The 144,179-nt window shown below is 45.2% G+C and overlaps 1 protein-coding gene across 1 annotated transcript; it reads right to left on the bottom strand.

Moving 5' to 3' along the window:
- Positions 1-42,066: 42,066 nt before the first annotated feature.
- On the bottom strand, positions 42,067-123,138 carry LOC138674735 (uncharacterized). The gene is made up of 3 exons (XM_069762551.1): positions 122,982-123,138; positions 119,543-119,617; positions 42,067-44,132 (listed from the first exon to the last, which is right to left on the bottom strand). The coding sequence occupies exons 1-3, from the start codon at positions 123,136-123,138 to the stop codon at positions 42,067-42,069; spliced, it is 2,298 nt and encodes a 765-aa protein (XP_069618652.1).
- Positions 123,139-144,179: the final 21,041 nt, after the last annotated feature.

Below are 144,179 nucleotides of genomic sequence, written 5' to 3'. Positions count from 1 at the left end.
ATGAGCAATATTTGTATTTCTTAACATCTATCCATCCTGGCTAATAATGAATAAATTATTTACTACATCATTTGCTAGAATTACAAGATTACAAGGATGTAATTTAATGCTGAAACGATTCCTGCATGTGATGGCTTAATGGTGTGTGGGCTTACATAAAAAAAATTAACAAAATGCCTTTACAATTATCATTAGGAACTACATGCCATGCAAATCAGCTAATTTTCAATAACCGTTCACTTACAGAGGTGCTCCCAAAATCGTTATATGTATTTAGACAGTTAAGTCCATATTTATTTGTGTATGCCAATGCAACTGACTTTTAAGTTTCGCCTTTTGGTAAACTCCCCCTCATGTTGCCATCCCATGGCTCCAATGCTATCAGTTGAGCATGCGCAGTTTAGCCTCTATTTTTCCATAGACTGGTTGGCTGAGTATGCACAGTGATCTGGCCTTAATGTCACACTGGGGCCGAGAGGATGCCCAGCATGCGGCGCAACACCAGGGAAGAAATGCAAGGAAACCCGGGCAATAGGGAGAAGGGAGAGGGTTCACCTCCTAACATAAACCTGGGTCTGATACCAGAACTCCCTATCGTCCCTAGTCGGGTCCTTCGCCCCTGTGTGAGAACACCCTGTCTAGTGCGCAGGCCAGGGAGATAGTAGTCCCACTACTACAATAAGACAACACGAGGAAGGTACAACTAACAGTGGGAAAAGACACAACAAATAACACTCCTTAGCTTCTCCAACAGGAAACTTCACTGCTACAACTAGATCTAACACCTCAGCTTATTCAGAGACTGACTGTCAAAGAGGTCAGTATAGAAGAACTATAACCAGCAAGCAGAGAAGCTACCAGTGGGTTTATATAGTGGGAGGGAGTGTTCACAAGATGCTGCAGCTGAGCACTCAAGCTCTAAGTTCACAGCCAGAAGAGAAAGGGTCCTTAACCCTTTCAGCACAGAATGAAAGTAAATTCACTCAAAGTACGATACGATACGATACGATACACTTTATTGATCCCGTGGCAAATTATGGTATCACAGCAGCACAACTTAAATCATAAAAATCATAAAGGAATTACATAGTTTACATGACAGTGGAGTTGACAGAAGAACATTATACATTAGAATAGGACATACACAAAGAGTGAACTGAAATGTAGAGAAATAAGTAGACATTCACCTTGGTGGTTTAACCCTAATGTTATTGTTGTACATTCCCATGGCAGTTGGCACAAACGATTTCCTATATTTTTCCTTCTTACACCTTAGAAGTATTAGCCGGTTAGGGTACGTTCAGACTAGCGTTGTGCTAGTGTGCGTCGGCGCCGCGTCGGGCGACGCACGCGTCATGCGCCCCTATGTTTAACATGGGGGACGCATGCGTTTTTGCTTGTTGTGTTTTGCGACAAATGCGTCTTTTTTGCCGCAAGCGTCGGACCAAGAAAACGCAACAAGTTGCATTTTTCTTGCGTCCGATTTTCGGCAAAAACCGACGCACGCGTCGCAAAACGCGTTTTTGCGTGCGTTTTGCCGCGTTTTTCGGTGCGGTGTGCGTCGCCGAAGCAGCGGCGCACAACGCTAGTCTGAACGTAGCCTTACTGAAGGTGCTCTTCTGTCTCATGAATAGCTCATATAATGGATGTGCATTATTGTTCATAATTGCCCTACACTTTTTCAGAGTTCTTTTCTCCACTACCTCCCCAAAAGAGTCCAGATTGCAGCCAACAGCAGAACTTGCCTTCTTAATAATCTTATTCAGCTTATTAGCATCAGAGGCCCGCACACTACTACCCCAGCACGTGATTGCAAAAAAGATGGCACTTGCCACTACAGATTGGTAGAACATTTCTAACATTTTGCTGCCCACATTAAAAGACCTCAGTTTCCTTAGGAAATACAATCTGCTCATCCCCTTCTTGTAGACAAACTCTGAGTGGCATCTCCAGTCCACTTTGCTATCCAAATGGACTCCCAAATATTTGTAACTCTCCACCTGCTCTACCTCCTGACCAGCAATAGTGATCGGTAAGCATTCCATCTTTATCCTGCTATAGTTGGCCACCAACTCCTTAGTTTTATTAACATTTAGTTGTAGATAGTTACCATTGCACCAATCCACGAAATTCGACACCACCCTTCTGTATTCCTCATCCCCCTGATCTGCCCTAATGCATCCCACAACCACGGAGTCATCCGAAAATTTTTGAAGGTGGCAAAGTTCAAATTTATACTGAAAGTCTGAAGTATACAGAGTGAAAAAAAAGGACGCAAGCACCGTTCCCTGGGGGGCACCTACACTGCTCAATAATCTGCTTGACACCACTGCTCCCATCTGTACAAACTGTGGCCAATCTGATAGGTAGTCAGTTATCCAATTTCTCATCCCCTCCTCAACCTTCATATCAGTCATCTTTTTGTGTAGTAAAAGTGGCTGCAGGGAGGACAAACACATCCTAAAGAGGACCTGCCATCGAATACACATTGTGACCTTCCGCTCCCAGATCCTCCAGGAGTCACATCAGGACCTGACACTGAAGCATCAAGGAGAAGCCATGTGCTACTGGAAAACCAAACATTGGAGGAATAGGATGGTCGGCTCGGCTCTGTTGGGCTGGATACACAAAGTGGCTGAAGGAGAATAAAAAAACGCTAAAAGGGCGAAAAAGGAATCTCCTGTAGGACTGGTCTGTATATTTACTGTCATTATACAGATTTGGGGCTTGGGGTAAAATATTGTCACTGGGTAATTATGTTTTAAATGCCCAAATGCAGACAAAGAACAGAAGACATAGAAAACTGTTCCCGAGTCCATATTGACTACCATGAATTACACGAGAACACTGAGAATACTGGAAGTGTAAATCTTACAGCTAGAGGCAGCATATTACAGAAACATGAGTGTTAGGAAAAACATCCTCCATTTCCAGATACCATGATATTGCGTACACTCGCTTACTCTGCCAATAAGTCCAGAAGACTCATGAAATATGATGGGATCTCCTGGCACAGTAGACAAGGGGCACCGTTTATAGCCTGTCCTGTCACTGGTCACCGTCCGTATGGATGGAAGTCGCTGGTCCTGCAGTTCGCACTGTTCATAAAACTGCTGAAGAAGTTCTTGCGAAACGTGCGTTGGGGCGGCGGGGATTGTTTCTACAACACTACTCTACATGTCCGTCATCTATTTAGAACTGCACGCGCTCTTTACCTGTTTATATTAGGACAAGTCCACCTAAAGGATTTCTGTATTACATATAGGGCCCATCTTTATAGAACTCTCTGTTACTGTGTGTATTCCACCTGGTTTATTTACATGGATCCCTGCAGGAACGTTTGGTCGCCTCTGGCCTCACATGCTTTTTAATTATTTCATGTATGTTTTTCATGTTTAAATAAAATCCATTATTTTAAGGCATATATGCTCCTTGTTTTTTTTTACCCCCTTTTTTTGGTACAGCAATAAAAGCGCAGCAAAAAGTCAGCAAAATCTGCTTTATGTAAGTTGCTTCTTTATTGTCAAGAGAGCAGGTTTTGCCTGTGGAAAAAAACAGCAAAAACACAACGTGTGCACAAAGCCTAATGCTATTGTGCTTTAATGATTGTATTGTTAACGTTGTTACTTATGACTGTTGTGTTTCAAACTGTTACACTGTAAAGCGCTATATAAATAAAGATTATTATGATGCTAAAAATTGGTTACATCACTAAGAGTATGTGCACGTAACAATATTTTCAGGTTTTTTTTTAAGCAAATCCTCTGCAAAATTCACCTAAAAAATTATTTCAGGAACTTTTGGAAAGCAATTCCAGTTCATTTCTATAAAAAATCCACTTTGTTAATATGAGGAGGCTTTTTTTCCTCTGAAGAGGTTTAGACAAACACCTGGTGGACAGAAATAAATTACGGGTCATTTCTTTGAACAGGATCCAGAAGGAAACCTCTCCAAACATGGCCCCGTCCAATCAGAAGGCAGAAGCTCCAGGAGAAAACCTCTTCCCAAACCTCTTACTAATCCGGTGTATAACAATAAATGGCCGCTGTCTGTGCAGTCAGATCTATCCAGGAGTGAGGGATCGTCTACATCATTATGTCATCTAGAAGGTTGGCTCAGTAATCTCTGCTCTTACATGATCAGGGTGGTGGTCTTCCCCTTCTCATCGTCGGTGGTCTCCTCCCTACAGGACAGGAAACATAGATCATCGCATGTAAATGTGCAAGTAACAGTGCGGATTAGGATCAATATTAACAGAGAAAAGATACAATAAAATCATACTTTATTAGACATGCATTAAAAAGAGCAATACTGAACACCGACACACAACTCAACCCAAAAAATGCTCCAGTGGCCGGGGAGTGACCCTAATGGGAACCTACTAGTGTAACCTCTGACAATGTGGGGTCCCAAACTGACCCTATTACATATCCCACCTAACCGCGGAGGTTGGCACCCTAGAAAACGCCAATGACGCCCCTGCTCAAACACTGGCACCAATAATCCCAAATATAGGGGAACAGGGCACAGGTAAGTCACATTACAGAAGGGTCATATTGGGACACAGGTATATTACCCACAAGAGCCGACATATATGCCGATAGTGGCAAACTAACACGGCTTCATCTCCTCATTATCCGCAAATATAAAAGTAAACTAGTCATCTGGGTAATTTCACAATGCATCACTGGGAACGGAAGCTGGCGGCCGCCTCGCGCGCATCGGTGGACGCCGGAGGGTGAGAATAGCACAATTTTTTATTTTTTTTAATTATTTTTAACATTATATCTTTTTACTATTGATGCTGCATTGGCAGCATCAATAGTAAAAAGTTGGTGTGGGATGGGGCGACCCTGGCACTGACTGGAGGGGAGTAGGGAGGGGCCAATTCGCGGGCGGACTAAGCCTGTCGCTGATTGGTCGCGGCCGGTCAGGATTTCCATGACAGACAAACAGACGGAAGTGCCCCTTACACAATTATATAGAGAGATTATTAAGCTGAGCCGCTAGTCAGCCCGGTGGATCGTTTGTGGTGGTAAAACTACTACTGGATAATGGGTAGTAATAGAAAGCACTGGAGCGGCGGGTGCGAGCAATGAAGAGCAGGAGCACTACAAATACTGTACGGTGTCACATAATATTATAATTCCAGGAATAGCATACGTACTGGGTGGTTTCCATGGATGGACCGAACAGTCTGTCGCAGTTCCTTCTGTTGTAAAAGAAAAGTATTGATAAAGATTTCAGCAAATGTATGACAGCGACCTCAGACCCTCACTGATCTGACAAAGGGGACGTATCGGCGAGATCGCACCACTCAGGGTGTAGTGTGACTGCAGGGGGCGCCATAATGGCAGCTTCCTCTCCCTGCAGCTTCGTTCATCAGCTCAGGAGGATGGAGGGTTAAGTAATGTGGTTTTTTTACTGGACACTTTAATTGTTGATAGTCTAAGACCCAAATTTATCAAAGTAGTTTAACCAGAATTCTGAGATAAATTGCAAAATGTTGGCACAACTTGGAGTTGCGGAAATATTTTGCAGCTTTTGGTGTTTCCACATCACTTTCTCCCAGCTCCGCCAACATGGTGCACGCCACTCTGCAGATGCCGCTGATTCATGAAGAGGCAGACACTTCTTCATGGATCAGGAGCGTCTGACGCCACCACGACCCGAATCAAGACCAGCGCAAAATCACCGCTCTTCATGTATCGGAGCCTTAGTTTTTCTTTCTTAGTAAAATTCTTATCCAACTTTTTCTTTCTTCTGCTTATAAAGGTAAATGTTTCTCCAAGATAAAATTAGTCACGTCATTAAAGGGTTAAATGCAGTTAAGGCAGCTGAGTAATGCGCCCCCTGTGGTGACTTGGGGCATAAGTTCAAAATCTACAATAAAAAAGTGACATCTTGGGTTTTCCTTTCCGCTTTAATATTACAAATTACAGAAGGGATGAGAATGATTTTGGGGAATTATTTGCTATTTCATCTGCACTCGTGTTTACATGTGAGGTCTATTTATTACATAGGTTGAAAAAAAGACCTTGGTCCATCAGATGCAACCTTTCTCCACCTACTGTACATTTTGTCACTAAACTAACTATAACCCACAATGTTGTGTGTACTGAGGAGATCATCCAGCCCTTTATTAAGTGTCCGCCATTACTTCCTCCTGTGGTCGGCAACAGGGCCGAACTGGCCATCGGGCAGTTCTGGCAAATGCCAGAAGGGCCGGTGTCAGTAGTGGGCCACTCGAGTGTGCCGCTGTCGGCGCACTCCCCCCGCTGTCGGCGCACTCCCCCCGCTGTCGGCGCACTCCCCCCGCTGTCGGCGCACTCCCCCCCGGCTGTCGGCGCACTCCCCCCGCTGTCGGCGCACTCCCCCCGGCTGTCGGCGCACTCCCCCCGCTGTCGGCGCACTCCCCCCAGCTGTCGGCGCACTGCCCCTGCTGTCGGCGCACTCCCCAGGCTGTCGGCGCACTCCCCCCGCTGTCGGCGCACTCCCCCCGGCTGTCGGCGCACTCCCCCCGCTGTCGGCGCACTCCCCCCGCTGTCGGCGCACTCCCCCCGCTGTCGGCGCACTCCCCCCGCTGTCGGCGCACTCCCCGCCCCGCATTCAACTATACCGGCATCATAGACGCCGGTACAGTTGAATGCAATGATGGAGGAGAGAGCGTCTGCTGTCGCTCCCTCTCACATCATTCCCCGCTCTGCCTGGCGCTAACACTGCGTGTGCGCGATGACGTCATATCATCGGGCACCTGCTGCGTGTCGGGCGGGCAGACTGCAGCTGCTGAGACCGGATCCAGGAGCAGCGCAGGCACGAGGAGAGGTCAGCAGAGTGTTTTTTTTAATTATATATATACATCAATGAGTGATAACTGGATTGTGGGGCTTTTGGGGGGACTGCATTACATTCTATGGGGGCTGGCTGCATTACATTCTATGGGGCTGGCTGCATTACATTCTATGTGGGCTGGCTGGATTACATTCTATGGGGCTGGCTGCATTATGTTCTATGGGGGCTGGCTGCATTACATTCTATGTGGGCTGGCTGCATTACATTCTATGGGGCTGGCTGCATTACATTCTATGTGGGCTGGCTGGATTACATTCTATGGGGCTGGCTGCATTACGTTCTATGGGAAAGGGCTGTATTACATTCTATGGGGCTTGCTGTATTACATTCTATGGGGGCTGGCTGGATTACATTCTATGGGGGCTGGCTGTAATACATTCTATGGGGGCTGGCTGCATTACATTCTATGGGGAAGGGCTGTATTACATTCTATGGGGACTGTGCTGTAATGCTGGATACAGCTGTGATTATATGTTATATAGTCGTGTTACACTCCCCTCGCTTCTTGTAACCTACAAGTGTACAGAGATATAATACAGTCACCAGGCGACAAATGGGCCTGTGAAACTTCAAATGCCAGGGCTGAATTTTAGTCCAAGTCCGACCCTGGTCATCAATCCACAGTCTGACTGCTCTTACTGTAAAGAACCCTTTCCTATTTAGCTGTCAGAATCGCCTTTCTTACACCCGTAATGAATGCCCCCTGGTCCTTAGTATGGTCCTTGGAAGGAATATGTTATGTGCCAGTTCTTTGTACTGACCACACATATACACTGCTCAAAAAAATAAAGGGAACACTTAAACAACAGAATATAACTCCAAGTAAATCAAACTTCTGTGAAATCAAACTGTCTACTTAGGAAGCAACACTGTTCGACAATCAATTTCACATGCTGTTGTGGAAATGGAATAGACAACAGATGGGAATTATTGGCAATTATCAAGACACGCTCAATAAAGGAGTGGTTTTGCAGGTGGGGACCACAGACCACATCTCAGTACAATGCTTCTGGCTGATGTTTTGGTCACTTTTGAATGTTGGTTGTGCTTTCACACAAGTGGCTCAGGTAGTGCAGCTCATCCAGGATGGCATATCAGTGCGAGCAGTGGCAAGAAGGTTTGCTGTGTCTGTCAGCATAGTGTCCAGAGGCTGGAGGCACTATCAGGAGACAGGCCAGTACACCAGGAGACGTGGAGGGGGCCATAGGAGGGCAACAACCCAGCAGTGGAACCGCTACCTCAGCCTTTGTGCAAGGAGGAACAGGAGGAGCTCTGCCAGAGTCCTGCAAAATGACCTCCAGCAGGCCACAAATGTGCATGTGTCTGCACAAAAGGTTAGAAACCGACTCCATGAGGATGGTCTGAGTGCCCTACATCCACAGATAGGAGTTGTGCTCACAGCCCAACACTGTGCAGGATGCTTGGCATTTGCCACAGAACACCAGGATTGGCAAATTCGCCACTGGCGCCCTGTGCTCTTCACACTGAGCACATGTTACAGATGAGTCTGGAGACACCGTCGAGAGCGATCTGCTGCCTGGAACATCCTTTATCATGACCGGTTTGTTAATGGGTCAGTAATGGTGTGGGGTGGCATTTCTATGAAGGGCCACACAGCCCTCCATGTGCTCGCCAGAGGTAGCCTGACTGCCATTAGGTACCGAGAGGACATCCTCAGACCCCTTGTGAGACCATATGCTGGTGCGGTTGGCCCTGGTTTCCTCCTAATGCAGGACAATGCCAGACCTCACATGGCCGGAGTGTGTCAGCAGTTTCTGCAAGATGAAGGCATTGAAATTATGGACTGACCGCCCGTTCCCCAGACCTGAATCCGATTGAGCACATCTGGGACATCATGTCTCGCTCCATCCACCAACGTCACATTGCACCACTGACTGTCCAAGAGTTGGCGGATGCTTTAGTCCAGGTCTGGGAGGAGAACCCTCAGTAGACCATCCGCCGCCTTATCAGGAGCATGCCCAGAGGCTGTGGGGAGCTCATACAGGCACTTGGAGGCCACACACACTACTGAGCATCATTTCCTTGTCTTGTCGCATTTCTACTGAAGTTGGATAAGCCTGTAATTTGATTTTTCACTTTAATTTTGAGCATCATTCCAAATCCAGACCTCCATGTTTTATTGTTCTCAACACATTCCACTATGTAATGAATAAAGATTTGCAACTGAATTATTTCATTCAGTGATATCTAGGATGTGGGATTTTAGTGTTCCCTTTATTATTTTGAGCAGTGTATTTATGAATGAGATCTCCTCTGAGACATCTTTTTTCTAAGCTAAACAAGCCCAACTTTTCTAACCTTTCATCATATGAGAGGTCTCCATTCCTGGTAATAATCTAGTTTCCGCCTTTGAACTGACTCTATCTTCAGAATATCCTTTTTAAAATATGGAGCCCAAAACTGGATCCCATATTCCAGATGTGGCCTCACAAGTGATTTATAAAGGGGTAACAGTATGGGATCGCAGGGTTTTATCTTTTTTTATACACCGTAAAATCTTGTTGCCTTTGCAGCTGCTGCCTGACATCATTGAGTGCTGCTGCTCAGCTTACTTGTCACCAGAATCCCCAAGTCCTTCTCCTGTTCCGTAGTCCTGAGTATACTCCCATTTAATGTGTATGGAGCCATAGGATTACACAGCGCGGGGAGCACGGGCCGTGTGGTGGTGCAGGAAGCTGACGGCTCCCGACTCCACTATTGTATTCAGCCATATCTATGAGGATACAGAATGGACATGTGCCGACCTCCTGAGACCGCTCCCAAATCAAGCGTCCTAGACAGGGGTATGCTATAGAGAGTATACATGCTTCTAATTACACCTTGTGTCTTTCTAAAGGAGCCATAGAAAATGCTGATCATGGTCTGTTCTTCCAGGTGCCATTTTAAACAGTAAAATACATAGAATTCATCTAATTCATGGGCAGCACGGTGGCTCAGTGGTTAGCACTGCAGCCTTGCAGCGCTGGAGTCCTGGGTTCTAATCCCACCAAGGACAACATGTGCAGGGAGTTTGTATGCTCTCCCCGTGTTTCGTGGGTTTCCTCCGGGTTCTCCGGTTTCCTCCCACATTCCAAAGACATACTGATGGGGAATTTAGATTGTGAGCCCCATCGGGGACAGTGATGATAATGTGTGCAAACTGTAAAGCGCTGTGGAATATGTTAGCGCTATATAAAGATTATTATTAAAGATTATTATGTGTCCTATAAACATCCTAAACTGAGAAATTACTTTCACACCCTGACAACTATCAGCGCAGACAGATGTACAGTGTGTGCAGACAGGTTTTATATCATTTCTACCTGGAAAAAAAGCACTTACAAAGTTTCCTCCATCTTGTTAAGATCTTCTGTGTACTTTTCCAATCTTTCTTGCAATGTTGCTTGGATTTCTCTCCTGTTGTACATGGAACATAAATCATCATCTCATATGTCAATGTATAAATCTCAGCAATGTGAGGAGCAGCAGTGATCACATTCCCCTCGGCCTCCATCCCAAATACTTTCCCAACATTTCCCATCGACATCACACCAATGATACAATGTTGTATCCTCAGAGCTGTCACTAGGGGGCGCTCCCTGTGTGAGGACAGAAGGCTGGCGGCATAAATACATCTCATGGCGATTCTACATTATTCATAGAGGTCGATCCCAGACTTATTTATTGCTTTCATTTCCCATTTTGGATCCTTCATTTTTTACTCCTTCCAAGAGTCACGGATCTGCAGCGCCCCAGAGACCTGGTCGTTGCAGTATGGCCCCAAGGCGAGTAGCGGTACGTCCGATGGCACTAAGGAGTTCCCCTGACTAGGTATCACCAGAACACATTACACTTCACACTCCGGCCACTAGGGGGAGAAAAAGGCTTTATTTATTGGGCCACCCCCCACACTGGTAAAACTAGGGGCTGGAGAGGAAGTTAGTCAGAAGCTGACTGGGTTGGAACCAGGCAACATCCCGTGGCAGGGGGTGTTGCAGGGAGAAGACACAGGGGGGTCCCTGTCAGGCGTGGGAACCTGGCAGGCGCCTAGCGAACAGAACGTAACGGAACCGCGCCTGCACACCTTGCGGCGGTATCCTAAGAAAGAGACAAGAGGGGAAGAATATTGTGCAACAGTGTGAACGAGATCAGCACAAAGGAGAGCCAGTAAGAGTCGTGCCGTGAGAGGAAGGCAACATCTTACTGAGGCGCGTAGTCGGTGGCCGGATCACCGTAGGAGTAACTGACTTCAGGCCTTACTTCAAATTACGCTGGACAGTTGATTATAGGTTGGCTGTCTACCTTTTACACCTACGAAGACATAGGGGCAACATTGGGAGAGGGGCGTCTCTAGGGTCCCGGAAGACCTCCAAGCCTTCCCGTCAAACGGGTGGCGTTCTAGCCATACTATATCTGGGGGACGTTAGAAACTAGCAACATCTGGAACCAAAGAACGAGAGAGAGAGAGGAAGCTGTAGAGAACGAACGAAGGAGAACAGCAGTTGTGAGGACTATTCCGAATGCTCAGCAGGGTAGGACTACAACACACAGTTACGGCGCGCAAATTTTTGCCTGTAGGACATTATTGCAAGAGAGCTTGGCTGAGTAGATTACACAAGAAGGAAAACACACAGCAAGTCAGCAGGATCTAGGAGCAACATGGCAGATGTGACAACCTACATGGTGAGCTGCAGCATGTGCTACATGTTCACAGATCGACCAGAAGAAGAATCAAATTTCACCTGTCAGAAGTGTAGACTAGTGGCCCTTTTAGAAGAAAAGGTGCGGGGTCTGGAAGAAAGAATAGCAACTTTGAAACTCATCAAAGAGAATGAAGACTTTCTAGATAGAACAGAAGCATCTCTACTGGTCACAGAAGGTGAAAAAAGTGTCAGAGAACCTCCAAAAGCAGATGAGTGGAAGCATTTGACCAAAAGAAGCAAGAAGACCATGGAGAAATCACCAACCACACAACTGAAGAACCGATATCAAATCTTTGTAGAGGATGAAGATGGCACACCTAAGGATGAAGCAATACCAGCAAGCAAAAAAGAAAAGGGCACACAGCAACAAGTGACAGCAAAAAGTACAGCCAAGAAGCAACGAAGAGTGGTGGTGGTGGGAGACTCACTACTGAGAGGCACAGAAGCAGCCATCTGCAGACCGGACATAACCGCAAGAGAAGTATGCTGCCTTCCAGGTGCGATGATCAAGGATGTGACCGATAGGATACCAAAGCTCTTCAGCTCCAAGGACGTCCACCCATTTCTTCTGATACATGTTGGCACCAATGACACGGCAAGGAAGGACCTACCGACAATCTGCAAGGACTTTGAAGAGTTGGGGAAGAAAGTAAAGGAACTGGATGCACAGGTAGTTTTTTCTTCTATCCTTCCAGTAGACGGGCATGGCACCAGGAGATGGAACAGGATCCTTGATGCAAACAACTGGCTAAGACGATGGTGCAGACAACAAGGATTCGGATTCCTGGACCACGGTGTGAATTACTTGTACGATGGACTCCTCGCCAGAGACGGACTACACCTCAACAAACCTGGGAAACACACATTCGCCAGAAGACTCGCTACACTCATCAGGAGGGCGTTAAACTAGAAGAAGAGGGGACGGGAAGAAAAACATTAGACTTGAACAAAGAAGACCCAGGAAAACATACTCAGAAGGGAGGTAAGAACATTTCTAAAACAATCCACAGCGAGGAGATTGGAACAAAACAAAATCCTCTAAACTGCATGCTCGCAAACGCCAGAAGCCTGACAAACAAGATGGAAGAACTAGAAGCAGAAATATCTACAGGTAACTTTGACATAGTGGGAATAACCGAGACATGGTTAGATGAAAGCTATGACTGGGCAGTTAACTTACAGGGTTACAGTCTGTTTAGAAAGGATCGTAAAAATCGGAGAGGAGGAGGGGTTTGTCTCTATGTAAATCCAGAAGCACATGAAGAAAAGGACAGCACTGCAGCAATTGTGAAAAGACAGCTCCAAAGTTTATTCTGCCATCTGCAACGTTTCGGTCCGTGGACCTTTTTCAAGCACGGACCGAAACATTGCAGATGGCAGAATAAACTTTGGAGCTGTCTTTTCACAATTGCTGCGGTGCTGTCCTTTTCTTCATGTGCTTCTGGATTTACCTACTGGGATGGATCCCCTGGTGAGGACGTGCACTCTGCTGTCCATAGAGACATTGCCATTATAGGGTGCGGCTTTACTATTTATATTTGATACTTGTCTCTATGTAAAGTCTTGTCTAAAGTCCACTTTAAGGGAGGATATTAGCGAAGGAAATGAGGATGTCGAGTCCATATGGGTCGAAATTCATGGAGGGAAAAATGGTGACAAAATTCTCATTGGGGTCTGTTACAAACCCCCAAATATAACAGAAACCATGGAAAGTCTACTTCTAAAGCAGATAGATGAAGCTGCAACCCATAATGAGGTCCTGGTTATGGGGGACTTTAACTACCCGGATATTAACTGAGAAACAGAAACCTGTGAAACCCATAAAGGCAACAGGTTTCTGCTAATAACAAAGAAAAATTATCTTTCACAATTGGTGCAGAATCCAACCAGAGGAGCAGCACTTTTAGACCTAATACTATCTAATAGACCTGACAGAATAACAAATCTGCAGGTGGTTGGGCATCTAGGAAATAGCGACCACAATATTGTACAGTTTCACCTGTATTTCACTAGGGGGACTTGTCAGGGAGTCACAAAAACACTGAACTTTAGGAAGGCAAAGTTTGACCAGCTTAGAGATGCCCTTAATCTGGTAGACTGGGACAATATCCTCAGAAATAAGAATACAGATAATAAATGGGAAATGTTTAAGAACATCCTAAATAGGCACTGTAAGCGGTTTATACCTTGTGGGAATAAAAGGACTAGAAATAGGAAAAACCCAATGTGGCTAAACAAAGAAGTAAGACAGGCAATTAACAGTAAAAAGAAAGCATTTGCACTACTAAAGCAGGATGGCACCATTGAAGCTCTAAAAAACTATAGGGAGAAAAATACTTTATCTAAAAAACTAATTAAAGCTGCCAAAAAGGAAACAGAGAAGCACATTGCTAAGGAGAGTAAAACTAATCCCAAACTGTTCTTCAACTATATCAATAGTAAAAGAATAAAAACTGAAAATGTAGGCCCCTTAAAAAATAGTGAGGAAAGAATGGTTGTAGATGACGAGGAAAAAGCTAACATATTAAACACCTTCTTCTCCACGGTATTCACGGTGGAAAATGAAATGCTAGGTGAAATCCCAAGAAACAATGAAAACCCTATATTAAGGGTCACCAATCTTACCCAAGAAGAGGTGCGAAACCGGCTAAATAAGATTAAAATAGATAAATCTCCGGGTCCGGATGGCATACACCCACGAGTACTAAGAGAACTAAGTAATGTAATAGATAAACCATTATTTCTTATTTTTAGGGACTCTATAGCGACAGGGTCTGTTCCGCAGGACTGGCGCATAGCAAATGTGGTGCCAATATTCAAAAAGGGCTCTAAAAGTGAACCTGGAAATTATAGGCCAGTAAGTCTAACCTCTATTGTTGGTAAAATATTTGAAGGGTTTCTGAGGGATGTTATTCTGGATTATCTCAATGAGAATAACTGTTTAACTCCATATCAGCATGGGTTTATGAGAAATCGCTCCTGTCAAACCAATCTAATCAGTTTTTATGAAGAGGTAAGCTATAGGCTGGACCACGGTGAGTCATTGGACGTGGTATATCTCGATTTTTCCAAAGCGTTTGATACCGTGCCGCACAAGAGGTTGGTACACAAAATGAGAATGCTTGGCCTGGGGGAAAATGTGTGTAAATGGGTTAGTAACTGGCTTAGTGATAGAAAGCAGAGGGTGGTTATAAATGGTATAGTCTCTAACTGGGTCGCTGTGACCAGTGGGGTACCGCAGGGGTCAGTATTGGGACCTGTTCTCTTCAACATATTCATTAATGATCTGGTAGAAGGTTTACACAGTAAAATATCGATATTTGCAGATGATACAAAACTATGTAAAGCAGTTAATACAAGAGAAGATAGTATTCTGCTACAGATGGATCTGGATAAGTTGGAAACTTGGGCTGAAAGGTGGCAGATGAGGTTTAACAATGATAAATGTAAGGTTATACACATGGGAAGAGGGAATCAATATCACCATTACACACTGAACGGGAAACCACTGGGTAAATCTGACAGGGAGAAGGACTTGGGGATCCTAGTTAATGATAAACTTACCTGGAGCAGCCAGTGCCAGGCAGCAGCTGCCAAGGCAAACAGGATCATGGGGTGCATTAAAAGAGGTCTGGATACACATGATGAGAGCATTATACTGCCTCTGTACAAATCCCTAGTTAGACCGCACATGGAGTACTGTGTCCAGTTTTGGGCACCGGTGCTCAGGAAGGATATAATGGAACTAGAGAGAGTACAAAGGAGGGCAACAAAATTAATAAAGGGGATGGGAGGACTACAATACCCAGATAGATTAGCGAAATTAGGATTATTTAGTCTAGAAAAAAGACGACTGAGGGGCGATCTAATAACCATGTATAAGTATATAAGGGGACAATACAAATATCTCGCTGAGGATCTGTTTATACCAAGGAAGGTGACGGGCACAAGGGGGCATTCTTTGCGTCTGGAGGAGAGAAGGTTTTTCCACCAACATAGAAGAGGATTCTTTACTGTTAGGGCAGTGAGAATCTGGAATTGCTTGCCTGAGGAGGTGGTGATGGCGAACTCAGTCGAGGGGTTCAAGAGAGGCCTGGATGTCTTCCTGGAGCAGAACAATATTGTATCATACAATTATTAGGTTCTGTAGAAGGACGTAGATCTGGGGATTTATTATGATGGAATATAGGCTGAACTGGATGGACAAATGTCTTTTTTCGGCCTTACTAACTATGTTACTATGTTACTATGTTACAGGCGCTATTGGTAGGCAACGATTTCCATCTGCGAGGGAAACTCTGGATGTGCCCATCGGACCGGCCGGTCTCTGATAGCCCGGTTGAACGTGCTCTGGACTGAGTGTACTGAAGCCTTCAGTAAAAAGGTAAAGAGACTGCAACCCTGTGTCCTGGTTATTGCCTGCACCTCACACCATCACCATCCACCGTACTGGGAAGCCCTGGGGATTTACTTCACCTGTGGGAAGGTATACCATCCGGCTGCTATTCCATCACCCCAGCGGACCCCACAGCAGCGTCGGTCACCCTGACCGAACACCACAGGTGGCGTCACGAACCCCTGACAGACTGTACTACCACTTTCATTGGACGCCCCTTAGCAGGGTCACGACCGGGTCCAGAACTGGGGCCATCCTACTATATATATGGGAGAAATGGGGCCATCCTACTATATATATGAGAACTGGGGCCATCCTACTATATATGGGTAGAAATGGGGCCATCATACTATATACAGGTCCTTCTCAAAAAATTAGCATATAGTGTTAAATTTCATTATTTACCATAATGTAATGATTACAATTAAACTTTCATATATTATAGATTCATTATCCACCAACTGAAATTTGTCAGGTCTTTTATTGTTTTAATACTGATGATTTTGGCATACAACTTCTGATAACCCAAAAAACCTGTCTCAATAAATTAGCATATCAAGAAAAGGTTCTCTAAACGACCTATTACCCTAATCTTCTGAATCAACTAATTAACTCTAAACACATGCAAAAGATACCTGAGGCTTATATAAACTCCCTGCAGGGTTCATTACTCAAAACCCCCATCATGGGTAAGACTAGCGACCTGACAGATGTCAAGAAGGCCATCATTGACACCCTCAAGCAAGAGGGTAAGACCCAGAAAGAAATTTCTCAACAAATAGGCTGTTCCCAGAGTGCTGTATCAAGGCACCTCAATGGTAAGTCTGTTGGAAGGAAACAATGTGGCAGAAAACGCTGTACAACGAGAAGAGGAGACCGGACCCTGAGGAAGATTGTGGAGAAGGACCGATTCCAGACCTTGGGGAACCTGAGGAAGCAGTGGACTGAGTCTGGTGTGGAAACATCCAGAGCCACCGTGCACAGGCGTGTGCAGGAAATGGGCTACAGGTGCCGCATTCCCCAGGTAAAGCCACTTTTGAACCATAAACAGCGGCAGAAGCGCCTGACCTGGGCTACAGAGAAGCAGCACTGGACTGTTGCTAAGTGGTCCCAAGTACTTTTTTCTGATGAAAGCAAATTTTGCATGTCATTCGGAAATCAAGGTGCCAGAGTCTGGAGGAAGACTGGGGAGAAGGAAATGCCAAAATGCCTGAAGTCCAGTGTCAAGTACCCACAGTCAGTGATGGTGTGGGGTGCCATGTCAGCTGCTGGTGTTGGTCCACTGTGTTTCTTCAAGGGCAGGGTCAATGCTTTATGGTGATGAAGATTTCATTTTTTCAGCACGACCTGGCACCTGCTCACAGTGCCAAAACCACTGGTAAATGGTTTACTGACCATGGTATTACTGTGCTCAATTGGCCTGCCAACTCTCCTGACCTGAACCCCATAGAGAATCTGTGGGATATTGTGAAGAGAAAGTTGAGAGACGCAAGACCCAACACTCTGGTTGAGCTTAAGGCCGCTATTGAAGCATCCTGGGCCTCCATAACATCTCAGCAGTGTCACAGGCTGATTGCCTCCATGCCACGCCGCATTGAAGCAGTCATTTCTGCCAAAGGATTCCCGACCAAGTATTGAGTGCATAACTGAACATTATTATTTGATGGTTTTTTTGTTTGTTATTAAAAAACACTTTTATTTGATTGGATGGGTGAAATATGCTAATTTATTGAGACAGGTTTTTTGGGTTATCAGGAGTTGTATGCCAAAATCATCAGTATTAAAACAATAAAAGACCTGACAAATTTCAGTTGGTGGATAATGAATCTATAATATATGAAAGTTTAATTGTAATCATTACATTATGGTAAATAATGAAATTTAACACTATATGCTAATTTTTTGAGAAGGACCTGTATATGGGAGAACTGGGGCCATCCTACTATATATGGGGAGAACTGGGGCCATCCTACTATATATGGGATAACTGGGGCCATTCTACTATATGTGGGGAGAACTGGGGCCATTCTACTATATATCGCCCAATATCGCTGCTCCCATTTGCTTCCAAACTCCTGGAGCAGCACGTCCATGCTGAACTCTCCTCCCACCTCTCATCTAACTTGTTGTACGACAATCTACAATCTGGTTTCCGCCCCCATCACTCAACTGAGACTGCCCTGACCAAAATCACTAACGACCTACTCACCGCCAAAGCTACTGGACAATACTCTGTACTCCTCCTTCTAGACCTGTCCTCTGCTTTCGACACAGTTGACCACTGCCTCCTACTACAGATCCTCTCCTCCTTTGGCATCAAAGACCTCGCCCTATCCTGGATCGCCTCGTACCTTTCCAACCGCACATTCAGCGTTTCCCACTCCCATACTACCTCCTCATCCCACCCTCTCTCTGTTGGAGTCCCCCAAGGCTCTGTTCTAGGACCCCTACTCTTCTCAATCTATACACTTGGCTTGGGACAACTCATAAAGTCCCATGGATTCCAGTACCACCTCTATGCTGACGACACTCAGATCTACCTCTCTGGCCCAGACGTCACCGCTCTGCTGTCCAGAATCCCAGAGTGCCTATCAGCCATATCCTCCTTCTTCTCCTCTCGCTTCCTCAAACTCAATGTGGACAAATCTGAACTCATCATCTTTCCTCCATCCCACAAATCTTCCTTACTTGACCTATCTATCGCAGTCAATGACATCATGCTTTCCCCTGTACCCGTAGTCCGCTGCCTCGGAGTAACCTTCGACTCTGCCCTGTCCTTCAAACCACACATCCAAGCTCTTTCCACCTCCTGTCGCCTCCAGCTCAAAAATATCTCCAGGATCCGTCCTTTCCTCAACCCCCAATCTACTAAAATGCTTGTGCACGCCCTCATTATTTCCCGCCTTGACTACTGCAACATCCTTTTCTGTGGCCTCCCTGCTAACACCCTTGCACCTCTCCAGTCCATCCTTAACTCTGCTGCCCGACTAATCCATCTCTCTCCTCGCTACTCCTCCGCTTCCCCCCTCTGCAAAGCTCTTCACTGGCTCCCATTCCCTCAGCGTATCCAGTTCAAATTGCTAATACTGACCTACAAAGCCATCCACAACCTGTCTCCTCCATATATCTCTGAACTAATCTCCCGATATCTTCCCTCACGTGACCTCCGGTCCTCCCAAGACCTCCTTCTCTCCTCCACACTTATTCGCTCCTCATCCAATCGCCTCCAAGACTTCTCCCGAATATCCCCATCCTCTGGAACTCTCTGCCCCAACACGTCCGACTATCAACCACAGTCGGATCCTTCAGACGGAACCTGAAAACTCATCTCTTCAGGAAAGCCTACAGCCTGCACTGACACCGCTGCTGCCTCATCACCAACGAAGCTACCGCCTCACCAACACCGGAGCTACCGCCTCACCAACACCGGAGCTACCGCCTCACCAACACCGGAGCTACCGCCTCACCAACACCGGAGCTCCTGCAACCCTCAACCTACTGTCTCCTTCCCCATAATCCTGTAGAATGTAAGCCCGCAAGGGCAGGGACCTCGCCCCTCTGTATCAGTCCGTCATTGTTAGTTTGTTTACTGTATGTGATATTTCTAACTTGTATGTTACCCCTTCTCATGTACAGCACCATGGAATCAATGGTGCTATATAAATAAATAAATAATAATAATAATAATATGGGGAGAACTGGGGCCATCCTACTATATATGGGAGAACTGGAGCCATCCTACTAAATATATGGGGAGAACTGGGGCCATCCGACTATATATGGGGAGAACTGGGGCCATCCTACTATATATGGGAGAACTGGGGCCATCCTCCTATATATGGGAGAACTGGGGCCATCCTACTATATATGGGAGAACTGGAGCCATCCTACTAAATATATGGGGAGAACTGGGGCCATCCGACTAAATATGGGGAGAACTAGGGCCATCCTACTATATATGGGAGAACTGGGGCCATCCTACTATATATGGGAGAACTGGAGCCATCCTACTATATATGGGAGAACTGGGGCCATCCTACTATATATATGGGGAGAACTGGGGCCATCCTACTATATATGGGAGAACTGTCTGGGGCCATCCTACTATATATTGGGGAACTGGGGCCATCCTACTATATATGGGGGAACTGGGGCCATCCTACTATATATATGAGAACTGTGGCCATTCTACTATATATATGGGGAGAACTGGGGCCATCCTACTATATATATATATATATATATATATATATATATATATATATATATATATAAATATGGGAAGAACTGTGGCCATCCTACTATATGTATGAGAACTGTGGCCATCCCACTATATATGGGGAGAAATGGTGCCATCCTACTATATATGGGGAGAACTGGGGCCATCATACTATATATGGGGAGAACTGGGGCCATCATACTATATATATGGGGGAACTGGGGCCATCCTACTATATATGGGAAAACTGGGGCCATCCTACTATATATGGGGGAACTGGGGCCATCCTACTATATATGGGGGAACTGGGGCCATCCTACAATATATGGGGAGAACTGGGGCCATCCTACTATATATGGGAAAACTGGGGCCATCCTACTATATATGGGGGAACTGGGGCCATCCTACTATATATGGGGAGAACTGGGGCCATCCTACTATATATGGGGAGAACTAGGGCCATCCTACTATATATGGGGGAACTGGGGCCATCCTACAATATATGGGGATAACTAGGGCCATCCTACTATATATGGGGAGAACTGGGGCCATCATACTATATATATGGGGGAACTGGGGCCATCCTACTATATATGGGAAAACTGGGGCCATCCTACTATATATGGGGAGAACTGTGGCCATCCTACTATATATATGAGAACTGTGGCCATCCTACTATATATGGGGAGAAATGGGGCCATCATACTATATATATGGGGGAACTGGAGCCATCCTACTATATATATATATGAGAACTGGGGCCATCCTACTATATATGGGTAGAAATGGGGCCATCATACTATATATATGGGAGAACTGGGGCCATCCTACTATATATGGGGAGAACTGGGGCCATCCTACTATATATGGGAGAACTGGGGCCATCCTACTAAATATGGGGAGAACTGGGGCCATCCTACTATATATGGGAGAACTGGGGCCATCCTACTATATATGGGGGAACTGGGGCCATCCTACTATATATGGGGAGAACTGGGGCCATCATACTATATATATGGGGGAACTGGGGACATCCTACTATATATGGGAGAACTGGGGCCATCCTACTATATATGGGGAGAACTAGGGCCATCGTACTATATATGGGGAGAACTAGGGCCATCCTACTATATATGGGGAGAACTGGGGCCATCATATATATATATGGGGGAACTGGGGCCATCCTACTATATATGGGAGAACTGGGGCCATCCTACTATATATGGGGGAACTGGGGCCATCCTATTATATATATGAGAACTGTGGCCATTCTACTATGTATATGGGGAGAACTGGGGCCATCCTACTATATATATGGGGGAACTGGGGCCATCCTATTATATATGGAGGGACCTGGGTCCATTCTACTATATATGGGGAGAACTGGGGCCATCCTACTATATATATGGGGAGAACTGGGGCCATCCTACTATATATGGGAGAACTGGGGCCATTCTACTAAATATGGGGAGAACTGGGGCCATCCTACTATATATGGGAGAACTGGGGCCATCCTACTATATATGGGGGAACTGGGGCCATCCTACTATATATGGGGAGAACTGGGGCCATCATACTATATATATGGGGGAACTGGGGACATCCTACTATATATGGGAGAACTGGGGCCATCCTACTATATATGGGGAGAACTAGGGCCATCGTACTATATATGGGGAGAACTAGGGCCATCCTACTATATATGGGGAGAACTGGGGCCATCATATATATATATGGGGGAACTGGGGCCATCCTACTATATATGGGAGAACTGGGGCCATCCTACTATATATGGGGGAACTGGGGCCATCCTATTATATATATGAGAACTGTGGCCATTCTACTATGTATATGGGGAGAACTGGGGCCATCCTATTATATATATGGGGGAACTGGGGCCATCCTATTATATATGGAGGGACCTGGGTCCATTCTACTATATATGGGGAGAACTGGGGCCATCCTACTATATATATGGGGAGAACTGGGGCCATCCTACTATATACATGAGGGGAACAGGGACCATCCTACTATATATATATGGGGAGAAATGGGTCCATTCTACAATATATGGGGAGAACTGGGCCATCATACTATATATATGGGGGGAACTGGGGCCATCATACTATATACATGGGGAGAACTGGGGCCATCCTGCTATATACATGAGAGGGAACTGGGGCCATCCTACTATATATGGGGAGAACTGGGGCCATCCTACTATATATATGGGGATAACTGGGGCCATCATACTATATATATGGGGGACCTGGGGCCATCCTGTTATATATGGGGAGAACTGGGGCCATCCTACCATATATGGGGAGAACTGGGGCCATCCTATTATATATATGGGGAGAACTGGGGCCATCCTACTATATATGGGGAGAACTGGGGCCATCCTACAATATATATGGGGATAACTGGGGCCATCATACTATATATATGGGGGACCTGGGGCCATCCTGTTATATATGGAGGGACCTGGGTCCATTCTACTATATATGGGGAGAACTGGGGCCATCCCACTATATATATGGGGGGAACTGGGGCCATCCTACTATATGTGGGAGAACTGGGGCCATCCTACTATATATGGGGAGAAATGGGGCCATCATACTACATATATGGGAGAACTGGGGCCATCCTACTATATATATGAGAACTGTGGCCATCCTACTATATATGGGTAGAAATGGGGCCATCATACTATATATATGGGAGAACTGGGGCCATCCTACTATATATGGGGAGAACTGGGGGCATCCTACTATATATGGGAGAACTGGGGCCATTCTACTATATATGGGGAGAACTGGGGCCATCCTACTATATATGCGAGAACTAGGGCCATCCTACTATATATATATATGGGGAGTGTGACGATCTGACTGCACTCTGATGTAATCTGAGCGCAGCCCTATAGTGACCGTGAGAACGGAAGACTGATACAATCTGACTGCACTCTGATGAAATCTGAGCGCAGTCCAATAGTGACCGAGAGAACGGAAGACTGTGACAATCTGACTGCACTCTGATGAAATCTGAGCGCAGTCCAATAGTGACCGTGAGGACGGAAGAACCGGACAGAGAGTGGACCCTCTGGGTCACGGTACTGATACACCCAGGGACGAGCGAACCCGCGATGACAACCCCTATACAGGGATAGTTGGGGAGCAGGCCCGAGGGGAACAATACCGCAACAGCTGGCACCAAGAGGGACGGCTCTGGAAAGGACAGAAGGGACGAACCAAGGGAGACAGGCTGGGAAAACGGAGGAAGACAGGAGGAGAATGAGCCTGAGAACATGGACCAGACTGGAGCAGAAAAGGATCTGAACCAGACAGGGCCAAACGAAAGTACAAACTGCACACAACAATCAGGCACCTCCATTATGGAGGCGAGGCCTGATATAGCCCAAAGAAGTAACTGATTGGAGGAGACAGGAGCAGGGAGGGTCCGAAATGGTTAACTGGAGGAAGAAGTGCACGCCCGCGTCCTAAGGTGCATGTGTGGAGCAGGTACAGGACGGGAGGAAAGAGGAGCGTGCACCCCACGCCGAAATCCCCGAGCAGCAGGAAGAGGACGCGGGGAACCGGTGCGACACTGAGGGCGGCGAGGAGAAATGGAGAGAGCGGGACTGATAGGAGAAGCGGCCGCAGCATCAGAGGAGGCCGGTATGACAGTACCCCCCCTCCTAAGACTCCCCCCTCCGAGACTGGCTGTGAATCTTCTCAGAATCCGTGGAGCATTAACGTTCTCCCTAGGTTCCCACGACCTCTCCTCAGGACCAAACCCCTTCCAATCAATAAGATAGAAGACCCTTCCTCTAACCCTCTTCATGGCCAGAATATCCTTTACTTCAAAATCATTGTCAATGCTAAAGGGCTGAGGGGAGTCCATGGGTGCAGGAGAGAATCGATTAAGAATGAGAGGTTTCAAGAGCGAGACATGGAAGACGTTAGGGACTCGGAGAGAAGCCGGCAATCTCAATCTATAGGCCACGTTGTTAATACGTCCCAAAATCTCGAAGGGACCGATGTATCGAGGACCCAACTTGTAGGAAGGAATCTTCAAGCGAATGTGTTTAGTCGAAAGCCAGACCTTGTCACCAGGATGATACGGTGGAAGATCCCTCCTCCTTTTGTCGGCGTGTCTCTTCATCTGGGCTGCAGTCCGAACGAGAGCCTCCTTGGTCTCTCTCCAAATTTGGGAAAATTCAGAAGAAAAGGCGTCTGCTGCAGGCACTCCAGAAGGGGAAGACATAGGAAGAGGTATTCCCGGGTTCAGACCAGAAACCACAAAGAATGGAGATTTAGAAGTTGCCCCACTAGGATGATAGGCGGAGGAGAAATCCAGCGAAATGCCCAAGAGCTTACAAAGTGCTCTCCAGAACTTGGAGGTAAATTGGACCCCTCGATCCGACACAATTCGCTGAGGAAGTCCATGTAATCTGAAGATCTGATGGATGAAAATTCTTGCCAATTCTGGAGCCGAGGGTAATCCAGGCAATGGAACGAAATGGGCCATCTTGGAGAACCGATCCACCACCACCAGGATGGTTGTGCATCCAGAGGAACGAGGCAAATCTGTAACGAAATCCATAGCTATTTGTTGCCAAGGGGCCTCGGGAACGGGTAACGGATGCAGGAGACCGGAAGGTAGCCCTCTAGGTACTTTGTTTTTAGCACAAGTCGTGCAGGAGGCCACAAAATCCGAAGTATCTTGTCGGAGAGACGGCCACCAATAGTACCGGGAGAGAAGAGCGAGAGTCTTCTTGGTGCCGACATGTCCAGCAACTTTGGAAGAATGTCCCCAATGCAATACCTCTGTTCTCTTGTCACACGGGACAAAAGTTCTGCCAGGGTGAACAGAGAGGAGGTTAGAGGGAGCCACCATGATGATTTTGGCAGGATCAATAATATGTGGAGGACCTTCTTCTGTCTCGGGAGATTGCAAGGATCGGGAAAGTGCATCCGCTTTAGAATTCTTATCTGCGGGTCGAAAATGAAGCTTAAAATCAAAACGAGAAAAGAACAAAGACCATCTGGCCTGTCTGGAATTAAGTCTTTGGGCGGATTGAATGTAAGCCAAGTTTTTGTGGTCTGTGAAAATTTTAAAGGGATGAATGGCCCCTTCCAAGAGATAACGCCACTCCTGTAGAGCCATCTTTATAGCAAGTAATTCTCGATCTCCAATTGAATAATTGCATTCCGCGGGCGAAAATGACTTCGAGAAGAACCCACAAGGAACCAGACGACCGGAGAGAGATCTTTGGGAGAGAGTTGCCCCAGCACCCGAAGAGGAGGCATCCACTTCAAGGATGAAAGGCCTGCTGGCCACAGGCCGATGAAGAACAGGAGCAGATGTGAAGGCCCTTTTTAGGGAGAGAAAGGCGTCTTCTGCCTCCGGAGACCAAACATTGTGAACCGCTCCTTTCCGGGTAAGAGCGGCAAGAGGCTTGGTCACAGAAGATAAATGCGGAATGAATTGTCTATAGTAGTTAGCGAAGCCCAAAAATCGTTGGATGGCCTTCACTCCAATAGGACGAGGCCACTTAAGTACAGCAGATAGTTTCTCAGGATCCATCTCCAACCCCATGTCAGAAATAATATATCCCAAGAAAGGCAAAGAAGTCTGTTCAAACAAACACTTCTCGATCTTTGCGTAGAGGCGATTCTCCCGAAGACGCTGTAGAACCAGACGAACACTTCTTCTGTGAGAGGACAAGTCGGGTGAAAAAATAAGGATGTCGTCAAGATATACCCCAACACAAGAATACAGTAGATCACGGAAGATCTCATTTACAAATTCCTGGAAGACCGCTGGAGCGTTACAGAGACCAAAGGGCATGACCAGGTATTCATAGTGGCCATCCCGGGTGTTGAAGGCAGTCTTCCACTCGTCTCCAGCGCGAATTCAGATCAAATTATAGGCTCTGCGTAAATCTAGTTTGGAGAAAATTCGGGCTCCTCTCAGTCGGTCGAAGAGTTCAGGAATCAGCGGTAGGGGATACCTATTCTTGACTGTGATGGCATTCAGACCTTGGTAGTCTATACATGGCCGAAGGGATCCATCTTTCTTCCGGACGAAGAAATAACCGGCTCCAGCTGGAGAAGAGGACTTCCGGATGAAACCCTTGGCTAAATTCTCTCGGATGTATTCTGACATGGCTAAGGTCTCTGCCGGAGATAACGGATAGGTTCTTCCCTTGGGAAGGGTAGATCCAGGAATTAACTTGATAGGGCAGTCATAGGCTCGGTGTGGAGGAAGAGACTCCGCCTCCTTTTTATCAAAGACATCGGCAAACGAGAGATAGGCAGAGGGAAGACTAGGAAGATTGACGGGTGCTTGGGGAAGACCTGGACGGGAGACGGACAGCAGACAACGTTCATGACAACCATGACCCCAGCGGAGTATCTCTCCAGAGCGCCAATCAAGAACTGGCTCGTGCGACCTGAGCCAGGGTAGACCCAAGAGCAGAGCGTGAGAAAGATTAGGCAGAACATAAAATGCTATCTTCTCCTGGTGTAGAGCTCCAATCTGCATGTCCAACTCGAGAGTGACCATCTTGATGGAAACAGGTAGGGGTCTGCCATCCACTGCAGAAATAAAACACGGAGTCTCAAGAGTAACCACAGGTATCTGAAATTTGTCCACCTCCTCCTGCCGAATGAAATTACCAGCGGCACCCGAGTCCACATACGCCTCCACAGACCTACGCTCAAGACCTACAGAAATCAAAGCTGAAATAGTTAGGGGTAGAGAGGAATTTGAATCACCTAGGAAGGCCTCTCTTACCTGGCCTAGGTGGAGGAGTTTCCCGGCCTCTCTGGACAGGAACGCAAGAAATGATTTACCCCTCCGCAATAAAGACACAAGCCCTGCGCCAACCTCTCCTTGCGACGCTGCTCCGACAACCTAACTCGATCCACCTGCATAGGTTCAGGAGCGGAAGAAGCAGAGGACTTGACCGAGGAGGAACCAGGCACCCAATTAGTCCTAAAGGATACTGACCCGCAGAAAAGGAACTGAGCGGCACTCGATGTGTTAATCTTCACAGGCAGTAACAGTGTAGGAGAAGTCTCGGTATAAACGGAAACGCAATATAATCTTTTCCTCAAAAAATTGGAGAAAAAATTGGTAGTGATTCAATTAGACACCAAACAAAAGAAAAAAGAAAAATTCTTAAGAGATAAAAATGATTTCGAATCAGGGCAAGTCTTCTCGTGGAACAAAAATAAAAAGAGTTTTTTTCAGAGAAACCGTCAAGTAAGAACTCAGAATAAGAAAAAAACACAGAGAGACGGTTGGATTACCGATTCCGATTCCAGTGGGGTTGAGGAGCAGATGGAAAATATCAACATGGCAACAACATCGCAGAGAGATAATATCCCTTTAGGAGGAAAACCAGACGAGGGGGCCGGAAAAACAGGAATGCAGAAAAAACGCAAGCAAGTGTCGTGGAGGAAATAGCACCAGTTAATACTGAGCTTCAAATTATAAATTTGTCTAATAAAATACTATCTGCAGATCAAAGACAAGTATTGTCGCTTGGTTTAAACTTCTGCTTGCCAGAAGAATTCGATCTGACCGAGTTTAAAGTAGATCTGTTTAAATGCACACGAAAATTGCATCTGCATAAACATTTTCTATCTCAAAAAAACACCAATGAAACCTCAGCAAAACCAACAACGGAAGTTCCGGCTTCCATAGGTAATCTTGGCTTTATGGCGTTTCCTCCGGATAATGAGAAAGACATAGAAGTTATGTGGCTTCTAACTAGTTTAAGCGAAGAGACTCCTAATGTAGATCATTTAGGAGCCAGTTCTATCACTGAACCGATTGTGGAGCCTTTCAAGGGAGGAGTGCGATCCTGCTTTATGCCACCAATCGCCCCGGGGAATTCTATCGATTTATTTCAGGATTTGGTCCTAAAAGATGTAGAGGCATTGCTGTACCGAAAACCTTTAAGAAATTTAACGTTAAATGAGGACAGAGCCCTTAGGGAAATGCAGCAGTGGAAAGACGTAGTCATAAGAAAGGCGGACAAGGGGGGGAATCTAGTAATACTCAACAAAGATTATTACATTAATGAAGCATTGTCGCAATTAAATGATGGGGATACATATATCCCGTTGGACAACAATCCCACATCTAAATTTAAAGATAAATTAAGATCTTTATTGAATAAATATGTGGTAAAAGGCGTATTAACAAAAAATAGAGCAGAAAAGCTTCTTCCAGAACACCCCAAAATTCCACACTGGTATAGTATTCCCAAAATTCATAAGAACGCAACACATCCCCCTGGACGCCCCATAATTTCGGGGATCGATTCCTTAACGGAACCCCTGTCCAAATTCCTCGACTGGCTACTTAAACCACTGCTGCAGAAGATCCCTTCATTTGTCAAGGATACAGGAAGCTTCTTATCTGCATTACAATCGATTGACTGGCAACCTAGTTTTTCTTTAGCCTCCATTGATATCGTGAATTTATACACAAGAATCCCACAGGCTAATGGTATAGAAGCAATACGAAAAATCTTGCTAAATACTGAGAAAGATCCTGATTTTATTTCATTTGTGGTGGAGAGTTTAGAATTTGTTTTGTCACATAATGCTTTCAAATTCATAGATAAATGGTTCCTACAATGTGTTGGTACTGCAATGGGTACGCCCGTTGCATGTGTTTTTGCCAACTTATTTTTAGCAGTCTTCGAAGAAAAATATATTACGGCTGCAATAAATCCGTATTTGAAGCATATGCGACTTTACTTGCGTTTCGCAGACGACATTTTTATCGTCTGGGATGGCACAAAAAGTGATTTTGATAATTTTGTCTCCCATTTAAATGAAGTTAATGAGGACAACATGCGGTTCACATCCTGCTTTGACAACAAAACTCTCGAATTTCTAGATGTTCAAATATCAATACTAGAAGATAAATTAGTCACAAAAGTATATAAAAAGCCAACGGCCACTAATAATTTACTTCATTTTAACAGTGCCCATCCGTTGCATACAAAACGAAGTATACCATATAGCCAGATGGTGCGCCTTAGAAAAATTAATAATAATGAAGAAATTTTGAGGGAGCAAATAAAAGATCTTAAAACATGTTTTTTGAACAGAAATTATCCTTCCCAATTATTAGCGAATGCTGAGTCAAGAGCTCTTAAACTCTCGCAGAAAGACATATTAAAAAACCGTAAAAAAGACAAACAGTACAAATTAAAACAACAAGAACCACATAGGTTTACGTTCACCTTCACACATAGCCCTATGGACAACGAAGTATATGCCGCAATAAGAAAGAATTGGCATGTTTGACAAAATGACAGGGATTTATCTAAAATTGTCCCTAAACAGCCTCATTTTGCCTACAAACGCAGGAGAAACTTGGGTAACTTACTTGTTCACAATCGAATGTTGCCAGAAAATAATAATTGGCTAGAGAAATCATTGCCGAGCGGCAATCATAGATGTGGTAGTTGTAACTTCTGTCACCTTCGAGTACTTGGCAGCTCTATACGAATAGGTCCGATAACACACACGGTGCATGATTTCATCTTATGCAAAAGCAAATATGTGGTCTATGTCATCTTTTGTCCATGTTTATTTTATTATATAGGCAAAACCATTCGCCCAATGACAGTAAGATTTAGAGAGCATTACAGATCAATATCCACAGGCAAGGGATCTTTACGTTTTATTAAGCACATACAGGAAAAACATAATGCAGATCCTAATGTGTTACGTTTCGCCGGCTTGGAGGTGGTTAAAAATCCACCCCAAGGTGGCGATCGAAATAAAATTCTCCTACAACATGAAGCAAGGTGGATTATAAAGACAAATGCTCAAGGTCCAATAGGACTAAATGACAAACTTGACATGTCAATATTTTTATGATTGCAATAATGATTCATTCCAAATATTGCATCTTGTGATTGTAATAATTGTATATTCCAATGTTATTGTTTATGCATTTCCGCAGCACAAAGTGATTTTAATTGTTATGTGTAATTATATGTTGTTTTTACACTTACTCACTTTCTTCACTCACCTGTCGACTCCTATAAAAAGGAAATGACACACTTGATTGTGCACCTGGACCCGTGGAAGCGCATTTTGCGTGAAACGGCCGTAGTCCTTCTCCTCTCCCCCGCACCCAATCCTCTTTCCTGCCGCCTCTCCGCATAATGTCTCACATCGCTTTAAGTGAATAAAGGACACTATCTTCAGCAAGAATCTGGTGAGTGCTGCATCTTTTGTTATTTAACTAGTCCTAAAGGATCTCCTCTCCCTGACTAATTCTCGAGAGCGCTCCTGGAAACATAAATCAATACGTGTGGCCAGGGATATAAGGTCTTCCAGGATAGTAGGGGTATCCCGACCTGCGAGCTCATCCTTAATCTTGGACGAGAGCCCTCTCCAAAAAGCCCCTACCAGTGCCTCGTTATTCCATCCAAGCTCAGAAGAAAGTGTCCGGAAACGGATGGCGTATTGTCCAACAGTAAGGTTCCCCTGTTGAAGATTAAAGAGGGATTCAGTGGTAGATGCCACCCGACCTGGCTCATCAAAGACCTTACGAAATGTGTCTAGAAAAATCTGTATACTGGCAACTACCGGGTCATCCCGCTCCCATAAGGGGTTAACCCAGGACAGAGCTTCTCCCTCGAGATGGGACACAATAAAGGCCACCTTAGCACGATCAGAGGGATATTGCTGGGGTAGGAGCTCAAAGTGTAGACGGCACTGGTTCAAAAAACCCCGACACAATTTGGGATCGCCGCTGTATCGAGGGGGCTTTCCCAAACGAGGAGGAGGAAGGGGTACAGGATCTCGATGAGAGGCAGAAGCAGCGGCGGCAGACTGAAGAGAGTGAAGGCGGTCGTCAACCGACGCCATGTAAGTAAGAATATGGGACTGGGTATCTCGCTGCTGTGCGAGCTCCTGCTGGAGTCCCACCAGCAGAGGGGCGTTACCAAGATCCGAAGTCTGTAGGGCGGTAAAACGAGAGTCCATAGACTTCATAACAGACATAATACGGGTCTGATTCTCCCGTAAGAACAACAACTCCTTCTGGGTTGCTGCGGAGGCACCAGCGGGGTCCATGGCCTGATTGTACTGTGACGATCTGACTGCACTCTGATGTAATCTGAGCGCAGTCCTATAGTGACCGTGAGAACGGAAGACTGATACAATCTGACTGCACTCTGATGAAATCTGAGCGCAGTCCAATAGTGACCGAGAGAACGGAAGACTGTGACAATCTGACTGCACTCTGATGAAATCTGAGCGCAGTCCAATAGTGACCGAGAGAACGGAAGACTGTGACAATCTGACTGCACTCTGATGAAATCTGAGCGCAGTCCAATAGTGACCGTGAGGACTGAAGAACCGGACAGAGAGTGGACCCTCTGGGTCACGGTACTGATACACCCAGGGACGAGCAAACCCGCGATGACAACCCCTATACAGGGATAGTTGGGGAGCAGGCCCGAGGGGAACAATACCGCAACAGCTGGCACCAAGAGGGACGGCTCTGGAAAGGACAGAAGGGACGAACCAAGGGAGACAGGCTGGGAAAACGGAGGAAGACAGGAGGCGAATGAGCCTGAGAAAATGGACCAGACCGGAGCAGAAAAGGATCTGAACCAGACAGGGCCAAACGAAAGTACAAACTGCACACAACAATCAGGCACCTCCATTATGGAGGCGAGGCCTGATATAGCCCAAAGAAGTACCTGATTGGAGGAGACAGGAGCAGGGAGGGTCCGAAATGGTTAACTGGAGGAAGAAGTGCACGCCCGCGTCCTAAGGCGCATGTGTGGAGCAGGTACAGGACGGGAGGAAAGAGGAGCGCGCACCCCACGCCGAAATCCCCGAGCAGCAGGAAGAGGACGCGGGGAACCGGTGCGACACTGAGGGCGGCGAGGAGAAATGGAGAGAGCGGGACTGATAGGAGAAGCGGCCGCAGCATCAGAGGAGGCCGGTATGACAGGGAGAACTGGGGCCATCCTACTATATATGGGGAGAATTGGGACCATCCTACTATATATGAGAGAACTGGGGCCATCCTACTATATATGGGGGAACTGGGGCCATTCTACTATATATATGAGAACTGGGGCCATTCTACTATATATGGGGAGAATTGGGACCATCCTACTATATATGAGAGAACTGGGGCCATCCTACTATATATGGGGAGAATTGGGACCATCCTACTATATATGAGAGAACTGGGGCCATCCTACTATATATGGGGAGAATTGGGACCATCCTACTATATATGAGAGAACTGGGGCCATCCTACTATATATGGGGAGAATTGGGACCATCCTACTATATATGGGGGAACTGGGGCCATTCTACTATATATATGAGAGAACTGGGGCCATCCTACTATATATATGGGGAGGACTGGGGCCATCCTACTATATATATGAGAACTGGGGCCATTCTACTATATATATGAGAACTGGGGCCATTCTACTATATATATGGGGAGGACTGGGGCCATCCTACTATATATATGAGAACTGGGGCCATTCTACTATATATATGAGAACTGGGGCCATTCTACTATATATATGGGGAGAACTGGGGCCATCCTACTATATATATGGGGAGAACTGGGGCCATCCTACTATATACATGAGGGGAACAGGGACCATCCTACTATATATATATATGGGGAGAAATGGGTCCATTCTACTATATATGGGGAGAACTGTGGCCATCATACTATGTATATGGGGGAACTGGGGCCATCCTACAATATATATGAGAACTGTGGCCATCCTACTATATATGGGGAGAACTGGGCCATCATACTATTTATATGGGGGGAACTGGGGCCATCATACTATATATGGGAGAACTGGGGCCATCCTACTATATATGGGGAGAACTGGGGCCATCCTACTATATATGGGGGAACTGGGGCCATCATATTATATATATGAGAACTGTGGCCATCCTACTATATATGGGGAGAACTGGGCCATCATACTATTTATGGGAGAACTGGGTCCATCCTACTATATATGGGAGAACTGGGGCCATCCTACTATATATGGGGGACCTGGGGCCATCATATTATATATATGAGAACTGTGGCCATTCTACTATATATGGGGAGAACTGGGGCCATCCTACTATACATATATGTGGGGAACTGGGGCCATCCTACTATATATGGGAGAACTGGGGCCATCCTACTATATATATGGGGAGAACTGGGGCCATCCTACTATATATGGGGAGAACTGGGTCCATCTTACTATATATGGGGAGAACTGGGGCCATCCTACTATATATATGGGGGAAACTGGGGCCATCCTACTATGTATGGGGGAACTGGGGCCATCATATATATATATATGAGAACTGTGGCCATTCTACTATATATATGGGGAGAACTGGGGCCATCCTACTATATATGGGGAGAACTGGGCCATCATACTATTTATGGGAGAACTGGGGCCATCCTACTATATATGGGGGACCTGGGGCCATCATATTATATGTATGAGAACTGTGGCCATCCTACTATATATGGGAGAACTGGGGCCATCCTACTATATATATGGGGAGAACTGGGGCCATCCTACTATATATGGGGAGAACTGGGTCCATCTTACTATATATGGGGAGAACTGGGGCCATCCTACTATATATATGGGGGAAACTGGGGCCATCCTACTATATATGGGGGAACTGGGGCCATCATATATATATATATGAGAACTGTGGCCATTCTACTATATACAGTGGGGCAAAAAAGTATTTAGTCAGTCAGCAATAGTGCAAGTTCCACCACTTAAAAAGATGAGATGTGTCTGTAATTTCCGCAGCGCTTTACAGTTTGCACACATTATCATCACTGTCCCCGATTGGGCTCACAATCTAGAATTCCTATCAGTATGTCTTTGGTATGTGGGAGGAAACCGGAGTGCCCGGAGGAAACCCACGCAAACACGGAGAGAACATACAAACTCTTTGCAGATGTTGTCCTGGGTGGGATTAGAACCCAGGACCCCAGCGCTGCAAGGCTGTAGTGCTAACCACTGCGCCACCGTGCTATGGTGGAAAATAAGTATTTGGTCAGAAACAAAATTTCATCAATACTTTGTAATATATCCTTTGTTGGCAATGACAGAGGTCAAACGTTTTCTGTAAGTCTTCACAAGGTTGCCACACACTGTTGTTGGTATGTTGGCCCATTCCTCCATGCAGATCTCCTCTAGAGCAGTAATGTTTTTGGCTTTTCGCTTGGCAACACGGACTTTCAACTCCCTCCAAAGGTTTTCTATAGGGTTTAGATCTGGAGACTGGCTAGGCCACTTCAGGACCTTGAAATGCTTCTTACGAAGCCACTCCTTTGTTGCCCTGGCGGTGTGCTTTGGATCATTGTCATGTTGAAAGACCCAGCCACGTTTCATTTTCAATGCCCTTGCTGATGGAAGGAGGTTTGCACTCAAAATCTCACGATACATGGCCTCATACATTCTTTCATGTACCCGGATCAGTCGTCCTGGCCCCTTTGCAGAGAAACAGCCCCAAAGCATGATGTTTCCACCACCATGCTTTACACTAGGTATGGTGTTTGATGGATGCAACTCAGTATTCTTTTTCCTCCAAACATGACAAGTTGTGTTTCTACCAAACAGTTCCAGTTTGGTTTCATCAGACCATAGGACATTCTCCCAAAACTCCTCTGGATCATCCAAATGCTCTCTAGCAAACTTCAGACGGGCCCGGACATGTACTGGCTTAAGCAGTGGGACACGTCTGGCACTGCAGGATCTGAGTCCATGGTGGCGTAGTGTGTAACTTATGGTAGGCCTTGCTACATTGGTCCCAGCTCTCTGCAGTTCATTCACTAGGTCCCCCCGCGTGGTTCTGGGATTTTTGCTCACCGTTCTTGTGATCATTCTGACCCCACGGGGTGGGATTTTGCGTGGAGCCCCAGATCGAGGGAGATTATCAGTAGTCTTGTATGTCTTCCATTTTCGAATTATTGTTCCCACTGTTGATTTCTTCACTCCAAGCTGGTTGGCTATTGCAGATTCAGTCTTCCCAGCCTGGTGCAGGGCTACAATTTTGTTTCTGGTGTCCTTTGACAGCTCTTTGGTCTTCACCATAGTGGAGTTTGGAGTCAGACTGTTTGAGGGTGTGCACAGGTGTCTTTTTATACTGATAACAAGTTTAAACAGGTGCCATTACTACAGGTAATGAGTGGAGGAAAGAGGAGACTCTTAAAGAAGAAGTTACAGGTCTGTGAGAGCCAGAAATCTTGATTGTTTGTTTCTGACCAAATACTTATTTTCCACCATAATATGTAAATAAAATGATAAAAAAACAGACAATGTGATTTTCTGGATTTTTTTTTCTCAGTTTGTCTCCCATAGTTGAGGTCTACCTATGATGTAAATTACAGACGCCTCTCATCTTTTTAAGTGGTGGAACTTGCACTATTGCTGACTGACTAAATACTTTTTTGCCCCACTGTATATGGGGAGAACTGGGGCCATCCTACTATATATGGGGAGAACTGGGGCAACCCTACTATATATGGGAGAACTGGGACAATCCTACTATATACAGTATATGGGGAGAACTGTGGCCATCCAACTATATACATGAGGGGAACTGGGGCCATCCTACTATATTTATGAGAACTGTGGCCATTCTACTATTTATGGGGAGAAATGGGGCCATCCTACTATATATGGGGAGAACTGGGGCCATCCTACTATATATGGGGAGAACTGGGGCCATCCTACTATATATGGGGAGAACTGGGGCCATCCTACTATATATATGGGGGGAACTGGGGCCATCCTACTATATATATGGGGAGAACTGGGGCCATCCTACTATATATATGGGGAGAACTGGGGCCATCCTACTATATATGGGGAGAACTGGGGCCATCCTATTATATATGGGGAGAACTGGGGCAATCCTATTATATATGGGGAGAACTGGGGCGATCCTACTATATACAGTGGGGTAAAAAAGTATTTAGTCAGTCAGCAATAGTGCAAGTTCCACCACTTAAAAAGATGAGAGGCGTCTGTAATTTACATCATAGGTAGACCTCAACTATGGGAGACAAACTGAGAAAAAAAAATCCAGAAAATCACATTGTCTGTTTTTTTATCATTTTATTTGCATATTATGGTGGAAAATAAGTATTTGGTCAGAAACAAACAATCAAGATTTCTGGCTCTCACAGACCTGTAACTTCTTCTTTAAGAGTCTCCTCTTTCCTCCACTCATTACCTGTAGTAATGGCACCTGTTTAAACTTGTTATCAGTATAAAAAGACACCTGTGCACACCCTCAAACAGTCTGACTCCAAACTCCACTATGGTGAAGACCAAAGAGCTGTCAAAGGACACCAGAAACAAAATTGTAGCCCTGCACCAGGCTGGGAAGACTGAATCTGCAATAGCCAACCAGCTTGGAGTGAAGAAATCAACAGTGGGAGCAATAATTAGAAAATGGAAGACATACAAGACCACTGATAATCTCCCTCGATCTGGGGCTCCATGCAAAATCCCACCCCGTGGGGTCAGAATGATCACAAGAACGGTGAGCAAAAATCCCAGAACCACGCGGGGGGACCTAGTGAATGAACTGCAGAGAGCTGGGACCAATGTAACAAGGCCTACCATAAGTAACACACTACGCCACCATGGACTCAGATCCTGCAGTGCCAGACGTGTCCCACTGCTTAAGCCAGTACATGTCCGGGCCCGTCTGAAGTTTGCTAGAGAGCATTTGGATGATCCAGAGGAGTTTTGGGAGAATGTCCTATGGTCTGATGAAACCAAACTGGAACTGTTTGGTAGAAACACAACTTGTCGTGTTTGGAGGAAAAAGAATACTGAGTTGCATCCATCAAACACCATACCTACTGTAAAGCATGGTGGTGGAAACATCATGCTTTGGGGCTGTTTCTCTGCAAAGGGGCCAGGACGACTGATCCGGGTACATGAAAGAATGAATGGGGCCATGTGTCGTGAGATTTTGAGTGCAAACCTCCTTCCATCAGCAAGGGCATTGAAGATGAAACGTGGCTGGGTCTTACAACATGACAATGATCCAAAGCACACCGCCAGGGCAACGAAGGAGTGGCTTCATAAGAAGCATTTCAAGGTCCTGGAGTGGCCTAGCCAGTCTCCAGATCTCAACCCTATAGAAAACCTTTGGAGGGAGTTGAAAGTCCGTGTTGCCAAGCGAAAAGCCAAAAACATCACTGCTCTAGAGGAGATCTGCATGGAGGAATGGGCCAACATACCAACAACAGTGTGTGGCAATCTTGTGAAGACTTACAGAAAACGTTTGACCTCTGTCATTGCCAACAAAGGATATATTACAAAGTATTGAGATGAAATTTTGTTTCTGACCAAATACTTATTTTCCACCATAATATGCAAATAAAATGATAAAAAAACAGACAATGTGATTTTCTGGATTTTTTTTTCTCAGTTTGTCTCCCATAGTTGAGGTCTACCTATGATGTAATTTACAGACGCCTCTCATCTTTTTAAGTGGTGGAACTTGCACTATTGCTGACTGACTAAATACTTTTTTGCTCCACTGTATATGGGGAGAACTGGGGCCATCCTACTATATATATGGGGAGAACTGGGGCCATCCTACTATATATATATATATATATATGGGGGAACTGGGGCCATCCTACTATATATGAGAACTGTGGCCATTCTACAATATATGGGGAGAACTGGGCCATCATACTATTTATATGGGGGGAACTGGGGCCATCATACTATATATATGGGGAGAACTGGGGCCATCCTACTATATACATAAGGGGAACTGGGGCCATCATACTATATATATGGGGGACCTGGGGCCATCCTACTATATATGGGGAGAACTGGGGCCATCCTATTATATATATGGGGAGAACTGGGGCCATCATACTATATATATGGGGAGAACTGGGGCCATCCTACTATATATATGGGGAGAACTGGGGACATCATAATATATATATGAGGGACCTGGGGCCATCCTGTTATATATGGAGGGACCTGGGTCCATTCTACTATATATGGGGAGAACTGGGGCCATCCTACTATATATATGGGGGGAACTGGGGCCATCCTACTATATATGGGGAGAACTGGGGCCATCCTATTATATATATGGGGAGAACTGGGGCCATCATACTATATATATGGGGAGAACTGGGGCCATCCTACTATATATATGGGGAGAACTGGGGACATCATAATATATATATGAGGGACCTGGGGCCATCCTGTTATATATGGAGGGACCTGGGTCCATTCTACTATATATGGGGAGAACTGGGGCCATCCTACTATATATATGGGGGGAACTGGGGCTATCATACTATATATGGGAGAAATGGGGCCATCCTACTATATATGGGGAGAACTGGGGCCATCCTACTACATATATGGGGGAACTGGGGCCATCCTACTATATATATGAGAACTGTGGCCATTCTACTATATATGGGGAGAACTGGGGCCATCCTACTATATATATGGGGGGAACTGGGGCTATCATACTATATATGGGAGAACTGGGGCCATCCTACTATATATGGGGAGAACTGGGGCCATCCTACTACATATATGGGGGAACTGGGGCCATCCTACTATATATATGAGAACTGTGGCCATTCTACTATATATGGGGAGAACTGGGGCCATCCTACTATATATATGGGGGGAACTGGGGCTATCATACTATATATGGGAGAACTGGGGCCATCGTACTATATACATGAGGGGAACTGGGACCATCATACTATATATGAAGAGAACTGGGGCCATCATACTATATATGAGGAGAACTGGGGCCATCATACTATATATGGGGAGAACTGGGGCTATCACTATATATGGGGGGAACTGGGGCTATCATACTATATATGGGGAGAACTGGGGCCATCATACAATATATGGGGAGAACTGGGGCCATCCTACTGTATATGGGGAGAACTGGGGCCATCCTACTATATATGGGGAGAACTGGGCCATCCTACTATATAGGGGGAGAACTGTGGCCATCCTACTATATATAGGGAGAACTGTGGCCATCCTACTATCTATGGGGAGAACTGGGGCCATCATACTATATATATGGGGAGAACTGGGGCCATCCTACTATATATGGGGAGAACTGGGGCCATCCTACTATATATGGGGAGAACTGGGGCCATCCTACTATATATGGGGAGAACTGGGCCATCCTACTATATAGGGGGAGAACTGTGGCCATCCTACTATATATAGGGAGAACTGTGGCCATCCTACTATCTATGGGGAGAACTGGGGCCATCATACTATATATATGGGGAGAACTGGGGCCATCCTACTATATATGGGGAGAACTGGGGCCATCCTACTATATATGGGGAGAACTGGGGCCATCATACTATATATATGGGGAGAACTGGGGCCATCCTACTATGTATGGGGAGAACTGGGGCCATCATACTATATATATGGGGAGAACTGGGGCCATCCTACTATATATGGGGAGAACTGGGGCCATCCTACTATATATGGGGAGAACTGGGGCCATCCTACTATATATGGGGAGAACTGGGCCATCCTACTATATAGGGGGAGAACTGTGGCCATCCTACTATATATAGGGAGAACTGTGGCCATCCTACTATCTATGGGGAGAACTGGGGCCATCATACTATATATATGGGGAGAACTGGGGCCATCCTACTATATATGGGGAGAACTGGGGCCATCCTACTATATATGGGGAGAACTGGGGCCATCATACTATATATATGGGGAGAACTGGGGCCATCCTACTATGTATGGGGAGAACTGGGGCCATCATACTATATATATGGAGAGAACTGGGGCCATCCTACTATATATATGAGAACTGTGGCCATTCTACTATATATGGGGAGAACTGGGGCCATAATACTATATATATATTAGAACTGTGGCCATCCTACTATATATATGAGAACTGTGGACATTCTACTATATATGGGGAGAACTGGGCCATCATACTATATATGGGGGGAACTGGGGCCATCATACTATATATATGGGGAGAACTGGGGCCATCCTACTATATATATGAGAACTGTGGCCATTCTACTATATATGGGGAGAACTGGGGCCATCCTACTATATATGGGGCGAACTGGGGCCATCATTCTATATATATGGGGAGAACTGGGGCCATCCTACTATATACATGAGGGGAACTGGGACCATCATACTATATATGAAGAGAACTGGGGCCATCATACTATATATGAGGAGAACTGGGGCCATCATACTATATATGGGGAGAACTGGGGCCATCATACTATATATGGGGGGAACTGGGGCCATCATACTATATATGGGGAGAACTGGGGCCATCATACTATATATGGGGAGAACTGAGGCCATCCTACTATATATGGGGAGAACTGGGGCCATCCTACTATATATGGGGAGAACTGGGGCCATCATACTATATATGGTGAGAACTGTGGCCATCCTACTATATATGGGGATAACTGGGGCCATCATACTATATATATGGGGAGAACTGGGGCCATCCTACTATATATGGGGAGAACTGGGGCCATCATACTATATATATGGGGAGAACTGGGGCCTTCATCCTGTATATACTGTATGTATGTGCAGAACTGGGGGCATCATGAGAGATATATATATATAGGGACAACTGGCGCCGTCATTCTATACTGGTGCTTCTCACAAAATTAGAATATCATCAAAAAGTTAATTTATTTCACTACACAATACAAAAAGTGAAACACATATATAATATAGAGTCATTACAAACACAGTGATCTATTTACAGTGATTATTTCTGTTAATGTTGATGATTATGGCTTACAGCCAATGAAAACCCAAAAGTCATTATCTCAGTAAATTAGAATAATCAACAAAAATCATTTGCAAAGGCTTCCTAAGCTTTTAAAAAGGTACCTTAGTCCGTTTCAGTCGGTTCCAAAATCATGGGGAAGACTGCTGACTTGACAAATGTCCAGAAGGCGTCATTGACATGTCGGGGTCGTCACGACAATACCCTTCATCCACCAGTCATTCCAAATCAGATTTAAAGCAGTGGTACCGCAGTGAAGAATGAGTCAGACAAAATCTGGTTCAAACTCAGAGTCTGCTTATGCTTCCACACGTAGTGGTAACCTCACAGCAACTGAACTTTATTTCCTGATACACAATATTACATGATCTATTGGAGGAAGGTGTGCAGAGGGCGGGGATAGGCAGGGGTTAAGCAATGTATCTAGTATTCAGTCCTTCTGATTGGCTCTGACATCATCTGATGAATCTTTCTTTGTCCACATCTTGTTAAGTTTCGAATTCCAGAGAAATGTTACTTGTCCTTCTGGAATGTATAACTCGTTCCTTCAGCCTGAAAGTGGGGCAAAGGTGAATACTGGCAGCCATCTTAAATACAGTTAAATTTGCATTAGCAAGCGAAGGGGAAAAACTTATTGTTTCACAGCATAAGAATATATAAAAGTACAAAAGTGTATAAAGACATATATTTTTACCTTGACAGACATACTCCACAAGGAGGGGAAGCCACAAAATGTTATTGCTAAAGAAGCCGACTATTCACACAGACGTATCCAGGACATGGGCTACAAGTGTCACATTCCTTGTGTCAGCCACTCATGACCAATAGACAACGCCAGAAACGTCTTACCTGGCCCAAGGAGAAGAAAAACTGGACTGTTGTCAGTGATCCAAGATGTTGTTTTCAGATGAAAGTAAATTCTGCATTTCATTTGGAAATCAAGGTACCAGGAGGAAGAGTGGAGAGGCCACAATCCAAGCTGCCGGAGGTCTAGTGTGATGTCTCCACAATCATTGATGGTTTGGGGAGCCATGTCATCTGCTGGTTGGATGGTTGAGTTGGCGGCAGTGGAGGTGGTGGGATGGTGAAGGTGGCGACAGTGGAGGTGGTTGGATGGTGAAGGTGGTGAGATGGTGAAGGTGGCAGCAGTGGAGGTGTATGGATGGTTGAGGTGGTGACAGTGGAGGTGGTTGGATGGTTGAGTTGGCGGCAGTGGAGGTGGTGGGATGGTGAAGGTGGCGACAGTGGAGGTGGTTGGATGGTGAGTATGGCAGCAGTGGAGGTGGTGGTATGGTTGAGGTGGCGACAGTGGAGGTGATGGGATGTGAAGGTGGTGAGATTGTGAAGGTGGCAGCAGTGGAGGTGTATGGATGGTTGAGGTGGTGACAGTGGACGTGGTTGGATGGTTGAGTTGGCAGCAGTGGAGGTGGTGGGATGGTGAAGGTGGCGATAGTGGAGGTGGTTGGATGGTGAGAGTGGCAGCAGTGGAGGTGTTGGGATGGTTGAGGTGGCGACAGTGGAGGTGATGGGATGGAGAAGGTGGCGACAGCGGAGGTCGTGGGATGGTGAAGGTGGCAGCAGTGGAGATGGTGAAATGGTTGAGGTGATGACTGGAGGAGGTGGGATGGTGATGGTGGTTGGATGGTTGATGTGGCAACAGTGGAGGCGGTTGGATGGTTGAGGTGGTGGCAGTGGAGGTGATGGGAGGGGAGAAGTAGTAGAAGTGGAGGTGTTAGGATGTTTGAGATGGTGGGATGGTGACAGTGGAAGTGGTGGGATGGTTGAGGTGTAAACAGTGGAGGTGGTGGGATGGTAGAGGTGGCAAGAGTGGAGGTGGTGGGATGGTAGAAGTGGCAGTGGAGGTGGTGGGATGGTTAAGGTGGCAGCAGTGGAGGTGGTGGGATGGTTGAGGTGGCAACAGTGGAGGTGGTGGGATAGTAGAAGTGGCAGCAGTCGAAGTGGTGGGATGGTGAAGGTGGCAGTTGTGGTGGTTGGATGGTTAAGTTGGGGACAGTAGAGGTGCTTGGATGGTGAAGGTGGTGGAATGGTGAAGGTGGCAGTAGTGGAGGTGTATGGATGGTTGAGGTGGCGACAGTGGAGGTGGTTGGAAGGTTGAGGTGGTGGGATGGTGAAGGTGGCGAGAGTGGAGGTGGTTGGATGGTGAACGTGGTGGGATGGTGAAGGTGGCAACAGTGGAGGTGTATGGATGGTTGAGGTGGCGACAGGGAAAGTGGTTGGATGGTTGAGTTGGCGGCAGTGGAGGTGGTGGGATGGTGAAGGTGGCGACAGTGGAGGTGGTTGGATGGTGAAGATGGCAGCAGTGGAGATGGTGAGATGGTTGAGGTGGCGACAGTGGAGGTGGTTGAATGGTTGATGTGGCAGCAGTGGAGGTGGTGGGATCATGAAGGTGGCAGCAGTGGAGGTGTATGGATGGGTGAGGTGGCGACAGTGGAGGTGGTTGGATGGTTGAGTTGGCGGCAGTGAAGGTGGTGGCATGATGAAGGTGGCGACAGTGGAGGTGGTTGGATGGTGAAGGTGGCAGCAGTGGAGGTGGTGGGATAGTTGAGGTGGCGACAGTGGAGGTTTGGTATTGTGAAGATGGCAGCAGTGGAGATGGTGAGATGGTTGAGGTGGCGACAGCGGAGGTTTGGTATGGTGAAGATGGCAGCAGTGGAGATGGTGAGATGGTTGTGGTGGCGACAGTGGAGGTGGTTGGATGGCTGATGTGGCAGCAGTGGAGGTGGTTGGATAGTGAAGGTGGCGACAGTGGAGGTGGTTGGATGGTGAAGGTGGCAGCAGTGGAGATGGTGATATGGTTGAGGTGGCGACAGTGGAGGTGGTTGGATGGTTGATGTGGCAGCAGTGGAGGTGGTGGGATGGTGAAGGTGGCGACAGTGGAGGTGGTTGGATGGTGAAGGTGGCAGCAGTGGAGATGGTGAGATGGTTGAGGTGGCGACAGTGGAGGTGGTTGGATGGTTGAGGTGGCAGCAGTGGAGATGGTTGAGGTGGAGGTGGTGGTGGTAGGAAGAAAGCAGAAGTGGATGAGGAGTATGAAGCTGCAGTGAAAGGAGTGACAGGAAAATGAGGTAAAGCAGCGGTACTGTGTAGTATATATACAGTGCCTTGCAAAAGTCTTCATACCCTGTGAACTTTTCCAAATTTTTTCATGTTACACCCACAAAGTTAGGCCTTCTTCACGCGTCTTTTTTTTATGTCCGTATGTGGTCCGCTTTTTAAGGACCGCAAATGCAGACATGCACACCCATAGGGCAGCACGGTTGCTCAGTGGTTAGTTCTGTACTACATATTGAGCAACCCTGTGGCTCAGTGGTTAGCACTGTACTGTATATAGGGCAGCCCTGTGGCTTAGTCGTTAGCACTGTACTACATGTAGGTCAGCACAGTGGCTCAGTGATTAGCATTGTACTACATATAGGGCAGCAGGGTGGCTCAGTAGTTAGCACTGTACTACATATAGGGCAGCACGGTTGCTCAGTGGTTAGCACTGTACTACATATTGAGCAGCCCTGTGGCTCAGTCGTTAGTACTGTACTGTATATAGGGCAGCCCTGGAGCTTAGTCGTCAGCACTGTACTACATGTAGGTCAGCACAGTGCCCCAGTGGCTCAGTGGTTAGCACTGTACTACATATAGGGCAGCATAGTTGCTCAGTGGTTACAGTAGCTCTGTACTATGTATAGGGAAGCGCGTTGGCTCAGTGGCTCATTACTAACTCCTGGGCTTGATGTCACCTGACAATGCAAAGGTGACATCAATCCCAACCCTATTACCCCACTTGCCACCGCTATAGGGCAAGTTGGAAGAACCGGGCTAAGAGCCAGAATTGGTGCATCTTATGGAATCCCCATCTCTGGGGCTGCTGAGGGCTGATGTTGGTAGCTTGGGGGATTGGGGCAATATCTCTGACCTCTTCCCAGGCTGTTCATATCAACCCACAGCTCTCTGTTAAAGGGAACCTGTCACCGGAATTTGGCGGGACCGATTTTCGGTCATATGGGCGGGGGTTTCGGGTGTTGGATTCACCCTTTCCTTACCCGCTGGCTGAATGCTGGCCGCAATATTGTATTGAAGTTCATTCTCTGTCCTCCGTAGCACACACCTGCACAAGGCAATCTTGCCTTGCGCACGCGCAGTATCCTTTGCCCAACTGCGGGCAAACCCGAAAACCATTAGTGCGCATGCGCCGCCGCACTATGTCCCGGAAGTATTTCGCTGTGTTTCGGGACATAGTGCGCCAGCGCATGCGCACTAATGGTTTTCGGCTTTGCCCGCAGTTGGGCAAAGGATACTGCGCGTGCGCAAGGCAAGATTGCCTTGCGCAGGCGTGTACTACGGAGGACAGAGAATGAACTTCAATCCAATATTGCGGCCAGCATGCAGCCAGCGGGTAAGGAAAGGGTGAATCAAACACCCGAAAACCCCGCCCATATGACTGAAAACCGGTCCCGCCAAATTCTGGTGACAGATTCCCTTTAAGCCTTTGCTGGTTTGAAGCTATAGGGTGACCCTTCATTTTTTTCCTGGGGTTGCCTGTTAATTCACCAGGAAAGGCTAAGCAAACATCTGTGAGCTGTTATTAATAGCCTGGGAACCTTCTGGGGTATTGTCCCTTGTCACAGATTATTACCATCAGCCATCGGCTGTCCTTCTGGTTATCACATTTATTTCTTTATTTTACACAGGCTGTGCACAGCTGCTGCTGAATACAACTCCCATCATTGTCGCCTGGTGATGCTGATCACGGGGAGACCAGGCGACAATGATGAATGTACTTCTTTTACCAGGCCCTGGTATGTGTCACATGGACGTGGACCGCGGACACACGGATGTCACCTACTTATGGCCCATGCATCTCACCAGTACAGGAATCATCGGGACGTGTGAAGGAAGCTTTAGGCCATGTGCACACGCTGCGGATTCCATTGCGGAATTTTCCGCAGCGGTTTTGATAAATCCGCAGTGCAAAACTGCTGCAGTTTTTACTGCAGTTTTATCATGGTTTTTATTGCGGTTTCCGCTGCGGGTTTTCACCTGCAGTTTCCTATTGGAGCAGGTGAAAGACCGCTGCGGATTCCGCGCAAAGAATTGACATGCTGCGGAAAATAAACCGCTGCATTTCCGCGCGTTTTTTTCCGCAGCATGTGCACTGCGGATTTCATTTCCCATAGCTTTACATGGTACTGTAAATGCATGGGAAACCGCAGCTGCGGATCCGCAGTGCACATACCCTTAAATGTACTTTATTGGGATATTCTTTGATATAACACCAAGTAACAAGTGTTTGTGACGTGTAAAGGAAATGATACAAGATTTTCTATTTATTTAAAAGATATAAATTTGACAATTGTGAGGTGCATTAGTGTTCAGCTCCCTGTGGTACATGGAGTCCACCTGGGTGTAAAGTATCCTCAGTATAACTACAGCTGTCTCAGGTTAATGCCTCAGGTTTGTGTGAGAACAGTGGTCAACAAACTGCATCATAAAACCCCAAGGAGTCCACCAGACAGGTCACGGATAACGTTTTGTAGAAAAGTAAAGCAGGGTTAAGTTATTTGAAAAAAAAAAAGCCCAACCTCTCAACAGACTACTTTTCAATCCATCATCCAAAAATGGAAGGCGTATGACACAACTGCAAACCCATAAGACGTCCACCTGACCTGACATCCCAGCAAGGACAATAGTCCCATGGTCACTGGAGGAGCCTCAGAGATCCACATCCCAGGGGGAGAATATATCTACAGGACATCTAATAGTCGTATACTTCCCCAATCTGGCCATTATGGAAGAGTGGCAAGAAAAAAGACATTTGGGAACGCAACCCATAAGAAGTCCGGTCTGCAGTGTACATAAAGCCATGTAGAAGACACAGCGAGCGTGTGGAAGAAGATGCTTTGGTCAGATGAGACCAAATGAGAATTTTTTGAGCTAAATGCTAAACACTGAGCGGTGGAAAACAAATCCTGCACATCACCCTGAAAACACCATCCCCACAATCACACGTGGTGGCAGCATCCTGCTGTGGGGAGTTTTTTTACAGCAGGAGCAGTAAAGCTGGTCAGAGGTGATGGGAACATGGATGGAGGTAAATACAGGGCAATCCTGGAGGAAAACCTGTTAAGAGGCTGCAGAACACGTGAGACTGTGGTGTAGGTTCATCTCTTAGCTGGAAAATGACCCTCAACATCCTGCCAGAGCCGCAATGGAGGATTTAGATCAGAGCATATTCTGTGTGTGATCGGCGCAGTCACCGTCCAGACCCAAATCGCAGAGAATCTGTGACAAGAGGTGAAAATGACTGATCACAGACGTCTCCATCCAACGTCACTGAGCAAGAGCGAGGGGGAAAGAGGAAGGGGCAAATGTCACCTCTAGATGATCAAAGCTGGAGAGACAGACCTCAAAGACTGCAGAGAAAGCTGGAAAGACAGACCCAAAAGACTGCAGAGAAAGGTGGTGAGACAGAACCCAAAAGACTGCATAGAAAGGTGGAGAGACAGACCCCAAAAGACTGCAGAGAAAGGGGAGAGGCAGACCCCAAAAGACTGCAGAGAAAGGAGGAGAGAAAGAACCCAAAAGACTGCAGAGAAAGGAGGAAGAGACAAAACCCAAAAGACTGCAGAGAAAGGTGGAGAGACAAAACCCAAAAGACTGCAGAGAAAGGAGGAGAGACAGACCCCAAAAGACTGCAGAGAAAGGAGGAGGGACAGACCCCAAAAGACTGCAAAGAAAGGAGGAGAAACAGACCCAAAAGACTACAGAGAAAGGTGGAAGAGACAAAACCCAAAAGACTGCATAGAAAGGAGGAGAGACAGAACCCAAAAGACTGCAGAGAAAGGAGGAGAGACAGACCCCAAAAGACTGCAGAGAAAGGAGGAGGGACAGACCCCAAAAGACTGCAGAGAAAGGAGGAGGGACAGACCCCAAAAGACTGCAGAGAAAGGAGGAGGGACAGACCCCAAAAGACTGCAAAGAAAGGAGGAGAGACAGACCCCAAAAGACTGCAGAGAAAGGTGGAGAGAAAGACCCCAAAAGACTGCAAAGAAAGGAGGAGAGACAGACCCCAAAAGACTACAGAGAAAGGTGGAAGAGACAAGACCCCAAAAGACTACAGAGAAAGGAGACACAGACCCCAAAAGACTGCAGAGAAAGGAGAGACAGACCCAAAAGACTGCAGAGAAAGGAGGAAGAGACAAAACCCAAAAGACTGCAGAGAAAGGAGGAGGGACAGACCCCAAAAGACTGCAAAGAAAGGAGAGACAGATCCTAAAAGACTGCAGAGAAAGGAGGAGAGACAGAACCCAAAAGACTGCAGAGAAAGGAGGAGGGACAGACCCCAAAAGACTGCAAAGAAAGGAGAGACAGATCCAAAAGACTACAGAGAAAGGTGGGAGAGACAGACCCCAAAAGACTGCAGAGAAAGGAGGGGAGACAGAACCCAAAAGACTGCATAGAAAGGTGGAGAGACAAAACCCAAAAGACTGCAGAGAAAGGAGGAGAGACAGACCCCAAAAGACTGCGTAGAAAGGTGAGACAGACCTCAAAAGACTGCAGAGAAAGCTGGAGAGACAGACCCAAAAAGACTGCAGAGAAAGGTGGGAGAGACAGACTCCAAAAGACTGCAGAGAAAGGAGGAGAGACAGACCCCAAAAGACTGCAGAGAAAGATAGGAGACAGACCCCAAAAGACTGCGGAGAAAGGAGAAACAGACCCAAAAAGACTGCAGAGAAAGGTGGAGAGACAGATCCAAAAGACTGCAGAGAAAGGTGGAGAGACAGATCCAAAAAGACTGCAGAGAAAGGAGGAGAGACAGACCCCAAAAGACTGCAGAGAAAGGAGGAGAGACAGACCCCAAAAGACTGCGGAGAAAGGAGGAGAGACAGACCCAAAAAAGACTGCGGAGAAAGGTGGGAGAGACAGATCCAAAAGACTACAGAGAAAGGTGGAGAGACAGACCCCAAAAGACTGCGAAGAAAGGTGAGACAGACCCAAAAAGACTGCAGAGAAAGGTGGAGAGACAGATCCAAAAAGACTGCAGAGAAAGGAGGAGAGACAGACCCCAAAAGACTGCAGAGAAAGGAGGAGAGACAGACCCCAAAAGACTGCGGAGAAAGGAGGAGAGACAGACCCAAAAAAGACTGCGGAGAAAGGTGGGAGAGACAGACCCCAAAAGACTGCAGAGAAAGGAGGAGAGACAGAACCCAAAAGACTACAGAGAAAGGAGGAGAGACAGACCCCAAAAGACTGCATAGAAAGGTGGGAGAAACAAAACCCAAAAGACTGCAGAGAAAGGAGACACAGACCCCAAAAGACTGCAGAGAAAGGAGGAGAGAAAGACCCCAAAAGACTGCAGAGAAAGGAGGAGAGACAAAACCCAAAAGACTGCAGAGAAAGGTGGAGAGACAGACCCAAAAAGACTGCAGAGAAAGGTGGAGAGACAGACCCAAAAAGACTGCAGAGAAAGGTGGAGAGACAAACCCAAAAAGACTGCAGAGAAAGGTGGAGAGACAAACCCCAAAAGACTGCAGAGAAAGGAGGAGAGACAGACCCCAAAAGACTGCAGAGAAAGGAGGAGAGACAGACCCAAAAGACTGCAGAGAAAGGTGGAGAGACAGACCGAAAAGACTGCAGAGAAAGGAGGAGAGACAGACCCCAAAAAAGATTGCGGAGAAAGGTGGAGAGACAAACCCCAAAAGACTGAGGAGAAAGGTGGGAGAGACAGACCCCAAAAGACTGCAAAGAAAGGAGGAGAAACAGAACCCAAAAGACTGCAGAGAAAGGAGGAGAGACAAAACCCAAAAGACTGCAGAGAAAGGAGAGACAGACCCCAAAAGACTGCAAAGAAAGGAGGAGAGACAGACCCCAAAAGACTGCAGAGAAAGGAGGAGAGACAGACCCCAAAAGACTGCAGAGAAAGGAGGAGAGACAGACCCCAAAAGACTGCAGAGAAAGGAGGAGAGACAGACCCCAAAAGACTGCAGAGAAAGGAGGAGAGACAGACCCCAAAAGACTGCAGAGAAAGGAGGAGGGACAGACCCCAAAAGACTGCAGAGAAAGGAGGAGAGACAGACCCCAAAAGACTGCAGAGAAAGGAGGAGGGACAGACCCCAAAAGACTGCAAAGAAAGGAGGAGAAACAGACCCAAAAGACTACAGAGAAAGGTGGAAGAGACAAGACCCCAAAAGACTGCAGAGAAAGGTGGAGAGACAAAACCCAAAAGACTGCAGAGAAAGGAGACACAGACCCCAAAAGACTGCAGAGAAAGGAGAGACAGACCCAAAAGACTGCAGAGAAAGGAGGAAGAGACAAAACCCAAAAGACTGCAGAGAAAGGAGGGAGAGACAGATCCTAAAAGACTGCAGAGAAAGGAGGAGAGACAGAACCCAAAAGACTGCAGAGAAAGGAGGAGGGACAGACCCCAAAAGACTGCAAAGAAAGGAGAGACAGATCCAAAAGACTACAGAGAAAGGTGGGAGAGACAGACCCCAAAAGACTGCAGAGAAAGGAGGGGAGACAGAACCCAAAAGACTGCATAGAAAGGTGGAGAGACAAAACCCAAAAGACTGCAGAGAAAGGTGGAGAGACAAACCCCAAAAGACTGCAGAGAAAGGAGGAGAGACAGACCCAAAAGACTGCAGAGAAAGGTGGAGAGACAGACCGAAAAGACTGCAGAGAAAGGAGGAGAGACAGACCCCAAAAAAGATTGCGGAGAAAGGTGGAGAGACAAACCCCAAAAGACTGAGGAGAAAGGTGGAGAGACAAACCCCAAAAGACTGCAAAGAAAGGAGGAGAAACAGAACCCAAAAGACTGCAGAGAAAGGAGGAGAGACAAAACCCAAAAGACTGCAGAGAAAGGAGAGACAGACCCCAAAAGACTGCAAAGAAAGGAGGAGAGACAGACCCCAAAAGACTGCAGAGAAAGGAGGAGAGACAGACCCCAAAAGACTGCAGAGAAAGGAGGAGAGACAGACCCCAAAAGACTGCAGAGAAAGGAGGAGAGACAGACCCCAAAAGACTGCAGAGAAAGGAGGAGGGACAGACCCCAAAAGACTGCAGAGAAAGGAGGAGGGACAGACCCCAAAAGACTGCAAAGAAAGGAGGAGAAACAGACCCAAAAGACTACAGAGAAAGGAGGAGAGACAGACCCCAAAAGACTGCAGAGAAAGGTGGAGAGAAAGACCCCAAAAGACTGCAAAGAAAGGAGGAGAGACAGACCCCAAAAGACTGCAGAGAAAGGAGGAGAGACAGACCCCAAAAGACTGCAGAGAAAGGAGGAGGGACAGACCCCAAAAGACTGCAAAGAAAGGAGGAGAAACAGACCCAAAAGACTACAGAGAAAGGTGGAAGAGACAAGACCCCAAAAGACTGCAGAGAAAGGTGGAGAGACAAAACCCAAAAGACTGCAGAGAAAGGAGACACAGACCCCAAAAGACTGCAGAGAAAGGAGAGACAGACCCAAAAGACTGCAGAGAAAGGAGGAAGAGACAAAACCCAAAAGACTGCAGAGAAAGGAGGGAGAGACAGATCCTAAAAGACTGCAGAGAAAGGAGGAGAGACAGAACCCAAAAGACTGCAGAGAAAGGAGGAGGGACAGACCCCAAAAGACTGCAAAGAAAGGAGAGACAGATCCAAAAGACTACAGAGAAAGGTGGGAGAGACAGACCCCAAAAGACTGCAGAGAAAGGAGGGGAGACAGAACCCAAAAGACTGCATAGAAAGGTGGAGAGACAAAACCCAAAAGACTGCAGAGAAAGGAGGAGAGACAGACCCCAAAAGACTGCGTAGAAAGGTGAGACAGACCTCAAAAGACTGCAGAGAAAGCTGGAGAGACAGACCCAAAAAGACTGCAGAGAAAGGTGGGAGAGACAGACTCCAAAAGACTGCAGAGAAAGGAGGAGAGACAGACCCCAAAAGACTGCAGAGAAAGATAGGAGACAGACCCCAAAAGACTGCGGAGAAAGGAGAAACAGACCCAAAAAGACTGCAGAGAAAGGTGGAGAGACAGATCCAAAAGACTGCAGAGAAAGGTGGAGAGACAGATCCAAAAAGACTGCAGAGAAAGGAGGAGAGACAGACCCCAAAAGACTGCAGAGAAAGGAGGAGAGACAGACCCCAAAAGACTGCGGAGAAAGGAGGAGAGACAGACCCAAAAAAGACTGCGGAGAAAGGTGGGAGAGACAGATCCAAAAGACTACAGAGAAAGGTGGAGAGACAGACCCCAAAAGACTGCGAAGAAAGGTGAGACAGACCCAAAAAGACTGCAGAGAAAGGTGGAGAGACAGATCCAAAAAGACTGCAGAGAAAGGAGGAGAGACAGACCCCAAAAGACTGCAGAGAAAGGAGGAGAGACAGACCCCAAAAGACTGCGGAGAAAGGAGGAGAGACAGACCCAAAAAAGACTGCGGAGAAAGGTGGGAGAGACAGATCCAAAAGACTACAGAGAAAGGTGGAGAGACAGACCCCAAAAGACTGCGGAGAAAGGAGGAGAGACAGACCCCAAAAAGACTGCGGAGAAAGGTGGGAGAGACAGACCCCAAAAGACTACAGAGAAAGGAGGAGAGACAGACCCCAAAAGACTGCATAGAAAGGTGGGAGAGACAAAACCCAAAAGACTGCAGAGAAAGGAGACACAGACCCCAAAAGACTGCAGAGAAAGGAGGAGAGACAGACCTAAAAGACTACATAGAAAGGTGGAGAGAAAGACCCCAAAAGACTGCAGAGAAAGGAGGAGAGACAAAACCCAAAAGACTGCAGAGAAAGGTGGAGAGACAGACCCAAAAAGACTGCAGAGAAAGGTGGAGAGACAGACCCAAAAAGACTGCAGAGAAAGGTGGAGAGACAAACCCAAAAAGACTGCAGAGAAAGGTGGAGAGACAAACCCCAAAAGACTGCAGAGAAAGGAGGAGAGACAGACCCAAAAGACTGCAGAGAAAGGTGGAGAGACAGATCCCAAAAAAGATTGCGGAGAAAGGTGGAGAGACAAACCCCAAAAGACTGAGGAGAAAGGTGGGAGAGACAGACCCCAAAAGACTGCAAAGAAAGGAGGAGAAACAGAACCCAAAAGACTGCAGAGAAAGGAGGAGAGGCAGACCCCAAAAGACTGCAGAGAAAGATGGGAGACAGACCCCAAAAGACTGCAGAGAAAGGGGAGAGGCAGACCCCAAAAGACTGCAGAGAAAGGAGGAGAGACAGAAACCAAAAGACTGCAGAGAAAGGGGAGAGGCAGACCCCAAAAGACTGCAGAGAAAGGGGAGAGGCAGACCCCAAAAGACTGCAGAGAAAGGAGAGACAGAACCCAAAAGACTGCAGAGAAAGGTGGGACAGACAGACCCCAAAAGACTGCAGAGAAAGGTGGAGAGACAAAACCCAAAAGACTGCAGAGAAAGGAGGAGAGACAGACCCCAAAAGACTGCAGAGAAAGGAGGAGGGACAGACCCCAAAAGACTGCAAAGAAAGGAGGAGAAACAGACCCAAAAGAATACAGAGAAAGGTGGAAGAGACAGACCCCAAAAGACTGCAGAGAAAGGAGGAGAGACAGACCCCAAAAGACTGCAGAGAAAGATGGGAGACAGACCCCAAAAGACTGAGGAGAAAGGAGGAGAGACAGACCCCAAAAGACTGCAGAGAAAGATGGGAGACAGACCCCAAAAGACTGAGGAGAAAGGTGAAACAGACCCCAAAAGAGTGCAGAGAAAGATGGTGAGGCAGAACCCAAAAAGACTGCAGAGAAAGGTGGGAGAGACAGACCCCAAAAGACTGCAGAGAAAGGAGGAGAGACAGACCCCAAAAGACTGCAGAGAAAGGTGGGAGACAGACCCCAAACGACTGCGAAGAAAGGTGAGACAGACCCAAAAAGACTGCAGAGAAAGGTGGAGAGACAGATCCAAAAGACTGCAGAGAAAGGTGGAGAGACAGACCCCAAAAGACTGCGGAGAAAGGAGAAGAGACAGACCCCAAAAAGACTGCGGAGAAAGGTGGGAGAGACAGACCCCAAAAGACTGCAGGGAAAGGAGGAGAGACAGACCCCAAAAGACTGCAGAGAAAGGTGGAGAGACAGACCCCAAACACTGCGGAGAAAGGAGGAGAGACAGACCCCAAAAAGATTGCGGAGAAAGGTGAGACAGACCCAAAAAGACTGCAGAGAAAGGTGGAGAGACAGATTCAAAAGACTGCAGAGAAAGTTGGAGAGACAGACCCAAAAGACTGTATACATCCTGTATATAAGTATATACAGTCTGTATACATAGACTGTATACATTATATACAGACTATATATTATATATATAGACTGTATACATACATCTTATGGGGCCATAATTAACGCTTGTGCAGAATTATATGGTGCAAATATATTTATGGGGCATCTTATGGGGCATAATAAACGTTTTCGTAGCACTATATGGGGCAAATATATTTATGGAGGATCTTATGGGGCCATTATTAACCATAATGCAGGATTATATGGGGCTCCTGATTCAATATGGATATTCAAAAACACTTAACCTACCGCTGTCTCAATTAATTTGAGTGTTATTGGTATCTATTGTAACATTATGGGGATTCAGGAATGTACCTTGGCTTGGTCATACAGTTTCAATAGAGTTAAGGTTCAAATGGGGGAGGTTGGGGGGGCGCCAAACTGATGCTTTGCCCCGGGTGCAGGAAAGGCAAGATACACCTCTGCTGAGAGGAATTTCCACGCTAAAACATCTCTGTTCCCCATACTACAGTCATGGACAAACATTTTGAGAATGAGACAAATATTAATTTTTCCAAAGTCTTCGGCTTCATTTTTTCTAATGGAAATTTGCATATACTCCTGAATGTCAGAGTGATCAGCTTAACAGCAATTACTGTACTTGCAAAGTCAATATTTGCCCAGAAAATGAACTTTAACCCCCAAAACACATTTCAACAAGGAGCAGCTAACATTGTTTTAGTGATTGATCCATTAACACAGGTGTGGGTGTTGATGAGGACAGGGCTGGCGATCAATCAGTCATGATTAAGTAAGAATGACATCACTGGACACTTTAAAAGGAGGCTGGTGCTTGGTATCATTGTTTCTTTCAGTTAACCATGGTTAGCTCTAAAGAAACACGTGCAGCCATCATTGCACTGCACAAAAATGGCCTAACAGGGAAGAGTATCGCAGCTACAAAGATTGCACCTCAGTCAACAATCTATCGCATCATCAAGAACTTCAAGGAGAGAGCTTCCATTGTTGTCAAAAAGGCTCCCGGGCGCCCAAGAAAGACCAGCAAGCGCCAGGACCGTATCTTAAAACTGTTTCAGCTGCGGGATCGGACTACCAGCAGTGCCGAGCTTGCTCAGGAATGGCAGCAGGCTGGTGTGAGTGCTTCTGCACGAACTGTGAGGCGGAGACTCTTTGAGCAAGGCCTAGTTTCAAGGAGGGCAGCAAAGAAGCCACTTCTCTCCAGAAAAAACATCAGGGACCGACTGATATTCTGCAAAAGGTACAGGGAGTGGACTGCTGAGGACTGGGGCAAAGTCATTTTCTCTGATGAATCCCCTTTTTGATTGTTTGGGACATCTGGAAAACAGCTTATTCGGAGAAGAAGAGGTGAGCGATACCACCAGTCTTGTCTCATGCCAACTGTAAAGCATCCTGAAACCATTCATGTGTAGGGTTGCTTCTCAGCCAAGGGAATCGGCTCACTCACAGTCTTGCCTAAAAACACAGCCATGAATAAAGAATGGTACCAGAATGTCCTCCAAGAGCAACTTCTCCCATCTGTCCAAGAGCAGTTTGGCGCCCAACAATGCCTTTTCCAGCATGATGGAGCACCTTGCCATAAAGCAAAGGTGATAACTAAATGGCTCATGGAACAAAACATAGAGATTTTGGGTCCATGGCCTGGAAACTCCCCAGATCTTAATCTCATTGAGAACTTGTGGTCAATCATCAAGAGACAGGTGGACAAACAAAAACCAACAAACGCTGGCAAAATGCAAGCATTGACTATGCAAGAATGGACTGCTATCAGTCAGGATTTGGTCCAGAAGTTGATTGAGAGCATGCCAGGGAGAATTGCAGAGGTCTTGAAGAAGAAGGGTCAACACTGCAAATATTGACTTGCTGCATTAACTCATTCTAACTGTCAATATAACCTATTGGTACTCATAATATGATTGCAATTATATTTCTGTATGTGATATAAACATCAGACAAACACTAATTAAAACCAGAGGGCAGCAGATCATGTGAAAATATAATTTTGGTGTCATTCTCAAAAATTTTGGCCATGACTGTAGACGTCAAGCAACTTGGATTGTGGCCTCTCCACTCTTCCTCCAGACTCTGGGACCTTGATTTCCAAAGGAAATGAAAAATTACTTTAATCTGAAACCAACACCTTGGACCACTGAGCAACAGTCCAGTTCTTTTTCTTCTTGGCCCAGGTAAGACGGTTCTGACCTTGTCTATTGGTCATGATGAGTGGCCTGTGTTAAATATTAATTAATTTAATTATTCTTATTCTACTGAGCACATTGCTTCTTGCTGACATTACAAAAGCTATTTCTGTGTATGTAGCTCAGGGCATAAGTTATCACCATATACAGGGAACACGTGATCTGTGTTGGACATATAAATAACGTCTCTAAGGAGGGTGAGGAGCCTTTTGTCACGTGGGATTGTCACCCCTGCCTTCACAGTCATTCTCCATGGACGTCGGACAAAGAAGCAACAGCTGTTAGCCATGATGATTTCGGACTTCACACAGACAGACGGTTTTACCATTCAGGACCTTGGGAAAGATGAGTAACAAGACAAGCGCTGATATTTACACATGGACAATCTGTTCGTAACTATTTAATCTACTTTTATGTTATTACTGCAATGTGGTTTTCCTATGGAGAATGCAATTAACCACTATACTTTTCATCAGAATATCATGCCATTTTTCTTTTAAGAGTAAGCACCTGGTGAATAGTCCTGATTAAATATATGTGCGAAATAACCATTTTTAACAGCCTGACGCAAGGAATGTGACACTTGTAGCCCATGTCCTGGATACGTCTGTGTGTGGTGGCTCTTGAAGCAATGATTCCAGCAGCAGTCCACTCCTTGAGAATCTCCCCCACATTCTTGAATGGCCTTTTCTTAACAATCCTTTCCAGGCTGCGGTTATCCCGGTTGCTTGTGCTCCTTTTTCTACCACACTGTTTCCTTCCACTCAACTTTCTAATAATCTGCTTGGATACAGCACTCTGTGAACAGCAAAGCTTCTTTAGCAATGACCTTTTGTGGCTTCCCTCCTTGTGGAGTGTGTCAGTGACTGACTTCTGGACAAATGTCAAGTCAGGAGTCTTCCCTATGATGGTGGAGCTACTGAAACAAATTAAGGGATCTTTTTAAACACTTAGGAAGCCTTTGCAGGTGTTTTTTGTTAATTATCCTAATTTACGGAGATAATGACTTTTGGGTTTTCAGTGGCTGTAAACCATAATCATCAACATTAACCAAAATAAACACATGAAAGAGATGACTCTGTAATAACTCTATTTAATATATACATCAAAATATATAATTGCATAGTAGGGTGGCAGCTTCTTTAAATCAAAACATCCAAAAGAGAAGAGAAGGAAGCTATATGCCATAAAAAATATACATTTTTATTGAAATATGAAGCTTAACCCCCTTTTTACAATTCTGACTACTGTCCCTTTATGAGGTTATAACTCTGGAACGCTTCAACAGATCTTAGCGATTCTGACATTGTTTTCTCGTGACATATTGTACTTCATGAAAGTGGTACAATTTCTTCGATATAACTTGCGTTTATTTGTGAAAAAAATGGAAATTTGGCGAAATTTTTGAAAATTTCGCAATTTTCCAACTTTGAATTTTTATTCCTTTAAATCACAGAGATATGTCACGCAAAATACTTAATAAGTAACATTTCCCACATGTCTACTTTACATCAGCACAATTTTGAAACCAAAATTTTTTTTGGGTAGGGAGATATAAGGGTTAAAAGTTGACCAGAAATTTCTCATTTTTACAACACCATTTTTTTTAAGGGACCACATCTCATTTGAAGTCATTTTGAGGGGTCTATATGATAGAAAATACCCAAGTGTGACACCATTCTAAAACCTGCACCCCTCAAGGTGCTCAAAACCACATTCAAGAAGTTTATTAACCCTTCAGGTGCTTCACAGGAATTTTTGGAATGTTTAAATAGAAATGAACATTTAACTTTTTTTCACACAAAATTTATTTCAGCTCCAATTTGTTTTATTTGACCAAGGGTAACAGGAGAAAATGGACCCCAAAAGTTGTTGTGCAATTTGTCCTGAGTGCGCTGATACCCCATATGTGGGGGTAAACCACTGTTTGGGCGCATGGCAGAGCTCGGAAGGGAAGGAGCGCCATTTGACTTTTCAATGCAAAATTGACTGGAATTGAGATGGGATGCCATGTTGCGTTTGGAGAGCCCCTGATGAGCGTAAACATTGAAACCCCCCACAAGTGACACCATTTTGGAAAGTAGTCCCCTTAAGGAACTTATCTAGATGTGTGGTGAGCACTTTGACCCAACAAGTGCTTCACAGAAGTTTATAATGCAGAGCCGTAAAAATAAAAAATCATATTTTTTCACAAAAATGATCTTTTCACCCCCAATTTTTTATTTTCCCAAGGGTAAGAGAAGAAATTGGACCCCAAAAGTTGTTGTGCAATTTGTCCTGAGTACGCTGATACCCCATATGTTGGGGTAAACCCCTGTTTGGGCGCACGGGAGAGCTCGGAAGGGAAGGAGCACTGTTTTACTTTTTCAACGCAGAATTGGCTGGAATTGAGGTCGAACGCCATGTCGCGTTTGGAGAGCCCCTGATGTGCCTGAACAGTGGAAACTCCCCAATTCTACCTGAAACCCTAATCCAAACACACCCCTAACCCTAATCCCAATGGTAACCCTAACCACACCCCTAACCCTGACACACCCCTAACTCTAATCCCAACCCTAATCCCAACCGTAAATGTAATCCAAACTCCAACCCTAACTTAAGCCCCAACCCTAACCCTAACTTTAGCCCCAACCCTAACCCTAACTTTAGCCCCAACTCTAACCCTAACTTTAGCCCCAACCCTAACTTTAGCCCCAAACCTAACTTTAGCCCCAAACCTAACCCTAACTTTAGCTCCAACCCTAGCCCTAACCCTAGCCCTAACTCTAATGGGAAAATGGAAATAAATCATTTTTTTTAATTTTATTATTTTTCCCTAACTAAGGGGGTGATGAAGGGGGGTTTGTTTTACTTTTAAAGCGTTTTTTTATAGCAGATTTTTATGATTGGCAGCTGTCACACACTAAAAGACGCTTTTTATAGCAAAAAAGTTCTTGCGTCTCCACATTTTGAAACCTATAATTTTTCCATATTTTGGTCCACAGAGTCATGTGAGGTCTTGTTTTTTGCGGGACGAGTTGACGTTTTTATTGGTAACATTTTCGGACACGTGACAGTTTTTGATTGCTTTGTATTCCGATTTTTGTGAGGCAGAATGACCGAAAACCAGCTATTCATGAATTTCTTTTGGGGATGCGTTTATACCGTTCCGCGTTTGGTAAAATTGATAAAGCAGTTTTATTCTTCGGGTCAGTACGATTACAGTTATATCTCATTTATATCATTTTTTTATGTTTTGGCGCTTTTATATGATAAAAACTATTTTATAGAAAAAATAATTATTTTGGCATCGCTTTATTCTGAGGACTATAACTTTTTCATTTTTTTGCTTATGATGCTGTATCAGCTCGTTTTTTGCGGGACAAGATGACGTTTTCAGCGGTACCATGGTTATTTATATCCGTCTTTTTGATCGTGTGTTATTCCACTTTTTGTTCGGCAGTATGATAATAAAGCGTTGTTTTTGCCTCGTTTTTTTTTTTCTTACGTTGTTCACTGAAGGGGTTAACTAGTGGGACAGGTTTATAGAAATTTAGAAACCAAATTTAAAAAAAAAACCACTAGGCTTTCTATGGCCCACTATTTGAGAGAGATGGCACACTCAGGAGTCAGGACTGGCACACAAGCAGAAAGGCCAATATTAATCTCCCACGGTTTTTTTTATTTTTTCAGGGAGAATTTAGAAACCAAATTTTTTTAAAAAAACACTAGGCTTTCTATGGCCCACTATTTGAGAGAGATGGCACACTCAGGAGTCAGGACTGGCACACAAGCAGAAAGGCCAATATTAATCTCCCACTGTTTTTTTTTTCAGGGAGAATTTAGAAACCAAATTAAAAAAAAAAAAAAATAGGCTTTCTATGACCCACTATTTGAGAGAGATGGCACACTCAGGAGTCAGGACTGGCACACAAGCAGAAAGGCCAATATTAATCTCCCACTGTTTTTTTTTATTTTTTCAGGGAGAATTTAGAAACCAAATTAAAAAAAAAAATAGGCTTTCTATGGCCCACTATTTGAGAGAGATGGCACTCTAGCAGAAATGCCAATCTTAATCTCCCACAACTTATTTTTTTAGGGAGAGTTTAAACAAAATAATCTAATCTCAGCCAGATATGGCAGGCAGCAATAAGGAGTGGACTGCTGCACAAATTAAATAAAAAGTGTGGACAAACAAAAAAGATAGCTGTGCAGAAAGTAAGGAACAACAGGATTTGTGCTTTGAAAAAAGCAGTTGGTTTGCACAGCGGCGTACACACAACAATGCAGCTATCAGGGAGCCTTCTAGGGCAGCCCAATGAGCTACAGCACTGAGGAAAAAAAAATGAATGCCTAACGCTATCCCTGCTTCTGACGAAGCGGCAGCAACCTCTCCCTATGCTCAGATCAGCAGCAGTAAGATGGCGGTCGGCGGGAACGCCTCTTTATAGCCCCTGTGACGCCACAGACAGCAAGCCAATCATTGCAATGCCCTTCTCTAACATGGTGGGGACCAGGACCTATGTCATCACGCTGCCCACACTCTGCGTCCACCTTGATTGGCTGAGAAATGGCGCTTTTAGCGTCATTGAAACGCGACTTTGGCGCGAAAGTCGCGTACCGCATGGCCGACCCCACACAGGGGTCGGGTTGGGTTTCATGAAACCCGACTTTGCCAAAAGTCGGCGACTTTTGAAAATGAACGATCCGTTTCGCTCAACCCTACTCTCAACACTTGGAAATATATTCTTTTTCTTGCTGACCAGTATAGTAACATAGTAACATAGTTAGTAAGGCCGAAAAAAGACATTTGTCCATCCAGTTCAGCCTATATTCCCTCATAATAAATCCCCAGATCTACGTCCTTCTACAGAACCTAATAATTGTATGATACAATATTGTTCTGCTCCAGGAAGACATCCAGGCATCTCTTGAACCCCTCGACTGAGTTCGCCATCACCACCTCCTCAGGCAAGCAATTCCAGATTCTCACTGCCCTAACAGTAAAGAATCCTCTTCTATGTTGGTGGAAAAACCTTCTCTCCTCCAGACGCAAAGAATGCCCCCTTGTGCCCGTCACCTTCCTTGGTATAAACAGATCCTCAGCGAGATATTTGTATTGTCCTCTTATATACTTATACATGGTTATTAGATCGCCCCTCAGTCGTCTTTTTTCTAGACTAAATAATCCTAATTTCGCTAATCTATCTGGGTATTGTAGTTCTCCCATCCCCTTTATTAATTTTGTTGCCCTCCTTTGTACTCTCTCTAGTTCCATTATATTCTTCTTGAGCACCGGTGCCCAAAACTGGACACAGTACTCCATGTGCGGTCTAACTAGGGATTTGTACAGAGGCAGTATAATGCTCTCATCATGTGTATCCAGACCTCTTTTAATGCACCCCATGATCCTGTTTGCTTTGGCAGCTGCTGCCTGGCACTGGCTGCTCCAGGTAAGTTTATCATTAACTAGGATCCCCAAGTCCTTCTCCCTGTCAGATTTACCCAGTGGTTTCCCGTTCAGTGTGTAATGGTGATATTGATTCCTTCTTCCCATGTGTATAACCTTACATTTATCATTGTTAATATATAATATAGGTATCACTCCTAGAATACTCTTGGCTGTTGTTGGCATAAAGGAATTTACATTTGCAGGGGCGGGCTGGGCCAGGGGCAGAGAGGCAAATGCTCCCCGGGCCGCTCCACCAGCAGCTGTGCAGGGCCGACCACTGCTGTACTGTACTATGATGCAGCCGGCAGCAGACATGGCTGCACGCATCAGTCTGCTTCATAAGCCGTAGAGTCCCCCTATATATATATATATATATATATATGAGGGAACTGTGGCCATCCTACTATATATGGGGAGAACTGGGGCCATCATACTATATATATGGGAGAACTGGGGCCATCCTACTATATACATGAGAAATGTGGCCATTCTAATATATATATGGGGAGAACTGGGGCCATCCTACTATATATATGAGAACTGTGGCCATCCTACTATATATGGGGAGAAATGGGGCCATCATACTATATATACAGTGGGGCAAAAAAGTATTTAGTCAGTCAGCAATAGTGCAAGTTCCACCACTTAAAAAGATGAGAGGCGTCTGTAATTTACATCATAGGTAGACCTCAACTATGGGAGACAAACTGAGAAAAAAAAATCCAGAAAATCACATTGTCTGTTTTTTTAACATTTTATTTGCATATTATGGTGGAAAATAAGTATTTGGTCAGAAACAAAATTTCATCTCAATACTTTGTAATATATCCTTTGTTGGCAATGACAGAGGTCAAACGTTTTCTGTAAGTCTTCACAAGGTTGCCACACACTGTTGTTGGTATGTTGGCCCATTCCTCCATGCAGATCTCCTCTAAAGCAGTGATGTTTTTGGCTTTTCGCTTGGCAACACGGACTTTCAACTCCCTCCAAAGGTTTTCTATAGGGTTGAGATCTGGAGACTGGCTAGGCCACTCCAGGACCTTCATATGCTTCTTACGAAGCCTCTCCTTCGTTGCTCTGGCGGTGTGCTTTGGATCATTGTCATGTTGAAAGACCCAGCCACGTTTCATCTTCAATGCCCTTGCTGATGGAAGGAGGTTTGCACTCAAAATCTCACGATACATGGCCCCATTCATTCTTTCATGTACCCGGATCAGTCGTCCTGGCCCCTTTGCAGAGAAACAGCCCCAAAGCATGATGTTTCCACCACCATGCTTTACAGTAGGTATGGTGTTTGATGGATGCAACTCAGTATTCTTTTTCCTCCAAACACGACAAGTTGTGTTTCTACCAAACAGTTCCAGTTTGGTTTCATCAGACCATAGGACATTCTCCCCAAACTCCTCTGGATCATCCAAATGCTCTCTAGCAAACTTCAGACGGGCCCAGACATGTACTGGCTTAAGCAGTGGGATACGTCTGGCACTGCAGGATCTGAGTCCATGGTGGCGTAGTGTGTTACTTATGGTAGGCCTTGTTACATTGGTCCCAGCTCTCTGCAGTTCATTCACTAGGTCCCCCCGCGTGGTTCTGGGATTTTTGCTCACCGTTCTTGTGATCATTCTGACCCCACGGGGTGGGATTTTGCGTGGAGCCCCAGATCGAGGGAGATTATCAGTGGTCTTGTATGTCTTCCATTTTCTAATTATTGCTCCCACTGTTGATTTCTTCACTCCAAGCTGGTTGGCTATTGCAGATTCAGTCTTCCCAACCTGGTGCAGGGCTACAATTTTGTTTCTGGTGTCATTTGACAGCTCTTTGGTCTTCACCATAGTGGAGTTTGGAGTCAGACTGTTTGAGGGTGTGCACAGGTGTCTTTTTATACTGATAACAAGTTTAAACAGGTGCCATTACTACAGGTAATGAGTGGAGGAAAGAGGAGACTCTTAAAGAAGAAGTTACAGGTCTGTGAGAGCCAGAAATCTTGATTGTTTATTTCTGACCAAATACTTATTTTCCACCATAATATGCAAATAAAATGTTAAAAAAACAGACAATGTGATTTTCTGGATTTTTTTTTCTCAGTTTGTCTCCCATAGTTGAGGTCTACCTATGATGTAAATTACAGACGCCTCTCATCTTTTTAAGTGGTGGAACTTGCACTATTGCTGACTGACTAAATACTTTTTTGCCCCACTGTATGGGAGAACTGGGGCCATCCTACTATATATATGAGAACTGTGGCCATTCTACTATATATATGGGGAGAACTGGGGCCATCCTACTATATGTATGGGGAGAACTGGGGCCATCCTACTATATATGGGGAGAACTGGGGCCATCCTACTATATATATAGGGATAACTGGGGCCATCCTACTATATATGGGAGAACTGGGGCCATCCTATTATATATGGAGGGACCTGGGTCCATTCTACTATATATGGGGAGAACTGGGGCCATCCTACTATATATATGGGGAGAACTGGGGCCATCCTACTATATACATGAGGGGAACTGGGGCCATCTTACTATATATATAGTATACTATATATAGTAATAGATATATATATATAGTATATATATATATATATAGATATATATATATATAGTAATAGATATATATATAGTAATATATATAGATAAATGGGGCCATCCTACTATATATGGGAGAACTGGGGTCATCCTACTATATATGGGAGAACTGGGGCCATCCTGTTATGGTCTGGTGATTAAGGAGCGACATGAGACTAGCTCTGAGCAGGTGGTAGCTAAACTGACCGCAGTCCCTAAGCTCAACACAACACTAGAAGTAGCCGTGGGATGCTCCTAACTCTCCCTAGGCACCTCGTCACAGCCTAAGAGCTAACTACCCCTAAAGATAGAAGCAGGAAAACTATCTTGCCTCAGAGAAAATCCCCAATGGATAGATAGCCCCCCACATGTAATGACTGTGAGAGGAGAAGGAAATAAACATACGTAGTATGAAACAAGATTTAGCACAGGAGGCCACTTCTAGCTAGATAGGAATAGTACAGAACAGAGCACTGGGCGGTCAGTAAAAAAACTAGAAAAAGTCCACCGCAGAGAAATGCAAAAAGTCTCCACACCTTACTAATGGTGTGGAGGGCAAACTCTGCTGCCCAGAGCTTCCAGCTTAGCTGAATAGATCCATATTGATAAGCTGGACAATAGAGCAAAAACAACAAAGTGCTGAACAACAAAGTCCACAACAAGTGAACTACAAAAAGACAAGCAAGGACTTAGCTTTGCAGAACAGGTCAGAGTGTCAGGAAATCCAAAGAGCAATGACTCCAGGCAGGAACAATTGACAACTGGCATTGAATGAGAGAAAAGGCCAGACTAATATAGCCGAGCCAGGAAGACGATCAGTGAAAACAGCTGCAGAAGCTAAATCCAAGAAGCAGCCATACCACTCAAAACCACAGGAGGGAGCCCAAGAGCAGAACTCACAAAAATGCTACTTACAACCACCGGAGGGAGCCCAAGAGCGGAATTCACAACAGTACCCTCCCCTTGAGGAGGGGTCACAGAACCCTCACCAGAGCCCCCAGGCCGATCAGGACGAGCCAAATGAAAAGCACAAACCAAATCGGCGGCATGAACATCGGAGGCAACAACCCAAGAATTATCCTCCTGGCCATAACCCTTCCACTTGACAAGATACTGAAGCTTCTGCCTCGAAAAACGAGAATCCAAAATTTTCTCAACCACATATTCCAACTCCCCCTCAACCAACATCGGGGCAGGAGGATCAACAGATGGAACAACGGGCACCACAAATCTCCGCAACAAAGATCTATGGAAAACATTGTGGATGGCAAAAGAGGCTGGAAGGGCCAAACGAAAAGACACAGGATTGATAATCTCAGAAATCTTATAAGGACCAATAAACCGAGGCTTGAACTTAGGGGAAGAAACCTTCATAGGAACATGACGAGAGGACAACCAGACCAAATCCCCTACACGAAGCAGAGGACCAACACACCGACGGCGGTTAGCAAAACGCTGAGCCATTTCCTGGGACAACGTCAAATTATCCACCACATGAGTCCAAATCTGCTGTAACCTGTCCATCACAGAATCCAAACCAGGACAATCAGAAGGCTCAACCTGCCCTGAAGAAAAACGAGGATGGAAACCAAAATTACAAAAGAAAGGCGAAACCAAAGTAGCCGAACTGGCCCGATTATTAAGGGCAAACTCGGCCAACGGCAAGAAAGTCACCCAATCATCCTGATCAGCAGACACAAAGCATCTCAAATAGGTTTCCAAGGTTTGATTAGTTCGCTCAGTTTGGCCATTTGTCTGAGGATGGAACGCCGAAGAAAAAGACAAATCAACACCCATCCTAGCACAAAAGGCCCGCCAAAACCTGTAAACAAACTGGGAACCTCTGTCAGACACAATATTCTCCGGAATGCCATGCAAACTAACCACATGTTGAAAAAACAATGGAACCAAATCAGAGGAGGAAGGCAATTTAGGCAAAGGTACCAAATGGACCATCTTAGAGAACCGGTCACAAACCACCCAGATAACAGACATCCTCTGGGACACAGGAAGATCCGAAATAAAATCCATGGAAATATGCGTCCAAGGCCTCTCCGGAATGGGCAAAGGCAAAAGCAACCCACTAGCGCGGGAACAGCAAGGCTTAGCCCGGGCACAAGTCCCACAGGACTGCACAAAAGAACGCACATCCCGCGACAAGGAAGGCCACCAAAAGGACCTACCAACCAAATCTCTGGTACCAAAAATCCCAGGATGACCGGCCAACACAGAACAATGGACCTCAGAAATTACCTTACTTGTCCATCTATCAGGAACAAACAGCTTCCCTACAGGACAGTGGTCAGGTTTATTAGCCTGAAATTCCTGAAGCGCCCGCCGCAAATCAGGGGAGATGACAGACAGAATCACCCCTTCCTTAGGAATACCAACCGGCTCAAGGACTCCAGGGGAATCAGGCAAAAAACTCCTAGAGAGGGCATCCGTCTTAACATTCTTAGATCCTGGAAGATATGAGACCACAAAATCAAAACGGGAGAAAAACAGGGACCACCGAGCCTGTCTAGGGTTCAGCCGCTTGGCCGACTCAAGGTAAATCAGATTCTTATGATCGGTCAAGACCACAATGCGGTGCTTGGGTCCCTCAAGCCAATGTCGCCACTTCTCAAATGCCCACTTCATAGCCAACAACTCCCGATTTCCGACATCATAATTGCGTTCCGCAGGCGAAAACTTTCGGGAAAAGAAGGCACATGGCTTCATCAAGGAACCATCAGAATTCCTCTGTGACAAAACGGCCCCTTCCCCAATCTCAGAAGCGTCAACCTCAACCTGAAAAGGAAGAGAAACATCCGGCTGACGTAAGACAGGGGCAGAAGTAAATCGGCATTTAAGCTCCTGAAAGGCCTCAACAGCCTCAGAGGACCAATATGTCACATCAGCGCCTTTCTTCGTCAAATCGGTCAGGGGTTTAACCACACTAGAGAAGTTGGCAATGAAACGGCGATAAAAATTAGCAAAGCCCAAAAATTTCTGAAGGCTCTTCACAGATGTGGGTTGAATCCAGTCATGAATGGCTTGGACCTTAACAGGATCCATTTCTATTGACGAAGGAGAAAAAATAAACCCCAAAAAAGAGACCTTCTGAACTCCAAATAGGCACTTAGACCCCTTCACAAATAGAGCATTATCACGAAGGATCTGGAATACCATCCTGACCTGCTTCACATGAGACTCCCAATCATCGGAAAAAATCAAAATATCATCCAAATACACAATCAAGAATTTGTCAAGATAATTGCGGAAAATATCATGCATAAAGGACTGAAATACAGAAGGGGCATTAGAAAGCCCAAAAGGCATCACCAGGTATTCAAAATGGCCTTCGGGCGTATTAAATGCAGTTTTCCATTCGTCACCCTGTTTAATACGAACAAGATTATATGCCCCTCGAAGGTCAATCTTGGTAAACCAACTAGCCCCCTTAATCCTAGCAAACAAATCAGAGAGCAAAGGTAAAGGGTATTGGAATTTGACCGTGATCTTATTAAGAAGGCGATAATCAATACAGGGTCTTAAGGAACCATCCTTCTTGGCAACAAAGAAGAATCCCGCTCCCAATGGTGACGAAGACGGCCGAATATGCCCCTTCTCTAAAGACTCCTTAACATAGCTCCGCATGGCGGCATGCTCTGGCACAGACAGATTGAAAAGTCGGCCCTTAGGGAACTTACAGCCAGGAATCAAGTCAATAGCACAATCACAGCCCCTATGTGGAGGAAGGGAACTGGACTTGGGCTCATCGAATACATCCTGGAAATCTGACAAAAATTCAGGAACATCAGAAGAGGGGGAAGAGGAAATTGACATTAAAGGAACGTCACTATGTACCCCTTGACAACCCCAACTAGTCACAAACATTGATTTCCAATCCAACACTGGATTGTGTACTTGTAACCATGGAAAACCCAGTACAACAACATCATGTAAATTATGCAACACCAGAAAACGGCAATCTTTCGATGTGCAGGTGCCATGCACATAGTCAGCTGAATCCAATACTGAGGTTTATTCTTGGCCAATGGTCTAGCATCAATACCCCTCAAGGGTATGGGACTCTGCAAAGGCTGCAAAGAAAAACCACAGCGCCTAGCGAATTCTAAGTCCATTAAGTTCAGAGCAGCGCCTGAATCCACAAATGCCATGACAGAAAAAGATGACAATGAGCAAATCAGGGTCACAGACAGGAGAAACTTAGGCTGCACAGTACTAATGGTAACAGATCTAGCGACCCTCTTAATACGCTTAGGGCAATCAGAAATAGCATGAGCAGAATCACCACAGTAAAAACACAGCCCATTCTGACGTCTGTATCCCCTCTGTTCCGCTCTAGTCAAAATCCTATCACATTGCATGGGCTCAGGACTCTGCTCAGAGGATACTGCCATATGGTGCACCACTTTGCGTTCGCGCAGGCACCGATCAATCTGAATGGCCAGAGACATAGAATCGCTCAAACCAACAGGCGTGGGAAACCCCACCATAACATCTTTAAGGGCTTCAGAAAGACCGTTTCAGAAAATTGCTGCCAGAGCATCCTCATTCCATTTAGTGAGCACAGACCATTTTCTAAATTTCTGGCAGTATAATTCTGCCGCTTCCTGACCCTGACACAGGGCCAACAGTGTTTTCTCAGCATGCTCTACAGAGTTAGGTTCGTCATACAATAATCCGAGCGATTGAAAAAATGCATCTACATTAAGCAATGCCGGATTCCCTGACTCAAGAGAGAATGCCCAGTCCTGAGGGTCGCCACGCAGCAGAGAAATAACTATCTTTACTTGCTGAGTGGGATCACCAGAGGAACGGGGTTTCAGAGCAAAAAACAATTTGCAGTTATTTTTAAAGTTCAAAAACTTAGATCTATCCCCGTAAAACAAATCCGGAGTAGGAATTCTAGGCTCTAAGGCCGGGGTCTGAACAACATAATCTTGAATACTCTGTACTCTTGCAGCAAGCTGATCCACACGAGAAAATAACCCCTGCACATCCATGCCTGCATCCAAATCCTGAATCACCCAGAGATTAAAAGGCAGAAAAAAGACAAAACAAACCAAAGAAAAAAAAATGGCTCAGAACTCCTTTTCTTTTCCTTCTTTTGAGATGCATTCAGCTCATTTTTGGCCAGTTGTACTGTTATGGTCTGGTGATTAAGGAGGGACATGAGACTAGCTCTGAGCAGGTGGTAGCTAAACTGACCGCAGTCCCTAAGCTCAACACAACACTAGAAGTAGCCGTGAGATGCTATATGAGAAATGTGGCCATTCTAATATATATATGGGGAGAACTGGGGCCATCCTACTATATATATGAGAACTGTGGCCATTCTACTATATACATATATGGGGAGAACTGGGGCCATCCTACTATATATGGGGAGAACTGTGGCCATTCTACTATATATATGAGAACTGTGGCATCCTACTATATATGGGGAGAAATGGGGCCATCATACTATATATATGGGAGAACTGGGGCCATCCTACTATATATATGAGAACTGTGGCCATCCTACTATATATGGGGAGAAATGGGGCCATCATACTATATATATGGGAGAACTGGGGCCATCCTACTATATATATGAGAACTGTGGCCATTCTACTATATATATGGGGAGAACTGGGGCCATCCTACTATATGTATGGGGAGAACTGGGGCCATCCTACTATATATGGGGAGAACTGGGGCCATCCTACTATATATATGGGGATAACTGGGGCCATCCTACTATATATGGGAGAACTGGGGCCATCCTATTATATATGGAGGGACCTGGGTCCATTCTACTATATATGGGGAGAACTGGGGCCATCCTACTATATATATGGGGAGAACTGGGGCCATCCTACTATATACATGAGGGGAACTGGGGCCATCTTACTATATATATAGTATACTATATATAGTAATAGATATATATATATATAGTATATATATATATAGATATATATATATATATAGTAATAGATATATATATAGTAATATATATAGATAAATGGGGCCATCCTACTATATATGGGAGAACTGGGGTCATCCTACTATATATGGGAGAACTGGGGCCATCCTGTTATGGTCTGGTGATTAAGGAGCGACATGAGACTAGCTCTGAGCAGGTGGTAGCTAAACTGACCGCAGTCCCTAAGCTCAACACAACACTAGAAGTAGCCGTGGGATGCTCCTAACTCTCCCTAGGCACCTCGTCACAGCCTAAGAGCTAACTACCCCTAAAGATAGAAGCAGGAAAACTATCTTGCCTCAGAGAAAATCCCAAAAGGATAGATAGCCCCCCACATGTAATGACTGTGAGAGGAGAAGGAAAAAACATACGTAGTATGAAACAAGATTTAGCACAGGAGGCCACTTCTAGCTAGATAGGAATAGTACAGGACAGAGCACTGTGCGGTCAGTAAAAAAAACTAGAAAAAGTCCACCGCAGAGAAATGAAAAAAGTCTCCACACCTAACTAAAGGTGTGGAGGGCAAACTCTGCTGCCCAGAGCTTCGAGCTTAGCTGAATAGATCCATATTAATAAGCTGGACAAAAGAGCAAAAACAACAAAGTGCTGAACAACAAAGTCCACAACAAGTGAACTACAAAAAGACAAGCAAGGACTTAGCTTTGCAGAACAGGTCAGAGTGTCAGGAAATCCAAAGAGCAATGACTCCAGGCAGGAACAATTGACAACTGGCATTGAATGAGAGAAAAGGCCAGACTAATATAGCCGAGCCAGGAAGACGATCAGTGAAAACAGCTGCAGAAGCTAAATCCAAGAAGCAGCCATACCACTCAAAACCACAGGAGGGAGCCCAAGAGCAGAACTCACAAAAATGCTACTTACAACCACCGGAGGGAGCCCAAGAGCGGAATTCACAACACCATCCTATTATACATATGAGAACTGTGGCCATTCTACTATATATATGGGGAGAACTGGGGCCATCCTACTATATATATGAGAACTGTGGCCATCCTACTATATATGGGGAGAAATGGGGCCATCCTACTATATATGGGGAGAACTGGGGCCATCCTACTATATATATGGGGAGAACTGGGGCCATCATACTATATATATGGGGGAACTGGGGCCATCCTACTAGATATATGAGAACTGTGGCCATTCTACTATTCATGGGGAGAAATGGGGCCATCCTACTATATATGGGGAGAACTGGGGCCATCCTACTATATATGGGGAGATCTGGGGCCATCCTATTATATATATGGGGAGAACTGGGGCCATCATACTATATATATGGGGGAACTGGGGCCATCCTATTATATATGGAGGGACCTGGGTCCATTCTACTATATATGGGGGGATCTGGGGCCATTCTACTTTATATATGGGGAGAACTGGGGCCATCCTACTATATACATGAGGGGAACTGGGGCGATCCTACTATATACAGTGGGGTAAAAAAGTATTTAGTCAGTCAGCAATAGTGCAAGTTCCACCACTTAAAAAGATGAGAGGCGTCTGTAATTTACATCATAGGTAGACCTCAACTATGGTACATAGATGACAGCCAATACGTCTTTTAACTGACCTGAGATATACAGTTAGGGCCAGAAATATTTGGACAGTGACACAATTTTCGCGAGTTGGGCTCTGCATGCCACCACATTGGATTTGAAATGAAACCTCTACAACAGAATTCAAGTGCAGATTGTAACGTTTAATTTGAAGGGTTGAACAAAAATATCTGATAGAAAATGTAGGAATTGTACACATTTCTTTACAAACACTCCACATTTTAGGAGGTCAAAAGTAATTGGACAAATAAACATAACCCAAACAAAATATTTTTATATTCAATATTTTGTTGCAAATCCTTTGGAGGCAATCACTGCCTTAAGTCTGGAACCCATGGACATCACCAAACGCTGGGTTTCCTCCTTCTTAATGCTTTGCCAGGCCTTTACAGCCGCAGCCTTCAGGTCTTGCTTGTTTGTGGGTCTTTCCGTCTTAAGTCTGGATTTGAGCAAGTGAAATGCATGCTCAATTGGGTTTAGATCTGGAGATTGACTTGGCCATTGCAGAATGTTCCACTTTTTGGCACTCATGAACTCCTGGGTAGCTTTGGCTGTATGCTTGGGGTCATTGTCCATCTGTACTATGAAGCGCCGTCCAATCAACTTTGCAGCATTTGGCTGAATCTGGGCTGAAAGTATATCCCGGTACACTTCAGAATTCATCCGGCTACTCTTGTCTGCTCTTATGTCATCAATAAACACAAGTGACCCAGTGCCATTGAAAGCCATGCATGCCCATGCCATCACGTTGCCTCCACCATGTTTTACAGAGGATGTGGTGTGCCTTGGATCATGTGCCGTTCCCTTTCTTCTCCAAACTTTTTTCTTCCCATCATTCTGGTACAGGTTGATCTTTGTCTCATCTGTCCATAGAATACTTTTCCAGAACTGAGCTGGCTTCTTGAGGTGTTTTTCTGCAAATTTAACTCTGGCCTGTCTATTTTTGGTATTGATGAATGGTTTGCATCTAGATGTGAACCCTTTGTATTTACTGTCATGGAGTCTTCTCTTTACTGTTGACTTAGAGACAGATACACCTACTTCACTGAGAGTGTTCTGGACTTCAGTTGATGTTGTGAACGGGTTCTTCTTCACTAAATTAAGTATGCGGCGATCATCCACCACTGTTGTCATCTGTGGACGCCCAGGCCTTATTGAGTTCCCAAGCTCACCAGTCAATTTCTTTTTTCTCAGAATGTACCCAACTGTTGATTTTGCTACTCCAAGCATGTCTGCTATCTCTCTGATGGATTTTTTCTTTTTTTTCAGCCTCAGGATGTTCTGCTTCACCTCAATTGAGAGTTCCTTTGACCGCATGTTGTCTGCTCACAGCAACAGCTTCCAAATGCAAAACCACACACCTGGAATCCACCCCTGACCTTTTAACTACTTCATTGATTACAGGTTAACGAGGGAAACGCCTTCAGAGTTAATTGCAGCCCTTAGAGTCCATTGTCCAATTACTTTTGGTCCCTTGAAAAAGAGGACACTATGCATTACAGAGCTATGATTCCTAAACCCTTTCTCCGATTTGGATGTGGAAACTATCATATTGCAGCTGGGAGTGTGCACTTTCAGCCCATATTATATATATAATTGTATTTCTGAACATGTTTTTGTAAACAGCTAAAATAACAAAACTTGTGTCAATGTCCAAATATTTCTGGCCCTAACTGTAAGAGAATATCCTCCCCATACAGGTAACAATCCAGCAGCTGTCGGCTGTACACTATAACTTACAACTTGCTGCATCAGCCACGATCAGTGTTTGCACCGTCCATCTCTGTTTAACCCCTTAGATGCTGCTGTCAATAGTGACTACATCATTTTAAATGGTTAACATGGTGTGGGGGCTTCTTCTTTATCCAAACTGGTGCCCTCAGATCATGATTGTGTGGTCCTGATGTTTGCCGTGGCAATTCATGACCAAATAGCGGCCTTAGAGTCTGCCGGCTGTAGTAATCTGTTCAGAAGTTAGAGACATTTAGGTGGAAAAAATGCACATTTTCATTTCTGTCATACCACTTTGCATTAATTCCTGTAAAGCACCTGAAGAGTTAATAAACTACCTGACTGCAGTTTTCAATATGTCTGGGGATGCTGTTTTTAAAATGGTATCACGTTTGGGGGTTTCCCAATATGAGACCCCTACAGTCACTTCAAACATGGATAAGTCCCTAAAAAAATAAATTTTGTAAATTTCCTTGAAAAAATGAAAAATTGCTGCTACATTTTTAATCCTCCTAAAATGCTAACAAAATAAAATAACATTTGCAAATGGTGCTGATGAAAAGCAGACATGTGGGAAATGTTATTTATTAATGGTTTGCTGTGGTATGGCCATCTGGATTAAAGGGATAATCATTCAAAGTTTGAAAATTGCTAATTTTTTAACATTTTTCTCAAATTTTTTATATTTTTTATAAATAAACACAAAACATATTGACCTAAATTTACCATTATCATAAAGTATAATGTGTCATGAAAAAACAGTCTCAAAATCACTGGGATTTGTTGAAGCGTTGCAGAGTTATTACCACATAAAGTGACACTGGTCAGATTTCAAAAATTTGGCTCTGTCACTAAGGGGTTAAAAAATTCAAAATGAGGATATAAACATGGGAACACAATATGCAAAAAATACACCACATCCTAAAGGTAAGGTACCGAAGAGTGAAATGCCAAAAGAATCATGATTTATATCCACGCAATGAAATGTGTGCAAGGCCAAGTAATAAAATAAATATACCCGGAGTTATAAGTAGTAGAAAAAATAATAATATGGCATTAAAATATCAAAAATTGCACCCTTAATAGCCAAGCAAAGTCAAGACATTATGAATAAGCATCGTTGGCTTATAACAGGTGAGAGAATAGTCAGAAATGGGTATTTATAATTGTAGGTGTATAAAGATGTCATGGCTTGTGGAGCAAAACAGTCACAATGTAAAAAGGCATAGTGCATATAGGAGCATATTACCTTTAGCGTGGCAGCGGATACCCCAACGCGCGTTTCGCGTATAGCTTTGTCCAGTGTGTATATATAACGTATATACAAAGCAGTCGCAGTATCATCTACATTATATAGGGGATACTAAGATTATATACAGCACTATCACTTGTATATTGTATATACAGCAGTTTATATACATTATACAGGTCAACTGCTGTATATACATAAATTATATTAAATTAAAAAAAATGACACCTTGTGACTCCCCCAGATCCCTGGGGGGAAGATGAAGCGCTGAAGCGGGTTCCACTGTCCAGCGTTGGATGTGGCCAGGGATTGGTGAGCAGAGCATCCTATGCACGTGGTGGCAAGCTTTTTAAACTTCTGACTCAAGGCCCTGTGTACATGCGCTGTCTTGTCTCTTGTTTGCACACACTGATTAGGGCCACAGCCACACGCCCGCACTGACGAGGGCCTCCGCGGAGCTTGTCAATGAGCGCACACAGGGCTTTTAGTCAGAAGAAGTTTTAAAAGGCCATCAGATTGCCAGTCCGGGTCTGAGGAAGACTATTTCTTGACTGACCGAGTAACTTTGCATGACCCTGATCCGATAACCATGGAGTCCTGTGAATCTCTTCATTCGGCTCTACATTACACTGTATTATCTGCTGATGCTGGTTACCCAGGGTTTGGCCATGGCACTGTGCGGCACAAAATCATTGTAAGTTGCTGCTACATTACATAGCAGCAGAAATAAAGTGAATAGGGTCACATTATATCCCCTAGATACTGCTACATGCAACTAAAAAATCCTAACTAGTCATATCACCGCAGGGGTCGTAATGTGACCCTACTCACTAGCGTCATCCACAGTCTTATGGGCCCCAGTGTAAAATTTTGCCTTGGCTCCCGCACTCCTGCAAGCTGGTCAGATGTATGGGCCCTTGTAAATCCTACAAAGACATAAGTGTTCACCTCCCTTCATTATGGACTATTGTGCCCTATCCTGGTATATATGTCCCCCATTCTGCCTCCGTATAGAAAAAAAAACAAATATTGTACTCCCCTCCCTCCAATCCTTTGAGGTGCAGTTTCCTCCTCTGGTTCGACACAGAGGCCAGCTGCTGACATCGGCATGCCAGCTATGGCGATATGACCTCGCTACCATACCACTACAATGCCTGGCACACCGACATCAGCTGCTGGCCTCTGATTGGCTGGCGGAGTGTATTGCAGTGCAGGAACCCAGTGAGTCTCTGCACCACAACACACTGCAGCTAATTGTGCATCCTCAGACGCACCTCCAGCTGAAATAAGTGCTGGCATCAGCGGACCCCCCACCAGCACGGTCACAGAGAGTGGGTTGTCCCCCAGGTAATGTAGTGGACATGTGACAGCTCTATCACCATTGTGGATGTAGTGTGAGGGATAGTGATCGGTGCTGTATTGCAATAGATAATCACCCAGGATCACTGCTCTCAGTTCTAATGCTGGAATGAATGATAGCGGTCAGTGCTGGGACAAATACTAGCAGCCAATGATTCTGTATAAGGTGGGCAGAGGGCAATGCTGGACACTTAGGCCAGACAGTACTAGCTCTGGATGTGAGTTTAGAAAAAAAAAGCACAGGGAGTTGCCTAGTCTGAGCCTGAAAGCAAACGGGGTGCAGGCAATGAAGCGAAATTCAGAAGTAACGTAAGTTAGTAACAAAACAAAATTTATAGGGGTTTTATAAGCTACAATCAAACACTGATAATCCTAAAAAATGGGTCAGACAGCCTCTTTAGATTGGTGCCAAATTAAATTTTATTGTTGTCTCTGCCAGGTGGGATTGGCTGAAGCGGTGGTCGCAGCCAGGTGGGATTGGCTGAAGTGGTGGTCTCTGCCAGGTGGGATTGCCTGAAGTTGTGCTCTCTGCCAGGTGGGATTGCCTGAAGTTGTGCTCTCTGCCAGGTGGGATTGCCTGAAGTTGTGCTCTCTGCCAGGTGGTATTGCCTGAAGTGGTGGTCTCTGCCAGGTGGTATTGGCCGAAGTGGTGGTCTCTTCCAGATGGAATTGGCTGAAGTGGTGCTCTCTGCCGGGTGGTATTGGCTGAAGTGGTGATCGCTGCCAGGTGGGATGGGCTTAAGTGGTAGTCGCTGCCAGGTGGGATTGGCTTAAATGTTGGCTGCTGCCAGATGGTGGTGGCTGCCAGGTGGTATTGGCTGAAGTGGTGGTGGCTGCCAGGTGGTATTGGCTGAGGTGGTGGTGGCTGCCAGCTGGTATTGGCTGAAGTGGTGGTGGCTGAGGTGGTGGTATTGGCAGAGGTGGTGGTGGCTGCCAGGTGGTATTGGCAGAGGTGGTGGTGGCTGCCAGGTGGTATTGGCAGAGGTGGTGGTGGCTGCCAGGTGGTATTGGCAGAGGTGGTGGTGGCTGCCAGGTGGTATTGGCAGAGGTGGTGGTGGCTGCCAGGTGGTATTGGCAGAGGTGGTGGTGGCTGCCAGGTGGTATTGGCAGAGGTGGTGGTGACTGCCAGGTGGTATTGGCTGAGGTGGTGGTGGCTGCCAGGTGGTATTGGCAGAGGTGGTGGTGGCTGCCAGGTGGTATTGGCAGAGGTGGTGGTGGCTGCCAGGTGGTATTGGCTGAGGTGGTGGTGGTCTCTGCCAGGTGGTATTGGCTGAAGTGATGGTGGCTGCCAGGTGGTATTGGCAGAGATGGTGGTGGCTGCCAGGTGGTATTGGATGAAGCGATTGTGGCTGCCAGGTGGTATTGGCTGAATTGGTGGTGGTCTCTGCCAGGTGGTATTGGCTGAAGTGATGGTGGCTGCCAGGTGGTATTGGCTGAAGTGATGGTGGCTGCCAGGTGGTATTGGCAGAGGTGGTTGCTGTTGATGTTAAACGGAGGTTTCATAGCTGTATCGAGTGGAGATATAACAAATAATGTTAAAGTGCATTCCAATCACAAGATATTGATGAGCTATCCCCATAAATGAGCTGTTATAAGCTGTTCTACATCCGGATTTGCATTGTCTGGTCATGACCGCTATTCATTGATTGGGATTCTATTCAATGAGTTTATATTCAGCCAGAGATTATAAACAGTTGATCAGGGGTTGCCAGGTGCCGGACCCCACTAATCTGATATTGATGACCTACACTAAGCATAGGTAATCAATATCTTGTGAAGTTACAAAATAATCCCTTTATGTAAGAGATGAGCAATATTTGTATTTCTTAACATCTATCCATCCTGGCTAATAATGAATAAATTATTTACTACATCATTTGCTAGAATTACAAGATTACAAGGATGTAATTTAATGCTGAAACGATTCCTGCATGTGATGGCTTAATGGTGTGTGGGATTACATTAAAAAAATTAACAAAATGCCTTTACAATTATCATTAGGAACTACATGCAATGCAAATCAGCTAATTTTCAATAACCGTTCACTTACAGAGGTGCTCCCAAAATCGTTATATGTATTTAGACAGTTAAGTCCATATTTATTTGTGTATGCCAATGCAACTGACTTTTAAGTTTCGCCTTTTGGTAAACTCCCCCTCATGTTGCCATCCCATGGCTCCAATGCTATCAGTCGAGCATGCGCAGTTTAGCCTCTATTTTTCCATAGACTGGTTGGCTGAGTATGCACAGTGATCTGGCCTTAATGTCACACTGGGGCCGAGAGGATGCCCAGCATGCGGCGCAACACCAGGGAAGAAATGCAAGGAAACCCGGGCAATAGGGAGAAGGGAGAGGGTTCACCTCCTAACATAAACCTGGGTCTGATACCAGAACTTCCTATCGTCCCTAGTCGGGTCCTTCGCCCCTGTGTGAGAACACCCTGTCTAGTGCGCAGGCCAGGGAGATAGTAGTCCCACTACTACAATAAGACAACAGGAGGAAGGTACAACTAACAGTGGGAAAAGACACAACAAATAACACTCCTTAGCTTCTCCAACAGGAAACTTCACTGCTACAACTAGATCTAACACCTCAGCTTATTCAGAGACTGACTGTCAAAGAGGTCAGTATAGAAGAACTATAACCAGCAAGCAGAGAAGCTACCAGTGGGTTTATATAGTGGGAGGGAGTGTTCACAAGATGCTGCAGCTGAGCACTCAAGCTCTAAGTTCACAGCCAGAAGATAAAGGGTCCTTAACCCTTTCAGCACAGAATGAAAGTAAATTCACTCAAAGTACGATACGATACGATACACTTTTCAAGTTTGCATGTTTTGGCGCTGCAGTGTGCTGCCCTATTTACTTAACTATATACGAGTTGGCGACTCTGGGTTCAGCACCTGTTCACACTGTGTCTATGTTTGGATGTGCAGGTCAGGTTTTTGAAATGTATTCTCTAGCCTTCTGATCGTGCACTCCCCGCCTCCTAGCTTCAGGTGTTTTAATTATAGTAGGTCCAATACCCCTCCACAGAGAGAGAGAATTTGAGTCCAAGAAGAGGTTTCACATGTACCCATTCAGATGGAGACGTTTATTCTCAGCAAGGTAGGTCAAGCGTAGGACCTCGTATAAGAGAGATGCCGTAAAGTGGCTACGAGGTACACATAAAATTGGCCATTTTTATGCGCTAAAAGCTCTCATTTTTCATATTTCTAGTGCAGTAATGCAGTTCAAATTTCGTGTTTTCAAGTTTGCATGTTTTGGCGCTGCAGTGTGCTGCCCTATTTACTTAAGTACATAGAGGATCTGTCAGATCTCCTGTGTGGTGTAGTATGTAGAGGACCTGTCAGCTCTTCTATATGGTGTAGTATATAGAGGATCTGTCAGCGCTCCTGTGTGGTGTAGTATATAGAGGATCTGTCAGCGCTCCTGTGTGGTGTGGTATATAGAGGATCTGTCAGCTCTCCTGTGTGGTGTAGTATATAGAGGATCTGTCAGCTCTCCTGTGTGGTGTATATAGAGGATCTGTCAGTTCTACTATGTGGTGTGGTATATAGAGGATCTGTCAGCTCTCCTGTGTGGTGTGGTATATAGAGGATCTGTCAGCTCTTCTATGTGGTGTGGTATATAGAGGATCTGTCAGCTCTTGTGTGGTGTGGTATATAGAGGATCTGTCAGCTCTCCTGTGTGGTGTAGTATATAGAGGATCTGTCAGCTCTCCTGTGTGGTGTGGTATATAGAGGATCTGTCAGCTCTCCTGTGTGGTGTAGTATATAGAGGATCTGACAGCTCTCCTGTGTGGTGTGGTATATAGAGGATCTGTCAGCTCTCCTGTGTGGTGTAGTATATAGAGGATCTGTCAGCTCTCCTGTGTGGTGTGGTATATAGAGGATCTGTCAGCTCTCCTGTGTGGTGTGGTATATAGAGGATCTGTCAGCTCTCCTGTGTGGTGTAGTATATAGAGGATCTGACAGCTCTCCTGTGTGGTGTGGTATATAGAGGATCTGTCAGCTCTCCTGTGTGGTGTAGTATATAGAGGATCTGTCAGCGCTCCTGTGTGGTGTGGTATATAGAGGATCTGTCAGCTCTCCTGTGTGGTGTGGTATATAGAGGATCTGTCAGCTCTCCTGTGTGGTGTAGTATATAGAGGATCTGTCAGCTCTCCTGTGTGGTGTATATAGAGGATCTGTCAGTTCTACTATGTGGTGTGGTATATAGAGGATCTGTCAGCTCTCCTGTGTGTTGTAGTATATAGAGGATCTGTCAGCTCTTCTATGTGGTGTGGTATATAGAGGATCTGTCAGCTCTTGTGTGGTGTGGTATATAGAGGATCTGTCAGCTCTCCTGTGTGGTGTAGTATATAGAGGATCTGTCAGCTCTCCTGTGTGGTGTGGTATATAGAGGATCTGTCAGCTCTCCTGTGTGGTGTGGTATATAGAGGATCTGTCAGCTCTCCTGTGTTGTGTAGTATATAGAGGATCTGTCAGCTCTCCTTTTTTTTTTTGGTGTGGTATATAGAGGATCTGTCAGCTCTCCTGTGTGGTGTAGTATATAGAGGATCTGACAGCTCTCCTGTGTGGTGTAGTATATAGTGGATCTGTCAGCTCTCCCGTGTGGTGTAGTATATAGAGGATCTGTCAGATCTCCTGTGTGGTGTAGTATATAGAGGATCTGTCAGCCCTCCTGTGTGGTGTGGTATATAGAGGATCTGTCAGCTCTCCTGTGTGGTGTAGTATATAGAGGATCTGTCAGCTCTCCTTTTTTTTTTTGGTGTGGTATATAGAGGATCTGTCAGCTCTCCTGTGTGGTGTAGTATATAGAGGATCTGACAGCTCTCCTGTGTGGTGTGGTATATAGAGGATCTGTCAGCTCTCCTGTGTTGTGTAGTATATAGAGGATCTGTCAGCTCTCATGTGTGTTTTGGTGTGGTATATAGAGGATCTGTCAGCTCTCCTGTGTGGTGTGGTATATAGAGGATCTGTCAGCTCTCCTGTGTGGTGTAGTATATAGAGGATCTGACAGCTCTCCTGTGTGGTGTGGTATATAGAGGATCTGTCAGCTCTCCTGTGTGGTGTAGTATATAGAGGATCTGTCAGCTCTCCTGTGTGGTGTAGTATATAGAGGATTTGTCAGCTCTCCTGTGTGGTGTAGTATATAGAGGATCTGTCAGCTCTCCTGTGTTGTGTAGTATATAGAGGATCTGTCAGCTCTCCTGTGTGTTTTGATGTGGTATATAGAGGATCTGTCAGCTCTCCTGTGTGTTTTGGTGTGGTATATAGAGGATCTGTCAGCTCTCCTGTGTGGTGTAGTATATAGAGGATCTGACAGCGCTCCTGTGTGGTGTAGTATATAGAGGATCTGTCAGCTCTCCTGTGTGGTGTAGTATATAGAGGATCTGTCAGCTCTCCTGTGTTGTGTAGTATATAGAGGATCTGTCAGCTCTCCTGTGTGTTTTGATGTGGTATATAGAGGATCTGTCAGCTCTCCTGTGTGGTGTAGTATATAGAGGATCTGACAGCGCTCCTGTGTGGTGTAGTATATAGAGGATCTGTCAGCTCTCCTGTGTGGTGTAGTATATAGAGGATCTGTCAGCTCTCCTGTGTGGTGTAGTATATAGAGGATCTGTCAGCTCTCCTGTGTGGTGTAGTATATAGAGGATCTGTCAGCTCTCCTGTGTTGTGTAGTATATAGAGGATCTGTCAGCTCTCCTGTGTGGTGTGGTATATAGAGGATCTGTCAGCTCTCCTGTGTGTTTTGGTGTGGTATATAGAGGATCTGTCAGCTCTCCTGTGTGGTGTAGTATATAGAGGATCTGACAGCGCTCCTGTGTGGTGTAGTATATAGAGGATCTGTCAGCTCTCCTGTGTGGTGTAGTATATAGAGGATCTGTCAGCTCTCCTGTGTTGTGTAGTATATAGAGGATCTGTCAGCTCTCCTGTGTGTTTTGATGTGGTATATAGAGGATCTGTCAGCTCTCCTGTGTGTTTTGGTGTGGTATATAGAGGATCTGTCAGCTCTCCTGTGTGGTGTAGTATATAGAGGATCTGACAGCGCTCCTGTGTGGTGTAGTATATAGAGGATCTGTCAGCTCTCCTGTGTGGTGTAGTATATAGAGGATCTGTCAGCTCTCCTGTGTGGTGTAGTATATAGAGGATCTGTCAGCTCTCCTATGTTGTGTAGTATATAGAGGATCTGTCAGCTCTCCTGTGTGTTTTGATGTGGTATATAGAGGATCTGTCAGCTCTCCTGTGTGTTTTGGTGTGGTATATAGAGGATCTGTCAGCTCTCCTGTGTGGTGTAGTATATAGAGGATCTGACAGCGCTCCTGTGTGGTGTAGTATATAGAGGATCTGTCAGCTCTCCTGTGTGGTGTAGTATATAGAGGATCTGTCAGCTCTCCTGTGTGGTGTAGTATATAGAGGATCTGTCAGCTCTCCTGTGTGGTGTAGTATATAGAGGATCTGTCAGCTCTCCTATGTTGTGTAGTATATAGAGGATCTGTCAGCTCTCCTGTGTGGTGTGGTATATAGAGGATCTGTCAGCTCTCCTGTGTGGTGTAGTATATAGAGGATCTGTCAGCTCTCCTGTGTGGTGTAGTATATAGAGGATCTGTCAGCTCTCCTATGTTGTGTAGTATATAGAGGATCTGTCAGCTCTCCTGTGTGTTTTGATGTGGTATATAGAGGATCTGTCAGCTCTCCTGTGTGTTTTGGTGTGGTATATAGAGGATCTGTCAGCTCTCCTGTGTGGTGTAGTATATAGAGGATCTGACAGCGCTCCTGTGTGGTGTAGTATATAGAGGATCTGTCAGCTCTCCTGTGTGGTGTAGTATATAGAGGATCTGTCAGCTCTCCTGTGTGGTGTAGTATATAGAGGATCTGTCAGCTCTCCTGTGTTGTGTAGTATATAGAGGATCTGTCAGCTCTCCTGTGTGTTTTGATGTGGTATATAGAGGATCTGTCAGCTCTCCTGTGTGGTGTAGTATATAGAGGATCTGACAGCGCTCCTGTGTGGTGTAGTATATAGAGGATCTGTCAGCTCTCCTGTGTGGTGTAGTATATAGATGATCTGTCAGCTCTCCTGTGTGGTGTAGTATATAGAGGATCTGTCAGCTCTCCTGTGTGGTGTAGTATATAGAGGATCTGTCAGCTCTCCTGTGTTGTGTAGTATATAGAGGATCTGTCAGCTCTCCTGTGTGGTGTGGTATATAGAGGATCTGTCAGCTCTCCTGTGTGTTTTGGTGTGGTATATAGAGGATCTGTCAGCTCTCCTGTGTGGTGTAGTATATAGAGGATCTGACAGCGCTCCTGTGTGGTGTAGTATATAGAGGATCTGTCAGCTCTCCTGTGTGGTGTAGTATACAGAGGATCTGTCAGCTCTCCTGTGTGGTGTAGTATATAGAGGATCTGTCAGCTCTCCTGTGTTGTGTAGTATATAGAGGATCTGTCAGCTCTCCTGTGTGTTTTGGTGTGGTATATAGAGGATCTGTCAGCTCTCCTGTGTGGTGTAGTATATAGAGGATCTGACAGCGCTCCTGTGTGGTGTAGTATATAGAGGATCTGTCAGCTCTCCTGTGTGGTGTGGTATATAGAGGATCTGTCAGCTCTCCTGTGTGGTGTGGTATATAGAGGATCTGTCAGCTCTCCTGTGTGTTTTGGTGTAGTATATAGAGGATCTGTCAGCTCTCCTGTGTGGTGTAGTATATAGAGGATCTGACAGCGCTCCTGTGTGGTGTGGTATATAGAGGATCTGTCAGCTCTACTATGTGGTGTAGTATATAGAGGATCTGTCAGCTCTCCTGTGTGGTGTGGTATATAGAGGATCTGTCAGCTCTCCTGTGTGGTGTAGTATGTAGAGGATCTGTCAGCTCTTGTGTGTGGTGTGGTATATAGAGGATCTGTCAGCTCTCCTGTGTGGTGTAGTATATAGAGGATCTGTCAGCTCTCCTGTGTGGTGTGGTATATAGAGGATCTGTCAGCTCTCCTGTGTGGTGTAGTATATAGAGGATCTGTCAGCTCTCCTGTGTGGTGTAGTATATAGAGGATCTGTCAGCTCTCCTGTGTGGTGTGGTATATAGAGGATCTGTCAGCTCTCCTGTGTGGTGTAGTATATAGAGGATCTGTAAGCTCTTCTATGTGGTGTAGTATATTCAGGGCCGGCGTTAGGGGCAGGCAGACCAGGCAGCTGCCTGGGGCCCCCACTCCCCCAGGGGCCGCCAGCTAGCGGCAAGTCACGCAGCCGCTATGGGGCCCCTGTGAGGCAGGGGGGCCCGCCTGCCGCCAGCGCCGACTCCCCCGCCGCATTGAACTATACCGGCGTCTGCCGGTACAGTTCAAAGCAATGATGGAGGAGAGAGCGTCACCTGACGCTCCCTCTCCCATCATTCCCCGCTCTGCCTCTGACACAGCGCACGCGCGTCATCGCGTACTCACTGTGTCCCAGGCAGTGCCGCCGACACAGGAGCAGCAAGCAGCGCGGGCTCGGGGAGAGGTGAGGAGCTTGTTTTTTTTGTTGTTTTTTTCTGGTCGGTGCGGCCATTCTCGGGAGGAGAGAGGCGGGGAGGGAAGGGGGGATGTGAGCTGCGCTGTATACTACTGGGGACTCTGCTGTATATTACTGGGGGCTCTGCTGTATACCACTGGGGGCTCTGCTGTATACTACTGGGGACTCTGCTGTATACTACTGGGGGCTCTGCTGTATATTACTGGGGGCTCTGCTGTATACCACTGGGGGCTCTGCTGTATACTACTGGGGACTCTGCTGTATACTACTGGGGGCTCTGCTGTATATTACTGGGGGCTCTGCTGTATACTACTGGGGGCTCTGCTGTATATTACTGGGGGCTCTGCTGTATACTACTGGGGGCTCTGCTGTATACTACTGGGGACTCTGCTGTATATTACTGGGGGCTCTGCTGTATACTACTGGGGGCTCTGCTGTATATTACTGGGGGCTCTGCTGTATACTACTGGGGGCTCTGCTGTATATTACTGGGGGCTCTGCTGTATACTACTGGGGACTCTGCTGTATACTACTGGGGGCTCTGCTGTATACTACTGGGGGCTCTGCTGTATACCACTGGGGGCTCTGCTGTATACCACTGGGGGCTCTGCTGTATACCACTGGGGGCTCTGCTGTATACTACATAGTAACATAGTAACATAGTAACATAGTTAGTAAGGCCGAAAAAAGACATTTGTCCATCCAGTTCAGCCTATATTCCATCATAATAAATACCCAGATCTACGTCCTTCTACAGAACCTAATAATTGTATGATACAATATTGTTCTGCTCCAGGAAGACATCCAGGCCTCTCTTGAACCCCTCGACTGAGTTCGCCATCACCACCTCCTCAGGCAAGCAATTCCAGATTCTCACTGCCCTAACAGTAAAGAATCCTCTTCTATGTTGGTGGAAAAACCTTCTCTCCTCCAGACGCAAAGAATGCCCCCTTGTGCCCGTCACCTTCCTTGGTATAAACAGATCCTCAGCGAGATATTTGTATTGTCCCCTTATATACTTATACATGGTTATTAGATCGCCCCTCAGTCGTCTTTTTTCTAGACTAAATAATCCTAATTTCGCTAATCTATCTGGGTATTGTAGTTCTCCCATCCCCTTTATTAATTTTGTTGCCCTCCTTTGTACTCTCTCTAGTTCCATTATATCCTTCCTGAGCACCGGTGCCCAAAACTGGACACAGTACTCCATGTGCGGTCTAACTAGGGATTTGTACAGAGGCAGTATAATGCTCTCATCATGTGTATCCAGACCTCTTTTAATGCACCCCATGATCCTGTTTGCCTTGGCAGCTGCTGCCTGGCACTGGCTGCTCCAGGTAAGTTTATCATTAACTAGGATCCCCAAGTCCTTCTCCCTGTCAGATTTACCCAGTGGTTTCCCGTTCAGTGTGTAATGGTGATATTGATTCCCTCTTCCCATGTGTATAACCTTACATTTATCATTGTTAAACCTCATCTGCCACCTTTCAGCCCAAGTTTCCAACTTATCCAGATCCATCTGTAGCAGAATACTATCTTCTCTTGTATTAACTGCTTTACATAGTTTTGTATCATCTGCAAATATCGATATTTTACTGTGTAAACCTTCTACCAGATCATTAATGAATATGTTGAAGAGAACAGGTCCCAATACTGACCCCTGCGGTACCCCACTGGTCACAGCGACCCAGTTAGAGACTATACCATTTATAACCACCCTCTGCTTTCTATCACTAAGCCAGTTACTAACCCATTTACACACATTTTCCCCCAGACCAAGCATTCTCATTTTGTGTACCAACCTCTTGTGCGGCACGGTATCAAACGCTTTGGAAAAATCGAGATATACCACGTCCAATGACTCACCGTGGTCCAGCCTATAGCTTACCTCTTCATAAAAACTGATTAGATTGGTTTGACAGGAGCGATTTCTCATAAACCCATGCTGATATGGAGTTAAACAGTTATTCTCATTGAGATAATCCAGAATAACATCCCTCAGAAACCCTTCAAATATTTTACCAACAATAGAGGTTAGACTTACTGGCCTATAATTTCCAGGTTCACTTTTAGAGCCCTTTTTGAATATTGGCACCACATTTGCTATGCGCCAGTCCTGCGGAACAGACCCTGTCGCTATAGAGTCACTAAAAATAAGAAATAATGGTTTATCTATTACATTACTTAGTTCTCTTAGTACTCGTGGGTGTATGCCATCCGGACCCGGAGATTTATCTATTTTAATCTTACTTAGCCGGTTTCGCACCTCTTCTTGGGTTAGATTGGTGACCCTTAATATAGGGTTTTCATTGTTTCTTGGGATTTCACCTAGCATTTTATTTTCCACCGTGAATACCGTGGAGAAGAAGGTGTTTAATATGTTAGCTTTTTCCTCGTCATCTACAACCATTCTTTCCTCACTATTTTTTAAGGGGCCTACATTTTCAGTTTTTATTCTTTTACTATTGATATAGTTGAAGAACAGTTTGGGATTAGTTTTACTCTCCTTAGCAATGTGCTTCTCTGTTTCCTTTTTGGCAGCTTTAATTAGTTTTTTAGATAAAGTATTTTTCTCCCTATAGTTTTTTAGAGCTTCAATGGTGCCATCCTGCTTTAGTAGTGCAAATGCTTTCTTTTTACTGTTAATTGCCTGTCTTACTTCTTTGTTTAGCCACATTGGGTTTTTCCTATTTCTAGTCCTTTTATTCCCACAAGGTATAAACCGCTTACACTGCCTATTTAGGATGTTCTTAAACATTTCCCATTTATTATCTGTATTCTCATTTCTGAGGATATTGTCCCAGTCTACCAGATTAAGGGCATCTCTAAGCTGTTCAAACTTTGCCTTCCTAAAGTTCAATGTTTTTGTGACTCCCTGACAAGTCCCCCTAGTGAAAGACAGGTGAAACTGCACAATATTGTGGTCGCTATTTCCTAAATGCCCAACCACCTGCAGATTTGTTATTCTGTCAGGTCTATTAGATAGTATTAGGTCTAAAAGTGCTGCTCCTCTGGTTGGATTCTGCACCAATTGTGAAAGATAATTTTTCTTGGTTATTAGCAGAAACCTGTTGCCTTTATGGGTTTCACAGGTTTCTGTTTCCCAGTTAATATCCGGGTAGTTAAAGTCCCCCATAACCAGGACCTCATTATGGGTTGCAGCTTCATCTATCTGCTTTAGAAGTAGACTTTCCATGCTTTCTGTTATATTTGGGGGTTTGTAACAGACCCCAATGAGAATTTTGTTACCATTTTTCCCTCCATGAATTTCAACCCATATGGACTCGACATCCTCATTCCCTTCGCTAATATCCTCCCTTAAAGTGGATTTTAGACAAGACTTTACATAGAGACAAACCCCTCCTCCTCTCCGATTTTTACGATCCTTTCTAAACAGACTGTAACCCTGTAAGTTAACTGCCCAGTCATAGCTTTCATCTAACCATGTCTCGGTTATTCCCACTATGTCAAAGTTACCTGTAGATATTTCTGCTTCTAGTTCTTCCATCTTGTTTGTCAGGCTTCTGGCGTTTGCGAGCATGCAGTTTAGAGGATTTTGTTTTGTTCCAATCTCCTCACTGTGGATTGTTTTAGAAATGTTCTTACCTCCCTTCTGAGTATGTTTTCCTGGGTCGTCTTTGTTCGAGTCTAATATTTTTCTTCCCGTCCCCTCTTCTTCTAGTTTAACGCCCTCCTGATGAGTGTAGCGAGTCTTCTGGCGAATGTGTGTTTCCCAGGTTTGTTGAGGTGTAGTCCGTCTCTGGCGAGGAGTCCATCATACCAGTAATTCACACCGTGGTCCAGGAATCCAAATCCTTGTTGTCTGCACCATCGTCTTAGCCAGTTGTTTGCATCAAGGATCCTGTTCCATCTCCTGGTGCCATGCCCGTCTACTGGAAGGATAGAAGAAAAAACTACCTGTGCATCCAGTTCCTTTACTTTCTTCCCCAACTCTTCAAAGTCCTTGCAGATTGTCGGTAGGTCCTTCCTTGCCGTGTCATTGGTGCCAACATGTATCAGAAGAAATGGGTGGACGTCCTTGGAGCTGAAGAGCTTTGGTATCCTATCGGTCACATCCTTGATCATCGCACCTGGAAGGCAGCATACTTCTCTTGCAGTTATGTCCGGTCTGCAGATGGCTGCTTCGGTGCCTCTCAGTAGTGAGTCTCCCACCACCACCACTCTTCGTTGCTTCTTGGCTGTACTTTTTGCTGTCACTTGTTGCTGTGTGCCCTTTTCTTTTTTGCTTGCTGGTATTGCTTCATTCTTAGGTGTGCCATCTTCATCCTCTACAAAGATTTGATATCGGTTCTTCAGTTGTGTGGTTGGTGATTTCTCCATGGTCTTCTTGCTTCTTTTGGTCACATGCTTCCACTCATCTGCTTTTGGAGGTTCTCTGACACTTTTTGCACCTTCTGTGACCAGTAGAGATGCTTCTGTTCTGTCTAGGAAGTCTTCATTCTCTTTGATGAGTTTCAAAGTTGCTATTCTTTCTTCCAGACCCCGCACCTTTTCTTCTAAAAGGGCCACTAGTCTACACTTCTGACAGGTGAAATTGGATTCTTCTTCTGGTCGATCTGTGAACATGTAGCACATGCTGCAGCTCACCATGTAGGTTGTCACATCTGCCATGTTGCTCCTAGATCCTGCTGACTTGCTGTGTGTTTTCCTTCTTGTGTAATCTACTCAGCCAAGCTCTCTTGCAATAATGTCCTACAGGCAAAAATTCGGTTTGGTGATGCTTTCGAAGCAGCTGGTCCCGGCTGTACCCAACGATCTTCTAGCTTAGGGAGACTTCGCTTCTCCCAGAAGGCACCTGGAATATGCAAATTAGCCTCCTGAAGCTTGAATCCCTGGTTTGGTGATGCTTTCGAAGCAGCTGGTCCCGGCTGTACCCAACGATCTTCTAGCTTAGGGAGACTTCGCTTCTCCCAGAAGGCACCTGGAATATGCAAATTAGCCTCCTGAAGCTTGAATCCCTGGTTTGGTGATGCTTTCGAAGCAGCTGGTCCCGGCTGTACCCAACGATCTTCTAGCTTAGGGAGACTTCGCTTCTCCCAGAAGGCACCTGGAATATGCAAATTAGCCTCCTGAAGCTTGAATCCCTGGTTTGGTGATGCTTTCGAAGCAGCTGGTCCCGGCTGTACCCAACGATCTTCTAGCTTAGGGAGACTTCGCTTCTCCCAGAAGGCACCTGGAATATGCAAATTAGCCTCCTGAAGCTTGAATCCCTGGTTTGGTGATGCTTTCGAAGCAGCTGGTCCCGGCTGTACCCAACGATCTTCTAGCTTAGGGAGACTTCGCTTCTCCCAGAAGGCACCTGGAATATGCAAATTAGCCTCCTGAAGCTTGAATCCCTGGTTTGGTGATGCTTTCGAAGCAGCTGGTCCCGGCTGTACCCAACGATCTTCTAGCTTAGGGAGACTTCGCTTCTCCCAGAAGGCACCTGGAATATGCAAATTAGCCTCCTGAAGCTTGAATCCCTGGTTTGGTGATGCTTTCGAAGCAGCTGGTCCCGGCTGTACCCAACGATCTTCTAGCTTAGGGAGACTTCGCTTCTCCCAGAAGGCACCTGGAATATGCAAATTAGCCTCCTGAAGCTTGAATCCCTGGTTTGGTGATGCTTTCGAAGCAGCTGGTCCCGGCTGTACCCAACGATCTTCTAGCTTAGGGAGACTTCGCTTCTCCCAGAAGGCACCTGGAATATGCAAATTAGCCTCCTGAAGCTTGAATCCCTGGTTTGGTGATGCTTTCGAAGCAGCTGGTCCCGGCTGTACCCAACGATCTTCTAGCTTAGGGAGACTTCGCTTCTCCCAGAAGGCACCTGGAATATGCAAATTAGCCTCCTGAAGCTTGAATCCCTGGTTTGGTGATGCTTTCGAAGCAGCTGGTCCCGGCTGTACCCAACGATCTTCTACTACTGGGGGCTCTGCTGTATACTACTGGGGGCTCTGCTGTATACCACTGTGGGCTCTGCTGTATACCACTGTGGGCTCTGCTGTATACTACTGTGGGCTCTGCTGTATATTACTGGGGGCTCTGCTGTATATTACTGGGGGCTCTGCTGTATACCACTGTGGGCTCTGCTGTATACCACTGTGGGCTCTGCTGTATACTACTGTGGGCTCTGCTGTATACCACTGTGGGCTCTGCTGTATACTACTGTGGGCTCTGCTGTATACTACTGTGGGCTCTGCTGTATACCACTGTGGGCTCTGCTGTATACTACTGTGGGCTCTGCTGTATACCACTGGGGGCTCTGCTGTATACCACTGTGGGCTCTGCTGTATACTACTGTGGGCTCTGCTGTATACTACTGTGGGCTCTGCTGTATACTACTGTGGGCTCTGCTGTATACTACTGTGGGCAGTGCTGTATACTGCTGTGGGCTCTGCTGTATACTACTGGGGGCTCTGCTGTATACTACTGTGGGCAGTGCTGTATACTGGTGTGGGCTCTGCTGTATACTACTGTGGGCTCTGCTGTATACTACTGGGGGGTCTGCTGTATACTACTGTGGGCTCTGCTGTATACTACTGTGGGCAGTGCTGTATACTGCTGTGGGCTCTGCTGTATACTACTGGGGGCTCTGCTGTATACTACTGTGGGCAGTGCTGTATACTGCTGTGGGCTCTGCTGTATACTACTGGGGGCTCTGCTGTATACTACTGTGGGCAGTGCTGTATACTGCTGTGGGCTCTGCTGTATACTACTGTTGGCTGTGCTGTATACTATATGGAGGACTATGGGGCACATTATAATATATGGAGGACTATGGGGTGTATTATACTAAACAAGCAAAATGCAGCATATTCATTGGGTGATTGGATTGTTTATGCCGGAATGAAAATCCTTGTTCTCAGCAGCACATCGCCGGTGTAAACTGTAGATGTGCTTCTGATAACATGATACTGTATGGGGATCTGTTAGTGATCTATTAGTGATCGTTCTGTCCCCTTCATTCTTTCTCAGATGGTGGAAAGAGGACGGGAAACAAGCGTCCAACGACTTCAGTATTGTCGATCACACTCGTTTAGCGGCCTGAGATCAGTGCATGTAAGTACTACCGAAATGCTTCTGTGTGATGTGCAATATGTTAGCATTTGGGGCCCCACTTTGCCTAGGGCTCCACTTTGCCTAAAACCGGCCCTGAGTATATTGAGGATCTGTCAGCTCTCCTGTGTGGTGTAGTAAATAGAGGATCTGTCAGCTCTCCTGTGTGGTGTAGTATATAGAGGATCTGTCAGCTCTACTATGTGGTGTAGTATATAGAGGATCTGTCAGCTCTCCTGTGTGGTGTAGTATATAGAGGATCTGTCAGCTCTACTGTGTGGTGTGGTATATAGAGGATCTGTCAGCTCTCCTGTGTGGTGTGGTATATAGAGGATCTGTCAGCTCTACTATGTGGTGTAGTATATAGAGGATCTGTCAGCTCTACTATGTGGTGTAGTATATAGAGGATCTGTCAGCTCTCCTGTGTGGTGTAGTATATAGAGGATCTGTCAGCTCTTGTGTGTGGTGTGGTATATAGAGGATCTGTCAGCTCTCCCGTGTGGTGTGGTATATAGAGGATCTGTCAGCTCTCCTGTGTGGTGTAGTATATAGAGGATCTGTCAGCTCTCCTGTGTGGTGTAGTATATAGAGGATCTGTCAGCTCTACTATGTGGTGTAGTATATAGAGGATCTATCAGCTCTCCTGTGTGGTGTGGTATATAGAGGATCTGTCAGCTCTACTATGTGGTGTAGTATATAGAGGATCTGTCAGCTCTTGTGTGTGGTGTGGTATATAGAGGATCTGTCAGCTCTACTATGTGGTGTGGTATATAGAGGATCTGTCAGCTCTCCTGTGTGGTGTGGTATATAGAGGATCTGTCAGCTCTCCTGTGTGGTGCAGTATATAGAGGATCTGTCAGCTCTACTATGTGGTGTGGTATATAGAGGATCTGTCAGCTCTCCTGTGTGGTGTAATATATAGAGGATCTGTCAGCTCTACTATGTGGTGTGGTATATAGAGGATCTGTCAGCTCTACTATGTGGTGTAGTATATAGAGGATCTGTCAGCTCTACTGTGTGGTGTGGTATATAGAGGATCTGTCAGCTCTCCTGTGTGGTGTGGTATATAGAGGATCTGTCAGCTCTCCTGTACGGTGTAGTATATAGAGGATCTGTCAGCTCTCCTGTGTGGTGTAGTATATAGAGGATCTGTCAGCTCTACTATGTGGTGTAGTATATAGAGGATCTGTCAGCTCTACTATGTGGTGTGGTATATAGAGGATCTGTCGCTCTTCTATGTGGTGTAGTATATAGAGGATCTGTCAGCTCTCCTGTGTGGTGTAGTATATAGAGGATCTGTCAGCTCTACTATGTGGTGTAGTATATAGAGGATCTGTCAGCTCTACTATGTGGTGTAGTATATAGAGGATCTGTCAGCTCTCCTGTGTGGTATAGTATATAGAGGATCTGTCAGTTCTACTATGTGGTGTAGTATATAGAGGATCTGTCAGCTCTACTATGTGGTGTAGTATATAGAGGATCTGTCAGCTCTACTATGTGGTGTGGTATATAGAGGATCTGTCAGCTCTACTATGTGGTGTGGTATATAGAGGATCTGTCAGCTCTCCCGTGTGGTGTGGTATATAGAGGATCTGTCAGCTCTACTATGTGGTGTAATATATAGAGGATCTGTCAGCTCTACTATGTGGTGTGGTATATAGAGGATCTGTCAGCTCTCCCGTGTGGTGTAGTATATAGAGGATCTGTCAGCTCTACTATGTGGTGTGGTATATAGAGGATCTGTCAGCTCTCCTGTGTGGTGTAATATATAGAGGATCTGTCAGCTCTCCCGTGTGGTGTAGTATATAGAGGATCTGTCAGCTCTACTATGTGGTGTGGTATATAGAGGATCTGTCAGCTCTTGTGTGTGGTGTAATATATAGAGGATCTGTCAGCTCTACTATGTGGTGTGGTATATAGAGGATCTGTCAGCTCTTGTGTGTGGTGTGGTATATAGGATCTATCCTGTGTGGTATTTTTAAACTGCATGGTGGGCTCAAGGTACTCCAGTCTGACGCTGCCTGGGAGTCTAACGTGCTAAACATGGCGGCATAGGAATTTCTGGAGGGGTTTTCCATATGCCAATCTAAGGTTCTCCAGTCCTGTGTAGTACCGGTGGGCTCACAATGCTCACCATACCTCTGGATTAGATCCTTCAGGGTTGTAGTGTCCACAGTGGGGTCACTTGTGGAGTTTCTGCTGGTAAAGCACCTTAGGGACCCTGCAAATGCAACATTGTGCCCGCAATCTATTTCAGCCAAATTTGTGATCCAAAACTGAAATCTTTCTCCTTGTCCTTTCTCAGGGCAGTGAGAATCTGGAATTGCTTGCCTGAGGAGGTGGTGATGGCGAACTCAGTCGAGGGGTTCAAGAGAGGCCTGGATGTCTTCCTGGAGCAGAACAATATTGTATCATACAATTATTAGGTTCTGTAGAAGGACGTAGATCTGGGTATTTATTATGATGGAATATAGGCTGAACTGGATGGACAAATGTCTTTTTTCGGCCTTACTAACTATGTTACTATGTCTTCTGGGCCCGGGCATTTGTCCACACAGAGGTTTCTGGCCACATGTGGGTATCAGCGCACTCACAAGAAACTGGGTAACACATTTTGAGGTCCATTTTCTTGTGCTATCCTTTGTAAAGGTGAAAAAATTGGGCCTGAAGCAACATTTTGGTGTAACAGCCAGTCAGTGCACAAATCACAGGCACAAATAGATTCAAATCGGGTCCGGCGCACTGATAAAATTATGTTTTCTTGTACGCCCCCAAAGAAGCACATTGCGAAATGCGCGTTGGGGGTCTGCCTTTCCCCCACCTGCTGCAGGTTTGTCCCTCTTGTCTACTTATGCCAAATGTGGTGATGCGCTACCACGTGTCTTGGGGGACTGTTGTGAATTCTGTGGCTGAATTCACTCCTGTGGTCACAAGTGGTACTGCAGCTTCTGAGCTTCCTTCCTCAGGTGTTCTGGTGAGCTCGTTAACTGCTTCGTTACTTAACTCCGCCTGATGCTGCTATCCCTGCTCCTTGTCAATGTTCCAGTGTTGGATCTGAGCTTCTCCTGATTGTTCCTGTGACCTGCTGCTCTGTATAGCTAAGTGCTTTTTTGCTATTTTGTTGCTTTTTTTCTGTCCAGCTTGTCTTTTGTTTTGCTGGTAGCTCTGAGAAGCAAAGGGTGTACCGCCGTGCCGTTAGTTCGGCACGGTTGGTCTTTTTTGCCCCCTTTGCGTGGTTTTTGCTTTAGGGTTTTTTGTAGACTGCAAAGTTCGCTTTACTATCCTCGCTCTGTCTAAGATTATCGGGCCCCACTTTGCTGAATCTATTTCATCCCTACGTTTTGTCTTTTCATCTTACTCACAGTCATTATATGTGGGGGGCTGCCTTTTCCTTTGGGGTATTTCTCTGGGGGCAAGTCAGGCCTATTTTTCTATCTTCAGGCTAGCTAGTTTCTTAGGCTGTGCCGAGTTGCATAGGTAGTTGCTAGGCGCAATCCACAGCCGCTTTTAGTTGTGTTTAGGATAGGATCAGGTGTGTAATCTACAGAGTTTCCACGTCTCAGAGCTCGTTCTAATATTTTTGGGTATTTGTCAGATCACTGTGTGCGCTCTGATCGCTAGGCACACTGTGTCTCTGGATTGCCTTCATTACACCTTTCATTAGCAGACATAACAGTACAAGGAGCCAAACTAATGATTCTCAATAGAGGGAAAGAAAAAGTTCTGACATCATTTTTTTTTTCTGCTCTGTGTTCATTTTTTTTTTTCCCCTAGACATTTGGGTGATTCTGGACACAGGTGTGGACATGGATATTCAGGGTCTGTGCTCTTCAATGGATAATCTCGTTATAAATGTACAAAAGATTCAAGATGCTATTGATCGGAAATCTATGTTAGAACCAAGAATTCCTATTCCTGATTTGTTTTTTGGAGATAGAACTAAGTTTCTAAGTTTCAAAAATAATTGTAAGCTATTTCTGGCCTTGAAACCTCATTCTTCTGGTAATCCTATTCAACAGGTTTTGATTATTATTTCTTTTTTGCGCGGCGACCCTCAAGACTGGGCATTTTCTCTTGCGCCAGGAGACCCTGTATTGAGTAGTGTCGATGCGTTTTTCCTGGCGCTCGGATTACTGTACGATGAGCCTAATTCAGTGGATCAGGCTGAGAAAAATTTGCTGGCTTTGTGCCAGGGTCAGGATGATATAGAAGTATATTGTCAGAAATTTAGGAAATGGTCAGTACTCACTCAGTGGAATGAATCTGCGCTGGCAGCTTTGTTCAGAAAGGGTCTCTCTGAGGCTCTTAAGGATGTCATGGTGGGATTTCCTATGCCTGCTGGTTTGAATGAGTCTTTGTCTTTGGCCATTCAAATCGGTCGACACTTGCGCGAGCGTAAATCTGTGCACCATTTGGCGGTATTGCCTGAGGTTAAACCTGAGCCTATGCAGTGCGATAGGACTATGACCAGAGTTGAACGGCAGGAATACAGACGTCTGAATGGGCTGTGTTTCTACTGTGGTGATTCCACTCATGCTATTTCTGATTGTCCTAAGCGCACTAAGCGGTCCGCTAGGTCTGCCGTCATTGGTACTGTACAGTCCAAATTCCTTCTGTCCATTACCCTGATATGCTCTTTGTCGTCGTTTTCTGTCATGGCGTTTGTGGATTCAGGCGCTGCCCTGAATCTGATGGATTTGGATTATGCTAAACGTTGTGGGTTTTTCTTGGAGCCTTTGCGGTGTCCTATTCCATTGAGAGGAATTGATGCTACACCTTTGGCCAAGAATAAACCTCAGTACTGGGCCCAGCTGACCATGTGCATGGCTCCTGCACATCAGGAAGTTATTCGCTTTCTGGTGCTACTTAATCTGCATGATGTGGTCGTGTTGGGGTTGCCATGGCTGCAAACCCATAATCCAGTTTTGGATTGGAATTCCATGTCGGTATCCAGCTGGGGTTGTCAGGGGGTACATGGTGATGTTCCATTTTTGTCGATTTCGTCATCCACCCCTTCTGAGGTCCCAGAGTTCTTGTCTGATTATCAGGATGTATTTGAAGAGCCCAAGTCCGATGCCCTACCTCCGCATAGGGATTGTGATTGTGCTATCAATTTGATTCCTGGTAGTAAATTCCCTAAAGGTCGATTTATTTAATTTATCCGTGCCCGAACACGCCGCTATGCGCAGTTATGTGAAGGAATCCCTGGAGAAGGGACATATTCGCCCATCGTCATCACCACTGGGAGCAGGGTTCTTCTTTGTAGCCAAGAAGGATGGTTCGCTGAGACCGTGTATTGATTACCGCCTTCTTAATAAGATCACTGTTAAATTTCAGTATCCCTTGCCATTGTTATCTGACTTGTTTGCTCGGATTAAGGGGGCTAGTTGGTTCACTAAGATAGATCTTCGTGGTGCCTATAATCTGGTGAGAATCAGGCAAGGAGATGAATGGAAAACTGCATTTAATACGCCCGAGGGTCATTTTGAGTATCTAGTGATGCCGTTCGGACTTGCCAATGCTCCATCTGTGTTTCAGTCTTTTATGCATGACATCTTTCGTGAGTATCTGGATAAATTCCTGATTGTTTACTTGGATGACATTTTGATCTTCTCAGATGATTGGGAGTCTCATGTGAAGCAGGTCAGAATGGTTTTTCAGGTCCTGCGTGCTAATTCTTTGTTTGTGAGGGGATCAAAGTGTCTCTTCGGTGTGCAGAAAGTTTAATTTTTGGGGTTCATCTTTACCCCTTCTACTATCGAGATGGATCCAGTTAAGGTCCAAGCCATCCAGGATTGGATTCAGCCGACATCTCTGAAAAGTCTGCAAAAGTTCCTGGGCTTTGCTAATTTTTATCGTCGCTTCATCTGTAATTTTTCTAGCATTGCCAAACCATTGACCGATTTGACCAAGAAGGATGCTGATTTGGTTAATTGGTCTTCTGCTGCTGTGGAAGCTTTTCAGGAGTTGAAGCGTCGTTTTTGTTCTGCCCCTGTGTTGTGTCAACCAGATGTTTCTCTTCCGTTCCAGGTTGAGGTTGATGCTTCTGAGATTGGAGCAGGGGCGGTTTTGTCACAGAGAGGTTCTGATTGCTCAGTGATGAAACCATGTGCTTTCTTTTCCAGGAAGTTTTCGCCCGCTGAGCGTAATTATGATGTGGGCAACCGAGAGTTGCTGGCCATGAAGTGGGCATTCGAGGAATGGCGCCATTGGCTTGAAGGAGCCAAGCATCGCGTGGTGGTATTGACTGATCATAAGAACTTGACTTATCTCGAGTCTGCCAAGCGCTTGAATCCTAGACAGGCCCGTTGGTCGTTATTTTTTGCCCGCTTCGACTTTGTGATTTCGTACCTTCCGGGCTCTAAAAATGTGAAGGCGGATGCTCTGTCTAGGAGTTTTGTGCCCGACTCTCCGGGTTTATCTGAGCCAGCGGGTATCCTCAAGGAAGGAGTCATTGTGTCTGCCATCTCCCCTGATTTGCGGCGGGTGCTGCAAAAATTTCAGGCGAATAAACCTGATCGTTGTCCAGCGGAGAAACTGTTCGTCCCTGATAGGTGGACTAATAAACTTATCTCTGAACTTCATTGTTCGGTGTTGGCTGGTCATCCTGGAATCTTTGGTACCAGAGAGTTAGTGGCTAGATCCTTCTGGTGGCCATCTCTGTCACAGGATGTACGTACTTTTGTGCAGTCCTGTGGGATTTGTGCTAGGGCTAAGCCCTGCTGTTCTCGTGCCAGTGGGTTGCTTTTGCCCTTGCCGGTCCCAAAGAGGCCTTGGACACATATTTCGATGGATTTCATTTCTGACCTTCCCGTTTCTCAAAAGATGTCAGTCATTTGGGTGGTCTGTGATCGCTTTTCTAAAATGGTCCATCTGGTGCCCTTGGCTAAATTGCCTTCCTCCTCTGATTTGGTACCTTTGTTCTTTCAGCATGTGGTTCGGTTGCATGGCATTCCTGAGAATATTGTTTCTGACAGAGGTTCCCAGTTTGTTTCAAGGTTTTGGCGAGCCTTTTGTGGTAGGATGGGCATTGACCTATCCTTTTCCTCGGCTTTCCATCCTCAGACTAATGGCCAGACCGAACGAACCAATCAGACCTTGGAAACATATCTGAGATGTTTTGTTTCTGCTGACCAGGATGATTGGGTGTCCTTTTTGCCGTTGGCTGAGTTCGCCCTTAATAATCGGGCCAGCTCGGCTACCTTGGTTTCTCCATTTTTTTGCAATTCTGGGTTCCATCCTCGTTTCTCTTCAGGACAGGTTGAGTCTTCGGACTGTCCTGGTGTGGATTCTGTGGTGGACAGGTTGCAGCAGATCTGGACTCAGATAGTGGACAATTTGACCTTGTCCCAGGAAAAGGCTCAACTTTTCGCTAATCGCAGACGCCGTGTGGGTCCCCGACTTCGTGTTGGGGATCTGGTTTGGTTATCTTCTCGTCATATTCCTATGAAGGTTTCCTCTCCTAAATTTAAACCTCGTTTTATTGGTTCGTATAGGATTTCTGAGGTTCTCAATCCTGTGTCTTTTCGTTTGACCCTCCCAGACTCCTTTTCCATACATAATGTATTCCATAGGTCGTTGTTGCGGAGATACGTGGCTCCTATGGTTCCATCTGTTGAGCCTCCTGCCCCGGTTTTGGTGGAGGGGGAATTGGAGTATATTGTGGAGAAGATTTTGGATTCTCGTGTTTCTAGACGGAAACTCCAGTATCTGGTTAAATGGAAGGGTTATGCTCAGGAAGATAATTCCTGGGTTTTTGCCTCTGATGTTCATGCTCCCGATCTTGTTCGTGCCTTTCATGCGGCTCATCCTGGTCGGCCTGGGGGCTCTGGTGAGGGTTCGGTGACCCCTCCTCAAGGGGGGGGTACTGTTGTGAATTCTGTGGCTGAATTCACTCCTGTAGTCACAAGTGGTACTGCAGCTTCTGAGCTTCCTTCCTCAGGTGTTCTGGTGAGCTCGTTAACTGCTTCGTTACTTAACTCCGCCTGATGCTGCTATCCCTGCTCCTTGTCAATGTTCCAGTGTTGGATCTGAGCTTCTCCTGATTGTTCCTGTGACCTGCTGCTCTGTTTAGCTAAGTGCTTTTTTGCTATTTTGTTGCTTTTTTTTCTGTCCAGCTTGTCTTTTGTTTTGCTGGTAGCTCTGAGAAGCAAAGGGTGTACCGCCGTGCCGTTAGTTCGGCACGGTGGGTCTTTTTTGCCCCCTTTGCGTGGTTTTTGCTTTAGGGTTTTTTGTAGACTGCAAAGTTCGCTTTACTATCCTCGCTCTGTCTAAGATTATCGGGCCCCACTTTACTGAATCTATTTCATCCCTACGTTTTGTCTTTTCATCTTACTCACAGTCATTATATGTGGGGGGCTGCCTTTTCCTTTGGGGTATTTCTCTGGGGGCAAGTCAGGCCTATTTTTCTATCTTCAGGCTAGCTAGTTTCTTAGGCTGTGCCGAGTTGCATAGGTAGTTGCTAGGCGCAATCCACAGCCGCTTTTAGTTGTGTTTAGGATAGGATCAGGTGTGCAGTCTACAGAGTTTCCACGTCTCAGAGCTCGTTCTTTTGTTTTTGGGTATTTGTCAGATCACTGTGTGCGCTCGGATCGCTAGGCACACTGTGTCTCTGGATTGCCTTCATTACACCTTTCATTAGCAGACATAACAATTGCCCAGCTCATGTAGTATATTGCCCAGCTCATGTAGTATATTGCCCAGCTCATGTGGTATATTGCCCAGCTCATGTAGTATAGATCATATCCCTGTTAAAACAAAAAATAGTTATATACTCACCTTCCGGATCCAAGCGAGGCCTTTACCGACGGTATTGCACAGCCCACGTAGTATATTGCCCAGCCACATAGTATATTGCCCAGCCACATAGAATATATCCCAGCCACATAGTATATTGCCCAGCCACGTAGTATATTGCCCAGCCACATAGTATATTGCCCAGCCACATAGAATATTGCCCAGCCACATAGTATATTGCCCAGTGATGTAGTATATTGCACAGTGACGTAGTATATTGCCCAGTCACGTAGTATATTGCCCAGTCACGTAGTATATTGCCCAGCCACGTAGTATATTGCCCAGCCACATAGTATATTGCCCAGCCACATAGAATATTGCCCAGCCACGTAGTATATTGCCCAGTGATGTAGTATATTGCACAGTGACGTAGTATATTGCCCAGTCACGTAGTATATTGCCCAGTCACGTAGTATATTGCCCAGTCACGTAGTATATTGCGCAGTCCACGTAGTATATTGCCCAGCTCATGTAGTATATTGATTGCCCAGCTACGTAGTATATTGCCCAGCTCATGTAGTATAGATCATATCCCTGTTAAAAAAAAAAAAAGAAATAAAATAAAAAATAGTTATATACTCACCTTCCAGATCCAAGCGAGGCCTTTACCGATGGTGGCACGATTCTAACGCATCAGGTATTCTAGAATATGTATGCGTAGTGTATAGCACAGCCCACGTTGCATATTGCGCAGCCCACGTAGTACATTGCGCAGCCCACGTAGTACATTGTGCAGCCCACGTAGTACATTGCGCAGCCCACGTAGTACATTGCGCAGCCCACGTATTACATTGCGCAGTCCACGTAGTATATTGCGCAGCCCACGTTGTATATTGCGCAGCCCACGTAGTACATTGCGCAGTCCACCTAGTATATTGCGCAGCTCATTTAGTATATTGCCCAGCTCATGTAGTATATTGCCCAGCTCATGTAGAATATTGCCCAGTCACGTAGTATATTGCCCAGCTCATGTAGTATATTGCCCAGCTCATGTAGAATATTGCCCAGCCCATGTAGTATATTGCCCAGCTCATGTAGTATATAGAACAGCCCATGTAGTATATTGCCCAGCCCATGTAGTATATTGCCCAGCCCACGTAGTATATTGCCCAGCCCACGTAGTATATTGCCCAGCTCATGTAGTATATAGCACAGCCCACGTAGTATATTGCCCAGCCCACGTAGTATATTGCCCAGCCCACGTAGTACATTGCCCAGCCCATGTAGTATATTGCCCAGGTCATGTAGTATATTGCCCAGCCCACGTAGTATATAGCAATGTGGGCATCATATCCCTGCTAAAAAAAAAAAAAAGAAAGAAAGAAAATAAAAAATAGTTATATACTCACCTTTCGGATCCAAGCAAGGCCTTAACCGACGCTGCTCGTGCGCTCCGGTCCCAAGAGTGCATTGCGGTCTCGCGAGATGATGTCGTAGCGGTCTCGCGATACCGCTACATCATCATCTTGCGAGATTGCAGCATGGAACTGTTACCGGAGCGTCGCGAGCGGGAAAGGCCTGTTGTCGATCCAGGGGCCAACGGACGGTGAGTATATAATGATTTTTTATGTTTTTTATTATTTTTAACATTAGAACCTTTTACTATTCATGCCGCATAGGCAGCATGAATAGTAAAGAGTTGGTCACACAGGGTTAATAGCAGCGTTAACGGAGTGCGTTACCCATGGCATAACGCGGTCCGTTAACGCTGCCATTAACCCTGTGTGAGCGCTGACTGGAGGGGAGTATGGAGCGGGCGCCGGGCACTGACTGGTTGGAAGTAGGGAGGGACTAATTCTTGGCCGGACTGTGCCCGTCGCTGATTCTAACGTATTGGGTATTCTAGAATATGTAGGTAGTATATAGCACAGGCTACGTACTATATTGCACAGTGACGTAGTATATAACACAACTGACATAGTATATTACATAGCTACGTAGTATATAACAGAGGTACGTAGTATGTAACACAGCCACATAGTATATAACATAGCCACGTAGTGTATTGCACAGCTACGTAGTGTATAGCACAGGCCACGTAGTATATAGCAGAGCCACGTAATATATAACATAGCCACGTAGTATATTGCACAGCCACGTAGTACATAACACAGTCACGTAGTGTATTGCACAGCTATGTAGTATATTGGTCAGCGACGTAGTATATAGCAGAGCCACGTAGTATATAACATAGCCATGTAGTATATTGTAGAGGCACATAGTATATTGCATAGCTACATAGTATATTGCACAGCCACATAGTATATAACAGAGCCACGTAGTATATTGCACAGTCGACGTAGTATATAACAGAACCGACACAGCCACATAGTATATTGCACAGCTACGTAGTATATAACACAGAGCACGTAGTATATTGGACAGTCACGTTGCATATTGCCCAGCTACATAGTATATAGAAAAGAGATGTAGTATATAACAGAGCCCACGCAGTATGTTACACAGCCCATGTAGTATATAGCAATGTGGGCACTATATGCGTGGTTAAAAAAGACTTAAAATAAAAAATAAACATATACTCACCTTCCGAAGGCCCCTTGAAGTCCTGGCGCCTGTGTGCGGTGCACGTGGCAGCTTCCGGTCCCAGGGTTGGTATGAGCGCAGGACCTGTGATGACGTCGAGGTCACATGACCGTGATGTCATGGCAGGTCCTTCTCGCACAGCATCCTTGGCACTGGAACTGCCACTTGCACTGCCGCGACGTCGGAAGGTGAGAATAACCTTTTTATTATTATTATTATTAGTAACATTAGATCTTTTTACTATTGATGCTGCATACACAGCATCAATAGTAAAAAGTTGGTCACACAGGGTTAATAGCTCCGTTAACGGAGTGCGTTACACCACGGTCTGTTAACGCTGGCCTTAACCCTGTGTGAGCGCTCAGTGCTGACTGCAGGGCAGTAAAGCAGCGGCCATTTCCCTGCCAGACTATGGCCATCAGTGATTGGTCGTGGCAATGGTCATGGGCGTTTTGCCACGACCAATCAGCGACTTGGATTTCCATGACAGAGGCCACGACCAATGAATATCCGGGACAGATAGACGGAAGTGACCCTTAGACATGTATGTATGTATGTATGCTGCGCTGTGAGTGGTGTTTAAATCCCGCACAAATATCACTGATTGGTCACGTAGGTGTATGTGGCGGCACTTGACAGCAGTGGAGGACAATGATGATTCCAGAATTCACGGCAGACTGTGCCCGTCGCTGATTGGTCGAGGCTGGCTGGCCTCGACCAATCAGTAAGGCGGGATTTCCGAGACAGACAGACAATTAGACCCTTAGACAACACAATGGCGGCACTTGACAGCAGTGGAGGACAATGCCCGTCGCTAATTGGTCGAGGTCGGCTGGCCCCATATAATGCTCCATGCAGTTATGGCCCCATAGATGCCCCATATAATGCCCCATGCAGTTACGGCCCCATAGATGCCCCATATAATGCTCCATGTAGTTATGGGCCCATAGATGCCCCATATAATGCCCCATGCAGTTATGGCCCCATAGATGCCCCATATAATGCTCCATGTAGTTACGGCCCCATAGATGCCCCATATAATGCTCCATGCAGTTATGGCCCCATAGATGCCCCATATAATGCCCCATGCAGTTACGGCCCCATAGATGCCCCATATAATGCTCCATGTAGTTATGGGCCCATAGATGCCCCATATAATGCCCCATGCAGTTACGGCCCCATAGATGCCCCATATAATGCCCCATGTAGTTATGGCCCCATAGATGCCCCATATAATGCTCCATGCAGTTATGGCCCCGTAGATGCCCCATATACAGGTCCTTCTCAAAAAATTAGCATATAGTGTTAAATTTAATTATTTACCATAATGTAATGATTACAATTAAACTTTCATATATTATAGATTCATTATCCACCAACTGAAATTTGTCAGGTCTTTTATTGTTTTAATACTGATGATTTTGGCATACAACTCCTGATAACCCAAAAAACCTGTCTCAATAAATTAGCATATTTCACCCATCCAATCAAATAAAAGTGTTTTTTAATAACAAACAAAAAAACCAACAAATAATAATGTTCAGTTATGCACTCAATACTTGGTCGGGAATCCTTTGGCAGAAATGACTGCTTCAATGCGGCGTGGCATGGAGGCAATCAGCCTGTGACACTGCTGAGATGTTATGGAGGCCCAGGATGCTTCAATAGCGGCCTTAAGCTCATCCAGAGTGTTGGGTCTTGCGTCTCTCAACTTTCTCTTCACAATATCCCACAGATTCTCTATGGGGTTCAGGTCAGGAGAGTTGGCAGGCCAATTGAGCACAGTAATACCATGGTCAGTAAACCATTTACCAGTGGTTTTGGCACTGTGAGCAGGTGCCAGGTCGTGCTGAAAAATGAAATCTTCATCTCCATAAAGCATTTCAGCCGATGGAAGCATGAAGTGCTCCAAAATCTCCTGATAGCTAGCTGCAGTGACCCTGCCCTTGATGAAACACAGTGGACCAACACCAGCAGCTGACATGGCACCCCACACCATCACTGACTGTGGGTACTTGACACTGGACTTCAGGCATTTTGGCATTTCCTTCTCCCCAGTCTTCCTCCAGACTCTGGCACCTTGATTTCCGAATGACATGCAAAATTTGCTTTCATCAGAAAAAAGTACTTGGGACCACTTAGCAACAGTCCAGTGCTGCTTCTCTGTAGCTCAAAAGTGGCTTTACCTGGGGAATGCGGCACCTGTAGCCCATTTCCTGCACACGCCTGTGCACGGTGGCTCTGGATGTTTCCACACCAGACTCAGTCCACTGCTTCCTCAGGTTCCCCAAGGTCTGGAATCGGTCCTTCTCCACAATCCTCCTCAGGGTCCGTTCTCCTCTTCTCGTTGTACAGCGTTTTCTGCCACATTGTTTCCTTCCAACAGACTTACCATTGAGGTGCCTTGATACAGCACTCTGGGAACAGCCTATTTGTTAAGAAATTTCTTTCTGGGTCTTACCCTCTTGCTTGAGGGTGTCAATGATGGCCTTCTTGACATCTGTCAGGTCGCTAGTCTTACCCATGATGGGGGTTTTGAGTAATGAACCAGGCAGGGAGTTTATAAAAGCCTCAGGTATCTTTTGCATGTGTTTAGAGTTAATTAGTTGATTCAGAAGATTAGGGTAATAGGTCGTTTAGAGAACCTTTTCTTGATATGCTAATTTATTGAGACAGGTTTTTTGGGTTATCAGGAGTTGTATGCCAAAATCATCAGTATTAAAACAACAAAAGACCTGACAAATTTCAGTTGGTGGATAATTAATCTATAATATATGAAAGTTTAATTGTAATCATTACATTATGGTAAATAATGAAATTTAACACTATATGCTAATTTTTTGAGAAGGACCTGTAATGCTCCATGCAGTTATGGCCCCGTAGATGTCCCATATAATGCCCCATGCAGTTACGGCCCCATAGATGCCCCATATAATGCTCCATGTAGTTATGGGCCCATAGATGCCCCATATAATGTTCCATGCAGTTACGGCCCCATAGATGCCCCATATAATGCTCCATGCAGTTACGGCCCCATAGATGCTCCATATAATGCTCCATGCAGTTACGGCCCCATAGATGCCCCATATAATGCTCCATGCAGTTATGGCCCCGTAGATGCTCCATACAGCATTGTGCCACATGTAATGCTACTGCTGCAGCTGCAATTAAAAAAACAAAACACGTACTCTCCTCTCGTCGCTGTTCCTCAGCGTCCCGTCTCTCCGCCTCCTGGGATCCAACGGCGCTGTGCCGATGTGCGCTGCTGCCGCCATCTTCCACTCCCAGGATGCATTGTGAATTTACCCAGATGACTTAGCAGTCTCGCGAGACCGCTAAGTCTTCTGGGTAATTTCAAAATGCATCGCCGGGAACGGAAGATGGCGGCCGGCGCGAGCAGCTTGGCGGACAACGGAGGGTGAGTATAGCAGGTTTTTTGTTTTTTTATTATTTTTAACATTACTTTTTTTACTATTGATGCCGCATGGGCAGCATCAATAGTAAAAAGTTGGGGACACACAGGGTTAATAGCGGCGGTAACGGAGTGCGTTACCGGCGGCATAACGCGGTCCGTTACCACCGGCATTAACCCTGTATTAGCGGTGACCGGAGAGGAGTATGCGGGCGCCGACTGCGGGGAGTAAGGAGCGGCCATTTTCTTCCGGACTGTGCCCGTCGCTGATTGGTCGTGGCTGTTTTGCCGCGACCAATCAGCGACTTGTATTTCCATGACAGACAGAGGCCGCGACCAATGAATATCCGTGACAGCCCACGCAGTATATTGCACAGCCACGCAGTACATTGCGCAGCCCACGTAGTACATTGCGCAGCACCTTGCGCAGCCCACACAGTACATTGCGCAGCCACGCAGTAGATTGCGCAGCCACGCAGTACATTGCGCAGCCCACGCAGTACATTGCGCAGCCACGCAGTACATTGCGCAGCCCACGCAGTACATTGCGCAGCCACGCAGTACATTGCGCAGCCGGCGTAGTACATGGCACAGCCCACGCAGCACCTTGCGCAGCCCACGCAGTACATTGCGCAGCCACGCAGTAGATTGCGCAGCCACGCAGTACATTGCGCAGCCCACGCAGTACATTGCGCAGTCACTCAGTACATTGCGCAGCCCACGCAGTACATTGCGCAGCCACGCAGTACATTGCGCAGCCGGCGTAGTACATGGCACAGCCCACGCAGTACATTGCGCAGCCCACGCAGTACATTGCATGTCCACGAAGTATATTGTCCAGTCACATAGTATTTTGCCCAGTCACGTAGTATAATGCTCCATGCAGTTATGGCCCCATAAATGCCCCATATAATGCTCCATGCAGTTCTTTATGGCCCCATAGATGTCCCATATAATGCTCCATGCAGTTATGGCCCCATAAATGCCCCATATAATGCTCCATGCAGTTCTTTATGGCCCCATAGATGCCCCATATAATGCTCCATGCAGTTCTTTATGGCCCCATATAATGCCCCATATATTGCTCCATGCAGTTATGGCCCCATAGATGCTCTATATAATGCTCCATGCAGTTATGGCCCCATAGATGGCCCATATAATGCTCCATGCAGTTATGGCCCCATAGATGCACCATGTAATGCTCCATGCAGTTCTTTATGGCCCCATAGACGCTCCATACAGCATTGTGCCACATGTAATGCTGCTGCTGAGGCAATAAAAACAAAATATCACATACTCACCTCTCGTCGCTGCTCCTCAGCGTCCTGTCTCTCCACACTGACTGTTCAGGCAGAGGGCGGCGCAGTTATATATTGCTTGGGCTGTGCTATATACTATGTGCCCTGAGTTATATACTGCGTGGCCTGTGTTATATACTGCGTGGCTGCTATATACTGTGTGGGCTGTGTTATATAGTAAGTGGGCTGTGTTATATATAGTGCGTGGCCTGTATTAACGCATCTGGTATTCTAGAATATGTATGTATAAAGGAATTGTAGTACACATATTACACACATAGGTCACATACAGACAAAATAAATACCAGTAACTAATAATACCCACAAGGTGTGATGTGTTATGTGTGTATATAAGGACCAAAATAACAGGGACAACTGTATAACAGGAATCCTACAAGACCACAGAAAGAACACAGTCAATATGTCCCATAAGGTATAAAATGTAAATCTTTATTAAATATCTTTACATAAAAAAACTATACCAGAACTAGTACATTCAATACAAATGGGGCTAGTCAAAACCAACCAAAAGTAGCACCGCAATACACAAAAAGGGCTACATGGTGCCCCCCATAAATAAAGACACACCCAGGATATTGCTAGTAATAAAATAGTTTAGTAATACTAAATATAGATGGGAACACGAGCCAAGTGTGAATTAACGAACAATAGCAAGGAAACAGCAATGGACATGTATAACAATAAACTGCTAATGCAGATGGGCACAAACGCCCCATATGTCCACAGTTGTCCCCATATAAATATCCACCTACATAGAAGACATGGCCATATGTACTCCCAAAGATTACCTGGTAGTGTGACAGCAAGGGGGGAACCAGAGCCCACCCCGACGCGCGTTTCGGAGCGCTACAGCGGCTCCTTCCTCAGGGTAGTAGAGGGTAGATGTCAATAGCGGTTTTTATACAAAACATGGCGCCGGAAGCAGTTACCCGCGCATGCACACCTGCCGCGTACACTGCCAACCAAGACACCGCCGCCATCCGGAACCGGAAACACGCGGGCCCACGTGATCCGGCACCACATGGCAGCAGACGTCACGGAGGACATGCCGCACAGATGCGCACAAGCAGGGACAACTCCTGGACGCCATTTTGTGTGAGGGCACATATAAGGGCAGGGAACGCATACATGAAACAGTAAAATAGTAACAAGGAGCAATTACAAGACATATTGCGGCCGCACAGAAAAAAATACTTTCCGCACATGAGCAGGGACATAAAATCCTGCAATAATATCATGATATGCGCAGAGCCTAAACTATACAGCTGTACACTATGCAGAAGTCCGGCCGCAGCAAAAAACACAAATAACATATAACATATAAGAACATAACCTCAAAGAAATATAAATACAAACAAAAATAAAGTAATAAGCATGCAAAAGACTCAAAAAATGCAAAAACTAAAAACATAATACATATATGTAAACATATAGCCAGAGATGGACCGTAGAAATGTTCATATATGAAGGTGGACATTGATAGTAGAGACCAAACTCGACCAATGAACATAGCGTTCCAGATATCCCCAATGATCACAGATATGACAGAGAACAAGAACACCTACCTAAAACAAAAAAGCAACAAGTTAAGACATATATAAAACTCTAAAAACAAGGTGTATACAGTTGGCTGGCGTATATATATAGGAGGACGGAGGTATATCATTACAAGAAAGGAGCAAATGAGATATGCTCATTCAGTCCTTGTGGGTGGACGGTACCAAGTGTCCAAATCCACTTGGACTCAAGCTGCGCGAGACGCTTAGAGAGGCTTCCCCCTCTTATATTGATTTGAAGAAGATCAATGCCTCTAACCCTAAGGAGCCTTTCATTACAGTTATGAAAATCACGAAAATGTCGAGGAATGGTTTTGAGGGTGGATGCGTCCGCACAGGAAACTGCCGCAACAATACCCAATACGTGCTCCCGGATACGGCCCTTAAGCTGCCGTGTGGTTAGCCCTACATAGATCAAACCACACGGACAAGTGGCATAATAGATCACGTACCGGGAGACACATGTGATTCGTTGTCTAATGGAGAAATGTTTAGACCTATTAAAATTGGAAAAATAATCACATTTATCAACATTAGGGCATGCGACACACCTCCCGCACGGAGCACATCCACCACCCAACCTCGCAGCGTCCAAAAAAGTTGGCACCATCTGCCCAACATAATGGCTCCTGGTTAGCCTATCCCTAAGATTTTTCGCTCGCCTGAACGTAATTGCAGGGTTATCCGGAAGAAATTTCGCTAGAATACTGTATGGAGCAATATATGGGGCTCATTATTCTGTATGGAGCAATATATGGGGCTCATTATTCTGTATGGAGCAATATATGGGGCGCATTATTCTGTATGGGGCAATATATGGGGCTTATTATACTGTATGGAGCAATATATGGGGCTCATTATTCTGTATGGAGCAATATATGGGGCTCATTATTCTGTATGGAGGAATATATGGGGGTTATTATTCTGTATGGAGGAATATATGGGGCTCATTATTCTGTATGGGGGCAATATATGGGGCTCATTATTCTGTATGGGGCAATATATGGGGCTCATTATTCTGTATGGAGCAATATATGGGGCGCATTATTCTGTATGGAGGAATATATGGGGCTCATTATTCTGTATGGGGGCAATATATGGGGCTCATTATTCTGTATGGGGCAATATATGGGGCTCATTATTCTGTATGGAGCAATATATGGGGCTCATTATACTGTATGGAGCAATATATGGGGCTCATTATTCTGTATGGAGCAATATATGGGGCTCATTATACTGTATGGAGCAATATATGGGGCTCATTATTCTGTATGGAGCAATATATGGGGCTCATTATTCTGTATGGAGGAATATATGGGGCTCATTATTCTGTATGGGGCAATATATGGGGCTCATTATTCTGTATGGAGCACTATATGGAGCTCATTATACTGCATGGAGGAATATATGGGGCTCATTATTCTGTATGGAGCAATATATGGGGCTCATTATTCTGTATGGAGGAATATATGGGGCTCATTATTCTGTATGGGGGCAATATATGGGGCTCATTATTCTGTATGGGGCAATATATGGGGCTCATTATTCTGTATGGAGCAATATATGGGGCTCATTATACTGTATGGAGCAATATATGGGGCTCATTATTCTGTATGGAGCAATATATGGGGCTCATTATACTGTATGGAGCAATATATGGGGCTCATTATTCTGTATGGAGCAATATATGGGGCTCATTATTCTGTATGGAGGAATATATGGGGCTCATTATTCTGTATGGGGCAATATATGGGGCTCATTATTCTGTATGGAGCACTATATGGGGCTCATTATACTGCATGGAGGAATATATGGGGCTCATTATTCTGTATGGAGCAATATATGGGGCTCATTATACTGTATGGAGGAAATATATGGGGCGCATTGTACTGTATGGAGCAATATATGGGGCGCATTATACTGCATGGAGGAAATATATGGGGCGCATTGTACTGTATGGAGCAATATATGGGGCTCATTATTCTGTATGGAGGAATATATGGGGATCATTATACTGTATGGGGCAATATATGGGGCTCATTATTCTGTATGGGGCAATATATGGGGCTCATTATACTGCATGGAGGAATATATGGGGATCATTATACTGCATGGAGGACTATACTGTCCGGTTTCTGGCCTATTGTAGAATGTACAATAGAGATCGCTCATGTAATGTCAGAAGTGAAATCTTTGGCATTGTACTATCCCTAGATTTCTTATCTGTGACTCATAAATTGTGTTAAAGGGACCCACTGAGACTCTCTCCCCGGGGCCCATGAAAACCTGGAGCCGGCCCTGGTTCCAATACACAGAAAAGAAAGAAAATGTGTGCACCTGCAGCAATGTTCTGGAAGAAAAACGTCATGTTCTGGAGCAGTTTCACGGCTGCCAACACTTTCGGCCTTGACTCTACGTGTCCTCATGATTTTTCTTTGACGGTCGCAGTTGTGGTCGACTTTTGGGGTTTTCAAATGTTTTTGTTTGATTCATCAATTGTGATATTTTAACAAGTTGCAATATTTTTGAGCGAATGTTTTCCAGTCCCCCCCCCCCCAGAAGTGATTTTATGAATGATGCCTGTATTTTTTTTTTTTTTTTTACATTTTGTGACATTTTTAAGCGGAAAATGATGCAGCTGTTAATCTGGATCATAGGAGACGGTGATATTTGCTATTAGCGCTGCTGTGCACAGAACAAGCGATCAGAAGATCAAGGGGTCACGACCCCTAACGGGACAATGAAATACAGTGAAATATAAGAAAAAAATATACAAAAGGGTATGACAAAATCTCTGACCACTGCGATAAATCCGTCCAGGAAAAGATAATAAAAATAATCAATAATTGTATGAACCTGGAAATGACTCTGTAAAAAAATGCTAAAATAAAATAAATCGCCACATCTCTGGAAAAATAAAAAAACAAAGAATATCAAAAAATGCCAAAAAAAAGGAATAATAAAAAAAACGATTCAAACCTTTTCCCCATTGTAAAACGCTTTATTACTTTATTATCCCCCACAGCCTCATAAGTCTAATGATCATGTGACTGCTGCACGGCAAACTCGGCTCCGCTGCACGGCAAACTCTGCTACGCTGCATGACAAACTGAACTCTGCTGCATGACAAACTCAGCTCTGCTACCTGGCAAACTCGGCTCTGCTGCCTGGCAAACTCGGCTCTGCTACCTGGCAAACTCGGCTCCGCTGCATGACAAACTGAACTATGCTGCATGACAAACTCCGCTCCGCTACACAGCAAACTCCGCTCCGCTACACGGCAAACTCGGCTCCGCTGCATGACAAACTGAACTCTGCTGCATGACAAACTCGGCTCTGCTGCATGACAAACTCGGCTCCGCTACCTGGCAAACTCGGCTCTGCTACCTGGCAAACTCAGCTCCGCTACCTGGCAAACTCGGCTCTGCTACCTGGCAAACTCGGCTCTGCTACCTGGCAAACTCACCTCCGCTACCTGGCAAACTCAGCTCCGCTACCTGGCAAACTCAGCTCTGCTACCTGGCAAACTCGGCTCTGCTACCTGGCAAACTCGGCTCCGCTACCTGGCAAACTGAACTCTGCTGCATGACAAACTCAGCTCTGCTACCTGGCAAACTCGGCTCTGCTGCATGACAAACTCAGCTCTGCTACCTGGCAAACTCAGCTCCGCTACCTGGCAAACTCAGCTCTGCTACCTGGCAAACTCGGCTCTGCTACCTGGCAAACTCGGCTCTGCTACCTGGCAAACTCGGCTCTGCTACCTGGCAAACTGAACTCTCCTGCATGACAAACTCTGCTCCGCTGCATGACAAACTCGGCTCTGCTACCTGGCAAACTCGGCTCCGCTACATGGCAAACTCGGCTCCGCTACATGGCAAACTCGGCTCCGCTACATGGCAAACTCGGCTCCGCTACATGGCAAACTCGGCTCTGCTACCTGGCCAACTCGGCTCTGCTACCTGGCAAACTCGGCTCCGCTACACGGCAAACTGAACTCTCCTGCATGACAAACTCTGCTCCGCTGCATGACAAACTCGGCTCTGCTACCTGGCAAACTCGGCTCCGCTACATGGCAAACTCGGCTCCGCTACACGGCAAACTCGGCTCCGCTACCTGGCAAACTCCGCTCCGCAACACGGCAAACTCCGCTCTGCTACAACCACTCCGTCACTCGTACAGGTGCCAAACAGCAAACTCAGCTCTGCTGCATCCACACACACTATGAAGTCCGGCTCCAGCGCTCACACAACTTTATTTATACAATGTTCCTGCACACAAGACTTCACAGCTGGAGGAGGAGGAGCCTGACACCAGGAAGGAGCGCGCAGTATATACTCACATGGGCGTGACGTCACGGAAGGTCCTATAGCACCAGGTACCAGCAGCCACCTACGAGCCTGGTCACATGGGCATGACGTCACGGAAGGTCCTATAGCACCAGGTACCAGCAGCCACCTACGAGCCTGGTCACATGGGCATGACGTCACGGAAGGTCCTATAGCACACTGTGTATATTATCCAGCGATCCGTCCTCCCACCACCAGGTGGCGCTGGAGATCTCTGCGATGACGCTCTGTCCACTGCTCTATAAAAGGAGCGATGTGAAGCTGACGGCGCCATTTTAATGACACGTGCGATGTGGAGAGGAGGTTGTGTGATCTGTGTGAGGGCAGGAAACTTGTCTGTGACGCCATTACACAGGGAAGCTATGGTAGTTAGATAGCAGAGAGCACTGCCTGCTGTAAATGGTGTCAGCGGGAATATGGTCTAGGGATTTAGTGATTCCGTGAGGTAAAATTACCTCACATGATGGTTCCTGTGAAGAAAGTCAGTCAGAGCTGTGTCTGAGAACTATTATACAGACGCTGAACTGTCAGGAAATCTGTTGTGTTAGTGCAGGAGGCCACAATGGCAGAAAAGCGCAGAATGTCACTAGAAGAAAAAAGTTCCCTTAACAAATAGCACATGTGCTGATATAAATGAGGAAACTGCTGAGATGAGGGGCAAAAATGCCGCAGAGCGGAGAAAAAGCGACAGCAAATGATGGCACAAAAGTGACCAAACACTAAAATATTGAGTAAATAATACAGAATCCTCCAAGAGCAAAGGAGGCGACTGAGGGCAAAAGATGGAAAAATCTGCGAGTTATGTGTAAATTTGTTTAAAAAAAAAATTGCAACAGTAGAAAAATGATAAAACCACAATAATAAGTTTACAGTTGGGAGGAGAGAAAAGGCCACGCAGAGCTCCATAAGGGATCTGATAGTCACAGTCAGTGTAAATAAGATTGAACTAAGAAACAAACGAGGCAGAAGAAACGATCTTACAGCGCCGTAAATCAAAATCAAAACGGCATATAGCGACTGCAGGGAAAATCCACATTTTAAGACGCAAAGAGGAAAAAAAAAATAACTGACGCGCATTTTGACGTCGCCAAGATCCGAAGAACTAATATAAAAAGGGAAGAAATATATCTGTGAAGCGCACTTGTTGTTAGGGTTGGCGGAACACACCAAATATATTGTTTATTAAATGGAATTGGTGCGTTCGCAACCCGGGATCCACCGTGCAGGAAAGTACCTGCTGCTAAATAATGGCGGCTCTATATGGCGGTATATACCAACTCTGTTAGCTTCACAGAGTAACCGCGAGAGGAAAGCTCTGTGCCCTGTTAGACTTTCACAGAGGCACAGGCCAACTACCCAGATGTGAGCAGTGAGTGGTCATGCATGCACACACAATCTCCTCGCCGGAGGTGCCAGCATTCTAGGGGCTTATTTCAGCCGGGTCCCTGAACACACATATACACAATCTCCTCGCCGGAGGAGCCAGCATTCTAGGGGCTTATTTCAGCCGGGTCCCTGAACACACATATACACAATCTCCTCGCCGGAGGAACCAGCATTCTAGGGGCTTATTTCAGCCGGGTCCCTGAACACACATATACACAATCTCCTCGCCGGAGGTGCCAGCATTCTAGGGGCTTATTTCAGCCAGGTCCCTGAACACACATATACACAATCTCCTCGCCGGAGGAGCCAGCATTCTAGGGGCTTATTTCAGCCGGGTCCCTGAACACACATATACACAATCTCCTCGCCGGAGGAGCCAGCATTCTAGGGGCTTATTTCAGCCGGGTCCCTGAACACACATATACACAATCTCCTCGCCGGAGGTGCCAGCATTCTAGGGGCTTATTTCAGCCGGGTCCCTGAACACACATATACACAATCTCCTCGCGGGAGGAGCCCGCATTCTAGGGGCTTATTTCAGCCGGGTCCCTGAACACATATATACACAATCTCCTCGCCGGAGGAGCCAGCATTCTAGGGGCTTATTTCAGCCGGGTCCCTGAACACACATATACACAATCTCCTCGCCGGAGGAACCAGCATTCTAGGGGCTTATTTCAGCCGGGTCCCTGAACACATATACACAATCTCCTCGCCGGAGGTGCCAGCATTCTAGGGGCTTATTTCAGCCGGGTCCCTGAACACACATATACACAATCTCCTCGCCGGAGGTGCCAGCATTCTGGGGGCTTATTTCAGCCGGGTCCCTGAACACACATATACACAATCTCCTCGCCGGAGGTGCCAGCATTCTGGGGGCTTATTTCAGCCGGGTCCCTGAACACACATATACACAATCTCCTCGCCGGAGGTGCCAGCATTCTAGGGGCTTATTTCAGCCGGGTCCCTGAACACACATATACACAATCTCCTCGCCGGAGGAGCCAGCATTCTAGGGGCTTATTTCAGCCAGGTCCCTGAACACACATATACACAATCTCCTCGCCGGAGGAGCCAGCATTCTAGGGGCTTATTTCAGCTGGGTCCCTGAACACACATATACACAATCTCCTCGCTGGAGGTGCCAGCATTCTAGGGGCTTATTTCAGCCGGGTCCCTGAACACACATATACACAATCTCCTCGCCGGAGGAGCCAGCATTCTAGGGGCTTATTTCAGCCGGGTACCTGAACACACATATACACAATCTCCTCGCCGGAGGTGCCAGCATTCTAGGGGCTTATTTCAGCCGGGTCCCTGAACACATCCAAACACATGACCACATTGGCGCAAAGCATATAACAAGAGACGATACTAGCGCATGGCCGTGCGGTCATGCGCAGTTTATATAGTTGCAGCACAGGAAGCTGCTACCGAAGTTTTGCCCTTTCAGGACCTTCCTGGAGGACCAATGGGATGCGCTGCAATACCTGAACATGTGACCGAACATGTGACCCTCGACCTCCAGTGTGTGCAAATAAGGACTTAGTCCCAGAGAGACCCGCTCGCCGCAGATCAGTGCAGGGTACCATAGGAAAGCCAGAAAAGGCAGTAGTGACCCTATGCACAGAATCAGCCTCAGCGAGACGCTGGGAGCGACGTCTCCGCTGAGCAGACCCCACTGCGGCCGATGCTGAATGGGAGACCGCAGCAGACACGGATCGAGATTCCCCCTGTGCAGCAGAGGAAACTCGACTCCTAACACTTGTGTCATGAGACTAAGCGTCCAGTGTCCACAGCAGCAGTCCCATTTACATACTCCCTGTGTATATATATATATATGTACCTTGCATGTATATAAGCAGGCACTTGGGCATTACTACTTACACCTAAGGCCTCGTTCACACGTCAGGTTTTCTCGTACGACTATCCTATAATAGTGAACGGGGCTATTCACGTGTCTGCCCTGGAGGTCAGTGCAAAATCGCGGAGACCTGTCCGATATTTATCAGAGTGTCTAATCTAAATCAGCAATGCAAGTTTATGGGTCGAGGAAAAAGTCTGTCAGCACCTGGATGTCATCTGAGTGCAGTGTTTTTCATTTACTGATAAAAAAAAACACTTATCCGAGAACAACTAATTAAACTCGGACGAACTTTGATGGTAAAAAATTACCACCCCAGCAAACTAATATAAAAAAAAATCACTGATAAAACTCAAGAGAAAATCACTGAAGTCTGAATGAGGCCTAAAATCAGGGCTGTGGAGTCGTTAGATTGGAGTGACTCCCTCTTTAAAATAAATATACACCATTAACCAGTTAATGACTGGCCCATTTCCCACTCCCCCCTTCCTGACCCAATTACATTGCAGAGTTTTATTGCACTTTCACTTCTTACTTTTCATTTTTTCCTGTTCGGATATGGCAGCACATAAAGCTTTATATTTATGCTATTTATGAAATACTTCAAATTTATTTTTCTCTTTATTTACAACCACGAAGGGTTGCTAAAAACATTTAACATAACCATGCAGATATGGGTTTAAAGCATTGTATTAGTGCGTAGCCAGCTGCCGCTCAGTGTTTAGGACAGTGATGTAGCCGTATCTGCGCCTTCTTTTATTCGGCGGAGCCGCACTTTCGGTACTTCGGCCGGGTAACTAATTCTATTAACCCGCTGGTTATCCCTGATAGCTTTATTTGATCTAACAGGTTCCTGTTAAATGATAAATACAAGCTGTCCTTGCACAGTTGTTGGTCTTGATGTACTGCGCGGGCAGTGATTTATATAGCATCGTATTAGGTTTATTCAACAGTTCTTTACATTTTTGCAAGGCATCTTTATCATTTCTGGCAGAAATTTATTTTACCAATTTTTAATGGATTGTAACTGCACTTGGTGTAATAGATATTTTAGCATTTTTTTTAGACTTCACACATTCAGTCATCTTCATCTATATTTTACCGGTTTTGTTACTGTCATAATCTGTCCTTTTTTTTTTTTTTCAATGAACGGCCAACAATCCAAAAGTCCAGTAAACCCCAGAATGTGTAATGTGGCACCTACAAGCTCTGAATGGCACTAGGATTTCACTATGCATAGCGTAGTATCTAACATGAGCTGCTCAGATTCATCACATATTACTGATCACTCAACTCTGGATCTTTATTTTGAAATATTTTAAGGTTTAAAATACTTTTTTCTTAGTCACATGATTATCCTTATTCTTCTATATCCTTTTGAGGATGAGTTGTATTTTTCTCTAACATCATTTTGAGGTTTATTTGTTAGTCACATGATTATCCATATTCTTATATCCTTTACTTGTATTTTTCTCTTAACATCATTTTGAGGTTTATTTACACTAAATCGCCTTTATTACTGCTGGAAATAGAACAAAACACCTGATGCCTGTAAAGCGCTGTGGAATTAAAGGCGCTAAAAGCAAAGCGAGTAAAATAAATATGTGATTCCATCATTTTGTGTTTTAATTTTCTGTCTGTGGAGTGAATGTTGTGTCCCCATAATGTGGTGGTGGTGTCTGCCCTTCTTCTGTCACCATGGGCAATTTCTGTTCTCTGAGAAAAGCTGCCACCTCTCCAAAAACAAACCACCTTCAGATTGTTGGGTAGTGTGGAGGCGTCCATAACAATTTGAATGTTGGCCCTGCCTTGCAGCTTTATGGACTGGGTATGTCCCGGAAGTAAGCTTGCCAAGCGGTGGCAAAACGCCTCCTCCCTTTCAGAAAGTAAAGAATGTGTGGCAAAATGGGCCAAAATCAGATCTGAGAAATGTCTGCTACTAGCTTTTCCATAAAAAAGGTATCTTGAAGCTTCATCACCAACAAAGGCTTCTGTATAAAGTATTAAATAAATTTCAGTAAGCGTGTTCAATACTTTATCCCTTTGGTATTTCTCATAAGGTGGATTTGTGTATGATCCATGTTGCTGGTCAACAATATAAGAAATCCAATTCCCGACAAGTAGCAATAGTGAAGAAATAAAATCCAGCTCACTGTGATTGCATCTTGAGAATGCTAGGAGCCCGAAAACATCTTGTCAAGGCTTGTGAAATGCAAAATAAAGAGTCTCCAGCTCCACTAACTGTGATGGAGGACATACACATTCAGCTATACAAATTTACATGACCCACATCAACGCGTTTCAGGTGTCTTCACCCTTAAAGGGAATCTGTCACCTACTTTTTCGTATATAAGCTTCGAGGGCTTTTCTACAGCATTCTGTAATGCTGTAGATAAGCCCCCGATGTAACCTGAAAGATAAGAAAAACAAGTTAGATTATACTTACCTGTGGGGGAGGTCCGGTGCGGTCCAGTCCAATGGGCGTCGCGGTCCGGATCCGGCACATCCCATCTTCATAAAATGACCTCTTTGCTTCCTGCGCAGGTGTAATTCTCTGCCCTGTTGAGGGCAGAGCGAAGTACTGCAGTGCACAGGCGCCGGGAAAGGTCCGAGATGCCCAGCAAAGTACTGGTCACCTGACAAACCCAGCAGCAGCTCATCTGACTGAGGAGCCACAGAAGTTAACCCTTCATAGGGAAAATGAATTAACTCCATTTAACTATTGTAATCCACAAAGACTGCAGAGCAATCTACACGTTACAGCCTTACACTCTCCTCTCTGTACTATGTGCCCACTGTGCATATTTTTTTGTGCTGCGTTTTTTTTTAAGTGCTGCGTTTTCCAGCTGATTAGAATGGCTGTCAACTGGAAAACGCAGTGTGGGGGTCCACACTCTGGAGCGTACCGACGTGGGTACGTGGATGAGAATTTGTCGGAATAGTGGTTTGGTATGGGATTGATCAAGTCCTGGAATTGTGAAATGAGGTAAAATGGAATCTACTGATGAAAATATTCTCTTCATTACTTGTTTCGTAAAAGTTACTCTACTGGAGCCCACTAAGCAGAAAATATAAATTGTTGAAAAAAAGCCCCTAATAATTTGTAAGAGGTGTGGTAGGTCTCAAAATAGTGGGAGATACAAATGCCTGGTTGAGATGAGCATGTGGGGCAATAGTACCGGGAATCACTCCGTTTACCATGCTTCCTACAAACTCGGCATCTTTTTTGGGGATACTTTTGGGTAAGAGTGACGAGAGGGCAAGGAAATGCAAGTCTCTGGACATCCTCAGAATCTAAGGCTTCCCCCTGTGCCATTGACTTTAATATGAGATCCTCAACAGTTTCTCCTGGAACTAAAGGAAAGTGAGCGGTCCTTGGGATTTTTTCTACAGTATGAAACTGTTATAGGTAGCAATCTGGATGAGGTAGATTGCTACCCTTTTGTGCCAGGCCCTGGTCTTCCGCTTCATCAGCTATGGTTGCAGAACCTGGTCTGACAGTTCAATGCCACCCATAAATTTGTTGTAATCTGTGAGGCAGATTGGTTTCTGTTTGTCCCTGAGGGCGCCCCTGTCTCTGACCGTCACAGTGTGGTCAGCATGTAGATGTCCTCCCTGTCATTCTCACCTGCGAGTGAGAATGACGCCCCCTTCTCCAGACGTCTGGACACCAACTGTGACGTAAACCCCACTCGGTTTTTCCTGACTGTTCCACAGGTCCCTGTATTTGCAGCATGGAAGGATTTGTATAGGGGATGCTGATGTAATAGTTTTCACTCTACACGTACCCTTGATGGAGAAAAGGCGTTATAATTAGCTCCCAGACAATTTTGCCTGGGATGCCAATTGTCTTGGGGCAGTTTGGGAGGTAGATTTGGCGGTCCCTACCTTCATAGATTAGGAAGGTGGAAGTGTACCCTGATGTGCCCTCACATATTTTACATAGTTTGAAGCCGTTTTTGGCTCGCTTGGAGGGGATAAATTGGCGGAACGACAGGACGGCCTTTGTAGCTCATCAAGGACTCGTTGACTGCCACATTTTGCTCTGGGGTATAGGAATTTAGAAATTAATGTTGTAGGAGGGAAATTGGGGGTCTCAATTTGTTTAGCCGATCATAGTTGGGGGTCAGTTATTGGGGGGGGGCTTGGGAATTATCACTGAAGTGGAGGAATCTCATTAGGGCTTCGTATCGGACTCGGGACATGACGGCTGCAAATACAGGGGTGCAGTGGACAAATTTTGTTGCCCAGTTGGAGCCGAGTGTTTTTTTTACCAATCCCATATTCAGGGTAACGCCCATTTTTTTTTATTTCGGGAACATTTGTGGGGAACCAGGAACGGGAGTGAAAGGCAGTTGGGTTTTGGGAGATATATCGTCGGGGCATATAAGTTTGTTTGGTGGGCAATCGATTGTAGGACTTCTGGGCTAACAAAATTTTGGAAAAAATCAATGGGGGTATAATTGGTAACATCTAATTTTTTTCCAGGGGCTGCAGGAAAAGGAGATATTTGAGGGGAAAATGAACTGACATGATACCACTGCGGTAGGGGGACTGCGGTGGTACTTGGTCCTGCCTCTGAAAGTTCAGCAATGACGACCGACTCCGCTAGCATCGGGCTGTGGATCCTGTGGAGGAAGAGTTGTCGTCACTGCCTGAAAACTGCTCTTCAGAGGCAGTTTGTGTTTAACTGTCGGAACAAAGCAAGGCTGTATGCTTGCTTCACACTAATTGTTCTGCGTGCCATTTATTTATTTGCCTGCCTAACAAAAAATTTACCCTAATTTAACACTAGTGTTTTTTTTACTGCCTAATCCTAACAAGCGTAACCCTAACTGCAAATAATTATAAAAAAAAAATAAATTGTAAAAAAAAATATTTTTTTTATAATCCCACAACAACGAGGATGTGGGGATCGGCAGAACGGGGGTGGGTAATCGGAGGTTTAGGGGGGTTTGCTGACATAGAAATTATTTTGAAGTTTTTATAAGTCAAGTGGATATTCAGATCATTTTTGTTTAGGTCACCAAAGAATTTTTTCAAGTATGGGGGGGTACCCTTCCAAATGAGACACACATTATCAATGAATCGTGTACAAAGTACTACACGTTCCATTGGTTGGTGTGTATCTGTCATGACAAGCTCCTGCTCCAACAGCACCAGGAACAAGTTGACATAAGAGGGGGCACAAGCTGCCCCCATAGCTGTTCCCTGGAGCTGCAGGTAGACGGAGTCATTGAATGTAAAAAAAATTATGATGAATAAATTCCAACAATTTCTAGATGAAATTGCTATGATCACCATCCAAATTACTCATTTGGAGAAAGAAAGACATGGCATGCAAGCCATCCTGGTGTCTAATGTTTGTATATAGAGACTCTTATGTCACACGTCATTAAAAGCATATCTTCATCGATGGGTAACCCATCAATTTTACGAAGTAAGTCGGAAGTATCTCGTAGGTACGAGGGTAAATTAAGCACCAAATTTTTCAATAAGCTGTCAACGTATTTACATAAATTTTCGACAAGACCACCCATGCCCAAGACTAGTGGCCTACCTGGGGATGTCGTTGCATTCTGGTTCCGTGACAGTCAGAGCTTGCAGTAAATCTATTGAAATCAAAACCTTATTGTAGTGATTTTTGTACAATTGTATTCAATACAGTCTTGATTGAAAGAAGAGGATTATAAGTTAGTTTTATAACACGCTGAATCCCTAAGATGTTGAATGGCTTGTTTCATATATTTTACGAGGCCATATCACAATGTTACCTCCTTTGTCGGCCTGTTTAAAAATTATGTCCGGTATACTTTTTAACCTTTTAAGACTACATCTCTCTTGATGGGTAAGGTTATTCCTATGGTTAGTGTTTAGCATTTTTTCTAGTTCATTAATTACTGATTTGACAATGTCGTAGCTGTTTTTCATTCTGACCCAAATGTCAGCTTACAGATCACCAGTGAGACCAAATTGTGGAGTTACGCCCATCATTTTACAAGCGCGCTTGGAGACAAAAAGACACCTCACACATATCCTGTGAGCAAGTCACTTTTATCTGAAGTAATAGAGCAAGAAGCAATATTTTATACCATTTACACATAATGCATTTCAATGTAACTCATGTAGCCCCCACCATCACCCAGGGTCATACTTTATTTACCATAACCCAGAATATGTTGTACTGACTCTTGAGAACATACATGATAAGAAGTACAGTCTCCTTGAAGAGGAGACCGTCAGACTACTGAGTCAACAGATTCTAGTAATTCTAACACAAGAGGCAAAAGGCACTTAAAGGCAAGGTAGTTAAAGGCAAACTATTAACCCTTCTATATCAATGTCCCCCTTTTGTAAATGGTATAACCTCTGCTACGGGGTCAGCTGATGTCCACAAAGGAGCTACTGTCTCATGGGTCTAGTACCCACAAGGGGGCTTCCTACCTGCTTCGCCCATCCACCCTCAGTGTGGACACTCACCTCCCCCGTCAGCAGTGGCTACACGGGGCCTATGATATACTACAGAAGGTTCAGCCTTAGATTTTTTTCTACACCTACATTATTCCATAGCTTAGGTAATATATATATTAGCGCTTTTACGGCTACATAAAACAATATGCAAAGCAACAAAATTTGCATACAAGTCTGTAAAATACCAAAAATAATCCATCCGCTAGGCCGCTAAGCCAATTGGCTGGATTTAAAAGGGAGTCTCTATATTGTATTAGTCTCATTAAGAGCCTTAAGGAACCACGAAAATCTTAGTCCAAGTCTCACTTGTGCATGCAGTGTGGTGTTAATACCTTCCTTGGGTCCTGGGGTAAGTCTAAGTACAGCATAGTCCTTGCAGATACTGGGCTGTGTGCACAGATCCAACAGTCCAGCAGGTTTTGTCCTTCCGCATCTTTTATAAGAAAAGCAAGATGTTGAATAAGTTTGTTTATCCAGTGTCTCTGTAAGGTGCAAACATCCTACCACTGCCAGCAAGGTGATTAGGACAACAGTCATTCTGCTGGTGAAAAGATCTTTTTGCAGTGACTGGCATGGATCCGGGTGGGCTTTCCCTCAAGTTTCCCTGAGGTGAATGTGGTCAGCTGGACTTTAGAATGGGCCGTCAAACCGTGAATCTAGGCTCCTTCTCACGTGTCTGTGTATGACCACCAATCACCTGGATTCAGCTGATGTACGTCTGCACTGGCATTAGGATCTGGAATGGATGAAAACACATGTTTATGCACCACATTAAGTCTTTTCTGTAAGGCCTGGACATGGGCTGTCATAGCACCGTGTTGCATTTGTAGCACCTGTGGGAAGTACAGACCAGCCTCTGGCAAACTACTAAACAGGACTTCAAAAGGACACAAGTCTGTCTTTCTATTTGGAGTGTGTGTGACTGAAAAGAGTGCAAGAGGCAAACACTCTACCCCGCTCTTTCCTTTGTCTGCCATGGCCTTTGATTTTCCAGTTTAAGTGTCCCGTTTAGTCTCATCACTTTCTCACTACTTTGTGGTCTATACGGTGCATGATATGCTTGCTGTACTCCCAGGACCTGCATGACTTCCCTCATTATTTTTCCCGTGAACTGTGTGTCCCTATCGCTGTCTATGGTTTCTAGGACACCATACCTGCAGATCAGTTTTTTTTTCATGAGTTTGTCTGCAGTTGCTTTAGTATTTGCACATTTTACCAGATAGGCTTCCAGCCAACCAGAGAAGAGATCTACACATACTAGGATATTTTTCACACACTCCTACCTTGGGTAGCTGTATGTAGCCAGTCTGCAGTCTCTGAAACGGGTAGAGAGGCCTGAGTGTCGCTTTCTTAGGGATTTTTACTGTTTTACCTGGGTTGTGCTGTGCACAGATGAGGCATGACCGTACGAGCTTTGCGGCTGCGTAACTGAAACCAGGAGCGATCCAGAAGGCATCTTGTGTTGCTTGCGCCATGATTGGGAGCAGGGATCTTGGTATATACGATTTATCCTTATTCTCCCATACTCTTTCTGAGTTCAGCTCAGCTCCCATTCTCCCAGTGTTCCTTCTCTGTTTGGGCAGCTGGAGGGATTTCAGGACATCTAGGCTCAGTGTGACTGGAATACTCTGACTCCCCACCACCGTCCACTGCTCCCTAGGCCGCCTTGCTGCTACTTTAGCAGCCTCGTCCGTCCTTCTGTTGCCCTTTTCCTCCACAGAGTCACCGTCTGTGTGTGCTTTTTACCTTGACGATGTCAACCTGGACTGATAACGTCAATGCCTCCACTAATTGTTTCACCAGCTCTGCAATTTTAATGGGCTTACCGGCTGATGTAAGAAACGTTCTGCTTCTCCAAATAGGGCAATAATCATGGGATATTCCCCATGCACAATTTGAATCTGTGTAACTGTTAGCGACTTTACCTGCAGCAGCTCTACACGCCTCAGTGAGTGCCTTCAACTCTGCCTCCTGCACCAACATGTGAGGAGCGAGTGGTTCAGCTCGGATTACTTCATGTGAGGATACTACTGCATATCCAATGTAGAGTCGCCCATTCTGGTGGTATCTGAAGCCATCTACAAAAATAAAAAACCTCAAAATATGCATTAGGAACAGGTTTTTTTTTCCTTCCCACGAACATATGTAAAACCCACTGTCTCCTGACTCATCAGTTCCTATGCAGTCATGTCCGTGCGTCATGTCAACGTCATGTCATGTTCTCTTTCCCACCTGCCAATGCGGTCACCAATTCCCCCTTTTCTGAATCCACAGGCAGATGAGTGGCTGGATTCAGAACATTATGTCTTTTGAGGGTGACATATTCAGGAATTAGTATTAGAGCACATTCAAGTCTGATATGTCTGATCTGTCTATCCATGGGAGGCCCGGGTACAGGTGTTTTGGTTGAACTTGTACGAGTATGGCATTAATGTCTCGTGGGGAACAAATTGTCAAAAAGAAAAAGTCAGTGTGATCTCACATGCCTTTCAGTAATACAGCAGCTCTTACAGCACAGACACATGTAGAAGACCCTCTAATCACGGGGTCTAATTGTGCTAAGTAGTAAGCTATCGGTCTCTGTTTCTTTCCATGTTGCTGTTTCAGTACTGCGTTAGCATGTCCACCCTGCTCTGTGAAAAATAAGAAAAATGGCTGATCATAGTTTGGAATGTCTGACACAATGAGCAGCTTGAGAGAGTGGAAGGAGTCAATTGCTTCTTGAGTGAAATTGTAGGGGTCTGATGGCAAACAGTCATAGAGTGGGTGCATCATAGCTTCATTTGTGAAGCAGACCTTATCCAAGGCCTACAGTAGGTCACCAAACCTAGAAAAGTGTGTAGATGCTGGTGTGACCTGGGTAAAGGGAGATTTGTATTGCCTGTTTTCTGTCTTCAGTCAGGTGTCTTGTACCTTCAGCAATACAATGTCCAAAAAATGTCACCTTTTGTTTGCAATACTGTAATTTGTCACGTGAGACTCTGCAACCCTTTTCTGCCAAAAAAAAACACAGCAAGGAAACTGTAGCTTCCGGACATCTGGTCCGGGCAGCAGAGCAAGAGGTCATCCACGTACTGTAATAGTACAATCTGTGGATGAGGTGGTTGCCACTGCTCAAGAATCCCTGCCATTGCTGTTGAATAGATGGTTGGGGAGTTCTTTCACCCTTTGTGGGAGGACCGTCCAACAGTATTGTTTACCTTTGTGAGTGAAAGACAAAAGATACTGACAGTCAGAGTGCAGTGGCACAGAGAAGAATGCATTTGCCAAATCAATAACGGTGAAACATTTTGACGTCGCGGAAATCTGTGACCGTACGGTGTGTGTATTAGGGACAGTTGAGGTCACACTCACTGTAACATCATTAATAGCTCGTTAGTCATGAACTATTCTGTAAGGGTCAGGGGAACCCTTGGGTCCTTTTTTTTTTTCTTAATGGGATACAAAGGGGTGTTGCAGGGGGAATATCTTTGCACTAGAACCCCTGCCTTAACATACTCTTTAATATCCCTGCTCAGGGCCATTGATTTGACTAGACTTAAGGGGTATTGCCTTAACCAAAGAGGAGTGATTACTTCTCGTGATTTATCATGACAGGGGGAATGGGCAGCCGACCCATATCAGATTTTCCCCTTTCCCAAACGGTGTCTGGTACCTGACTCTTTTCCCTGTCCTCAGACATTCTGGTGTCAGGTGTTACTTTCACTACTCTTGCCATATACACCATTTCTGCAATATTACACAAGTGTTTATATAAGTCACACATTAATGTCCAAATATTTATACCCGTATTTGATTGGGTAGAGTACCCCTGAAAAAAAAACTAAATTTGATTCACAAAATGTTACCAAAAGAAAATTATATATATATAATTACGAAAGATACTGAGTCATAAAACGGGGGAGCACAATGCCATAGGCCACAGCAAAGCACAAGCTTATTCTAAGAAAGTAGCAGCCCTATATAAATCCATAACTAACAGTTCCAAATACAAAAAGAAGGGATTTGAAAAATGCCAAATATCAATGCCAGTTGCTTGCGATAAGGTATAAGAACTGGAAAACCAGGGATTCAAGCTTCAGGAGGCTAATTTGCATATTCCAGGTGCCTTCTGGGAGAAGCGAAGTCTCCCTAAGCTAGAAGATCGTTGGGTACAGCCGGGACCAGCTGCTTCGAAAGCATCACCAAACCAGGGATTCAAGCTTCAGGAGGCTAATTTGCATATTCCAGGTGCCTTCTGGGAGAAGCGAAGTCTCCCTAAGCTAGAAGATCGTTGGGTACAGCCGGGACCAGCTGCTTCGAAAGCATCACCAAACCAGGGATTCAAGCTTCAGGAGGCTAATTTGCATATTCCAGGTGCCTTCTGGGAGAAGCGAAGTCTCCCTAAGCTAGAAGATCGTTGGGTACAGCCGGGCCCAGCTGCTTCGAAAGCATCACCAAACCAGGGATTCAAGCTTCAGGAGGCTAATTTGCATATTCCAGGTGCCTTCTGGGAGAAGCGAAGTCTCCCTAAGCTAGAAGATCGTTGGGTACAGCCGGGACCAGCTGCTTCGAAAGCATCACCAAACGAATTTTTGCCTGTAGGACATTATTGCAAGAGAGCTTGGCTGAGTAGATTACACAAGAAGGAAAACACACAGCAAGTCAGCAGGATCTAGGAGCAACATGGCAGATGTGACAACCTACATGGTGAGCTGCAGCATGTGCTACATGTTCACAGATCGACCAGAAGAAGAATCCAATTTCACCTGTCAGAAGTGTAGACTAGTGGCCCTTTTAGAAGAAAAGGTGCGGGGTCTGGAAGAAAGAATAGCAACTTTGAAACTCATCAAAGAGAATGAAGACTTTCTAGACAGAACAGAAGCATCTCTACTGGTCACAGAAGGTGCAAAAAGTGTCAGTGAACCTCCAAAAGCAGATGAGTGGAAGCATGTGACCAAAAGAAGCAAGAAGACCATGGAGAAATCACCAACCACACAACTGAAGAACCGATATCAAATCTTTGTAGAGGATGAAGATGGCACACCTAAGAATGAAGCAATACCAGCAAGCAAAAAAGAAAAGGGCACACAGCAACAAGTGACAGCAAAAAGTACAGCCAAGAAGCAACGAAGAGTGGTGGTGGTGGGAGACTCACTACTGAGAGGCACCGAAGCAGCCATCTGCAGACCGGACATAACTGCAAGAGAAGTATGCTGCCTTCCAGGTGCGATGATCAAGGATGTGACCGATAGGATACCAAAGCTCTTCAGCTCCAAGGACGTCCACCCATTTCTTCTGATACATGTTGGCACCAATGACACGGCAAGGAAGGACCTACCGACAATCTGCAAGGACTTTGAAGAGTTGGGGAAGAAAGTAAAGGAACTGGATCCTTCCAGTAGACGGGCATGGCACCAGGAGATGGAACAGGATCCTTGATGCAAACAACTGGCTAAGACGATGGTGCAGACAACAAGGATTTGGATTCCTGGACCACGGTGTGAATTACTGGTATGATGGACTCCTCGCCAGAGACGGACTACACCTCAACAAACCTGGGAAACACACATTCGCCAGAAGACTCGCTACACTCATCAGGAGGGCGTTAAACTAGAAGAAGAGGGGACGGGAAGAAAAACATTAGACTCGAACAAAGACGACCCAGGAAAACATACTCAGAAGGGAGGTAAGAACATTTCTAAAACAATCCACAGTGAGGAGATTGGAACAAAACAAAATCCTCTAAACTGCATGCTCGCAAACGCCAGAAGCCTGACAAACAAGATGGAAGAACTAGAAGCAGAAATATCTACAGGTAACTTTGACATAGTGGGAATAACCGAGACATGGTTAGATGAAAGCTATGACTGGGCAGTTAACTTACAGGGTTACAGTCTGTTTAGAAAGGATCGTAAAAATCGGAGAGGAGGAGGGGTTTGTCTCTATGTAAAGTCTTGTCTAAAGTCCACTTTAAGGGAGGATATTAGCGAAGGGAATGAGGATGTCGAGTCCATATGGGTTGAAATTCATGGAGGGAAAAATGGTAACAAAATTCTCATTGGGGTCTGTTACAAACCCCCAAATATAACAGAAAGCATGGAAAGTCTACTTCTAAAGCAGATAGATGAAGCTGCAACCCATAATGAGGTCCTGGTTATGGGGGACTTTAACTACCCGGATATTAACTGGGAAACAGAAACCTGTGAAACCCATAAAGGCAACAGGTTTCTGCTAATAACCAAGAAAAATTATCTTTCACAATTGGTGCAGAATCCAACCAGAGGAGCAGCACTTTTAGACCTAATACTATCTAATAGACCTGACAGAATAACAAATCTGCAGGTGGTTGGGCATTTAGGAAATAGCGACCACAATATTGTGCAGTTTCACCTGTCTTTCACTAGGGGGACTTGTCAGGGAGTCACAAAAACATTGAACTTTAGGAAGGTAAAGTTTGAACAGCTTAGAGATGCCCTTAATCTGGTAGACTGGGACAATATCCTCAGAAATGAGAATACAGATAATAAATGGGAAATGTTTAAGAACATCCTAAATAGGCAGTGTAAGCGGTTTATACCTTGTGGGAATAAAAGGACTAGAAATAGGAAAAACCCAATGTGGCTAAACAAAGAAGTAAGACAGGCAATTAACAGTAAAAAGAAAGCATTTGCACTACTAAAGCAGGATGGCACCATTGAAGCTCTAAAAAACTATAGGGAAAAAAATACTTTATCTAAAAAACTAATTAAAGCTGCCAAAAAGGAAACAGAGAAGCACATTGCTAAGGAGAGTAAAACTAATCCCAAACTGTTCTTCAACTATATCAATAGTAAAAGAGTAAAAACTGAAAATGTAGGCCCCTTAAAAAATAGTGAGGAAAGAATGGTTGTAGATGACGAGGAAAAAGCTAACATATTAAACACCTTCTTCTCCACGGTATTCACGGTGGAAAATGAAATGCTAGGTGAAATCCCAAGAAACAATGAAAACCCTATATTAAGGGTCACCAATCTAACCCAAGAAGAGGTGCGAAACCGGCTAAATAAGATTAAAATAGATAAATCTCCGGGTCCGGATGGCATACACCCACGAGTACTAAGAGAACTAAGTAATGTAATAGATAAACCATTATTTCTTATTTTTAGTGACTCTATAGCGACAGGGTCTATTCCGCAGGACTGGCGCATAGCAAATGTGGTGCCAATATTCAAAAAGGGCTCTAAAAGTGAACCTGGAAATTATAGGCCAGTAAGTCTAACCTCTATTGTTGGTAAAATATTTGAAGGGTTTCTGAGGGATGTTATTCTGGATTATCTCAATGAGAATAACTGTTTAACTCCATATCAGCATGGGTTTATGAGAAATCGCTCCTGTCAAACCAATCTAATCAGTTTTTATGAAGAGGTAAGCTATAGACTGGACCACGGTGAGTCATTGGACGTGGTATATCTCGATTTTTCCAAAGCGTTTGATACCGTGCCGCACAAGAGGTTGGTACACAAATTGAGAATGGGTTAGTAACTGGCTTAGTGATAGAAAGCAGAGGGTGGTTATAAATGGTATAGTCTCTAACTGGGTCGCTGTGACCAGTGGGGTACCGCAGGGGTCAGTATTGGGACCTGTTCTCTTCAACATATTCATTAATGATCTGGTAGAAGGTTTACACAGTAAAATATCGATATTTGCAGATGATACAAAACTATGTAAAGCAGTTAATACAAGAGAAGATAGTATTCTGCTACAGATGGATCTGGATAAGTTGGAAACTTGGGCTGAATGGTGGCAGATGAGGTTTAACAATGATAAATGTAAGGTTATACACATGGGAAGAAGGAATCAATATCACCATTACACACTGAACGGGAAACCACTGGGTAAATCTGACAGGGAGAAGGACTTGGGGATCCTAGTTAATGATAAACTTACCTGGAGCAGCCAGTGCCAGGCAGCAGCTGCCAAGGCAAACAGGATCATGGGGTGCATTAAAAGAGGTCTGGATACACATGATGAGAGCATTATACTGCCTCTGTACAAATCCCTAGTTAGACCGCACATGGAGTACTGTGTCCAGTTTTGGGCACCGGTGCTCAGGAAGGATATAATGGAACTAGAGAGAGTACAAAGGAGGGCAACAAAATTAATAAAGGGGATGGGAGAACTACAATACCCAGATAGATTAGCGAAATTAGGATTATTTAGTCTAGAAAAAAGACGACTGAGGGGCGATCTAATAACCATGTATAAGTATATAAGGGGACAATACAAATATCTCGCTGAGGATCTGTTTATACCAAGGAAGGTGACGGGCACAAGGGGGCATTCTTTGCGTCTGGAGGAGAGAAGGTTTTTCCACCAACATAGAAGAGGATTCTTTACTGTTAGGGCAGTGAGAATCTGGAATTGCTTGCCTGAGGAGGTGGTGATGGCGAACTCAGTCGAGGGGTTCAAGAGAGGCCTGGATGTCTTCCTGGAGCAGAACAATATTGTATCATACAATTATTAGGTTCTGTAGAAGGACGTAGATCTGGGGATTTATTATGATGGAATATAGGCTGAACTGGATGGACAAATGTCTTTTTTCGGCCTTACTAACTATGTTACTATGTTACTATGAAAAGACAAATACACAGTGACTATGGTTTGAGCCAATATAATGAATGGCTAAAAAACTATATATCATATGAAGACAACCTAGAAATACACAGTAACTATACCATCTTGTGTAAGGAAACTACTAAAACTGGCAAATTAATGGAATTAAGTGTAACTACAATAGGGCATGATTTACCTGTGGTATAATGTGCACGTGGAAGACCCTGGCGTCCATCTGCCCCAAGTGTTTATATGAAAAGGGACTTGTGACTGTAATACCCTCAGGAGAGCACTGAATAGTGGCCTAGACAGCACTCAACTCTGCTCCCAGCAAATTCATAGGGGTATTGTCACTAACAATAAGTTTGTAAGCACCTCTTGGCTGTCTCGTGACTCTAGTCTTTTCTTGTTTAGTCATAGGGGCTTCAGTCGCTTGTCCCCCTACCCTCACGTATTCCACAGCCTCGTCAGTAATCATGTCTGGCAGTATCAAGTCTTTGTGTACTAGTCCCAGCTGCCCCAGTGTCGGTCAAGAATTCTGTCTATTTCCCTCCCAGCACTGGTATGGTGGTCATCAAGGCAGGACCAGGTCCGGAGGGGACAAGAACAGGGCACACATTTGTCACTGGGTTGTCAGTTTCCTAGTCTGAAGGTGAAGGAGGTGGAAGATTGGTCTGAGTGTCCATTTTCTCCACAATTCCAGCACTTCACTGTTTCTAAGTCCTTAGGTCCCTTACTAAGTCTCTACTGTTTTCCTTGTGCTCCAGCATACATGACACGTCGTCTTATTGTCCTAGTTTCTTCAACTCCTTTAGCAACCTTTAGGAGGTCTTTGGATCTACATTTCTCCATTTAGGTCTGTCTGTCTGTACTGCGTCTCATAAGCCTTTTGTCATACCGTCAATGAATGTATTTACCAATATTTTAACATCAAGTGGGTTTACTGGACTGTACCCCATGTCTGCCCATTTCAGCTGTAACCGTCCAGAGTACATCTCTACTCTCTCTCCTTTAGTCACATCTGTAAAAGTCTTAATTTGCATCCTAGTACTTCACCTGCTTTGGTGCTCACCAACTCTCTAGGTCTGCTCAGGTATACTTATACGTCCATCATATTGTCTTTGTCTGTAAAATGGGAAAGGTTTGTTCTCAGGGTCAGCCAATTATTTTAGCGTAGCTAGCTAGTCAGAGGGCTTCCAGGGATAATACTCCTGTATCTGTCTTACACTACCTGATGTGGTTGGTTCTCTGGTGGTGGGGGTGACTAGATGACCGGTTGGGGGTGACATGACATGCTGGTCTACAGCTCCTTCCCAAAAGGATTACTGTCAGCTTACTCCCAAAAGTTAATGTACCCACTAACCACAATCCTGTGTCAGCTTCTTATGTCACTACATGTGATCTTGTCTGGAGAGGATTCAGTGTAATTCACTTAGGTTGGGTTACATCACAGATCATACAAGTATTTCTCCAGTCTGGGTTTGTCTGACCGCAATGTTTACAAGTCCATCTGTCTTGTCTTGGTCTCTGGTTATACAAAGGTATGACCGTAGCAGTAATGTGTCGGTCATAGTCGGACTTTTAAGCATCAAAACATTTATAATACACCTTACTTCCATCCTGCTGCACTCTCTCAGATGCCATTTTATTCACATGCTATTTTCCTCATTTGTCTGTGCCTTTTTGAACATCCAAACATCCATCCACTCACTGGCATTTTTGCCTGTTTCAATATTGGTTTCACATCTTTTACTGCTTCCTTTCCTTCTCTGTCTTTTACAATCTCTATAGCGGTTCTGGATCCCATTGGGGGCCCTGACTGCACACAGAATAAGTTGCCCATGGCTTCAACTTATCCGCTCAGACACTCACCTCTAAAAATGCCCTTTATTAGTGTGCCTTGCCTTAAACCAGGGTTGCAACACGTGACAAGTCAGAGTGAGTGTCAAGGTTTAGCGAGCAGATTACACCACCTACCACTCGGTAACATAGTAACATAGTAACATAGTAACATAGTTAGTAAGGCCGAAAAAAGACATTTGTCCATCCAGTTCAGCCTATATTCCATCATAATAAATACCCAGATCTACGTCCTTCTACAGAACCTAATAATTGTATGATACAATATTGTTCTGCTCCAGGAAGACATCCAGGCCTCTCTTGAACCCCTCGACTGAGTTCGCCATCACCACCTCCTCAGGCAAGCAATTCCAGATTCTCACTGCCCTAACAGTAAAGAATCCTCTTCTATGTTGGTGGAAAAACCTTCTCTCCTCCAGACGCAAAGAATGCCCACTTGTGCCCGTCGCCTTCCTTGGTATAAACAGATCCTCAGCGAGATATTTGTATTGTCCCCTTATATACTTATACATGGTTATTAGATCGCCCCTCAGTCGTCTTTTTTCTAGACTAAATAATCCTAATTTCGCTAATCTATCTGGGTATTGTAGTTCTCCCATCCCCTTTATTAATTTTGTTGCCCTCCTTTGTACTCTCTCTAGTTCCATTATATCCTTCCTGAGCACCGGTGCCCAAAACTGGACACAGTACTCCATGTGCGGTCTAACTAGGGATTTGTACAGAGGCAGTATAATTCTCTCATCATGTGTATCCAGACCTCTTTTAATGCACCCCATGATCCTGTTTGCCTTGGCAGCTGCTGCCTGGCACTGGCTGCTCCAGGTAAGTTTATCATTAACTAGGATCCCCAAGTCCTTCTCCCTGTCAGATTTACCCAGTGGTTTCCCGTTCAGTGTGTAATGGTGATATTGATTCCCTCTTCCCATGTGTATAACCTTACATTTATCATTGTTAAACCTCATCTGCCACCTTTCAGCCCAAGTTTCCAACTTATCCAGATCCATCTGTAGCAGAATACTATCTTCTCTTGTATTAACTGCTTTACATAGTTTTGTATCATCTGCAAATATCGATATTTTACTGTGTAAACCTTCTACCAGATCATTAATGAATATGTTGAATAGAACAGGTCCCAATACTGACCCCTGCGGTACCCCACTGGTCACAGCGACCCAGTTAGAGACTATACCATTTATAACCACCCTCTGCTTTCTATCACTAAGCCAGTTACTAACCCAGGTAGACCTAAAGGATTCTAGCGAGCAGGTTAACCACCTACCACTCGGTAGATCAGCTGGCTAGCACAGCTCCATGGAACGGCAAGATTACACCACCAATTTGCCGTAGGCTGACTGTAGCAGGTTACACCACCTATTACATCAGCCGTGCAGTTGGCTACCTCCTCTGTTTATCCTCAATTTGCTATATCAATCACTCAACTTGAAGCAGGAGAATCTTTTACCAATCTTTTCATTCACTTACAAATTTTCCTCTATACTAGGCACAATTATACCTTTTTCACTTTCAATTTCCAACTTCAATTGTACAACATTCCCTTTTTCTTCAATACCTACAGTACTTATTGCTTTAAACACAAATCTCTCAGCGTGTACTAAACCAAACTTTAGAATGCATCTATGTGGCCCCCCTTCCTCTGGCCCACAGCACAAAAGGGAGAAATGTCAAGCAAGTCACGCAGGGGCTCAGCTTACCCCTCCCATCAGCTATTTCGCGCTGATAAGCTTGTTGTCTTACACACACACAAATAGAATGCAGCAGTTTTCAGACTTAATCTCTACAAAACATTCATTCTCTTGGAATTAAAAACAGTTTCTCTATACAGGCAGATCACTGCACAACTTGAATAAGCTGATTCTGACCGCGTCCAGCCCAAACACATATAGAAACCTACCAATGTCAAACCATATATAACACGGGTTTCACTGAATCTCAGATGTAAATTAAATGTACATTAATAATATCCACAACTCATTCATCCTGGACAATTAACAACAGTTAGATAAGTAATTATACTTATGTGATCACTCATACATACATGCTCATTCAGGGATTGTTGTTTCTTTTCCTTTCACTTTCAGTTGATTTTTACAAGAAGAAAATCCCTTATCTCAATCACTCCACCTAATTCAGCTCAAACTGCGCTGAATAATGTCTTCTGTCACATACAGAGGACCACACCTAACGGAACCCCTAATCAATCAGGGATTTTGTGTTTATTCCTTATACTTATTTACTCACCTGTCATCTCATTCAGAGTTCTCATAGACATACATACATAGAAGGCTCACACAGCCTGCCTATTTTGCACTTTGGAATTAACACAACTCTATATAACTCTATATAACAAAAACTGCAGCAGTGTCCACTGACACTCTGAAAGCACTTTAAGGCCAAACTACAAAAACCACGGCCTTAATACAAAATACAGCTTCATATAATGTACTGCCAATCCACAATGACCAAAATAACAACACTGCACAGAGTCTATCCCAGCTCTGTATTACTCACTACACAAATACACAACCAATTAGGATACGGACAAATGATACAGATAACAATTATCATCTTATAACTCTATTATTCAACTCTCATACGGACATAAATAGACAAAACACAAAACTCACTGGTGATGTGGATTCTTTGAACCTTGCTCGCAGCCTTTTACCCAGAGGTATGGAGAGACCCAGATGAGAGATTGCAAGTGCAAAACAGGTTTGTAAGAATAACATTTCTCACCTTGCTGCAGCTGGTGTTTTGCATGCCAATCTCCCAGAAGCTCCCCCATACGGATTCCGAATAGGCTGGATACACGGCCCCACGTTGGGCGCCAAAACTGTCGTAGCTGTTTTTCATTCTGACCCAAATGTCAGCTTACAGATCACCAGTGAGACCAAATTGTGGAGTTACGCCCATCATTTTACAAGCGCGCTTGGAGACAAAAAGACACCTCACACATATCCTGTGAGCAAGTCACTTTTATCTGCAGTAATAGAGCAAGAAGCAATATTTTATACCATTTACACATAATGCATTTCAATGTAACTCATGTAGCCCCCACCATCACCCAGGGTCATACTTTATTTACCATAACCCAGAATATGTTGTACTGACTCTTGAGAACATACATGATAAGAAGTACAGTCTCCTTGAAGAGGAGACCGTCAGACTACTGAGTCAACAGATTCTAGTAATTCTAACACTTAAAGGCAAAAGGCACTTAAAGGCAAGGTAGCTAAAGGCAAACTATTAACCCTTCTATATCACTGTCAAACATAACGATATCGTTGCTACGTCACAAAAAGCAACGATATCGTTAACGATATCGTTATGTGTGACGGTACCTTAACACTCTCGCACGTCTCCAGTCCACCCTTAACTCTGCTACCCGACTAATTAGTCTTTCTCCTCCCTACACTCCTGCTTCCCCTCTTTGCAAATCCCTTCACTAGCTCCCAATTTCCCAGCGTATCCAGTTTAAACTACTAACACCAGGGCCGGACTGGGACTAACATTCAGCCCTGGCATTTGAAGTTGCACAGGCCCACTTGTCACATGGTGACTGTATAATATCTTTGTACACTTGTAGGCAGGGCCGGCTTTAGGCAAAGTGGGTCCCTAGGCAAAGTTTATAATGGGGCCCCAAATGCTAACATATTACACATCACACAAAATCATTTCAGGTGTATGTACAAGCGCTGAGTTCAGGCCGCTAAATGAGTTTGATCGACAATCCTGAAGTTGTTCAACACTTGTTTCCCGGCCTCCTTCCACCAGTTGAGGAATAATGATGAGGCAGAACGATCACTAACCGATCCCCATACAGTATCATATTATCAGCAGCACATCTACAGTTTAAGCTGGCGATGCGCTGCTGAGAACAATGATTTTTATTCCAGCAAAAACAATCTGAATATGCAGCATTTTACTTGTTTAGTAAAATACACTCCATAGTCCTCCATATATTATAATATGCACCACAGTCCTCCACATAGTATAATACACTCCCTAAAGTCCTCATATATTAACCCCTTAAGCCCCCAGGGTGGTTTGCACGTTAATGACTGGACCAATTTTTACAATTCTGACCACTGTCCCTTTATGAGATTATAACTCTGGAACTCTTCAACGGATCCCAGTGATTCTGACATTGTTTTCTCGTGACATATTGTACTTCATGATAGTGGTAAAAAATTTTCAATATAACTTGCGTTTATTTGTGAAAAAAAGGAAATTTGGCGAAAATTTGGAAAAGTTTGCAATTTTCCAAATTTGAATTTTTATGCCCTTAAATCACAGAGATATGTCACACAAAATAATAAGTAACATTTCCCACATGTCTACTTTGCATGAGCACAATTTTGGAACAAAAAATTTGTTTTGTTAGGGAGTTATAATGGTTAAAAGTTGACCAGCAATTTCTCATTTTTACACCATTTTTTTTAGGGACCACATCACATTTGAAGTCACTTTGAGGGGTCTGTATGATAGAAAATAACCAAGTTTGACACCATTCTAAAAACTGCACCCCTCAAGGTGCTCAAAACCACATTCAAGAAGTTTATTAACGCTTCAGGTGTTTTACAGGAATTTTTGGAATGTTTTAAAAAAAATAAATGAACATTTAACTTTTTTTCACAAAAAATTTATTCAGCTCCAATTTGTTTTATTCTCCCAAGGGTAAGAGAAGAAATTGGACCCCAAAAGTTGTTGTGACATTTGTTCTGAGTACGCCGATACCCCACATGTGGGGGTAAACCACTGTTTGGGGTCATGGCAGAGCTCGGAAGGGAAGGAGCGCCATTTGACTTTTCAATGCAAAATTGACTGGAATTGAGATGGGACACCATGTCACGTTTGCAGACTTGGATGGGCCTAAACATTGAAACCCCCCACAAGTGACACCATTTTTGAAAGTAGACCCCCTAAGGAACTTATCTAGCTGTGTTTTGACAGCTTTGAACCCCCAAGTGATTCACTACAGTTTATAATGTAGAGCCGTGAAAATAAAAATTATTTTTTTTGTTTTACAAAAATTATTTTTTAGCCCACCGTTTTGTATTTTCCCAAAGGCAACAGGAGAAATTCGACCCCAAAAGTTGTTATCCAATTTGTCCTCAGAACGCTGATACCCCATATGTGGGGGGGGGGGTTCCTCCGTTTGTGCGCATGGCAGAACTCGGAAGTGATGGAGCGCCATTTGGAATGCAGACTTAGATGGATTGGTCTGCAGGCGTCACATTGCATTTGCAGAGCCCTTGATACACCTAAACAGTAGAAACCCCCCACAAGTGACACCATTTTGGAAACTAGACCCCCCAAGGAACTTATCTAGATGTGTTTTGACAGCTTTGAACCCCCAAGTGTTTCACTACAGTTTATAATGCAGAGTCGTGAAAATAATAATTAATTTTTCTCCCACAAAAATGTTTTTTAGACCCCCAAATTTTTATTTTCACAAGGGTAACAAGAGAAATTGGACCCTAATAGTTGTTGTCCAATTTGTCCTGAGTATGCTGATACCCCATATGTTGGGGTAAACCCCTGTTTGGGCGCACGGGAGAGCTCGGAAGGGAAGGAGCACTGTTTTACTTTTTCAACGCAGAATTGGCTGGAATTGAGATCGGACGCCATGTCGCGTTTGGAGAGCTCTGATGTGCATAAATAGTGGAAACCCCCAATTTTAACTGAAACCCTATCCCAAACACACCCCTAATCCCAACCACAGCCCTAACCCTAATCCCAACCACAGCCCTAACCCTAATCCCAACCACACCCCTAACCCTAATCCCAACCACACCCCTAACCCTAATCCCAACCACACCCCTAACCCTGACACACCCCTAACCCTAATCCCAACCACACCCCTAACCCTGACACACCCCTAACCCTAATCCCAACCGTAAATGTAACCCTAAATTTAGCCCTAACCCTAACTTTAGCCCTAACCCTAATGGGAAAATGGAAATAAATAAATTTTTTACATTTTTTTTATGTTTCCCTAACTAAGGGGGTGATGAAGGGGGGTTTGATTTACTTTTCTAGCGGGTTTTCTAGCGGGTTTTCTAGCGGATTTTTATGATTGGCAGCCGTCACACACTAAAAGACTCTTTTTATTGCAAAAAATATTATTTGCGTTACCACATTTTGAGACCTATAATTTTTCCATATTTTGGGCTATAGAGTGATGTGAGGTCTTGTTTTTTGCGGGACGAGTTGACGTTTTTATTGGTAACATTTTCGGGCACGTGACATTTTTTTTATCGTTTTTTATTCTGATTTTTGTGACCAAAACCCAGCTATTCATGAATTTCTTTTGGGGGGGGAGGGGCATTTATACCGTTCCGCATTTGGTAAGATGGATAAAGCAGTTTTATTCTTTGGGTCAGTACGTTTACAGCAATACCTCATTTATATCATTTTTTTATGTTTTGGCGCTTTTTATACGATAAAAACTATTTTATAGAAAAAATAATAATTTTCCCGTCTCCCATGACAGCACACCTGAGAGAGGGATCCGCCCAGTCGGGACAGGAAACCTACTGAAATAAAAGGGCGGTACCTCTCCCTCGCTTCAGTTGGGTTTCATGTCCTGATGGGAACCCTTGTGTTGGAATCACCGCGGTATTTTTATTTTTTGATTGAAGATCCACTTACCCACTCCCGTCCCGGTACTGGAAGAGCAGGCAGGACGCCTGTGCTGTGGATATTTTGGAAGGGTTTTAATACTGACCGCTTAGTATTCTGTCCTATCCTTTCCTATTTAGCTAGAGTGGCCTCTTTTGCTAAATCCTGTTTTCTGCCTGCGTGTGTCTTTCCTCTCCTACTCACAGTCAATATTCGTGGGGGGCTGCCTATCCTTTGGGGTTCTGCTCTGAGGCAAGGTAGAATTCCTATTTCCATCTATAGGGGTATTTAGTCCTCCGGCTGTGTCGAGGTGTCTAGGGTTTGTTAGGCATACCCCACGGCTACTTCTAGTTGCGGTGTTAGTTTAGGATTTGCGGTCAGTACAATTTCCACCTACTCCAGAGAAAGTTTCATGCGGCTCCAAGATCACCGGATCATAACAGTACAACTGGCCAATAATGAGTTAAATGCATCTCAGAAGAAGGGAAGAAAGGTGTTGAGCCATTTTTTTTTCTGCAGTCTGCTTTGTCTTCTCTTCCCTCTTTTTCTCTGGGTGGCTGAGGAGTCTTGTGCTAGCATGGATGTTCAGGAATTAGCTTCTCGTGTAGACCAGCCTTTAAGGGGCATTGATGCTACACCTTTGGCTAAAAATAAGCCCCAGTTTTGGACACAGGTGAGATAATAAAAAAAATTCCACCATCTAACTAAAGACGTGGAACGTATATCTGCAACTCCTGAGAATCCAACAAGACTGAGAAAATACTGACACAATCTAAGCTGGACAAGAAAAAACAAATGATTAGCACTGAATTATCAAGCACACAGCATGTGTGCCACAGAAACAAAACCAGACACTTAGCTGAATTGGCAGCAAGGCAGGAGGAACCAGACAGAGGTCCAACACCTCCCAACAACCATGGACAACTGGCAAGGACTTAATGAATCCTGCACACCTAAATACCCCAGTCAGAACTGCAATCACCAGATACACCTGACCAGGACTGCAACCCAGGGACAACTGCATTACCACCTACAACCACCGGAGGGAACCCAAAAGCAGAATTCACAACATACGTGGGCTGGGCAATATACTACGTGGGCTGGGCAATATACTACATGAGCTGTGCAATATACTACATGAGCTGGGCAATATACTACATGGGCTGGGCAATATACTACATGGGCTGGGCAATATACTACATGGGCTGGGCAATATACTACATGAGCTGGGCAATATACTACATGGACTGGGCAACATACTACATGGGCTGGGCAATATACTACATGAGCTGGGCAATATACTACGTGGGCTGCGCTATACACTACGTGGGCTGAGCTATACACTACGTGGGCTGCGCTATACACTACGTGGGCTGCGCTATACACTACGTGGGCTGCGCAATATACTACGTGGACTGCGCAATATACTACGTGGACTGCGCAATGTAGTACGTGGGCTGCGCAATGTAGTACGTGGGCTGCGCAATGTAGTACGTGGGCTGCGCAATGTACTACGTGGGCTGCGCAATGTACGACGTGGGCTGCGCAATGTACGACGTGGGCTGCGCAATGTACGACGTGGGCTGCGCAATGTACGACGTGGGCTGCGCAATGTACGACGTGGGCTGCGCAATGTACTACGTGGGCTGCGCAATGTACTACGTGGGCTGCGCAATGTACTACGTGGGCTGCGCAATGTACTACGTGGGCTGCGCAATGTACTACGTGGGCTGCGCAATATACAACGTGGGCTGCGCAATATACAACGTGGGCTGTGCTATACACTACACATACATATTCTAGAATACCCGATGCGTTAGAATTGGGCCACCATCTAGTATGTATATATATATATATATATTTCAGTTTGTCTTAATTTTTTTCTTAAGGTTTCCACATTAGAGAGTTGGAGACTGAATTTCACCGTTTATGGAAAAACATCTAATGTGTATGTGGGCCTCCTCGACAGAAAGATTGGTCACGTTGAATTTAATTGACCGATCATTTTATTCTACCAGGACATAGGTTGCCACCAGAGGTGTGGGCCAATGGCTTACATTCTTTTAGATATTGAAAATGCTTATTTATGGGGGGAGTAAGAAGAAGGGTTTGGCCTGTAGCTATTGAAGGTGTGTTGCCCCTTTAAGCGATAGTTAGCCCATTCAGACTTCCTTTATCGGGAAAAGAAGAGCAAGGGTTCCAAGGACAGTGATATGTTTTATGCAATTGTCATATTCAGCATTCATGGAGACAGTCTCTAATTCTGTTGATGAGACAGTCCTTTTATAAAGCTCGGTGTAGACAGGGTGGGCCCCATCCTTTTTTAGCTGCAGCAGAAGAGGTATCCATTTTTTTCCCAGCTGGTAATTGTCATTGTCATATTTAGGTGTCAGGATGCCTGCTGGGTCCCTGCGATGGGGCGGTCCTCTTCTGCTCAGTTGCCCGCTCTGTCCTGTCTGCTGCACCATTGATTTTTATTGCTAGTATTAGGATGGAGATGGCATCAATAGAGGATTTGCTTGGAAGCTGCTACAAAACGCAGGCAGACAGAGCAGGCCTTTCGAGCTGGTGCAGTCCCTGGAATGAAAAAATAAGAAGGACTGGGAGACCTGGAGTAAAATGTAGATAAGGGGATCTGCAGGGGGAAAGGGGTGTCAGAATATATGGGGCTATGCAAAAACATGGATAAGAAGAGGCTGGAAAGGACACTGTTTAAGAGGTAAGACCTTCCCTAAATTGTTATGAGAAGAGGATTCCTGACCCTTAGTAATTGTATGTGCATTCTAGATGGATGGCTTAGAGCAGAGGTGTCAAACTGCATTCCTCGAGGGCCGCCAACAGGTCATGTTTTCAGGATTTCCTTAGCATTCCACAAGGTGCTGGAATCATTCTGTGCAGGTGATTAAATTATCACCTGTGCAATACAAGGAAATCCTGAAAACATGACCTGTTGGCGGCCCTCGAGGAATGCAGTTTGACACCTCTGGCTTAGAGGGCAATTCCACCAGTAACTGCTTTTGAATGTTGCATTCTTGTTGCCAGTGGTGGACATAGATTTGCTTTATATGTGCAACAAAATAACTCGGTTGTCATACTATGTTATACCTTGTAGAAATATATAAAGGTGAAAGACCCACCCCCGCTTACAGCTAGATAGATGACTTAATCCACAAGTAATTGCTTTTATTCTGGCATGGTCTTTACTAGGAGTGGGAACAGCATTTGCTGTAGAGATGCCACAAATAGCTTTTAAGGGGCCTCCATTCCTCTTCCATCCTTATTAACGATTGTAAAGGTGGAAGACCCACCTCCACTTAGAGCTAAATTGCTAGTTTAAAAGACAAATCCACTAACAATGTCTTTTTATTGTCATCTGCGCTTTACTACAAATGAATGCAAATTGGCTGTATAGGTGGCACAGA

The sequence above is a fragment of the Ranitomeya imitator genome, chromosome 4 (assembly GCF_032444005.1).
Source record: "Ranitomeya imitator isolate aRanImi1 chromosome 4, aRanImi1.pri, whole genome shotgun sequence".
NCBI lineage: Eukaryota > Metazoa > Chordata > Amphibia > Anura > Dendrobatidae > Ranitomeya > Ranitomeya imitator.
The sequence above is the reverse complement of the archived record's forward strand: the minus strand, read 5'-3'. Positions and strand labels throughout refer to the sequence as shown.

What these genes read in the sequence shown, in the direction of transcription:
- LOC138674735 (XM_069762551.1), bottom strand. Translation starts at nt 123,138, where the DNA reads ATGAAAAACAGCTACGACATTGTCAAATCAGTAATTAATGAACTAGAA. An exon ending in TAAACAGGCCGACAAAGGAG is followed by an intron (nt 119,618 to 122,981) that starts GTAACATTGTGA and finishes CTTATCTTTCAG; the next exon opens with GTTACATCGGGGGCTTATCT. An exon ending in GCTTATATACGAAAAAGTAG is followed by an intron (nt 44,133 to 119,542) that starts GTGACAGATTCC and finishes CTTTCACTGCAG; the next exon opens with CTTCATACTCCTCATCCACT.